We start from the raw sequence: 104946 nt of genomic DNA on the forward strand, positions 1-104946 counted from the left end.
GTGCGCCCAAGTCAGAAGTCCACTGGTCACGTTAATAAGTGAGTGTTTAAAAAAATAAAGTTTCCCAGCGCAGACTTCCTCAAGGCCTCGGCACACCGGTTGGGAACCGCGGATCTACAGAATGCCACAGGAAAATGACCTCCTGTGTAAAGTAGTGTACTCCCTCACCTTCTCTGTACCCTCCTGTGTAAAGTAGTGTACTCCCTCACCTTCTCTGTTCCCTCCTGTATAAAGTAGTGTAGTCACCTACCTTATCTGTACCCTCCTGTATAAAGTAGTGTACTCCCTCACCTTCTCTGTTCCCTCCTGTATAAAGTAGTGTAGTCACCTACCTTCTCTGTACCCTCCTGTGTAAAGTAGTGTACTCCCTCACCTTCTCTGTTCCCTCCTGTATAAAGTATTGTAGTCACCTACCTTATCTGTACCCTCCTGTATAAAGTAGTGTACTCCCTCACCTTCTCTGTTCCCTCCTGTATAAAGTAGTGTAGTCACCTACCTTCTCTGTACCCTCCTGTGTAAAGTAGTGTACTCCCTCACCTTCTCTGTTCCCTCCTGTATAAAGTAGTGTAGTCACCTACCTTATCTGTACCCTCCTGTATAATGTAATGCAGTCACCTACCTTCCCTGTTCCCTCCTGTATAATGTAATATAGTCACCTACCTTATCTGTATCCCCCTGTATAATGTAGTGCAGTCACATTAATAAATAGACCTCCACACAGCTGCAGGGTGCAGTAATGTCATGGGGAAGAAGAACAATACCACTTCATCATTTATCCTGAATTTAAAGGGGCAATCTGCAGCTTAAACAAAACCCAAGTGTCACCCGTTACTGATTTGGTAAACAGCCGAGGGAGGGGCTGGAGAAATGGAACCTCTCATGTTCACATACAGAGTTATGGATACGAGGACTGACCATCCATGATGTCCAACGTATAGTTTTAACCATGTTTTGAGGCTATACAGTGTTTGTTTACATTTACGTTGTTTACAAACAGCGAAGGCTAACAAGCTTATATTTGGAATTCTGATGAGGTACGACAGTTGAACGAAGCTAATTAGGCACTTTATAAGTTATATTCTTCAATACTCAATGGGTACTATATAAAACAAAAATATGTCCAAAAATGTACGTACAGTATCACAGATTGCCCTATTTTTACTCTGCAACGTTTCAGCTCCAAATGAAGAAGCCTGGTCAGCCTTAGCAAGACACCTTTTACTGGTCAAAAGGAAAAAGGCAAACTTAGGACAGGAAAATGTTTAGGCCTTTGTCTTCTCCTTGACATGTCGTAGGTTTAGTGTGAATGTCAGTGATATGAGGATGTAGCCTATGGCAGTATACCCAGCCTGTAGTTGATTTGAGGCTGTAGCCTATGGCAGTATACTCAGCCTGTAGTTGATTTGAGGCTGTAACCTATGGCAGTATACCCAGCCTGTAGTTGATTTGAGGCTGTAGCCTATGGCAGTATACTCAGCCTGTAGTTGATTTGAGGCTGTAGCCTATGGCAGTATACCCAGCCTGTAGTTGATTTGAGGCTGTAGTCTATGGCAGTATACCCTGCCTGTAGTTGATTTGAGACTGTAACCTATGGCAGTATACCCAGCCTGTAGTTGATTTGAGGCTGTAGCCTATGGCAGTATACCCAGCCTGTAGTTGATTTGAGGCTGTAGTCTATGGCAGTATACCCAGCCTGTAGTTGATTTGAGGCTGTAGCCTATGGCAGTATACCCAGCCTGTAGTTGATTTGAGGCTGTAGCCTATGGCAGTATACCCAGCCTGTAGTTGATTTGAGGCTGTCGTCTATGGCAGTATACTCAGCCTGTAGTTGATTTGAGGCAGTAGTCTATGGCAGTATACCCAGCCTGTAGTTGTAGTCTATGGCAGTATACCCAGCCTGTAGTTGTAGTCTATGGCAGTATACCCAGCCTGTAGTTGATTTGAGACTGTAACCTATGGCAGTATACCCAGCCTGTAGTTGATTTGAGACTGTAACCTATGGCAGTATACCCAGCCTGTAGTTGATTTGAGACTGTAACCTATGGCAGTATACCCAGCCTGTAGTTGATTTGAGACTGTAACCTATGGCAGTATACCCAGCCTGTAGTTGATTTGAGACTGTAACCTATGGCAGTATACCCAGCCTGTAGTTGATTTGAGACTGTAACCTATGGCAGTATACCCAGCCTGTAGTTGATTTGAGACTGTAACCTATGGCAGTATACCCAGCCTGTAGTTGATTTGAGACTGTAACCTATGGCAGTATACCCAGCCTGTAGTTGATTTGAGACTGTAACCTATGGCAGTATACCCACCCTGTAGTTGATTTGAGACTGTAACCTATGGCAGTATACCCAGCCTGTAGTTGTACATTTAGATAGTAGTATTTACAGGATATATGACAGCATGTGTGTATGTTAAATGGGATGTGACTGGTTCTGTGTGTGTGTCCGTCGGTCGGTCAGTAGGGGACTCTGTCCACCAGGCAGGTGACTGGGGAAAACAGAAGAGGTCAACACTGCAGCATAGTGTCCTACAGTATGCCCTTCACACACATGCACAGACCATCCACACAGATATGGGCATGCAGACATGTTCTCACACACACACACACACACACACACACACACACACACACACACACACACACACACACACACACACACACACACACACACACACACACATACACCACCAGAACCCAGTGCCAGTGGACCTGTTTGTCCTTCCCCAGTTTGAGTGTTCAGGGTTGAAGTGATTGTAATTAAGGATAGACCCATAGGAGAACACACTCGCACCCTCCCCAGGGCCTGCAGTCCTTCCCCAGTCTGAGTGTTCAGGGTTGAAGTGATTGTAATTAAGGATAGACCCATAGAGAGACCCAGAGAACACACTCACACCCTCCCCAGGGCCTGGAGTCCTTACAGTATGTGTTGATAAGTCTGCCTTCATTTATAATGAGAGTGTGACATGATTAATGTGCGTGTGTGCAGGAGATGCCAGTACTAGTGTGTGTTTGAGACAGGATGTGAGTTTGGTGTCGTGTAAAAGACAGGATGTGAGTTTGGTGTCGTGTAAGAGACAGGATGTGAGTTGGGTGTCGTGTAAGAGACAGGATGTGAGTTGGGTGTCGTGTAAGAGACAGGATGTGAGTTGGGTGTCGTGTAAGAGACAGGATGTGAGTTGGGTGTCGTGTAAGAGACAGGATGTGAGTTGGGTGTCGTGTAAGAGACAGGATGTGATTTGGGTGTAGTGTCGTGTAAGAGACAGGATGTGAGTTGGGTGTAGTGTCGTGTAAGAGACAGGATGTGAGTTGGGTGTAGTGTCGTGTAAGAGACAGGATGTGAGTTGGGTGTAGTGTCGTGTAAGAGACAGGATGTGAGTTGGGTGTCGTGTAAGAGACAGGATGTGAGTTGGGTGTCGTGTCGTGTAAGAGACAGGATGTGAGTTGGGTGTAGTGTCGTGTAAGAGACAGGATGTGAGTTGGGTGTCGTGTAAGAGACAGGATGTGAGTTGGGTGTCGTGTAAGAGACAGGATGTGAGTTGGGTGTCGTGTAAGAGACAGGATGTGAGTTGGGTGTCGTGTAAGAGACAGGATGTGATTTGGGTGTAGTGTCGTGTAAGAGACAGGATGTGAGTTGGGTGTAGTGTCGTGTAAGAGACAGGATGTGAGTTGGGTGTAGTGTCGTGTAAGAGACAGGATGTGAGTTGGGTGTAGTGTCGTGTAAGAGACAGGATGTGAGTTGGGTGTCGTGTAAGAGACAGGATGTGAGTTGGGTGTCGTGTCGTGTAAGAGACAGGATGTGAGTTGGGTGTAGTGTCGTGTAAGAGACAGGATGTGAGTTGGGTGTAGTGTCGTGTAAGAGACAGGATATGAGTTGGGTGTCGTGTAAGAGACAGGATGTGAGTTGGGTGTCGTGTAAGAGACAGGATGTGAGTTGGGTGTCGTGTAAGAGACAGGATGTGAGTTGGGTGTCGTGTAAGAGACAGGATGTGAGTTGGGTGTCGTGTAAGAGACAGGATGTGAGTTGGGTGTGTGTGTGTGTGTTTGTCAGTAATGTGTACCAGCTCTCCAACTTCCATACAGAGATGGGGAGAACAGATAGGCTTGCCTGCCATCTACAGGGCAATACGAGACACTACACCCCTTCAACACTGCTCCTTAAAGCCTGTTAAGGAGCGTGTGAATTTTTTTCAGCTTTTTGTTGAAAATCGCGCAAAATTTCAACGTCCTGCTCGTCATGCCAGGAATATAGTGTATGCATATGATTAGTATGTGTGGATAGAAAACACTCTGAAGTTTATAAAACTGGTTAAATGATGTCTGTGACTATAACAGAATGTGTGTAGGAGACAAAATCCCAAGGAAAACTGTTCACAAAAAAAAACACAAAAAAAATATCCATCCGCCAGTCTCTGTATTGTCTATGGCAAGGGAAAATAGATAGCGTCCAGTTTACAGTTCCTACAGCTTCCGCACGATTTCGCCAGTGTTGGGAATTGTGTTGAAGTTAATCCTTGGTCAAATGAGAAATAGGCACTTCCTGTCATCGAGTATACTGGAGGAAGTTATGAAAGGGAGAATATGAACCATGATTTCAAGACTTGCTGCTATTGAATACAGATCGCCCTGTGATCAATTTGATCGATTATTAACGTTTACTAATATCTAAAGTTGGATTACAAAAGTAGTTTGAAGTGTTTTGTCAAAGTTTATAGGGAACTTTTTTAATTTAAAGAAATGACGTTGCGTTTTGAAACTGAGTTTTTTTCCTGGATCTGATGGTGTTCATAAATGGACATTTTGGGTATACATGGACCGATTTAATAAAAAAAAAAAGACCCAATTGTGATGTTTATGGGACATATAGGAGTGCCAACAAAGAAGCTCGTCAAAGGTAATGAATGTTTTATATTTTATTTCTGTGTTTTGTGTAGCGCCGGCTACGCTAATTATTTTGTTTACGTCCCCTTTGGGTATTTCGGGGGTTGCATGCTATCAGATAATAGCTTCTCATGCTTTCGCCAAAAAGCATTTTAAAAATCTGGCTAGATTCACAACGAGTGTAGCTTTAATTGAGTACCCTGCAGGTGTGTTTTAATGAAAGTTTGAGTTGTATCGAGTACTATTAGTTGGCGCTCTGGAATTTCCGCTGATTTTGATCCCTGTACAGGGACCGCAGCCATAGGAAGTACTCAGAGATGCACAAAGTAAACAGCAATATTGTCCAGTCCATTTCCTCAACAACCTAGAGCGCTGAAGCGCACGGCTAAACTTCTCTGCTGTTTTGGTCCCGTAGCAGTGTGAAGAGCACCTGTGTACATGCACAGATAGTGTGTGTGACTGAGAGAGTGAAGTCATGCACAGATACTCAGTGTGACTGAGAGAGTGGAGTCATGCACAGATACTCAGTGTGACTGAGAGAGTGGAGTCATGCACAGATACTCAGTGTGACTGAGAGAGTGGAGTCATGCACAGATACTCAGTGTGACTGAGAGAGTGGAGTCATGCACAGATGCTCAGTGTGACTGAGAGAGTGGAGTCATGCACAGATGCTCAGTGTGACTGAGAGAGTGGAGTCATGCACAGATACTCAGTGTGACTGAGAGAGTGGAGTCATGCACAGATACTCAGTGTGACTGAGAGAGTGGAGTCATGCACAGATACTCAGTGTGACAGAGAGAGTGGAGTCATGCATCGTACTCATCTCAGTATCTGCTGTGCTATTCGTGGTAACGTCATATCGCTGAGTCTCAGTTTACATTTTGTTAGTGTAATCATCTGAACGTTTTGAAAGTAGCTTTAATGTGTGATTTTACTTTAACGAATGTTCTGTTCTGATGATGAAATGACGCATATTGTTGCGTGTTTTGAAGATTGTCCCCTCTCCCCTCAGGTAGAGGCAGAGAGCCAGGAGCTGGTGGATGGCTCTCTGATAGACCTGTGTGGAGCCACGCTCCTGTGGCGCACGGCCGAGGGCCTGAGCCGCACCCCCACCATCAACCACCTGGAGGCGCTACGTCAGGAAATCAACGCAGCCCGGCCCCAGTGTCCCGTCGGCTTCAACACCCTGGCCTTCCCCTCCATGAGACGCAAGGCAAGTTCCCTCCCTAATACAATGACAATACAATACAAAATATGCCCCCCCCCATGCTCTTATCCAAAGCAACTTACAGCAGTTATTACATACAGATATTTAGTCATTTAGCAGACTCTCTGATCCAGAGTCACTACAGTGGGGAGTCATTTAGCAGACTCTCTTATCCAGAGTCACTACAGTGGGGAGTCATTTAGCAGACTCTCTTATCCAGAGTCACTACAATGGGGAGTCATTTAGCAGACTCTCTTATCCAGAGTCACTACAGTAGGGAGTCATTTAGCAGACTCTCTTATCCAGAGTCACTACAGTAGTGAGTCATTTAGCAGACTCTTTTATCCAGAGTCACTACAGTAGGGAGTCATTTAGCAGACTCTCTTATCCAGAGTCACTACAGTAGTGAGTCATTTAGCAGAGACTCATATCCACTACAGTTAGTGGCTAGGTGGGACAACCACATCTCAGTCATAGTCATTTCTCCTTAATAAAGTAGCAATCAGTAAAGTCACAGCTAGTGGGGAAATACCAGTTGTAGAGAAGGCAGCAGGGGGTTTCTGTAGGGAAAGACCAGTTGTAGAGAAGGCAGCAGGGGGTTTCTGTAGGGAAAGACCAGTCGTAGAGAAGGCAGCAGGGGGTTTCTGTAGGGAAAGACCAGTTGTAGAGAAGGCAGCAGGGGGTTTCTGTAGGGAAAGACCAGTTGTAGAGAAGGCAGCAGGGGGTTTCTGTAGGGAAAGACCAGTTGTAGAGAAGGCAGCAGGGGGTTTCTGTAGAGAAAGACCAGTTGTAGAGAAGGCAGCAGGGGGTTTCTGTAGAGAAAGACCAGTTGTAGAGAAGGCAGCAGGGGGTTTCTGTAGAGAAAGACCAGTTGTAGAGAAGGCAGCAGGGGGTTTCTGTAGAGAAAGACCAGTTGTAGAGAAGGCAGCAGGGGGTTTCTGTAGAGAAAGACCAGTTGTAGAGAAGGCAGCAGGGGGTTTCTGTAGAGAAAGACCAGTTGTAGAGAAGGCAGCAGGGGGTTTCTGTAGAGAAAGACCAGTTGTAGAGAAGGCAGCAGGGGGTTCTGTAGGGAAAGACCAGTTGTAGAGTAGAGAAGGCAGCAGGGGGTTTCTGTAGGGAAAGACCAGTTGTAGAGTAGAGAAGGCAGCAGGGGGTTTCTGTAGGGAAAGACCAGTTGTAGAGAAGGCAGCAGGGGCTTTCTGTAGGGAAAGACCAGTTGTAGAGAAGGCAGCAGGGGGTTTCTGTAGGGAAAGACCAGTTGTAGAGAAGGCAGCAGGGGGTTTCTGTAGGGAAAGACCAGTTGTAGAGAAGGCAGCAGGGGGTTTCTGTAGGGAAAGACCAGTTGTAGAGAAGGCAGCAGGGGGTTTCTGTAGAGAAAGACCAGTTGTAGAGAAGGCAGCAGGGGGTTTCTGTAGGGAAAGACCAGTTGTAGAGAAGGCAGCAGGGGGTTTCTGTTGAGAAAGACCAGTTGTAGAGAAGGCAGCAGGGGGTTTCTGTAGAGAAAGACCAGTTGTAGAGAAGGCAGCAGGGGGTTTCTGTAGGGAAAGACCAGTTGTAGAGAAGGCAGCAGGGAGTTCTGTAGGGAAAGACCAGTTGTAGAGAAGGCAGCAGGGGGTTTCTGTAGGGAAAGACCAGTTGTAGAGAAGGCAGCAGGGAGTTCTGTAGGGAAAGACCAGTTGTAGAGAAGGCAGCAGGGAGTTCTGTAGGGAAAGACCAGTTGTAGAGAAGGCAGCAGGGGGTTTCTGTAGAGAAAGACCAGTTGTAGAGAAGGCAGCAGGGGGTTTCTGTAGGGAAAGACCAGTTGTAGAGAAGGCAGCAGGGGGTTTCTGTAGGGAAAGACCAGTTATAGAGAAGGCAGCAGGGGGTTTCTGTAGAGAAAGACCAGTTGTAGAGAAGGCAGCAGGGGGTTTCTGTAGAGAAAGACCAGTTGTAGAGAAGGCAGCAGGGGGTTTCTGTAGAGAAAGACCAGTTGTAGAGAAGGCAGCAGGGGGTTTCTGTAGAGAAAGACCAGTTGTAGAGAAGGCAGCAGGGGGTTTCTGTAGAGAAAGACCAGTTGTAGAGAAGGCAGCAGGGGGTTTCTGTAGAGAAAGACCAGTTGTAGAGAAGGCAGCAGGGGGTTCTGTAGGGAAAGACCAGTTGTAGAGTAGAGAAGGCAGCAGGGGGTTTCTGTAGGGAAAGACCAGTTGTAGAGTAGAGAAGGCAGCAGGGGGTTTCTGTAGGGAAAGACCAGTTGTAGAGAAGGCAGCAGGGGCTTTCTGTAGGGAAAGACCAGTTGTAGAGAAGGCAGCAGGGGGTTTCTGTAGGGAAAGACCAGTTGTAGAGAAGGCAGCAGGGGGTTTCTGTAGGGAAAGACCAGTTGTAGAGAAGGCAGCAGGGGGTTTCTGTAGGGAAAGACCAGTTGTAGAGAAGGCAGCAGGGGGTTTCTGTAGAGAAAGACCAGTTGTAGAGAAGGCAGCAGGGGGTTTCTGTAGGGAAAGACCAGTTGTAGAGAAGGCAGCAGGGGGTTTCTGTTGAGAAAGACCAGTTGTAGAGAAGGCAGCAGGGGGTTTCTGTAGAGAAAGACCAGTTGTAGAGAAGGCAGCAGGGGGTTTCTGTAGGGAAAGACCAGTTGTAGAGAAGGCAGCAGGGAGTTCTGTAGGGAAAGACCAGTTGTAGAGAAGGCAGCAGGGGGTTTCTGTAGGGAAAGACCAGTTGTAGAGAAGGCAGCAGGGAGTTCTGTAGGGAAAGACCAGTTGTAGAGAAGGCAGCAGGGAGTTCTGTAGGGAAAGACCAGTTGTAGAGAAGGCAGCAGGGGGTTTCTGTAGAGAAAGACCAGTTGTAGAGAAGGCAGCAGGGGGTTTCTGTAGGGAAAGACCAGTTGTAGAGAAGGCAGCAGGGGGTTTCTGTAGGGAAAGACCAGTTATAGAGAAGGCAGCAGGGGGTTTCTGTAGAGAAAGACCAGTTGTAGAGAAGGCAGCAGGGGGTTTCTGTAGAGAAAGACCAGTTGTAGAGAAGGCAGCAGGGGGTTTCTGTAGAGAAAGACCAGTTGTAGAGAAGGCAGCAGGGGGTTTCTGTAGAGAAAGACCAGTTGTAGAGAAGGCAGCAGGGGGTTTCTGTAGAGAAAGACCAGTTGTAGAGAAGGCAGCAGGGGGTTTCTGTAGAGAAAGACCAGTTGTAGAGAAGGCAGCAGGGGGTTTCTGTAGAGAAAGACCAGTTGTAGAGAAGGCAGCAGGGGGTTTCTGTAGAGAAAGACCAGTTGTAGAGAAGGCAGCAGGGGGTTCTGTAGGGAAAGACCAGTTGTAGAGTAGAGAAGGCAGGGGGTTTCAGGGAAAGACCAGTTGTTTCTGTAGGGAAAGACCAGTTGTAGAGTAGAGAAGGCAGCAGGGGGTTTCTGTAGGGAAAGACCAGTTGTAGAGAAGGCAGCAGGGGCTTTCTGTAGGGAAAGACCAGTTGTAGAGAAGGCAGCAGGGGGTTTCTGTAGGGAAAGACCAGTTGTAGAGAAGGCAGCAGGGGGTTTCTGTAGGGAAAGACCAGTTGTAGAGAAGGCAGCAGGGGGTTTCTGTAGGGAAAGACCAGTTGTAGAGAAGGCAGCAGGGGGTTTCTGTAGAGAAAGACCAGTTGTAGAGAAGGCAGCAGGGGGTTTCTGTAGGGAAAGACCAGTTGTAGAGAAGGCAGCAGGGGTTTCTGTTGAGAAAGACCAGTTGTAGAGAAGGCAGCAGGGGGTTTCTGTTGAGAAAGACCAGTTGTAGAGAAGGCAGCAGGGGGTTTCTGTAGGGAAAGACCAGTTGTAGAGAAGGCAGCAGGGGGTTTCTGTAGGGAAAGACCAGTTGTAGAGAAGGCAGCAGGGGGTTTCTGTAGGGAAAGACCAGTTGTAGAGAAGGCAGCAGGGAGTTCTGTAGGGAAAGACCAGTTGTAGAGAAGGCAGCAGGGAGTTCTGTAGGGAAAGACCAGTTGTAGAGAAGGCAGCAGGGGGTTTCTGTAGAGAAAGACCAGTTGTAGAGAAGGCAGCAGGGGGTTTCTGTAGGGAAAGACCAGTTGTAGAGAAGGCAGCAGGAGGTTTCTGTAGAGAAAGACCAGTTGTAGAGAAGGCAGCAGGGGGTTTCTGTAGAGAAAGACCAGTTGTAGAGTAGAGAAGGCAGCAGGGGATTTCTGTAGGGAAAGACCAGTTGTAGAGAAGGCAGCAGGGGGTTTCTGTAGGGAAAGACCAGTTGTAGAGAAGGCAGCAGGGGGTTTCTGTAGAGAAAGACCAGTTGTAGAGAAGGCAGCAGGGGGTTTCTGTTCTATATGTTTTCTGATGTATCCAGGTGTTTTTGTTGTTGCTGTATGTGTTGCTGGTGACTGTTCCATTCTCCTTATGGGATGACTTCCGATGCATCTCACCTACTGTAGGACACCCCAGATGAGAAGCAGCCATGGGTCTATCTTCAGTGTGGCCACGTCCACGGTTACCACAACTGGGGAAGCCACCGGGACAGAGACAGGCTGGACCGGGACAGAGACAGGCTGGACCGGGACCAGGAGGAGAGGGAGCAGGGCTGGAGCAGGGAGTGTCCTATGTGTCGAGCCACTGGGCCGTACGTTCCCCTCTGGTTGGGCTGCGAGGCGAGCTTCTATCTGGACACGGCTCCGCCCACCCACGCCTTCTCACCGTGTGGTCACGTGTGTTCCGAGAAGACGGCTGTGTTCTGGAGTCAGATCCCGCTGCCGCACGGAACACACACCTTCCACGCCTCCTGTCCCTTCTGCGCCCAGCAACTGAGTGGCGAGCAGGGATACGTTAGACTCATCTTCCAGGGCCCTCTCGACTAGGGGGACTATTTGTCCTTGGCCGGAACTACTTTCCTTTTGGTCGCAAAGGAACAACGCTTAGAACTTCCAACTGCCTGGGATTTTGGGGCGGGGGGGGGGGGGTTCTGGAATGTTCTCTCCGTTTCTGTTTGTCTCTCTGTGTTTTTAAGGGACCTTTTTCTATTTTTGATTTTTATTGGGAATGAAAACAAAGATTTATATATTTTCATGTGAAACAAGAAGAGAAAGAAACCAACACTACTGGGTGATATCATTTAGTTTTCTGAAAGAACTGTAAACTGTATTTATCTATTATACTAACATATGACCACATATGGGTTTATTCTCCTTTATTGTTGCTATATCCATCCGTATACATCTTTAAGACTTCAAGTCCTTTATTTCTGCCCAGACTTCATAGTAACTCAACCAGAAAATGAAGATAAAGCTACTTTAGTTATCCTCCTTTACTCTTCTTGGTCAATATGCTTCACTTCAATACTCTTTAACATTTTTATTGTGCTATTAGACTATAATAATCGCAGATCTCAAGTTCAAGGGTCGTATGCACTCGAAGCTGAACGGAAGCAAACAGGAAGGGACCTACCTCATTTGGTCTAATGAGAAACGTTTGTTTTCCGTTGCAAAACGTTTTGCTACGGTATGCAGTAATGAGTACGACCAAGGTGTGTTTTGGGGGGTTCAGTTTTGTGTATAGTGGTATGCATCGTGCCCCCCTCCCCCATCATGGATCTATTGAGTATCCATGACAACGTCCTGTCATATTGAAACCTCTGTGTTGTCTGTCTGATGGGGAGTTCTGGCTGTGTGTAAGGGGTGAAGTTTCCCCTAAGTACAGATCTAGGAGCCGCTTCCCCTCCCCCAATCCTAACCTTAACCATTAAAGGGGGAAAATGTGAAACTGACTTAAGATCAGCATCTAGGGGCAACTCCACCCAACACCGTGTTATAACTGTTCATTCTTTCCCACAAGGCATTGCCATGACCTTTCACATTTGAAGCAATAGATTTGGATGCAGACTTCCTACTTTTCGAGCAACCTGGGGTTTGTAGTCCCATGAGTGAGTATGATTGACAGCTATGTGATTGCTGTCTGTAGTTTTGATTGAGTGTTGAACACACACACACTGTTGCCTGTGTGAAGACAGACCGGTCATGTTGAATGTCGTTCTCTTCTTAAGTATCTAGACGTCACGATAATTCTGAATGAAACAGTATTTATAGGGACTAAATACCTCAGTGTAATCAGTAGTCCTGAACCTTCAGAATTCAGTGGTGGAGGGGGGGCATTACATTATATAACTTGTCTATGGATGGTATTTGATCATGTTTTCACTGTATGGGTGTGTATTTATTGTACAGTATTTTGTGTGTGTGTGTTGTATTGTATACAGAGTTATCTCCACTGCTCTCTGAATCTGACTGATACTCACCTCAGGGAGAACACGCACACCTCTGTCTGCCGTATAGACACACCACACACACACACACACACACCTCTGTCTGCCGTATAGACACACCACAAACACACACACACACACCTCTGTCTGCCGTATAGACACACCACACACACACCTCTGTCTGCCGTATAGACACACCACACACACACACACCTCTGTCTGCCGTATAGACACACCACACACACACACACACACACCTCTGTCTGCCGTATAGACACACCACACACACACACACACACACCTCTGTCTGATCTATAGACACACACACACACACCTCTGTCTGCCGTATAGACACACCACACACACACCCACCCCTGTCTGATCTATAGACACACACACACACACACACACACACACACACACACACACACACACACACACACACACACACACACACACCTGTCTGCTGTATAGACACACCACACACAAACCCACCCCTGTCTGATCTATACACACACACACACACACACACACACACCCCTGTCTGATCTATAGACACACACACACACACCCCTGTCTGATCTATAGACACACACACACACACACACACACACACACACACACACACACACACACACACACACACACACACACACACACCCCCTGTCTGATCTATAGACACACACACACACACACACCCCTGTCTGATCTATAGACACACACACACACACACACACCCCTGTCTGATCTATAGACACACACACACACACCCCTGTCTGATCTATAGACACACACACACACCCCTGTCTGATCTATAGACACACACACACACCCCTGTCTGATCTATAGACACACACACACACACACACCCCTGTCTGATCTATAGACACACACACACACACACCCCTGTCTGATCTATAGACACACACACACACCCCTGTCTGATCTATAGACACACACACACACACCCCTGTCTGATCTATAGACACACACACACACACACACACACCTGTCTGATCTATAGACACACACACACACCCCTGTCTGATCTATAGACACACACACACACCCCTGTCTGATCTATAGACACACACACACACCCCTGTCTGATCTATAGACACACACACACACACACCCCTGTCTGATCTATAGACACACACACACACACACCCCTGTCTGATCTATAGACACACACACACACACACACACCTGTCTGATCTATAGACACACACACACACACACCCCTGTCTGATCTATAGACACACACACACACACACCCCTGTCTGATCTATAGACACACACACACACACACCCCTGTCTGATCTATAGACACACACACACACCCCTGTCTGATCTATAGACACACACACACACACACCCCTGTCTGATCTATAGACACACCACACACACACACACCCCTGTCTGATCTATAGACACACCACACACACACACACCCCTGTCTGATCTATAGACACACCACACACACACACACCCCTGTCTGATCTATAGACACACCACACACACACACACCTCTGTCTGCCGTATAGACACACCACACACACACACCTCTGTCTGCCATATAGACACACCACACACACACACCTCTGTCTGGCCCATAGACGTCCTGACAGACACTCCTCTGTCTGGCCCATAGACGTCCTGACAGACACTCCTCTGTCTGGCCCATAGACGTCCTGACAGACTCTCCTCTGTCTGGCCCATAGACCCCCTAACAGACACTCCTCTGTCTGGCCCATAGACCCCCTAACAGACACTCCTCTGTCTGGCCCATAGACCCCCTAACAGACACTCCTCTGTCTGGCCCATAGACGTCCTAACAGACACTCCTCTGTCTGGCCCATAGACGTCCTGACAGACACTCCTCTGTCTGGCCCATAGACCCCCTAACAGACTCTCCTCTGTCTGGCCCATAGACCCCCTAACAGACACTCCTCTGTCTGGCCCATAGACCCCCTAACAGACACTCCTCTGTCTGGCCCATAGACCCCCTAACAGACACTCCTCTGTCTGGCCCATAGACCCCCTAACAGACACTCCTCTGTCTGGTCCATAGACGTCCTGACAGACTCTCCTCTGTCTGGTCCATAGACGTCCTGACAGACACTCCTCTGTCTGGCCCATAGACGTCCTGACAGACACTCCTCTGTCTGGCCCATAGACGTCCTGACAGACACTCCTCTGTCTGGCCCATAGACGTCCTGACAGACACTCCTCTGTCTGGCCCATAGACGTCCTGACAGACACTCCTCTGTCTGGCCCATAGACGTCCTGACAGACACTCCTCTGTCTGGCCCATAGACGTCCTGACAGACACTCCTCTGTCTGGCCCATAGACGTCCTGACAGACACTCCTCTGTCTGGCCCATAGACGTCCTGACAGACACTCCTCTGTCTGGCCCATAGACGTCCTGACAGACACTCCTCTGTCTGGCCCATAGACGTCCTGACAGACACTCCTCTGTCTGGCCCATAGACGCCCTGACAGACACTCCTCTGTCTGGCCCATAGACGTCCTGACAGACACTCCTCTGTCTGGCCCATAGACGTCATGACAGACACTCCTCTGTCTGGCCCATAGACGTCCTGACAGACTCTCTCCTTGCAACAGACTTCAGAGGATACCTCATCGGTAGTTAAAGGTGTCTGTCTTGTCTTCTACAGCCCACTGTCCACAGCCTCATGTTTATACTCTACGTAAGTACGCAACACAAGCCGAGCCAAATGGCTGTTAGGGTTTATGGTGTAGCAAAAATATGCAAACGTGTTCAGCCCTGCAATTTGTAAATACACAGGATCACCATGTTGTGTTGTTGCGTATGGTGTATAATACTCTTAACATCTTGTCTGTCAGCTGTTCTATGGACTTGTCAAAGGCACTGTGTTCCTCTTATTGGGGAACATGTGTAAGTAAGGGCTTTACTCTCTGGTCGTCCCTAATGGCACCCTGTTCCCTTCATAGGCCTCTGGTCGTCCCTAATGGCACCTTGTTCCTTTCATAGGGCTCTGGTCGTCCCTAATGGCACCCTGTTCCCTTCATAGGCCTCTGGTCGTCCCTAATGGCACCCTGTTCCCTTCATAGGCCTCTGGTCGTCCCTAATGGCACCCTGTTCCCTTCATAGGCCTCTGGTCGTCCCTAATGGCACCCTGTTCCCTTCATAGGCCTCTGGTCGTCCCTAATGGCACCCTGTTCCCTTCATAGGCCTCTGGTCGTCTCTAATGGCACCCTGTTCCCTTCATAGGCCTCTGGTCGTCCCTAATGGCACCCTGTTCCCTTCATAGGCCTCTGGTCGTCCCTAATGGCACCCTGTTCCCTTCATAGGCCTCTGGTCAATAGTAGTGCACTGTATAGTACAGCCGGGACGTTAAACCGATCATCATCGATACCGGCAATACCGTTCATTATCGACACCGGCATTACCGATCACTTAGCGTATTAAACTGATCATCATCGACACCGGCATTACCGATCACTTAGCGTATTAAACCGATCATTATCAATACCGGCAATGCTGATCACTTAGCGTATTAAACCGATCATTATCAATACCGGCAATGCTGATCACTTAGCGTATTAAACCGATCATTATCAATACCGGCAATGCTGATCACTTAGCGTATTAAACCGATCATTATCAACACCGGCAATACTGATCACTTAGCGTATTAAACCGATCATTATCAACACCGGCAATGCTGATCACTTAGCGTATTAAACCGATCATTATCAACACCGGCAATGCTGATCACTTAGCGTATTAAACCGATCATTATCGACACCGGCAATGCTGATCACTTAGCGTATTAAACCGATCACTATCGACACCGGCAATACTGATCATTATCAACACCGGCATTACCGATCACTTATCGTAGGCAGTGACCAATACTAGAGAAATGTGAAGTTTGAAATGAAGTAAGTTTGCCAATATGGTTTGTTAATGGGACAATTGACTGCTACAACCATCTAACTAGTAGTTTAAAGGAGAATAATAGAAACTGTGGTGCAGATTAATGTTAGAAACAGATTGTTCTATTTATCAGTATCGCATCAATTCAGGCAATTTCTCACCATATGTATTTTGGTCCACATCACCCAGCTCTACTATATAGGGAATAGGGTGCCGTTTTGGACTCGGCCAATGTCTGTCTCTGTATACGGTCTGCATGGTGTCGCTGTTTCTCCACCCCTCTCTCTAGCTCTGGTCCTGGGCGTTATTGAAGGAAAGCTGAGCAGTAACACCCTGGACCAGAGCTAGAGTGTCTCTTCTGTCTGGAGGATTTCTGATGCTTTAAGGAAAAAGCTGAGAATGTTTTCTGATTTAACAGTTTTTCTACCGACTTTAAACAATAAAGTTTAAAACATGACACGTTTTATATTTTCATTTGTATTGTTTACTGAAATGTTGCCATTGTATTGTGAATAGCGTTAGCTCAACTCTGTCCTCTTGTGGTTGAAATGGTCTGTGTTATTTCATAGTCACATGATACTAGAGTCTCCCTCAGCATTAATAAATTCATAATCTCTTTTGGAGAGACTCAAGTAACGTCTGACACAATTATTCTCAATTGTTGTAGTTCCTGGTTTCTGAGGTTAACAAGTTCTTTCAACTTCTCTGATGAAAACCAGGACATCCTCCCCCTGGATGAGTTCTGACATCTTTTCCTCCCTTCGTTTCTACCTCTTTCCTTTTTTCTGTCCCTCCGGCCTGTCAGAGCTGCTCCAGAGAGTCAATAAAGATAAGCTGCTCCAGTCAATAAAGATACGCTGCTCCAGAGAGTCAATAAAGATAAGCTGCTCCAGAGTCAATAAAGATAAGCTGCTCCAGAGTCAATAAAGATAAGCTGCTCCAGAGTCAATAAAGATAAGCTGCTCCAGAGTCAATAAAGATAAGCTGCTCCAGAGAGTCAATAAAGATAAGCTGCTCCAGAGTCAATAAAGATAAGCTGCTCCAGAGAGTCAATAAAGATAAGCTGCTCCAGAGTCAATAAAGATAAGCTGCTCCAGAGTCAATAAAGATAAGCTGCTCCAGAGTCAATAAAGATAAGCTGCTCCAGAGAGTCAATAAAGATAAGCTGCTCCAGAGAATCAATAAAGATAAGCTGCTCCAGAGTCAATAAAGATAAGCTGCTCCAGAGTCAATAAAGATAAGCTGCTCCAGAGAGTCAATAAAGATAAGCTGCTCCAGAGAGTCAATAAAGATAAGCTGCTCCAGAATCAATAAAGATAAGCTGCTCCAGAGAGTCAATAAAGATAAGCTGCTCCAGAATCAATAAAGATAAGCTGCTCCAGAGAGTCAATAAAGATAAGCTGCTCCAGGGTCAATAAAGATAAGCTGCTCCAGAATCAATAAAGATAAGCTGCTCCAGAATCAATAAAGATAAGCTGCTCCAGAGTCAATAAAGATAAGCTGCTCCAGAGTCAATAAAGATAAGCTGCTCCAGAATCAATAAAGATAAGCTGCTCCAGAGTCAATAAAGATAAGCTGCTCCAGAGAGTCAATAAAGATACTACTAAAGCCTCCGTCCTGTCAGAGTGGATGTAAGGTGTGATGTCAGGGTGGATGCCAGTATCTTGTGATGTAATAGTTGTGTGTGTCAGTGTCTTGTGATGTCAGAGTGGATGCCAGTGTCTTGTGATGTCAGAGTTGTGTGTGTCAGTGTCTTGTGATGTCAGAGCTGTGTGTGTCAGTGTCTTGTGATGTGTCAGGCTTTGTGGAACTGTTTTGAAGAGGGTTCTCTGTAATGAATGTGTGTCAGGGTGTGAGAGAGGAGGGTTGTTAGTGATTTCTTCTGATGGAGCAGGAGAGATGCTTTTGAATTAGTCCAGATCAGAGCTTCTTCTTCACTTTGATCCGAGTGCAGGGGAAGAGACCAAAATAATGGTTCCTCTCTGTGTCCATGCATGTCTTGATTTTCTCCACGGTGACTCTAAGATGCTACTGGATAAGAACATTATTACTATACCAGGCCTAGAATATCACACACCGTTATCCAATCACTATAGTGTGCAGTGATGTGTAATATACAGAAGTCAAGCTACACTAATGTGCTGCTGATTCCTCTATCACATCCCTGTTGGTTTAGTGGTTTGTGTTGTTGTTAAAACTCTCCTATCAGACCCGCAGACCAAAGAGAAGGTGCTGTTGCAGAGTTATTAAATGTGTCATATTCATGCATTGTTACTGTAATGTTTTTGCACAGTTGTGTTGTTGTTTTCCCTATGTAGTGCACTACTTTTGACCAGGGCCCATAGGGTTCTGCTGAAATGTAGTGCACTATATAGGGGTTAGGGTACGATCCGGGATGTCCCTCTATCTCAAGCCAATCACAAAGAACTAGTCTTCTACACACATCAGGAGTGAAAGATAAGCATTCAGGAGTGGGTGACATTGTTAGGTGGCAAGTGTGTGTGTGTGTGTGTGTGTGTGTGTGTGTGTGTGTGTGTGTGTGTGTGTGTGTGTGTGTGTGTGTGTGTGTGTGTGTGTGTGTGTGTGTGTGTGTGTGTGTGTGTGTGTGTGTGTGTGTGTGTGTGTGTGAGAGAGAGATCAGGCAGGTGTTTGTTTTTGTGTGGGATGTCTAAGTGGGATATGGGGCTGTGATTTTCTCTTCTTTAAAAATAATTATATGCAGTACACAACAGGTCAGTAGTGTCTGTCTGGAATCTATCAGTGGTCAGGAGAACACATATAGAGTCCCAGCTGTTAAGGCAGTTATACTGCAGTCACAAGGTAATGCAGAGCCAGTGAACCGGTAAAGCTACACTGTTAATGGCCTGAGCAGTGGCAGGAACAGGGGAGTGTCTCTGCAGAGTTCTGGGAACATACAGATAAGCACTGGTCAGTGGAAATAAGGCTGCCCAAGCAGTTGGTCAGCAAAAACACAAACACTATTTAGTGCTTTAACCTGTGGTGGAAAAAGTACCCAATTGTCATATTTGTCACGTTCTGACCTTTATTTCCTTTGTTTTGTCTTTATTTAGTATGGTCAGGGTGTGAGTTGGGGTGGGCAGTCTATGTTTTGTGTTTCTATGTTTTTCTATTTCTGTGTTCGGCCAAGTGTGGTTCTCAATCAGAGGCAGGTGTCGTTAGTTGTCTGGGTTTCACTGTTGTTTTGTGGGTGTTTGTTTCCGTGTGTGTGTTTGTCGCCACACGGTACTGTTTTGGTTTGTTCACGTTTATTGTTTTGAATTCTTAGTGTTCAGTTTATTTATTTTTTAATAAACGATATGGTCACTTATCACGCTGCGCATTCGTCCTCCGATCCTTCACGCTACTCCTCCTCAGAAGAGGAGAAAAACCTTTACAGAAACACCCACCAACCAAGGACCAAGCGGCGTGGTAACAGGCAGCAGCAGCAGGACAGGCAGCGATACCTGGAGAGATGGACTTGGGAGGAGATTCTGGACGGCAAAGGACCCCGGACTCAGCCAGGGGAATATCGCCGTCCCAAAGCGGAGCTGGAGGCAGAGAGGCGCCATTATGAGGAGCTGGAGGCAGAGAGGCGCCATTATGAGGAGCTGGAGGCAGAGAGGCGCCATTATGAGGAGCTGGAGGCAGAGAGGCGCCATTATGAGGAGCTGGAGGCAGAGAGGCGCCATTATGAGGAGCTGGAGGCAGAGAGGCGCCATTATGAGGAGCTGGCACAGCAGAGAGGCGCCATTATGAGGAGCTAGAGGCAGAGAGGCGCCATTATGAGGAGCAAGCACGGCAGAGTGGCTGGAAGCCCGAGAGACAGCCCCAAAAATGTATTGGGCGGGGGCACACAGGGAGTGTGGCAAAGCCAGGTAGGAGACCTGCGCCAACTTCCTGTGCTTACTGGAGAGAGAGAGGGACCGGGCAGGCACCGTGTTATGTGGTGGAGAGAGAGAGAGACCGGGCAGGCACCGTGTTATGTGGGGGAGAGAGAGAGAGAGAGAGACCGGGCAGGCACCGTGTTATGTGGTGGAGAGAGAGAGAGGGACCGGGCAGGCACCGTGTTATGCGGTGGAGCGCAGTTTCCCCAGTGCATGTGCATAGCCCGGTGCGGTACATTCCAGCTCCTCGTATCGGCCGGGCTCGAGTGGGCATCGAGCCAGGTGCCATGAAGCCTTACGCATGGTGTCCCCAGTTCACCAGCACAGCCCAGTGCGGGCTATTCCACCTCGCCGCACTGGCATGGCGACCGGGAGCATTCAACCAGGTAAGTTTGGACAGGCTCGGTGCTCAAGAGCTCCAGTGCGCCTGCACGGTCCGGTCTATCCAGTGCCACCTCCACACACCAGCCCTCCGGTGGCAGCCCCCCGCACCAGGCTGTCTCTCCGTCCTTTGCCTACAGCTCATCAGAAGAGGAGGAGGAAAACCTTTACAATATTTGAGTAAAAGTTAAGATCCTTTATAGGAAATGACTGAAGTAAATGTCATCCAGTAAAATACTACTTGAGTAAAAGTCTAAGTATTTGGTTTTAAATATACTGAATTATCAAAAGTAAAAGTATAAATCATTTCAAATTACTTATTTAAAGCAAACCAGACGACACCATTTTTTATGTTATTTATTTGTATTTACAGATAGTCAGGGTCACACTCCAACACTCAGACATCCTTTACAAATGAAGCATTTGTGTTTATTGAGTCCGCCAGATCAGAGGCAGTAGGGAGGACCAGGGATGTTCTCTTGATAAGGGCGTGAATTGGATCATGTTCCTGTCCTGCTAAGCATTCTAAAACTAGTACTTTTGGGTGTCAGTGGAGTAAACGTTAACTTATCTAGGAATGTAGTGAAGTAAAAGTAAAAGTGGAACTGTGACACACAACAAACACACTCTCTCCTGCTCCTTTTAAGGGCACATAGTTTATCTACAAGATGAGGATAGTATTATCACTCCTTAATTAAACCATAAACATTTACCCATGGGGCCATGCCTCATTTTCCCCTTGTGACAATGAACACATCTATCCTTGAAAGAGTATTTTTGATAATACTTTCCGTGATATTGTGCGACAGATGCTGCTGCTTGGGTGCTTGGCTCTGCTGACTGCAGTATGTGGACAGCTTTCACTGCTGCTGATATCTCCACTACTCCCTCCTCACAGCAGAGCATTAGCTTTTCCTGGAGGTCAGAGGTCATCACCGTCTTAAAATCATGACTTTGGTTAAGGATGATGGCGGGCATCTCTTCAGAAACAGGGGGGGCACTGTGGTCTTTGAACCTCTGGAGGAAGTGGATGTTGTCCTCTGTGTGAGAGAACTGCAACAGCTCAGCATCTCTCCTCCTCAGCTCAGCCACCTCCTGCTCCAGTCGCTCCAGGAGGCCTTCTGCCTGACTCACTTCAGCCTTCTCCTGGTCTCTGATCAGCTCCTTCACCTCAGAGCACCGTGTCTCCATGGTGCGGATCAGCTCAGCAAAGATCCTCTCGCTGTCGTCCACGGCTGCCTGTGCAGAGAGCTTCAGAGAGTCCACAGCCCGTCTCAGCTCCTGCATCTCCTTCTCTCTCTCCTGGATTCTCTGCTGGGATTTCTGTTGTTTCTCCCCCACCTGCTTCTGTTTCTCAGTCCTCTCTGCTGCAGCTGAGACTGTATCATGGCCTTTATGTTCATCCATGGTACACAGATAACAGATGCACTGCTGATCGGTACGACAGTAAACCTCCAGCAGTTTGTCATGTTGAGAGCAGATCTTCTCCTGTAGTTGCGTGGAGGCTTTGACCAGCATGTGCTTCTTTAAGGCAGGGAAATTATAGTGAGGCTGGAGGTGAGTCTCACAGTAAGAGACCAGACACGCCAGACAGGACATGAGGGCTTTGTGTTTTCTCCCAGTGCAGAAATCACACTCCACATCTCCAGGTCCAGCATAACAGAGAGCAGGAGGAGCAGCAGGAGGAGCAGCAGGAGGAGCAGCAGGAGGAGCAGCAGCAGGAGCAGCAGGAGGAGCAGCAGGAGGAGCAGCAGGAGGAGCAGCAGGAGGAGCAGCAGGAGGAGCAGCAGGAGGAGCAGCAGGAGCAGCAGCAGGAGGAGCAGCATGAAGAGCAGTATGTTTCAGTTTCTCCACCACTTTAGCCAGCAACGTGTTTCTGTTCAGAACAGGCCTCTGGGCAAAGGTCTGTCGGCACTCTGGGCAGCTGTAAACACCTTTCAGATCGTCCTGATCCCAGCAGCCCTCAATACAGCACATACAGTAGTTGTGTCCACAGGAAGTAGTCACCGGATCCTTCAGTATATCCAAGCAGATTGAACAGCCAAATGAATCCCGATCTTCAAAAAATGCCTCTGCCATTTTGACACTCACTAACAAACGGCGCAGAGGAGTATCAGAGAGAACTTTCGATTTCCTTGTTTGTGCAGAGGAAGAGGCGTGGCCTCCACAAGAGTAATACGAAACTTCCTGGTTCTGTGTGTGTGCTGTGTGCAAATCCTTGCCTGCAGAGGACACATTGAGATCTCCTGCATCCCTGTTTCTCAGTCCTTTCTGCTCTGGCTGAGACTGGATCATCATGGTCTTTACGTTCATCTATCAGACAGATATAACAGATCAGACAGATATAACAGATACCCTGCTGATCAGACAGATATAACAGATCCTCTGCTGATCAGACAGATATAACAGATACCCTGCTGATCAGACAGATATAACAGATACTCTGCTGATCAGACAGATATAACAGATCAGACAGATATAACAGATACCCTGCTGATCAGACAGATATAACAGATCAGACAGATATAACAGATCCTCTGCTGATCAGACAGATATAACAGATCAGACAGATATAACAGATCCTCTGCTGATCAGACAGATATAACAGATCAGACAGATATAACAGATCCTCTGCTGATCAGACAGATATAACAGATACCCTGCTGATCAGACAGATATAACAGATCCTCTGCTGATCAGACAGATATAACAGATACCCTGCTGATCAGACAGATATAACAGACACTCTGCTGATCAGACAGATATAACAGATACCCTGCTGATCAGACAGATATAACAGATACTCTGCTGATCGATGTGATATTAAACCTCCAGCATTGACGTGATGAGAGATCATCTCCAGTAGACATGGTAGCTTTGAGCTAATCACAAATCAAAGCAGAGGTCCAATTCCTCTCCAGAGAGACAGAATCAAAGCAGAGGTCCAATTCCTCTCCAGTGAGACAGAATCAAAGTAGAGGTCCAATTCCTCTCCAGTGAGACAGAATCAAAGCAGAGGTCCCATTCCTCTCCAGAGAGACAGAATCAAAGCAGAGGTCCCATTCCTCTCCAGAGAGACTGAATCAAAGCAGAGGTCCCATTCCTCTCCAGAGAGACAGAATCAAAGCAGAGGTCCCATTCCTCTCCAGAGAGACAGAATCAAAGCAGAGGTCCCATTCCTCTCCAGAGAGACAGAATCAAAGCAGAGGTCCCATTCCTCTCCAGAGAGACAGAATCAAAGCAGAGGTCCCATTCCTCTCCAGTGAGACAGAATCAAAGCAGAGGTCCCATTCCTCTCCAGAGAGACAGAATCAAAGCAGAGGTCCCATTCCTCTCCAGTGAGACAGAATCAAAGCAGAGGTCCCATTCCTCTCCAGAGAGACTGAATCAAAGCAGAAGTCCCATTCCTCTCCAGAGAGACTGAATCAAAGCAGAGGTCCCATTCCTCTCCAGAGAGACTGAATCAAAGCAGTGGTCCCATTCCTCTCCAGAGAGACTTAAGCCTGTGGAGATTCTCAAAGACATTGAGTCGTCAGAGTGGAAATAGATTTCTGCAGAATGTTGACTGTGGACATGGACTGTGTTCAGAAGGACTCAATTGTGTGCAGCTATCTAAGGTACTGCATCCCAATGCAAGAGGCGTCGCTACAGTCCCCGGTTCGAATCCGTGATTGGGAGTCGCACAATTGGCCCAGCGTCATCCGGGTTTGGCTGGGGTAGACCGTCATTGTAAATAAGAATTTGTTCTTAACGGACTTGCCTAGTTACATAAAGGTTAAATAAAAAATAAATAAAAACATATCTCGAAGACTGTTGAACGGTTTCCACTGTCGAGGATAATTGTGTTGTTGAGTTCAAACCGGCAAATAACGAAGCAAACACTTTAGAAAAAATGTAAAATAGGGCCCCTACGTAACCACCAGGGAAGACCAACCGATGTCCCAGAAAACCACTAATGTGAAGGAAAGAGTTGGAGAATGAAAGAGCAGTACAGATGCTGTATGCTGTACTTTATTGTAATAAGAGTGAACCTCTGGGTTCAATGAAAGGTGTGTTGTCGACAAGCACACTGAAAATGTGCCTTTTTAAAAGGCAATTTCCCTGACGTTCACAGAGATCGCAAACACTACGGATGTTGGCTCAAGGGTAAATGACCTTAAAGTCTAAATGTCCATAGTAGTCCTGTAAAACGGTCAAACACAGACAAGAGGCTTGAGCTAATTTCATATCGCACTTTATTCAGCTCGGGAATAGCATCAGCTGCAGCTAGGACTCCCTTCCAGTCTCAGGACAACACTCGTACTGCTTTCAGTCTCAGGACAACACTCGTACTGCTTTCAGTCTCAGGACAACACTCGTACTGCTTTCAGTCTCAGGACAACACTCGTACTGCTTTCAGACTCAGGACAACACTCGTACTGCTTTCAGTCTCAGGACAACACTCGTACTGCTTTCAGTCCTAGGACAACACTCGTACTGCTTTCAGTCCTAGGACAACACTCGTACTGCAGACAGTCTCAGGACAACACTCGTACTGCAGACAGTCCCAGGACAACACTCGTACAGCTTTCAGTCTCAGGACAACACTCGTACTGCAGACAGTCCCAGGACAACACTCGTACAGCTTTCAGTCTCAGGACAACACTCGTACTGCTTTCAGTCTCAGGACAACACTCGTACTGCTTTCAGTCCTAGGACAACACTCGTACTGCTTTCAGTCCTAGGACAACACTCGTACTGCTTTCAGTCCTAGGACAACACTCGTACTGCAGACAGTCTCAGGACAACACTCGTACTGCAGACAGTCTCAGGACAACACTCGTACTGCTTTCAGTCCTAGGACAACACTCGTACAGCTTTCAGACTCAGGACAACACTCGTACTGCTTTCAGTCCTAGGACAACACTCGTACTGCTTTCAGTCCTAGGACAACACTCGTACTGCAGACAGTCTCAGGACAACACTCGTACTGCAGACAGTCCCAGGACAACACTCGTACTGCTTTCAGTCCTAGGACAACACTCGTACAGCTTTCAGTCTCAGGACAACACTCGTACTGCAGACAGTCTCAGGACAACACTCGTACTGCTTTCAGTCCTAGGACAACACTCGTACTGCAGACAGTCCCAGGACAACACTCGTACAGCTTTCAGTCTCAGGACAACACTCGTACTGCAGACAGTCTCAGGACAACACTCGTACTGCTTTCAGTCCTAGGACAACACTCGTACAGCTTTCAGACTCAGGACAACACTCGTACTGCTTTCAGTCCTAGGACAACACTCGTACTGCTTTCAGTCCTAGGACAACACTCGTACTGCTTTCAGTCCTAGGACAACACTCGTACTGCTTTCAGTCCTAGGACAACACTCGTACTGCAGACAGTCTCAGGACAACACTCGTACTGCAGACAGTCCCAGGACAACACTCGTACTGCAGACAGTCTCAGGACAACACTCGTACTGCAGACAGTCTCAGGACAACACTCGTACTGCTTTCAGTCCTAGGACAACACTCGTACAGCTTTCAGACTCAGGACAACACTCGTACTGCTTTCAGTCTCAGGACAACACTCGTACTGCTTTCAGTCTCAGGACAACACTCGTACAGCTTTCAGTCTCAGGACAACACTCGTACAGCTTTCAGTCTCAGGACAACACTCGTACAGCTTTCAGTCTCAGGACAACACTCGTACAGCTTTCAGTCTCAGGACAACACTCGTACAGCTTTCAGTCTCAGGACAACACTCGTACAGCTTTCAGACTCAGGACAACACTCGTACAGCTTTCAGTCCCAGGACAACACTCGTACTGCTTTCAGACTCAGGACAACACTCGTACTGCTTTCAGACTCAGGACAACACTCGTACAGCTTTCAGACTCAGGACAACACTCGTACTGCTTTCAGTCCCAGGACAACACTCGTACTGCTTTCAGTCTCAGGACAACACTCGTACTGCTTTCAGTCCCAGGACAACACTCGTACTGCTTTCAGACTCCCGTACTGCAGACAGTAGGGCCCCTCAGACGTTGAGTCGTCATTCAACCATCTGATAGTAGGGACTTGATTCAATCCGTTGTGCTGAAGATCTGCGCTACAGCGCAATAGAAATGGAAAGGCAACGTTAGCGGGTTCGCGGAGACCGCATTCACCGTAAACGTTTCCTCATTTAAATCGCGCTGTAACGCTGAACTTCTGTGATATGAGATGAATCGAGCCCTAGGTCTCTGTGTGTCATCAACTCTCCTACAGTAGGTCTCTGTGTGTCATCAACTCTCCTATAGTAGGGCTCTGTGTGTCATCAACTCTTCTACAGTAGGGCCCTGTGTGTCATCAACTCTCCTATAGTAGGTCTCTGTGTGTCATCAACTCTCCTACAGTAGGGCTCTGTGTGTCATCAACTCTCCTACAGTAGGTCTGTGTGTCATCAACTCTCCTATAGTAGGTCTCTGTGTGTCATCAACTCTCCTACAGTAGGGCTCTGTGTGTCATCAAATCTCCTACAGTAGGTCTGTGTGTCATCAACTCTCCTACAGTAGGTCTGTGTGTCATCAACTCTCCTACAGTAGGTCTGTGTGTCATCAACTCTCCTACAGTAGGTCTGTGTGTCATCAACTCTCCTACAGTAGGTCTGTGTGTCATCAACTCTCCTACAGTAGGGCTCTGTGTGTCATCAACTCTCCTACAGTAGGGCTCTGTGTGTCATCAACTCTCCTACAGTAGTGCTCTGTGTGTCATCAACTCTCCTACAGTAGGTCTGTGTGTCATCAACTCTCCTACAGTAGGCCTCTGTGTGTAAGAACAACACTTGAGCAGAAAATGCAACCGTTCTCTCTCTTTCTGGACAGAGCTATTGAAGAGAGGAATAGAGAGGGATGGAGAGAGGGATATATAGAGGGATGGAGAGAGGGATGGAGCAAGGGATATATAGAGGGATGGAGAGAGGGATGGAGAGAGGAATGGAGCGAGGGATATATAGAGGGATGGAGAGAGGGATGGAGAGAGGAATGGAGCGAGGGATATATAGAGGGATGGAGAGAGGGATGGAGAGAGGAATGGAGCGAGGGATATAGAGGGATGGAGAGAGGGATATAGCGAGGGATATATAGAGGGAAGGAGAGAGGGATGGAGAGGGATAGATAGACGGATGGAGAGAGGGATAGATAGAGGGATGGAGAGACAGTAAGGTACAAGTGGAATAAGATTACAGTGAAATAATTATTTTGATGTAAAAAAAAAAACACATTTTAAAAAGACTGACAAACTCCTTCAAAATATTTTCTGATAAAAATAACAATGACAAGTATTTCATAATATTGTTGACTGGTATTCCTTCGATATTGTTGTGGACATTTATATAATATTGAATTGTCAATTAGGGCCCGGATGCAATCCGATCCCGCTTTGTCTGTAATGCATGTTTTAAAGGCAATGTCCCACGTTCACGGTCACTAAATTCACGGTAAACACTGTATATCTGTCGGCTCAATCAGGATTTACCTTTAAATGGTGCTTTGTCCAAATCAGCGATCGGATTGAATCCCAGTCTAGGACTGTACTGTCATGTACAGTAGATATTGAATCCCAGTCTAGGACTGTACTGACATGTACAGTAGATATTGAATCCCAGTCTAGGACTGTACTGACATGTACTGTAGATATTGAATCCCAGTCTAGGACTGTACTGACATGTACAGTAGATAATGAATCCCAGTCTAGGACTGTACTGACATGTACAGTAGATAATGAATCCCAGTCTAGGACTGTACTGACATGTACAGTAGATATTGAATCCCAGTCTAGGACTGTACTGACATGTACAGTAGATAATGAATCCCAGTCTAGGACTGTACTGACATGTACAGTAGATATTGAATCCCAGTCTAGGACTGTACTGACATGTACAGTAGATATTGAATCCCAGTCTAGGACTGTACTGTCATGTACAGTAGATATTGAATCCCAGTCTAGGACTATACTGACATGTACAGTAGATATTGAATCCCAGTCTAGGACTGTACTGACATGTACAGTAGATATTGAATCCCAGTCTAGGACTGTACTGACATGTACAGTAGATATTGAATCCCAGTCTAGGACTGTACTGACATGTACAGTAGATATTGAATCTCCCATTGACATCACATCCATATGACTTCTATCACGATTCTCATCCAGTAAGTGAATCTAATGGGCAGGGAGCTGAAATACTACAGGTATAGTATAGCATGGATATCACATCACAATCTGTTGGGTATGGCACCCCTCTCTCAGGAGTTTATTTAAAGGAGTCTGGATCAAGTCTGGCTCGGTCACATGGTTGGGGGTGAATGTGTCTGGCTTGGTCACATGATGGTGGTGGATGTGTCTGGCTTGGTCACATGATGGTGGTGGATGTGTCTGGCTTGGTCACATGATGGTGGTGGATGTGTCTGGCTTGGTCACATGATGGTGGTGGATGTGTCTGGCTTGGTCACATGATGGTGGTGGATGTGTCTGGCTTGGTCACATGATGGTGGTGGATGTGTCTGGCTTCGTCACATGTCAGTGGTGGATGTGGTGCTGGAGGAGTAGTTAAAGGCTTCAGTGGTCCAGGATGCGAAGGTTGCCCGACACAATCTTGTTCTCCAGTATCGTTCCAGCCGGGATGTCGATACGATCTCCGTGATTGGCTATGATGATGACCGTTCCCTACAGGGAGGAGAGGAGGGGTGTGAAGGGGTTAAAAAGGCAAGTTCAGTTTCAGTTTATTTGCTTTTTAATTAAAAAAAAAAAAAAATATTTTAGATTTTCAGATATAGCAACAAAAACAGTACAACCCCTCATTCTCCCACCCTCCCTCCCCCTCTCCACCCACCCCTCCCTCGCCTCCACCCATCCCTCCCCCTCCCTCCCCCTCCACTCATCCCTCCCTCGCCTCCCCCATCCCTCCCTCCACCCTTCCCCCTCCCTCCACCTACTCCTCCCTCCCCTCCCTCCACCCCCTCCCTCCCTCCCCCCCCATCCCCCTCCCTCCCCCTCCCTCCACCCACCCACCCCTCCTCCACCCATCCCTCCCACCCCTCCCCTCCACCCACCCACCCCTACTCCACCCATCCCTCCCACCCCTCCCCTCCACCCACCCCTCCCTTCCTCCACCCATCCCTCCCTTCCTCCACCCATCCCTCCCTCCCCTCCCCTCCACCCATCCCTCCCACCCCTCCCCTCACCCCTCCCTTCCTCCACCCATCCCTCCCCTCCTTCCACCCATCCCTCCCTCCCACCCCTCCCTTCCTCCACCCACCCATCCCTCCCACCCCTCCCTCCACCCATCCCTCCCCTCCACCCATCCCTCCCCCCCTTCCACCCATCCCTCCCCTCCACCCATCTCTCCCCTCCTTCCACCCATCCCTCCCCTCCTTCCACCCACCCTCCTCCTAGCTGGAGGTAACATTGTTGGTGCGAACAGAAGCCACTAGGGACGAGTACAAAATCTTAATCCAGGAAAGGAATGATGGACCAAACACAAATCTCTCTAGTACTGTAAATAGAGAGATAGTACTGTAGTCTGTACTGTAGTCTCTAGTACTGTAAATAGAGATAAAACTGTACTGTAGTCTCGAGTACTGTAAATATAGAGATAGTACTGTACTGTAGTCTCTAGTACTGTAAATAGAGAGATAGTACTGTACTGTAGTCTCTGTACTGTAAATAGAGATAGTACTGTAGTCTGTACTGTAGTCTCTAGTACTGCAAATAGAGAGATAGTACTGTACTGTAGTCTGTACTGTAGTCTCTAGTACTGTAAATAGAGAGATAGTACTGTACTGTAGTCTGTACTGTAGTCTCTAGTACTGTAAATAGAGATAGTACTGTACTGTAGTCTCTGTACTGTAAATAGAGAGATAGTACTGTACTGTAGTCTGTACTGTAGTCTCTAGTACTGTAAATAGAGATAGTACTGTAGTCTGTACTGTAGTCTCTAGTACTGTAAATAGAGAGATAGTGCTGTAGTCTCTAGTACTGTAAATAGAGAGATAGTACTGTAGTCTGTATTGTAGTCTCTAGTACTGTAAATAGAGAGATAGGTCTGTACTGTAGTCTGTACTGTAGTCTCTAGTACTGTAAATAGAGAGATAGTGCTGTAGTCTCTAGTACTGTAAATAGAGAGATAGTACTGTACTGTAGTCTGTACTGTAGTCTATAGTACTGTAAATAGAGAGAGAGGTCTGTACTGTAGTCTGTACTGTAGTCTATAGTACTGTAAATAGAGAGATAGGTCTGTACTGTAGTCTGTACTGTAGTCTATAGTACTGTAAATAGAGAGATAGGTCTGTACTGTAGTCTGTACTGTAGTCTCTAGTACTGTAAATAGAGAGATAGTACTGTACTGTAGTCTGTACTGTAGTCTATAGTACTGTAAATAGAGAGAGAGTACTGTACTGTAGTCTCTAGTACTGTAAATAGATATTCCCACCCACCTCGGTCGAAAGCCTTCTCAGCATCAAGAGAGCTGACGACCTCTGGCTGTAGAGTTGAGTGGGCAGGATAAAGAACATTAAATAGCCGGTTCATACTATAGAAAGATTGCCTACCTGAGATAAATCCGGTTTGGTCACAGTTAATTATATTAGGCATCACTGTAAACGGCGCGAGACGACCCTAGTGAGAATTGTATGATTGCAGCACAGAAGGCTTACTGGGTGGTATGAGCCAACGTCTAGGGGATTCTGGTCTTTTTTAAGCAAAACCGAAACAGTCGCCTGGGTGTCTGTGGCAGTTTCTGACTAGAAAGGATTTCAAATGTACATTGAGCTGAGGAATGGGGATAATTTAGAGGAGAAGGCTTTATGAAATTCAACAGGGAAGCCATCAGGCCCAGGGGCTTTACCACTCTGCATGGACTGGATTGCCAGAGTAGCTTCATCATCACTTATTGAGGCATCCATGTTGGTTTGTTCATCTGAGTTGAGACAGAGGATGTCCAGATAGTCTAGAAATGCATGCACACGAGATGTGTCGGGAAGAGCAGAATTGCTTAAATTGATTGTTGATTTCTTTGGGATTGGTAGAAGTTAAATCAGCTGCAACACAGATTTCAGGTATGGTGCTGCTAGCAGCGGATTGTCGAAGCTGGTGAGATAACAACTTGCCAGCTTTCTCTCTGTGTTCAGAGAATCTTTACCTCGACTTACACAGAAGCTGGTCCGTTTGTTTGGTGGAAAGATTGTCAAATTCTGATTGGTGTAGCAGTCTCTCTGCTAGTTCAGAAATCGGAGACGAGGCATATTTAATGTTTTAAAAATTTTACCTTTATTTAACCAGGCAAGTCAGTTAAGAACAAATTCTTATTTTCAATGACGGCCTGGGAACAGTGGGTTAACTGCCTGTTCAGGGGCAGAACGACAGATTTGTACCTTGTCAGCTCGGGGGTTTGAACTCGCAATCTTCCGGTTACTAGTCCAACGCTCTAACCACTAGGCTACCCTGCCGCCCCATATCTGTTGTCCACATCTAGAATGAGTTGTTGTAGCGTCGCTAAGCGTCTGCTGTTCGTTGCCATATGCTGTGTATGAAATAATGTAGCCCCTTAGACAAGGTTTTAACATCTCACACACAGTAGAATGAGACATGTCAGGGGTGATGTTGATCTGTAAAAAGACATCAATGTGAGTTTATATGTATTTTTTAAAGGCACTACAGGATAGTAGTAGTGGGTCAAGTCGTCTTGTGAGTTGTGACACAGTACTGTCCGGAGAGTGCCGGACAGGTCTGGACAGGTCAGGTCTACGGTCTGAGATAGGACAGGTCTACGGTCTGAGATAGGACAGGTCTACGGTCTGAGATAGGACAGGTCTACGGTCTGAGATAGGACAGGTCTACGGTCTGAGATAGGACAGGTCTACGGTCTGAGATAGGACAGGTCTACGGTCTGAGATAGGACATGTCTACGGTCTGAGATAGGACAGGTCTACGGTCTGAGATAGGACAGGTCTACGGTCTGAGATAGGACAGGTCTACGGTCTGAGACAAGGATATTGTGATATTGGCTATTAGTTACAGGTCTACGGTCTGAGATAGGACAGGTCTAAATGAAGAATTTTATTGTCCAGCAGGAAAAAGTCAATCCTACAGTATGAGCGGTGAACTGGCGGAAACAAGTCAATCCTACAGTATGAGCGGTGAACTGGAGGAAACAAGTCAATCCTACAGTATGAGTGGTGAACTGGAGGAAACAAGTCAATCCTACAGTATGAGTGGTAAACTGGAGGAAACAAGTCAAGCCTACAGTATGAGCGGTGAACTGGAGGAAACAAGTCAATCCTAGAGTATGAGCGGTGAACTGGAGGAAACAAGTCAATCCTACAGTATGAGCGGTGAACTGGAGGAAACTAGTCAATCCTACAGTATGAGTGGTAAACTGGAAGAAACAAGTCAAGCCTACAGTATGAGCGGTGAACTGGAGGAAACAAGTCAATCCTAGAGTATGAGTGGTGAACTGGAGGAAACAAGTCAATCCTACAGTATGAGCGGTGAACTGGAGGAAACAAGTCAATCCTAGAGTATGAGTGGTGAACTGGAGGAAACAAGTCAATCCTAGAGTATGAGTGGTGAACTGGAGGAAACAAGTCAATCCTAGAGTATGAGCGGTGAACTGGAGGAAACAAGTCAATCCTAGAGTTTGAGCGCTGAACTGGAGGAAACAAGTCAATCCTAGAGTTTGAGCGGTGAACTGGAGGAAACAAGTCAATCCTACAGTATGAGCGGTGAACTGGAGGAAACAAGTCAATCCTACAGTATGAGTGGTAAACTGGAGGAAACAAGTCAATCCTAGAGTATGAGTGGTGAACTGGAGGAAACAAGTCAATCCTAGAGTATGAGCGGTGAACTGGAGGAAACAAGTCAATCCTAGAGTTTGAGCGCTGAACTGGAGGAAACAAGTCAATCCTAGAGTTTGAGCGGTGAACTGGAGGAAACAAGTCAATCCTAGAGTATGAGCGGTGAACTGGAGGAAACAAGTCAATCCTAGAGTATGAGCGGTGAACTGGAGGAAACAAGGAGTACTGTTTAGCAGTGTGATTGCTCCTCCTCCATGGATCAGACAAATTATAGGATTCTAGAAAGGAGTTAAACACTGCGCCTGATTTTGAAATTACATTGTTGGGCTTCGGGTCTGGATCTGTCTACACATGAAATATCCGCCCAACATCCAATGATGAGAGTTAAGGTCGGGAAGTGTTGCGATGAGGTCAGAGAACAGTTGAGCGTCAATGTCCGGACTTAAGTCCTTAAGATGAGCGTAACACTCGGCTACACTTGACCACCTGGTTAATTCCTTTGACGTTCCAGCTGATAAATCATTTGGAGTCCAGAGTATGTTAATTAGGCGTAGTCATAGTAATCGTAGTCATAGTAATCGTAGTCATAGTAACCAGAAAGGAATGTAAGCACGATCACATGGTCTGTGTGCTGAAAGGTCAGAGTAAGAAAATACAAGGAGAACCTTGGACCCCTATGCTGTCCTTCCCCCTGTTGGAAGTCTGCATCTACCTCTCCTAGACTAGAGCAAAATACTATCATGTTAAACTGATCCTCAGTAGAGCTCTATCCAGGGCCAAAATAATCAAGTTTACACTTAGGGAAGGGCATTCTGGAGGGAACTACCTCAGCCATCCAAGGTATCTTATGCATTACGTATATTTGAAGTCGGGAAGTTTACATACACCTTAGCCAAATACAGTGGGGCAAAAAAGTATTTAGTCAGCCACCAATTGTGCATGTTCTCCCACTTAAAAAGATGAGAGAGGCCTGTAATTGTCATCATAGGTACACTTCAACTATGGCAGACAAAATGAAAAAAGAAATCTAGAAAATCACATTGTAGGATTTTTTATGAATTTATTTGCAAATTATGGTGGAAAATAAGTATTTGGTCAATAACAAAAATTTATCTCAATACTTTGTTATATACCCTTTGTTGGCAATGACAGGTCAAACATTTTCTGTAAGTCTTCACAAGGTTTTCACACACTGTTGCTGGTATTTTGGCCCATTCCTCCGTGCAGATCTCCTCTAGAGCAGTGATGTTTTGGGGCTGTTGCTGGGCAACACGGACTTTCAACTCCCTCCAAAGATTTTCTATGGGGTTGAGATCTGGAGACTGGCTAGGCCACTCCAGGACCTTCAAATGCTTCATTACGAAGCCACTCCTTCGTTGCCCGGGCGGTGTGTTTGGGATCATTGTCATGCCAAAAGACCCAGCCACGTTTCATCTTCAATGTCCTTGCTGATGGAAGGAGGTTTTCACTCAAAATCTCACAATACATGGCCCCATTCATTCTTTCCTTTACACTGATCAGTCGTCCTGGTCCCTTTGCAGAAAAACAGCCCCAAAGCATGATGTTACCACCCCCATGCTTCACAGTAGGTATGGTGTTCTTTGGATGCAACTCAGCATTCTTTGTCCTCCAAACACGACGAGTTGAGTTTTTACCAAAAAAGTTATATTTTGGTTTCATCTGACCATATGACATTATCCCAATCTTCTTCTGGATCATCCAAATGCTCTCTAGAAAACTTCAGACGGGCCTGGACATGTACTGGCTTAAGCAGGGGGACACATCTGGCACTGCAGGATTTGAGTCCCTGGCGGCGTAGTGTGTTACTGATGGTAGGCTTTGTTACTTTGGTCCCAGCTCTCTGCAGGTCATTCACTAGGTCCCCTCGTGTGGTTCTGGGATTCTTGCTCACCGTTCTTGTGATCATTTTGACCCCACCGGGTGAGATCTTGCGTGGAGCCCCATACCGAGGGAGATTATCAGTGGTCTTGTATGTCTTCCATTTCCTAATAATTGCTCCCACAGTTGATTTCTTCAAACCAAACTGCTTACCTATTGCAGATTCAGTCTTCCCAGCCTGGTGCTGGTCTACAATTTTGTTTCTGGTGTCCTTTGACAGCTCTTTGGTCTTGGCCAGAGTGGAGTTTGGAGTGTGACTGTTTGGGGTTGTGGACAGGTGTCTTTTATACTGATAACAAGTTCAAACATGTGCCATTAATACAGGTAACGAGTAGAGGACAGAGGAGCCTCTTAAAGAAGAAATTACAGGTCTGTGAGAGCCAGAAATCTTGCTTGTTTGTAGGTGACCAAATACTTATTTTCCACCATAATTTGCAAATAAATTCATTAAAAATACTACAATGTGATTTTCTGGATTTTTTTCCCTCATTTTGTCTGTCATAGTTGAAGTGTACCTATGATGAAAATTACAGGCCTCTCTCATCTTTTTAAGTGGGAGAACTTGCACAATTGGTGGCTGACGAAATACTTTTTTGCCCCACTGTACATTTAAACAAAGTTTTTCAAAATTCCTGACATTTAATCGTAGTATAAATTCCCTGTCTTAGGTCAGTTAGGATCACCACTTTATTTTAAGAATGTTAAATGTCAGAATATCTTTCAACACATTCCCAGAGGGGTCAGACGTTTACACTCAATTAGTATTTGGTAGCATTGCCTTTAAATTATTTAACTTGGGTCAAACGTTTCGGGTAGCCTTCCACAAGCTACCCACAATAAGTTGGGTGAATTTTGGTCCATTCCTCCTGACAGAGCAGGTGTAACTGAGTCAGGTTTTATAGGCCTCCTTGCTCACACACACTTTTTCAGTTCTACCCACACATTTTCTACAGGATTGAGGTCAGGGCTTTGTGATGGCCACTCCAATACCTTGACTTTGTTGTCCTTAAGCCATTTTGCCACAGCTTTGGAAGTATGCTTGGGGTCATTTTCCATTTGGTAGACCCATTTGCGACCAAGTTTTCATTTCCTGACTGATGTGGTACCTTCACGCCTTTGGAAATTGCTCCCAAGGATGAACCAGACTTGTGGAGGTCTACACATTTTATTCCTGAGGTCTTGGCTGATTTCTTTTGATTTTCCCATGATGTCAAGCAAAGAGGCACTGAGTTGAAAGACATCCACAGGTACACCTCCAATTGAGTCAAATGATGTCAATTAGCCTATCAGAAGCTTCTAAAGCCATGACATCATCTTCTGGAATTTTCCAAGCTGTTTTAAGGCACAGTCTATTTACTGTATGTAAACTTCTGACCCACTGGAATTGTGATACAGTGACTTATAAGTGAAATAATCTGTCTGTAAACAATTGTTGGATAAATTACTTGTCATGCATAAAGTAGATGTCCTAAAAGACTTGCCAAAACTATAGTTTGTTAATTAACAAGAAATTTGCGGAGTGGTTAAAAAACAAGTTTTAATGACTCCAACCTAAGTGTATGTAAACTTCCAACTTCAACTGTATCATTGTTATTGTAAAGTTCCTTCATTCCATCTTGGCCCATCACAGATGTTTCTCTGAGATAATAGAGGACTAAGAATCTCCCTGACCATGTGACCTAGCCAGAAAAACCCCAGGGGCCTGTGAACTCACCTTGAGAGAAACTTGTTTTCCAAACGTGACGTCACCGGACACAGTCAGGTGATCCAGCTCCAGCATATCAGGGATGCTCTCGAACCGCGTCTGGTATTCCTGGACCTTAGAACACACACACACAGTCAGGTGATCCAGCTCCAGCATATCAGGGATGCTCTCGAACCGCGTCTGGTATTCCTGGACCTTAGAACACACACACACAGTCAGGTGATCCAGCTCCAGCATATCAGGGATGCTCTCGAACCGTGTCTGGTATTCCTGGACCTTAGACACACACACACAGTCAGGTGATCCAGCTCCAGCATATCAGGGATGCTCTCGAACCGCGTCTGGTATTCCTGGACCTTAGAACACACACACACAGTCAGGTGATCCAGCTCCAGCATATCAGGGATGCTCTCGAACCGCGTCTGGTATTCCTGGACCTTAGAACACACACACACAGTCAGGTGATCCAGCTCCAGCATATCAGGGATGCTCTCGAACCGCGTCTGGTATTCCTGGACCTTAGAACACACACACACAGTCAGGTGATCCAGCTCCAGCATATCAGGGATGCTCTCGAACCGCGTCTGGTATTCCTGGACCTTAGAACAAACAAACAGACAGACAGGTGATCCAGCTCCAGCATATTAGGGAGCAGTAACACATACTTCCTGGAGAGGGAGGGAAAGAGACACACACATCAGGTATGTTTATTCCCACTGGAGCATAACAGAGGGTGAATGTATGGTAGTACTGGAATAGAACAAACAACACAAACAGAACATGTATGCAGAGTTTGGTATGTTTATGCTGAGTTCAACAGTAGGAGGATACAGTGAGAAGAAAGGGACAAAAAGGACAAGGAACTTATTCCCACATATGCCACATTCAAATGTACTGGTGACAGCAAAGGTCACCATGCCCCAGAACATGTACTGTGACTAAAGGTCACCATGCCCCATTCAAATGTAGTGTGACTAAAGGTCACCATGGGACAAAAATGTACTGTGACTAAAGGTCACTATGCCCCATTCAAATGTACTGTGACTAAAGGTCACCATGCCCCATTCAAATGTACTGTGACTAAAGGTCACCATGCCCCATTCAAATGTACTGTGACTAAATGTCACCATGCCCCATTCAAATGTACTGTGACTAAAGGTCACCATGCCCCATTCAAATGTACTGTGACTAAAGGTCACCATGCCCCATTCAAATGTACTGTGACTAAAGGTCACCATGCCCCATTCAAATGTACTGTGAATAAAGGTCAGCATGTAGAGGATGTATCTGAACCACCAAACACCAAGAGGAGGTGTTTCATCTGGACGGGCTATTCAACTATGTTCCTTATGAAACATTTGTTTTTCCTTCTCTCCTAATCAGGGACTGATTCAGACCGCACACACGTTGAGTGAACTCTTTCACCAATCAGAGACATTCATTAAACAATTAAAGGGAAGTCCAGGATTTTACAACTTGATGTATGATGGTTCCTCACCCTGAAAGTAGTCTATGGGCCAGGAGAAACTGTAATCCATGCTTCAGTTCTCTTTAAACATCCACTACAAACTTCAGCAACATTAAACATATATATTTTTTTAATGTAACTTTTATTAAACTAGGCAAGTCAGTTAAGAACAAATTCTTATTTACAATGACTGGTGAACAGTGGGTCAACTGCCTTGTTCAGAGGCAGATTTTTACCTTGTCAGCTCGGGGATTCGATGCAGTAACCTTTTGGTTACTGGCCCCCTTTAACCACTAGGCTACCTGCCGCCCCTAACATTAGCCACCGCTAGCAAACAATCAAAGGGAGTGACGAAGGCAAACCACATTTTTTGTTATGGCCAAATCAACTCAAATAACTAAATATTTGGTTTGGCATTAAAGGCCCAGAGCAGGCAAAATTCATATTTTTCTCTGTTTTGTAAAACATTTTTTTATTTTTTTATTGAACTTTTATTTAACCAGGCAAGTCAGTTAATTAAGAACACATTATTATTTACAATGACAGTCTACCAAAAGGCAAAAGAACTCCTGCGGGGACGTGGGATCAATTTTTAAAATATATATAAATAAATAACTAATAAATATAGGACAAAACGCACATCACAACAAGAGAGACAACACTACATAGCAAGGCAGCAACACACGACAATACAGCATGATAGCAACACAACATGAAAACAACATGGTAGCAAAACAACGTGGTAGCTTACATTGTACAACAGCTGTAGAAACAAACACTGTAAAAGTGTGAACAATTTATGAGTGTTATTTCCTGATAGTTGCTGGTAGAGAATAATCTACACAGGCCCTTCTAATCAGCAGGTCTTGCATGGGTGGAGTTTTGGCTTGCCTGGTGACATCACCAGTCTGTATTTTAGTTAAATAGACCAATGAGAAAAAGAGTTCCAAACCTCTCTGCCAATAACAGCTAGTTTTCCGTTTTCAGAGATCACTCCCAGACAGTCCAAGCAAAATTCTTGTGTGAGAAATAGTTTTTGGCTAAAATGTTACTTTTTTTTCTTTTTGACCATTTTAATCTAAAACTATTACAGAAGGTACTTAATTGTTACCCAGAAATGATATGATACTGAGATATAAAAAATAAAAACCGGCTGCATGAGGCTTTTATAAAGGTGACTTGGCCATAGAGATCCACAGTATGAGTTATTATATCGAATCAGAGTAAATAGAGCCAAATACATTTAAAAGTCACCTTGTCCAAGAGATGGTCATCAAAACGTCACCCCAGGGTAAGCCTACACCAAACACAGCCCTTATTCGAAGTGTTTCTAAAATCCACTATGGGAAAAATGTATGGTGGAAAAATGATTGGAACCACTTCCCTGTTTGACCGCTAGGTTTTATGGGTATTATTACACGTCCACCGTGGGGTTCTATTTAAGATTAAAACCAATATTTATTGGTTGCTCAAATGAAATGCACTTGTCAACAAAGCACCTTTGATTAAATCTTGCCCTCAGCAGTGGAAATCCAGCCTTACCTTAGTAAAGGAGCTGCCCAGCTTGGCGTGGTTAAGGTTAGTTATTAGTTATAGTAGTAAGGTTAGGGTTACATTAGTTACCTTAGTAAAGGAGCTGCCCAGCTTGACGTGGGGCGTGGTTAAGGTTAGTTAGTAGTTATAGTAGTAGTAGTAAGGTTAGGGTTACATTAGTTACCTTAATAAAGGAGCTGCCCAGCTTGACGTGGGGAATGGTTAAGGTTAGTTAGTAGTTATAGTAAGGTTAGGGTTACGTTAGTTACCTTAGTAAAGGAGCTGCCCAGCTTGACGTGGGGAATGGTTAAGGTTAGTTAGTAGTTATAGTAAGGTTAGGGTTACGTTAGTTACCTTAGTAAAGGAGCTGCCCGGTTTGACGTGGGGCGTGGTTAAGGTTAGTTAGTAGTTATAGTAGTAGTAGTAAGGTTAGGGTTACATTAGTTACCTTAGTAAAGGAGCTGCCCAGCTTCTGGCAGGGAATGGTTAAGGTTAGTTAGTAGTTATAGTAAGGTTAGGGTTACGTTAGTTACCTTAGTAAAGGAGCTGCCCAGCTTGACTGTAGGGGAATGGTTAAGGTTAGTTAGTAGTTATAGTAAGGTTAGGGTTACGTTAGTTACCTTAGTAAAGGAGCTGCCCAGCTTGACGTGGGCGTGGTAGGGAACATCTCTCTTCTGGCTCATGGTGAGAGAGCCCGCCTCCAGGCTGTAGAGGTTGGACATGACCAATAGGAGGTCGGAGACGGTCTTGACGGGCAGGAAGCGGGATCGCGGCACGTTGATGCCCAGGGCGTTGTCGAAGCTCTTGATGGCCTAACAACATCCGCCGTCTCCAGCTGGATCACGTTCTGACCGCCGTCCAGTGTCTGGCAGGAGAACAGGTATAGGTGGTTAGTGACACACACACACACTAAAGGATGTAGGTAGTGGATTCATATACAGACACACACGCACACATACACAAACAAACTGAAGAATGTACTGTAGGCCTCAGGTAGTGGGTTCAGATGGAGAACCTCTGAGCTAGTCACGAGACAAGTTTTAGGCTGCTTCACTCGGATCTGAATGATCCACTTAATATCAAAGAGAGAGAGAATCACAGTGAGTTATGTAATGAAATAACACATCACCACCTGCAGTAGTGTTCTGTTCACTACATCTACTAGCGTACAACATCAGGTCAGTAGTTCTATAATATACAGTAGTGTTCTGTTATCTACATCTACTAGCTAACAACATCAGGTCAGTAGTTCTATAATATACAGTAGTGTTCTGTTACCTACATCTACTAGCTAACAACATCAGGTCAGTAGTTCTATAATATACAGTAGTGTTCTGTTCACTACATCTACTAGCTAACAACATCAGGTCAGTAGTTCTATAATATACAGTAGTGTTCTGTTCACTACATCTACTAGCTAACAACATCAGGTCAGTAGTTCTATAATATACAGTAGTGTTCTGTTACCTACATCTACTAGCGAACAACATCAGGTCAGTAGTTCTATAATATACAGTAGTGTTCTGTTCACTACATCTACTAGCTAACAACATCAGGTCAGTAGTTCTATAATATACAGTAGTGTTCTGTTCACTACATCTACTAGCTAACAACATCAGGTCAGTAGTTCTATAATATACAGTAGTGTTCTGTTACCTACATCTACTAGCTAACAACATCAGGTCAGTAGTTCTATAATATACAGTAGTGTTCTGTTACCTACATCTACTAGCTAACAACATCAGGTCAGTAGTTCTATAATATACAGTAGTGTTCTGTTCACTACATCTACTAGCGTACAACATCAGGTCAGTAGTTCTATAATATACAGTAGTGTTCACTACATCTACTAGCTAACAACATCAGGTCAGTAGTTCTATAATATACAGTAGTGTTCTGTTCACTACATCTACTAGCGAACAACATCAGGTCAGTAGTTCTATAATATACAGTAGTGTTCTGTTATCTACATCTACTAGCTAACAACATCAGGTCAGTAGTTCTATAATATACAGTAGTGTTCTGTTCACTACATCTACTAGCGAACAACATCAGGTCAGTAGTTCTATAATATACAGTAGTGTTCTGTTCACTACATCTACTAGCTAACAACATCAGGTCAGTAGTTCTATAATATACAGTAGTGTTCTGTTACCTACATCTACTAGCGAACAACATCAGGTCAGTAGTGTTCTGTTCACTACATCTACTAGCGAACAACATCAGGTCAGTAGTTCTATAATATACAGTAGTGTTCTGTTACCTACATCTACTAGCTAACAACATCAGGTCAGTAGTTCTATAATATACAGTAGTGTTCTGTTCACTACATCTACTAGCTAACAACATCAGGTCAGTAGTGTTCTATTCACTACATCTACTAGCTAACAACATCAGGTCAGTAGTGTTCTGTTCACTACATCTACTAGCTAACAACATCAGGTCAGTAGTTCTATAATATACAGTAGTGTTCTGTTCACTACATCTACTAGCGAACAACATCAGGTCAGTAGTTCTATAATATACAGTAGTGTTCTGTTCACTACATCTACTAGCGAACAACATCAGGTCAGTAGTTCTATAATATACAGTAGTGTTCTGTTCACTACATCTACTAGCTAACAACATCAGGTCAGTAGTTCTATAATATACAGTAGTGTTCTGTTCACTACATCTACTAGCGAACAACATCAGGTCAGTAGTTCTATAATATACAGTAGTGTTCTGTTCACTACATCTACTAGCTAACAACATCAGGTCAGTAGTTCTATAATATACAGTAGTGTTCTGTTCACTACATCTACTAGCTAACAACATCAGGTCAGTAGTTCTATAATATACAGTAGTGTTCTGTTCACTACATCTACTAGCTAACAACATCAGGTCAGTAGTTCTATAATATATCAGGTAGTGTTCTGTTCACTACATCTACTAGCTAACAACATCAGGTCAGTAGTTCTATAATATACAGTAGTGTTCTGTTCACTACATCTACTAGCTAACAACATCAGGTCAGTAGTTCTATAATATACAGTAGTGTTCTGTTACCTACATCTACTAGCTAACAACATCAGGTCAGTAGTTCTATAATATACAGTAGTGTTCTGTTATCTACATCTACTAGCTAACAACATCAGGTCAGTAGTTCTATAATATACAGTAGTGTTCTGTTCACTACATCTACTAGCTAACAACATCAGGTCAGTAGTTCTATAATATACAGTAGTGTTCTGTTCACTACATCTACTAGCTAACAACATCAGGTCAGTAGTTCTATAATATACAGTAGTGTTCTGTTCACTACATCTACTAGCTAACAACATCAGGTCAGTAGTTCTATAATATACAGTAGTGTTCTGTTATCTACATCTAACAACATCAGGTCAGTAGTTCTATAATATACAGTAGTGTTCTGTTCACTACATCTACTAGCTAACAACATCAGGTCAGTAGTTCTATAATATACAGTAGTGTTCTGTTCACTACATCTACTAGCGAACAACATCAGGTCAGTAGTTCTATAATATACAGTAGTGTTCTGTTCACTACATCTACTAGCGAACAACATCAGGTCAGTAGTTCTATAATATACAGTAGTGTTCTGTTCACTACATCTACTAGCTAACAACATCAGGTCAGTAGTTCTATAATATACAGTAGTGTTCTGTTCACTACATCTACTAGCTAACAACATCAGGTCAGTAGTTCTATAATATACAGTAGTGTTCTGTTCACTACATCTACTAGCTAACAACATCAGGTCAGTAGTTCTATAATATACAGTAGTGTTCTGTTATCTACATCTACTAGCTAACAACATCAGGTCAGTAGTTCTATAATATACAGTAGTGTTCTGTTCACTACATCTACTAGCTAACAACATCAGGTCAGTAGTTCTATAATATACAGTAGTGTTCTGTTCACTACATCTACTAGCGAACAACATCAGGTCAGTAGTTCTATAATATACAGTAGTGTTCTGTTACCTACATCTACTAGCTAACAACATCAGGTCAGTAGTTCTATAATATACAGTAGTGTTCTGTTCACTACATCTACTAGCGAACAACATCAGGTCAGTAGTTCTATAATATACAGTAGTGTTCTGTTCACTACATCTACTAGCTAACAACATCAGGTCAGTAGTTCTATAATATACAGTAGTGTTCTGTTCACTACATCTACTAGCTAACAACATCAGGTCAGTAGTGTTCTGTTCACTACATCTACTAGCTAACAACATCAGGTCAGTAGTGTTCTGTTCACTACATCTACTAGCTAACAACATCAGGTCAGTAGTTCTATAATATACAGTAGTGTTCTGTTACCTACATCTACTAGCGAACAACATCAGGTCAGTAGTTCTATAATATACAGTAGTGTTCTGTTACCTACATCTACTAGCTAACAACATCAGGTCAGTAGTTCTATAATATACAGTAGTGTTCTGTTCACTACATCTACTAGCTAACAACATCAGGTCAGTAGTTCTATAATATACAGTAGTGTTCTGTTCACTACATCTACTAGCTAACAACATCAGGTCAGTAGTTCTATAATATACAGTAGTGTTCTGTTCACTACATCTACTAGCTAACAACATCAGGTCAGTAGTTCTATAATATACAGTAGTGTTCTGTTCACTACATCTACTAGCTAACAACATCAGGTCAGTAGTTCTATAATATACAGTAGTGTTCTGTTCACTACATCTACTAGCTAACAACATCAGGTCAGTAGTTCTATAATATACAGTAGTGTTCTGTTACCTACATCTACTAGCTAACAACATCAGGTCAGTAGTTCTATAATATACAGTAGTGTTCTGTTCACTACATCTACTAGCTAACAACATCAGGTCAGTAGTTCTATAATATACAGTAGTGTTCTGTTCACTACATCTACTAGCTAACAACATCAGGTCAGTAGTTCTATAATATACAGTAGTGTTCTGTTCACTACATCTACTAGCTAACAACATCAGGTCAGTAGTTCTATAATATACAGTAGTGTTCTGTTATCTACATCTAACAACATCAGGTCAGTAGTTCTATAATATACAGTAGTGTTCTGTTCACTACATCTACTAGCGAACAACATCAGGTCAGTAGTTCTATAATATACAGTAGTGTTCTGTTCACTACATCTACTAGCGAACAACATCAGGTCAGTAGTTCTATAATATACAGTAGTGTTCTGTTATCTACATCTACTAGCGAACAACATCAGGTCAGTAGTTCTATAATATACAGTAGTGTTCTGTTCACTACATCTACTAGCTAACAACATCAGGTCAGTAGTTCTATAATATACAGTAGTGTTCTGTTCACTACATCTACTAGCTAACAACATCAGGTCAGTAGTTCTATAATATACAGTAGTGTTCTGTTATCTACATCTACTAGCTAACAACATCAGGTCAGTAGTTCTATAATATACAGTAGTGTTCTGTTCACTACATCTACTAGCGAACAACATCAGGTCAGTAGTTCTATAATATACAGTAGTGTTCTGTTCACTACATCTACTAGCTAACAACATCAGGTCAGTAGTTCTATAATATACAGTAGTGTTCTGTTACCTACATCTACTAGCTAACAACATCAGGTCAGTAGTTCTATAATATCAGTAGTGTTCTGTTCTGTTACCTACATCTACTAGCTAACAACATCAGGTCAGTAGTTCTATAATATACAGTAGTGTTCTGTTCACTACATCTACTAGCTAACAACATCAGGTCAGTAGTTCTATAATATACAGTAGTGTTCTGTTCACTACATCTACTAGCTAACAACATCAGGTCAGTAGTTCTATAATATACAGTAGTGTTCTGTTACTACATCTACTAGCTAACAACATCAGGTCAGTAGTTCTATAATATACAGTAGTGTTCTGTTCACTACATCTACTAGCTAACAACATCAGGTCAGTAGTTCTATAATATACAGTAGTGTTCTGTTCACTACATCTACTAGCTAACAACATCAGGTCAGTAGTTCTATAATATACAGTAGTGTTCTGTTCACTACATCTACTAGCTAACAACATCAGGTCAGTAGTTCTATAATATACAGTAGTGTTCTGTTATCTACATCTAACAACATCAGGTCAGTAGTTCTATAATATACAGTAGTGTTCTGTTCACTACATCTAACAACATCAGGTCAGTAGTTCTATAATATACAGTAGTGTTCTGTTATCTACATCTAACAACATCAGGTCAGTAGTTCTATAATATACAGTAGTGTTCTGTTCACTACATCTACTAGCTAACAACATCAGGTCAGTAGTTCTATAATATACAGTAGTGTTCTGTTCACTACATCTACTAGCTAACAACATCAGGTCAGTAGTTCTATAATATACAGTAGTGTTCTGTTATCTACATCTACTAGCTAACAACATCAGGTCAGTAGTTCTATAATATACAGTAGTGTTCTGTTCACTACATCTACTAGCTAACAACATCAGGTCAGTAGTTCTATAATATACAGTAGTGTTCTGTTCACTACATCTACTAGCTAACAACATCAGGTCAGTAGTTCTATAATATACAGTAGTGTTCTGTTATCTACATCTACTAGCTAACAACATCAGGTCAGTAGTTCTATAATATACAGTAGTGTTCTGTTCACTACATCTACTAGCTAACAACATCAGGTCAGTAGTTCTATAATATACAGTAGTGTTCTGTTCACTACATCTACTAGCGAACAACATCAGGTCAGTAGTTCTATAATATACAGTAGTGTTCTGTTACCTACATCTACTAGCTAACAACATCAGGTCAGTAGTGTTCTGTTCACTACATCTACTAGCGAACAACATCAGGTCAGTAGTTCTATAATATACAGTAGTGTTCTGTTCACTACATCTACTAGCTAACAACATCAGGTCAGTAGTTCTATAATATACAGTAGTGTTCTGTTCACTACATCTACTAGCGAACAACATCAGGTCAGTAGTTCTATAATATACAGTAGTGTTCTGTTACCTACATCTACTAGCTAACAACATCAGGTCAGTAGTTCTATAATATACAGTAGTGTTCTGTTCACTACATCTACTAGCTAACAACATCAGGTCAGTAGTTCTATAATATACAGTAGTGTTCTGTTCACTACATCTACTAGCTAACAACATCAGGTCAGTAGTTCTATAATATACAGTAGTGTTCTGTTACCTACATCTACTAGCTAACAACATCAGGTCAGTAGTTCTATAATATACAGTAGTGTTCTGTTATCTACATCTAACAACATCAGGTCAGTAGTTCTATAATATACAGTAGTGTTCTGTTCACTACATCTACTAGCGAACAACATCAGGTCAGTAGTTCTATAATATACAGTAGTGTTCTGTTCACTACATCTACTAGCTAACAACATCAGGTCAGTAGTTCTATAATATACAGTAGTGTTCTGTTCACTACATCTACTAGCGAACAACATCAGGTCAGTAGTTCTATAATATACAGTAGTGTTCTGTTCACTACATCTACTAGCTAACAACATCAGGTCAGTAGTTCTATAATATACAGTAGTGTTCTGTTCACTACATCTACTAGCGAACAACATCAGGTCAGTAGTTCTATAATATACAGTAGTGTTCTGTTACCTACATCTACTAGCTAACAACATCAGGTCAGTAGTTCTATAATATACAGTAGTGTTCTGTTACCTACATCTACTAGCTAACAACATCAGGTCAGTAGTTCTATAATATACAGTAGTGTTCTGTTATCTACATCTAACAACATCAGGTCAGTAGTTCTATAATATACAGTAGTGTTCTGTTCATCTACATCTAACAACATCAGGTCAGTAGTTCTATAATATACAGTAGTGTTCTGTTATCTACATCTAACAACATCAGGTCAGTAGTTCTATAATATACAGTAGTGTTCTGTTATCTACATCTAACAACATCAGGTCAGTAGTTCTATAATATACAGTAGTGTTCTGTTATCTACATCTAACAACATCAGGTCAGTAGTTCTATAATATACAGTAGTGTTCTGTTCACTACATCTACTAGCGAACAACATCAGGTCAGTAGTTCTATAATATACAGTAGTGTTCTGTTACCTACATCTACTAGCTAACAACATCAGGTCAGTAGTTCTATAATATACAGTAGTGTTCTGTTATCTACATCTAACAACATCTCTGCGTCACTCCCCCAGTCAGGCCTTTATGGTAGAGTGGCCAGATGGAAGCCACTCCTCAGTAAAGGGCACATGACAGCCGCTTGGAGTTTACCATAAGGCACCTAAAGACTTTCAGATCATGAGAAACAAGACTCTGGTCTGATCAAACCAAGATTGAACTCTTTGGCCTGAATGCAAAGCGTCACATCTGGAGAAAACCTGGCACCATCCCTACGGTGAAGCATGGTGGTGGCAGCATCATGCCGTGGGGATGTTTTTCAGCGGCAGGGACTGGGAGACTAGTCAGGAACAAGGAAAAGATGAACGGAGCAAAGTACAGAGAGATCCTTGATCCTGCTCCAGAGTGCCCATGACTTCAGACTGTGGCGAAGGTTCACCTTCTCACAGGACAATGACCCCAAGCACACAGCTAAGACAAAGCAGAAGTGGCTTGAATGTCCTAAATGTCCTTGTGTGTGGCCCAGCCAGAGCCCGGACTTGAACATCTCTGGAGAGACCTAAAAATATCTGTGCAGCAACGCTCCCCATCCAACCTGACAGAGCTTGAGAGGATTTGCCAAGAAGAATGGGAGAAACTCCCCAAATACAGGTGTGTCAAGCTTGTAGAGTCATACCCAAGAAGACTGGAGGCTGTGATCACTGCTTCAACAAAGTACTGAGTAAAGTAAATACTTATGTAAATATGATATTTCAATTTCTAAAACCCTGTTTTTACTTTGTCATTATGGAGTAGTGTGTAGATTGATGATGAAAAAACAATAATTTAATCAATTTTAGAATAAGGCTGTAACGTAACAAACTGTGGAAAAAGTCAAGGGATCTGAATACTTTCCCAAGGCATTGTATATCCAATAGCAAGTAATGTCTCAGGGCAGCTCTAATGTAATGTCTCAGGGCAGTCTCAGGGCAGCTCCACTCTGTAATGTCTCAAGGCAGCTCCACTCTGTAATGTCTCAGGGCAGCTCCACTCTGTAATGTCTCAAGGCAGCTCCACTCTGTAATGTCTCAGGGCAGCTCCACTCTGTAATGTCTCAGGGCAGCTCCACTCTGTAATGTCTCAGGGCAGCTCCACTCTGTAATGTCTCAGGGCAGCTCCACTCTGTAATGTCTCAAGGCAGCTCCACTCTGTAATGTCTCAGGGCAGCTCCACTCTGTAATGTCTCAGGACAGAGCCACTCTGTAATGTCTCAGGGCAGCTCCACTCTGTAATGTCTCAGGGCAGAGCCACTCTGTAATGTCTCAGGGCAAAGCCACTCTGTAATGTCTCAGGGCAGCTCCACTCTGTAATGTCTCAGGGCAGAGCCTCTGTAACTCTGTAAAGAGCATTCCAGAACATGAGTTAATGTTTCTGTTCTATACCGCACCAGGGAGAGATGGCTCCAGTTTGGAGTCGGAGGGACAGACACTGGTCACTATACAATGAAAACTGTAGACACAGCAGATACTGTCTGCTATGAATTATAGATATCTTTCATACAGATCTTAACCTTGTGACCCGTCCTATATATCTGTTGTTCATCATGTAGGTTTAAAGGAGTGTATCTTGGCTTTAAAAGACCTTTGTACTTTTGTCTCGTGGCTCTCAACGAATCATTTGATTGTGATTCGTCGACCAGCCATCCTTATCGTAGAGCACTCAATCAATTCACTTTGAATGAGAAGTGTAATCTTAGACAATACAGCCATGCACCCCACCCCCACCCCCCTGCCCACATGCAGACTCACACACCCCCCCAAACCCTGCTTTATCTGCAGAAAGAGGTTTTAGAATGTGGCCCACATGCAGACTCACCCCCCCCCCCCATCACATCCAGAAGGGTTGTCCTCTGGCCCACAGTGAGACTGCAGGGCATCATTTATTGCAGAAGGGTTGTCCTCATGGGCTTTAGTGATACTGCAGGACATCATTTATTGAGGAGGGTTTTCCTCTGGGCTTTAGTGAGACTGCAGGACATCATTTATTGAGGAGGGTTGTCCTCTGGGCTTTAGTGATACTGCAGGACATCATTTATTGAGGAGGGTTGTCCTCTGGGCTTTAGTGAGACTGCAGGACATCATTTATTGAGAATGGTTGTCCTCTGGGCTTTAGTGAGACTGCAGGGCATCATTTATTGAGGAGGGTTGTCCTCTGGGCTTTAGTGAGACTGCAGGGCATCATTTATTGAGGAGGGTTGTCCTCTGGGCTTTAGTGATACTGCAGGACATCATTTATTGAGGAGGGTTGTCCTCTGGGCTTTAGTGAGACTGCAGGACATCATTTATTGAGAATGGTTGTCCTCTGGGCTTTAGTGAGACTGCAGGACATCATTTATTGAGGAGGGTTGTCCTCTGGGCTTTAGTGAGACTGCAGGACATCATTTATTGAGAAGGGTTGTCCTCTGGGCTTTAGTGAGACTGCAGGACATCATTTATTGAGGAGGGTTGTCCTCTGGGCTTTAGTGAGACTGCAGGACATCATTTATTGAGGAGGGTTGTCCTCTGGGCTTTAGTGAGACTGTAGGACATCATTTATTGAGGAGGGCTGTCTGGGCTTTAGTGAGACTGTAGGACATCATTTATTGAGGAGGGCTGTCCTCTGGAACGGCATGGTGGTGTCCCTCTATAGGCAGCACTTTGCTATACATACAGGGAGCTCCAATAGTTTTGGGACAGTGACAAATATTTTGCTGTTTTGTCTCTGTACTCCAGTGATACAGTGACTATGAGGTTAAAGTGCAGACTGTCAGCTTTAATTTGAGGGTATTTGATAAATAATGATGAGTGAGAAAGTTTACGGACACATAAATATCACAACCCCAAGACATGCTAACATCTCAGCCTTACAATAACAGGGGAGGTTAGCATACCCCCAAGACAGGCTAACATCTCAGCCTTACAATAACAGGGGAGGTTAGCATACCCCCAAGACAGGCTAACATCTCAGCCTTACAATAACAGGGGAGGTTAGCATACCCCCAAGACATGCTAACATCCCACAATAACAGGGGAGGTTAGCATACCCCCTTTGGATTTGAAATGGCTAAGACAGGCTAACATCTCAGCCTTACAATAACAGGGGACGTTAGCATACCCCAAGACATGCTAACATCCCACCCTTACAATAACAGGGGAGGTTAGACATGCTAACATCTCAGCCTTTAATATCAGGTGAGGTTAGCATTTGACCGCTAACATGAGTAAAAGTCCTTACAATAACAGGGGAGGTTAGCATACCCCCAAGACATGCTAACATCCCACCCTTACAATAACAGGGGAGGTTAGCATACCCCTATGACATGCTAACATCTCGCCCTTACAATAACCGGGAGGTTAGCATACCCCCAAGACATGCTAACATCTCACCCTTACAATAACAGGGGAGGTTAGCATACCCCCAAGACATGCTAACATCTCACCCTTACAATAACAGGGGAGGTTAGCATACCCCTAAGACATGCTAACCTCGTCCTTACAATAACAGGGGAAGTTAGCATACACCCAAGACATGCTAACATCTCAGCCTTACAATATCAGGTGAGGTTAGCATACCCCTAAGACATGCTAACCTCATCCTTACAATAACAGGGGGGGTTAGCATACCCCCAAGACATGCTAACATCTCAGTCTTACAATAACAGGGGAGGTTAGCATACCCCCAAGACATGCTAACATCTCACCCTTACAATAACAGGGGAGGTTAGCATACCCCTAAGACATGCTAACCTCGTCCTTACAATAACAGGGGAGGTTAGCATACCCCCAAGACATGCTAACATCTCAGCCTTACAATAACAGGGGAGGTTAGCATACCCCCAAGACATGCTAACATCCCACCCTTACAATAACAGGGGAGGTTAGCATACCCCCAAGACATGCTAACATCTCAGTCTTACAATAACAGGGGAGGTTAGCATACCCCCAAGACATGCTAACATCTCACCATTACAATATCAGGTGAGGTTAGCATATCCCTAAGACATGCTAACCTCATCCATTACAATATCAGGGGAGGTTAGCATACCCCCAAGACATGCTAACATCTCAACCTTACAATAACAGTGGAGGTTAGCATTTCTGGGAGGGTATGATATTTGTGCATCTGTAACTTTCTCACTCATCATTATTCATGATTAATTCAGGACTATCTGTAACCATGGTAGCATCCACATTAATGTAGAAGTGTTTGAAACATATTATGTTCTTATTTACAATAAAAGTGACTCCAAAATGACACAATACATTATTTACCGTTCATTTCTATTGGGCACAAAGCTTGATGTAGTCATTGCGTGTTATGAATATGGGACCAAATACTTAACTTGTTCCTACTTTACGGGATGAGAGGTGTGGGAGCAGAGCAGGTGTTTTGAGTCTGAGTGGAACTGAAGAGGAATTGTGCACCACTCTCTCTGCCTGATTGACAAGTTTACAGCTGATTTAGTCAATATTGTCAGCTGTTGAAATTAGACTTCTACAGATGCACAATCGAGAGCATCCTGTCGGGCTGTATCGCCGCCTGGTATGGCAACTGCTCCGCCCACAACTGTAAGGCTCTCCAGAGGGTATTGAGGTCTGCACAACGCATCACCGGGGGCAAACTACCTGCCCTCCAGGACACCTACACCACCCGATGTCACAGGAAGGCCAAAAAGATCATCAAGGACAACAACCACCGAGCCACTGCCTGTTCACCCCGCTATAATCCAGAAGGCGAGGTCAGTACAGGTGCATCAAAGCTGGGACTGAGAGACTGAAAAACAGCTTCTATCTCAAGGCCATCAGACTGTTAAACAGCCACCACTAACATTGAGTTGCTGCTGCCAACATACTGACTCAACTCCAGCCACTGTAATCATGGAAAAATTGATGTAAAAAATGTATCACTAGCCACTTTAAACAATGCCACTTCATATAACGTTTACATACCCTACATTTCATCTCATATGTATATACTGTACTCTATATCATCTACTGCATCTTGCCATCTTTATGTAATACATATATCACTATCCACTTTAAACAATTGAACTTTATATGTACATATGTATATACTGTATATACCATCTACTGCATCTTGCCATCTTTATGTAATGTATACATATTCTTCATCCCTTTACACTTGTGTGTATAAGGTAGTTGCTGTGAAATTGTTAGGTTAGATTACTCTGAACTAGAAGCACAAGCATTTCGCTACACTCGCATTAACATCTGCTAGCCATGTGTATGTGACAAATAAAATGTGATTTGATTTTGACTATTAACCATTTGGTGGATCCAACATATGGATAAGGGGCTCAGTCGATTCTATTAGTCATTCTGAGACATAGAATATATACATTCAGCTGGTCTGACCTGAGCTGGACTGCCTTGACCAGCATCAAACTGTACTGAGCTAAGTGGTTTTTGTGTGTGTGTGTTGACCTATACACAACCTGCACGTTGTGTGTGTGTGTATATGTGTGTGTGTGTGTGTATTGCCTGCCCGTCTGGTCTCTCACCTTGGGGTTAACGATGATCTCCATGTCCATGGCGTTCTGCTCCTGCAGCCTCTTGATGGCGCCCAGAGAGATCCACAGGTTGTTGGTGTTGAAGATCTTGAACTTGGTGACTGATTTGAACTCATCTACATGGGCCTTGGGGACCTGGGCTATCTCCAGCAGACGCAGCTTGTTATCATACTGAATAAGAGTACCGCCCTGGAGAGACAGAGAGACAGAGACAGACACAGAAAGACAGAGACACAGAGACAGAGAGAGACAGAGACACAGAGAGACAGAGACAGAAACACAGAGAGACAGAGACAGAAAGACAGAGAAAGAGACAGACAGAGAGAGACAGAGACACAGAGACAGACAGAGAGAGACAGAGAGACAGAGAGAGACAGAGAGAGAGAGACAGAGAGAGACAGAGACACAGAGGTTATTTTGGGACTGATGGGGTAGTACAGTTTAACTAAAGCTCATTATTTATTTATACGTTATATTCTTAAAAAGTAAATGGCTATAAATAATTAATTTAAAAGAGAAAAAAAACAGATATACAATTCCACATTAATGAATTAACAACAATTGAATCAAGACAGACAGAGACAGTGAGAATAGAGATGAGACAGAGAGACAGAGAGAGACAGTCTTGAGAGACAGAGAAGACAGAACAATGTTAGTTATTTTGGGTTCTGAACAGAGTACAGTTTAACTAAAGCTCATTATTTATTGCCACGTTATACCTTAAAAAGTAAATGGGGGGGGTAATTAATTTAAAAGTGACCTCCAAGATAACCAATTCCACATTAATGAATTAACACCAGGTGATCAAATGTTTATAAAGTGTGCAATAAAATGATGACAAAGATGTACCCCTGAGAGGAAGAAGACAGAACAAATTTTATCAGGATCCACAAAGATGTACTCCTGAAGAGGACGTCAGGGGTTTTATCAGGATCCACAAAGATGTACGTTTCCTGAAGGGGGGCTATTTTATCAGGATCCACAAAGATGTACCCCTGTAGACCCATTTTATCAGGATCCACAAAGATGTATTCCTGAAGAGGAAGGGGGGGTATTTTATCAGGATCCACAAAGATGTACCCCTGAAGAGGGGGGGTATTTTATCAGGATCCACAAAGATGTACCCCTGAAGAGGGGGGGGTATTTTATCAGGATCCACAAAGATGTACCCCTGAAGAGGAGGGGGGGGGTATTTTATCAGGATCCACAAAGATGTACCCCTGAAGAGGAAGGGGGGGGGGGTATTTTATCAGGATCCACAAAGATGTACCCCTGAAGAGGAAGGGGGGGGGGGTATTTTATCAGGATCCACAAAGATGTACCCCTGAAGAGGAACGGGGGGGGGGGGGTATTTTATCAGGATCCACAAAGATGTACCCCTGAAGAGGGGGGGGGGGGGGTATTTTATCAGGATCCACAAAGATGTACCCCTGAAGAGGAACGGGGGGGTATTTTATTAGGATCCACAAAGGGGGGGGGGTATTTTATCAGGATCCACAAAGATGTACTCCTTTCTGTTGTGAAAGCAGCCATTCTTCCTGGGGTGCAACTCAATATTAGGAAAGTGTTCCTAAGGTTTGGTATATTCAGTGTATATTTCACAGGATGCTGCTGAGGAGAGAACGGCTCGTTCTAACAACCGGAACGGAGCAAATGGAATGGCATCAAACACCTGGAAACCATGGAAACCATTTGATACCATTCCAATGATCCAGCTCCAGCCATTACCACGAGCCCCTCCTCCCCGATTAATGTGCCACCAACCTCCTGTGGTATATTGGTAACTTGGAACTCGATTGTTTGACTTTGCTCCCATGTGGTTTTACAACGTTATGGAATTAACATTTTACACAAGAGAAGAAACATAGTATCAATAGCAGCGCCGGCTGAATTATTTAATATCATTTACAAATTGTATAAATAAAATAAATATTTTCCTTAAAAAGTGGTCAGTGCTGCAGATAGAGTGGTTAACCTTTTTTATTACATTTTTTATTTAACCAGGGAGGCTAGTTGAGAACACCTTTATTTAACCAGGGAGGCTTGTTGAGAACACCTTTATTTAACCAGGGAGGCTCGTTGAGAACACCTTTATTTAACCAGGAGGCTCGTTGAGAACACCTTTATTTAACCAGGGAGGCTCGTTGAGAACACCTTTATTTAACCAGGGAGGCTCGTTGAGAACACCTTTATTTAACCAGGGAGGCTAGTTGAGAACACCTTTATTTAACCAGGGAGGCTCGTTGAGAACACCTTTATATAACCAGGGAGGCTCGTTGAGAACACCTTTATTTAACCAGGGAGGGTAGTTGAGAACACCTTTATATAACCAGGGAGGCTCGTTGAGAACACCTTTATTTAACCAGGGAGGCTAGTTGAGAACACCTTTATTTAACCAGGGAGGCTCGTTGAGAACACCTTTATATAACCAGGGAGGCTCGTTGAGAACACCTTTATTTCACCAGGGAGGGTAGTTAAGAACACCTTTATATAACCAGGTAGGCTAGTTGAGAACACCTTTATATAACCAGGTAGGCTAGTTGAGAACACCTTTATATAACCAGGGAGGCTCGTTGAGAACACCTTTATATAACAAGGTAGGGTAGTTAAGAACACCTTTATATAACCAGGTAGGCTAGTTGAGAACACATTTATATAACCAGGTAGGCTCGTTGAGAACACCTTTATTTAACCAGGTATGCTAGTTGAGAACACCTTTATATAACCAGGTAGGCTAGTTGAGAACAAGTTCTCATTTACAACTGCGACCTGGCCAAGATAAAGCAAAGCAGTGTGACACAATCAATAACACAGAGTTACATGGAATAAACAACCGTACAGTCAATAACACAATAGAAAAGAAAGAAAGTCTATATACAGTGTGTGCAAATGTTGTGAGGAGGTAAGGCAATAAATAGGCCATAGGAGCGAATAATGACAATTTGGCAGATTAACACTGGAGTGATAAATGAACAGATGAACATGTGCAGGTAGAGATACTGGTGTGCAAAAGAGCAGAAAAGTAAATAAATAAAAACAGTATGGGGATGAGGTAGGTAAATTGGGTGGGCTATTTACAGATGGGCTATGTACAGCTGCAGCGATCGGTAAACTGCTCAGATAGCTGATGTTTAAAGTTAGTGAGGGAAATGTAAGTCTCCAGCTTCAGCAATTTTTGCAATTCGTTCCAGTCACTGGCAGCAGTGGCTTCCCACTGGAAGGAAAGGCGGCCAAAGGGGGTGCTGGCTTTGGGGATGACCAGTGAGATATACCTGCTGGAGCGCATGTTACGGGTGGGTGTTGTTATCGTGACCAGTGAGCTGAGATAAGGCGGAGCTTTACCTTGCATAGACTTATAGATGACCTGGAGCCAGTGAGTCTGGCGACGAATATGTAGCGAGGGCCAGCCTACGAGAGCATACAGGTCTCAGTGGTGGGTGGTATAAGGGGCTTTGGTAACAAAACGGATGGCACTGTGATAGACTGCATCCAGTTTGCTGAGTAGAGTATTGGAAGCTATTTTGTAGATGACATCGCCAAAGTCGAGGATCGTTAGGGTAGTCAGCTTTACGAGGGTAAGTTTGGCAACGTGAGTTTTTAAATTTTTTAATTTGACCTTTATTTAACTAGGCAAGTCAGTTAAGAACAAATTATTATTTTCAATGACTGTTCAGGGGCAGAACCTTGTCAACCTTTTGGTTACTAGTCCAACGCTCTAACCACTAGGCTACCCTGCCGCCCCTGCCGAGTGAAGGAGGCTTTGTTGTGAAATAGAAAGCCGATTCCAGATTTGATTTTGGATTGGAGATGTTTGATATGAGTCTGGATGGAGAGTTTTCAGTCTAGCCAGACACATAGGTATTTGTAGTTGTCCACATATTCTAGGTCAGAACCGATCAGAGTAGTGATGGTGGTCAGGCGGGCGGGTGCAGGCAGTGAACGGTTGAAAAGCATGCATTTGGTTTTACTAGCGTTTAAGAGCAGTTAGAGGCCACGGAAGGAGTGTTGTATGGCATTGAAGCTCGTTTGGAGGTTAGTTAACACAGTGTCCAAGGAAGGGCCAGAAGTATACAGAATGGTGTCATCTGCGTAGAGGTGGATCAGGGAATCACCAGCAGCAAGAGTGACATTGTTGATATATACAGAGAAAAGAGTCGGCCCGAGAATTGAACCCTGTGGTACCCCCACAGAGACTGCCAGAGTTCTGGACAACAGGACACAACAGGACACACTAAACTGAACACATTGTCTGCGAAGTAGTTGGTGAACCAGGTGAGGACGTCAAGGCTATTGAGTCTGCCGATAAGAATACGGTGATTGACAGAGTCGAAAGCCTTGGCCAGGTCGATGAAGACGGCTGCACAGTACTGTCTTTTATCGAGGGCAGTTATGATAACGGTTTGTACCTTGAGCGTGGCTGAGGTGCACCCGTGACCAGCTCCGAAACCGGATTGCACAGCGGAGAAGGCACGGTGGGATTCGAAATGGTCAGTGATCTGTTTATTAACTTGGCTTTCGAAGACTTTAGAGAGGCAGGGCAGGATGGATATAGGTCTGTAACAGTTTGGGTCTAGAGTGTCACCCCCTTTGTAGAGGGGGATGACCGCGGCAGCTTTCCAATCTTTAGGGATCTCGGACGATACGAAAGAGAGGTTGAACAGGCTGGTAATAGGGCTTGCAACAATGGCGGCGGATAGTTTTAGAAAGAGAGGGTCCAGATTGTCTAGCCCAGCTGATTTGTACGGGTCCAGGTTTTGCAGCTCTTCCAGAACATCTGCTATCTGGATATGGGTGAAGGAGAAGCAGGGGAGGCTTGGGCAAGTAGCTGCGGGGGGGCAGAGCTGTTGGCCAGGGTTGGGGCAGCCAGGAGGAAAGCATGGCCAGCCGTTGAGAAATGCTAATTGAAATGTTTGATTATCATGGATTTATCAGTGGTGACCATGTTACCTAGCCTCAGTGCAGTGGGCAGCTGGGAGGAGGTGCTCTTGTTCTTCATGGACTTCACAGTGTCCCAGAACTTTTTGGAGTTTGAGCTACAGGATGTAAATTTCTGTTGGAAAAGGTAGCCTTTGCTTTCCTGACTGACTGCGTGTACTGGTTCCTGACTTCCCTGAAAAGTTGCATATCGCGGGGACTATTCGATGCTATTGCAGTCTGCCAGAGGATGTTTTTGTGCTGGTCAAGGAATTCAGGTCTGGAGTGAACCAAGGGCTATATCTGTTCCTAGTTCTAGATTTTTTGAAAGGGGCATTCTTATTTAAGATGGTGAGGAAAACACTTTGAAAGAACCTTGCCTCTCTCTCTCTGTGTGTGTGTGTGTGTGTGTGTGTCGTGCGTGTGTGTGTGTGTGTGTGTGTGTGTGTGTGTGTGTGTGTGTGTGTGTGTGTGTGTGTGTGTGTGTGTGTGTGTGTGTGTGTGTGTGTGTGTGTGTGTGTGCGTGTGTGTGTGTGTGTGTGTGTGTGTGAGTGTGTGCGTGTGTGTGTGTGCGTGTGTGTGTGTGTGTGTACCTTGCCCTCTGTGATGAGCTGATCCAGCAGACCAGAGTTGTAGAAGCTGGCGTAGATGTCCCCGTGGCCAGGAGGGTACCACACGTCAGCGTTGTCACCCGTCATACCAATGTCTGTGGCCACAGGCAGGAGGGACTCTTTATTAATACGGGGGTACCTGGACAGAGGGCAGGAGGGACTCTTTATTAATACGGGGGTACCTGGGACAGAGGGCAGGAGGGACTCTTTATTAATACAGGGTACCTGGGACAGAGGGCAGGAGGGACTCTTTATTAATACGGGGGTACCTGGGACAGAGGGCAGGAGGGACTCTTTATTAATACGGGGGTACCTGGGACAGAGAGCAGGAGGGACTCTTTATTAATACAGGGGGTACCTGGGACAGAGAGCAGGAGGGACTCTTTATGAATACGGGGTACCTGGGACAGAGGGCAGGAGGGACTCTTTATGAATACAGGGTACCTGGACAGAGGGCAGGAGGGACTCTTTATTAATACAGGGTACCTGGGACAGAGAGCAGGAGGGACTCTTTATTAATACGGGGTACCTGGGACAGAGGGCAGGAGGGACTCTTTATTAATACGGGGTACCTGGGACAGAGGGCAGGAGGGACTCTTTATGAATACGGGGTACCTGGGACAGAGAGCAGGAGGGACTCTTTATTAATACGGGGGTACCTGGGACAGAGAGCAGGAGGGACTCTTTATTAATACAGGGGGTACCTGGGACAGAGAGCAGGAGGGACTCTTTATGAATACGGGGTACCTGGGACAGAGGGCAGGAGGGACTCTTTATGAATACAGGGTACCTGGACAGAGGGCAGGAGGGACTCTTTATTAATACAGGGTACCTGGGACAGAGAGCAGGAGGGACTCTTTATTAATACGGGGTACCTGGGACAGAGGGCAGGAGGGACTCTTTATTAATACGGGGTACCTGGGACAGAGGGCAGGAGGGACTCTTTATGAATACGGGGTACCTGGGACAGAGAGCAGGAGGGACTCTTTATTAATACGGGGGTACCTGGGACAGAGAGCAGGAGGGACTCTTTATGAATACAGGGTACCTGGGACAGAGAGCAGGAGGGACTCTTTATTAATACGGGGTACCTGGGACAGAGGGCAGGAGGGACTCTTTATTAATACGGGGTACCTGGGACAGAGGGCAGGAGGGACTCTTTATGAATACGGGGTACCTGGGACAGAGAGCAGGAGGGACTCTTTATTAATACGGGGGTACCTGGGACAGAGGGCAGGAGAGCAGGAGGGACTCTTTATGAATACGGGGTACCTGTGACAGAGGGCAGGAGGGCAGGAGGGACTCTTTATGAATACGGGGGTACCTGGGACAGAGAGCAGGAGGGACTCTTTATTAATACGGGGTACCTGGGACAGAGGGCAGGAGGGACTCTTTATTAATACGGGGGTACCTGGGACAGAGGGCAGGAGGGACTCTTTATTAATACGGGGTACCTGGGACAGAGGGCAGGAGGGCAGGAGGGCAGGAGGGACTCTTTATGAATACGGGGGTACCTGGGACAGAGAGCAGGAGGGACTCTTTATTAATACGGGGTACCTGGGACAGAGGGCAGGAGGGACTCTTTATGAATACGGGGTACCTGGGACAGAGGGCAGGAGGGACTCTTTATGAATACGGGGTACCTGGGACAGAGGGCAGGAGGGACTCTGTACCTGGACAGAGGGCAGGAGGGCGGAAGGGGAGAGAGAGGGTGAATTAATTTAGTTAAATAATCTGTCTGTCTGTCTGTCTGGCCATGAGAGGGGAAGATGACTTAAGGTCTGTCTGTCTGTCTGGCCATGAGAGGGGAGAATTACCTGAGATCTGTCTGTCTGTCTGGCCATGAGAGGGGAGAATTACCTGAGATATGTCTGTCTGTCTGGCCATGAGAGGGGAGGATGACCTTAGATCGGTCTGTCTGTCTGGCCATGAGAGGGGAGAATTACCTGAGATATGTCTGTCTGTCTGGCCATGAGAGGGGAGGATGACCTTAGATCGGTCTGTCTGTCTGGCCATGAGAGGGGAGAATTACCTGAGATATGTCTGTCTGTCTGGCCATGAGAGGGGAGGATGACCTTAGATCGGTCTGTCTGTCTGGCCATGAGAGGGGAGGATGACCTTAGATCGGTCTGTCTGTCTGGCCATGAGAGGGGAGGATGACCTTAGATCGGTCTGTCTGTCTGGCCATGAGAGGGGAAGATGACTTAAGATCTGTCTGTCTGGCCATGAGAGGGGAGAATTACCTGAGATCTGTCTGTCTGTCTGGCCATGAGAGGGGAGGATGACCTGAGATCTGTCTGTCTGTCTGGCCATGAGACGGGAGGATGACCTGAGATCTGTCTGTCTGTCTGGCCATGAGAGGGGAGGATGACCTTAGATCTGTCTGTCTGTCTGGCCATGAGACGGGAGAATTACCTGAGATCTGTCTGCCTGTCTGGTGTACGGGAGGATGACCTGAGATCGGTCTGTCTGGGCATGAGAGGAGAGGATGACCTGAGATCTGTCTGTCTGTCTGGCCATGAGACGGGAGAATTACCTGAGATCTGTCTGCCTGTCTGGCCATGAGACGGGAGGATGACCTGAGATCGGTCTGTCTGGCCATGAGAGGGGAGGATGACCTTAGATCGGTCTGTCTGGGCATGAGAGGGGAGGATGACCTGAGATCTGTCTGTCTGTCTGGCCATGAGACGGGAGGATGACCTGAGATCGGTCTGTCTGGCCATGAGAGGGGAGGATGACCTGAGATCTGTCTGTCTGTCTGGCCATGAGACGGGAGGATGACCTGAGATCGGTCTGTCTGGCCATGAGAGGGGAGGATGACCTTAGATCGGTCTGTCTGGGCATGAGAGGGGAGGATGACCTGAGATCTGTCTGTCTGGCCATGAGAGGGGAGGATGACCTGAGATCGGTCTGTCTGGCCATGAGGGGGGAGGATGACCTGAGATCTGTCTGTCTGTCTGGCCATGAGACGGGAGGATGACCTGAGATCGGTCTGTCTGGCCATGAGAGGGGAGGATGACCTGAGATCGGTCTGTCTGGCCATGAGTGGGGGGAGGATGACCTGAGATCTGTCTGTCTGTCTGGCCATGAGACGGGAGGATGACCTGAGATCGGTCTGTCTGGCCATGAGAGGGGAGGATGACCTGAGATCGGTCTGTCTGGCCATGAGGGGGGAGGATGACCTGAGATCTGTCTGTCTGTCTGGCCATGAGACGGGAGGATGACCTGAGATCGGTCTGTCTGTCTGGCCATGAGACGGGAGGATGACCTGAGATCGGTCTGTCTGTCTGGCCATGAGACGGGAGGATGACCTGAGATCGGTCTGTCTGTCTGGCCATGAGAGGGGAGGATGACCTGAGATCTGTCTGTCTGGGCATGAGAGGGGAGGATGACCTGAGATCTGTCTGTCTGGGCATGAGAGGGGAGGATGACCTGAGATCGGTCTGTCTGTCTGGCCATGAGAGGGGAGGATGACCTGAGATCGGTCTGTCTGTCTGGCCATGAGACGGGAGGATGACCTGAGATCTGTCTGTCTGGGCATGAGAGGGGAGGATGACCTGAGATCGGTCTGTCTGTCTGGCCATGAGAGGGGAGGATGACCTGAGATCTGTCTGTCTGGGCATGAGAGGGGAGGATGACCTGAGATCGGTCTGTCTGTCTGGCCATGAGACGGGAGGATGACCTGAGATCGGTCTGTCTGTCTGGCCATGAGACGGGAGGATGACCTTAGATCGGTCTGTCTGGGCATGAGAGGGGAGGGTGGTCTTGCTAGGGGGTGAGGGGTTATGGCTCACTGGTCTGTGTAGAGTACAGCCTGAGTACAGCCTGTCAATGCAACAGAATCCTACTCTGATGCGTTCTGCCTACAACAACATCTCTTGCATATTAAGTCTTGCATAGTTAGTTTAGTTTCGGTATGTTGCATTGAAAGTGTCTAATATTGCAGTGATTCGACCTTAACTCCCACAGTAAAGGGGGAATAGGGGGGGAGGAGAGGGGAGAGAAGGGGAGGAGAGGAGTGGGAAGGGGAAGGGGAGGAGAGGAGTGGGAAGGGAGGAGAGGGAAGGGGGAGGGGGAGGAGACCAGTGGGGAGGGGAGGGAAAGGAGAGGGAAGGGGGAGGACAGGAGAGGGAAGGGGAGGAGAGGGAAGGGGAGGGGTGGAGTGGGAAGGGGAGGAGAGGGAAGGGGAGGGGGAGAGGAGAGGGAAGGGGTGGAGTGGGAAGGGGAGGAGAGGAGAGGGAAGGGGTAGAGAGGGAAGGGGAGAAGAGGGAAGGGGTGGAGTGGGAAGGGGAGGAGAGGGAAGGGGTGGAGAGGGAAGGGGAGGAGAGGGAAGGGGGAGGAGAGGGAAGGGGAGGAGAGGGAAGGGGAGGAGAGGGAAGGGGAGGAGAGGGAAGGGGGGAGAGGGAAGGGGTGGAGAGGGAAGGGGAGGAGAGGGAAGGGGAGGAGTGGGAAGGGGAGGGAGGAGAGGGAAGGGGTGGAGTGGGAAGGGGAGGAGAGGGAAGGGGAGGAGAGGGAAGGGGAGGAGAGGGAAGGGGAGGGAAGGGAAGGGAAAGGGAAGGGAAGGGAAAGGGAAGGGAAGAGAGAGGGACGGGGAGGGGAGGGAAGGGGAGGGGAGGGAAGGGGGAAGACAGTTCTGGCATGGATAAGAGGGCTCAGATGAGAGAAGAGAAGAGGAGAGGGAAGGCAGAGGAAAGAAGGGGAAGAAAGGAGAGGGAAAGAAGGAAGGAGGAGGAGAGGAGAGGGAAGGGGCCTCATTAAAAGAGGATTAAGTTGTCATCTGACCAGGCTTTTTGACACACTTCAGCTTGATCCTCACTTTGTGTTTGATTGTATTCTGAAGGTGTAGGAGCTTCTGAGGTAAAGCCCTCCTGGAGGAGGCTGATAAAATATTAACACTACAAGCCTGTTAGTCTACAGTCCAATTCAACAGACAGTCCACTGCTTAAAAAGAAAGGTTCACCCTTGTTGAAAGTTATATTGTTTTTGTGCATCTCTGAGGGATGTTCTATGGATTCTCCGGGTCAAATCCTGTTTTCACGTGTATCTGAGTTATTGGCGTTGAAGCAGGCAGAACTCCGGCCGCTGTGATGCAGCACTGAGATAAAGTCACTCTGACTACACTGGAAGTTAATAGGAAAACGACTTTTAGATCCCCAAAACGTCTCTCATACACGTCAGATGTCAATACTGGCCGATGTCATAACTCCGGAGAATGTCTTCTCTCAAATAAGACTTTGATTATATTTTTGCAATATTCCTACCTCGAGAAATGTGTCATTTAATGGAGGGTCTATGTAGCACATTTTTCCTGTTGGTCTGCCTCTTTAGCCCAGGGTGCATTGCATGGTGCTGTTGCCTGAGTTACTATAGAAAGAAGATGAATAAAGGAAAATATAACGCCCCACCCAGCTGTGACAAATCACATTCACGTCGTCATGCTGCGTCACGCGGTTTCTAAGCTAATTGTAACGCAATCCCTTCAAAGTCAGTGTATATATCAAGAAACTTGCCTATTTCCCTCAAAAGTACGTAATGTCACGATTCTAAAGCTATATGATATTACAGATAGCAAGTGAATTATCTCACATCTCTGAAAAGTATTGGAATGTTGTACTTCTGGTGCAAAAGTTGAAATTGGTGCAAAAGTTGGGTTTTTGAGCTAGCGCCCAATAGAATCCCATTCACTCCTTGAAGGAGAGCGCTCATTGTCCAGGAATTTCCCAGAATGCACCGTGGATCCCAATGATGTAGCATGGCAGAAATGCCTTCTGGAACATGTGAACTTCCATGTGCACTTAATGGTTGTACAGTCGTCTCAAATAAAACTGTGAAGGACCTCGGCGTTACTCTGGACCCTGATCTCTCTTTTGAAGAACATATCAAGACCATTTCAAGGACAGCTTTTTCCATCTACGTAACATTGCAAAAATCAGAAACTTTCTGTCCAAAAATGATGCAGAAAAAATTAATCCATGCTTTTGTCACTTCTAGGTTAGACTACAGCAATGCTCTACTTTCCAGCTACCCGGATAAAGCAATAAATAAACTTCAGTTAGTGCTAAATACGGCTGCTAGAATCCTGACTAGAACTAAAAAATGTCATCATATTACTACACTGCTAGCCTCCCTACACTGGCTTCCTGTCAAGACAAGGGCTGATTTCAAGGTTTTACTGCTAACCTACAAAGCATTACATGGGCTTGCTCCTACCTATCTCTCTGATTTGGTCCTGCCGTACATACCTACACGTACGCTACGGTCACAAGACGCAGGCCTCCTAATTGTCCCTAGAATTTCTAAGCAAACAACTGGAGGCAGGGCTTTCTCCTATAGAGCTCCATTTTTATGGAATGGTCTGCCTACCCATGTAAGAGACGCAAACTCGGTCTCAACCTTTAAGTCTTTACTGAAGACTCATCTCTTCAGTGGGTCATATGATTGAGTGTAGTCTGGCCCAGGAGTGGGAAGGTGAACGGAAAGGCTCTGGAGCAACGAACCGCCCTTGCTGTCTCTGCCTGGCCGGTTCCCCTCTTTCCACTGGGATTCTTTGCCTCTAACCCTATTACAGGGGCTGAGTCACTGGCTTACTGGGGCTCTTTCATACCGTCCCTAGGAGGGGTGCGTCACTTGAGTGGGTTGAGTCACTGATGTGATCTTCCTGTCTGGGTTGGCGCCCCCCCCCCCCCTTGGGTTGTGCCGTAGCAGAGATCTTTGTGGGCTATACTCTGCCTCGTCTCATGATGGTAAGTTGGTGGTTGAAGATATCCCTCTAGTGGTGTGGGGGCTGTGCTTTGGCAAAGTGGGTGAGGTTATATCCTTCCTGTTTGGCCCTGTCCGGGGGTGTCCTCGGATGGGGCCACAGTGTCTCCTGACCCCTCCGGTCTCAGCCTCCAGCATTTATGCTGCAGTAGTTTATGTGTCGGGGGGCTAGGATCAGTCTGTTATATCTGGAGTACTTCTCCTGTCTTATCCGGTGTCCTGTGTGAATTTAAGTATGCCCTCTCTAATTCTCTCTTTCCTCTCTTTCTTTCTCTCTCTCGGAGGACCTGAGCCCTAGGACCATGCCTCAGGACTACCTGACATGATGACTCCTTGCTGTTCCCAGTCCACCTGGCCGTGCTGCTGCTCCAGTTTCAACTGTTCTGCCTGTGATTATTATTATTTGACCATGCAGGTCATTTATGAACATTTGAACATCTTGGCCATGTTCTGTTATAATCTCCACCCGGCACAGCCAGAAGAGGACTGGCCACCCCTCATAGCCTGGTTCCTCTCTAGGTTTCTTCCTAGGTTTTGGCCTTTCTAGGGAGTTTTTCCTAGCCACCGTGCTTCTACACCTGCATTGCTTGCTGTTTGGGGTTTTAGGCTGGGTTTCTGTACAGCACTTTGAGATATCAGCTGATGTATGAAGGGCTATATAAATACATTTGATTTGATTTGCATTAATAACAAACTTGTATTCCATCTGTAAATATGAATAAAATTGTTAAATTATGAGCCTAGTTGGTTTAGCCACGGAAAAAGACAGGAACCTAACTGGCAGCCATGATTGGCTGACATAATGAATGGGCTGGACATGCCGGGAGATGAGTTTCGATTGGTCTGCCATATAGCATACTTCTGTCTATAACGTGAGCTGCTCAATACTGTATATGTTGATAGTCCTTTCTACTGTACTGTTTTTGAAAGATATAATGTTAGCCATGAAGAACTACAAAAGTTTAGCTACTTTTCTCTTTCATGGCCTGAATTTAGCAGGCGCTATCGGCAGATCAGTTTCTGCACACGCCACGGTCTGTGTGAACCGGAGTGACTTGACACAACGCTGACAAACAAGATGTAGCTACAAACAAAACTGAGTTAAATGGTTCCGGTCTACCGTGAAGCGTTCATTAGTGTATACCGTTAAGAGTTTAGCTACAATTTCAGATATTCTAAGTTTCTAATTTTGTCAGAAAGTTGTTTTCATTGCAAGTTAAAGCATACTGTTAGCTAGCTAGTGAACGTTAGCAGGCTGGCTCGCTATCTAACGTTACGTGTATAATCTGTGCAGTAATATTATTTGAATCAGAAACCATTTGCATTGCTAGTTATAGCCTAATGTTAGCTAGCTAACATTGAACCTAGTTGGTTAGCTTTCGCTACCTGCAGATTCATACTACAGCAATGACAATGTTTGTATTGGTAGTAGTATGATATACCATTTTCTATCCCAGTCTCTACTTTTATACAATGTAAATAAAATAAAAAAGTCAAATGTTGCTACTGATTCCAGGTGATGTGTCACAATTGATAGTGCCGTTTATTTAGTCAATTTTACAGCTAACTGTCTACTCTACATGCTGATATTGTCTTTAGTATTATTGTGTGTAGCTATGTTTCCTTGTTAGCTAGCCAGCCAGCCCATAGAGAGAGCGTTGCATTGTGGATTTTGTAGTTGATTTGAACTGCAACAGATTTCCACAATGATTTTCCATGTTGCTACCAACCTTATTATAAACGGCAAAATTAAATATTTAAATACTCACAAGTTTAGCTACTTTTCTCACACATACTCACATGTTAGTGTTATTTAACACTGTAAATGAATGGAATTAGTGGTTTTGGGTGGATTCTTCCTTTGAGTCTTTAGAGTCCATTCATTACCGCTACAGGCAGGATTTCCAGGTTAATGTCCAGTATGTCTCATATATTCTGATCAAGCAAGATATGAGACATACTGTGGTGCGTGTGTTACCTGCTCTGGTTGAAGGTGTGTATCTTGACACGGTGGTGTGTGTATTTCTGAAGGATCTTCTTGGTGTCTTCATCCGTGTTGAAGGAGTTCATCAGGACCAGAGGAACGTCTGTGTTGTACTTCTTGTTCAAGTGCTGAGGGAAAAAAGATATTGGATTGAGAACAGGTGAAAGGAGTGCTTGGCAGCCATATTGGATTGAGAACAGGTGAAAGGAGTGCTTGGCGGCCATATTGGATTGAAAACAGGTGAAAGGAGTGCTTGGCGGCCATATTGGATTGAGAACAGGTGAAAGGAGTGCTTGGCGGCCATATTGGATTGAGAACAGGTGAAAGGAGTGCTTGGCAGCCATATTGGATTGAGAACAGGTGAAAGGAGTGCTTGGCAGCCATATTGGATTGAGAACAGGTGAAAGGAGTGCTTGGCAGCCATATTGGATTGAGAACAGGTGAAAGGAGTGCTTGGCGGCCATATTGGATTGAGAACAGGTGAAAGGAGTGCTTGGCAGCCATATTGGATTGAGAACAGGTGAAAGGAGTGCTTGGCAGCCATATTGGATTGAGAACAGGTGAAAGGAGTGCTTGGCAGCCATATTGGATTGAGAACAGGTGAAAGGAGTGCTTGGCAGCCATATTGGATTGAGAACAGGTGAAAGGAGTGCTTGGCGGCCATATTGGATTGAGAACAGGTGAAAGGAGTGCTTGGCGGCCATATTGGATTGAGAACAGGTGAAAGGAGTGCTTGGCGGCCATATTGGATTGAGAACAGGTGAAAGGAGTGCTTGGCGGCCATATTGGATTGAGAACAGGTGAAAGGAGTGCTTGGCAGCCATATTGGATTGAGAACAGGTGAAAGGAGTGCTTGGCAGCCATATTGGATTGAGAACAGGTGAAAGGAGTGCTTGGCAGCCATATTGGATTAAGAACAGGTGAAAGGAGTGCTTGGCGGCCATATTGGATTGAGAACAGGTGAAAGGAGTGCTTGGCAGCCATATTGGATTGAGAACAGGTGAAAGGAGTGCTTGGCCGTCATACTGGCCACAGCAAACCAAGTGACAGGCTGTTTGGAGCTAATGCAATGGCAGTGTTGGAGAGCATCAAATCCGAGATGCATTGTGACTGACAAATCATAAGAGTAGTTATTTATGATGCAAGGTGATTTGTAGCTCAGTTAGTCGGCAGTCTGGCTGCCCAGTCGGCTGCAATGCTGAACAAGCCCGAAGACTCTAGAGTCCAGACATTAACGAGGGAGGGGTTGTTACGGTAAACCGTTAAAAAAACTGTGGGTGTGTTGTGGAGTTTATGAAGCAACCAGGCTGGTCGAGGTTCGCCTCGGCTTTATGAGGTCATTAAGGGTGGGACTGTCCAAGGAGAGGTGGGGTCGTGTGAAGTTCAGCTCCACTACCAACCAATGTAACTACCAGGATATGACACAAACAACGTAACTATCAGGAAATCACACACTGTCTGACTGGCGTAACAGGATCTATTCCACTGTAGGATGTTGGTTTAGATGTAGTGCAACCATTTTATGTTTCGTTTTATGAATTTTGGGAAGTTATGAACTCCCATTTCCTCAGAGGACCACAGGACAGAGTTGAAAGGTCAGCAGGCTAGAGAGGAGGGATAAAGAGGTCCTGTGGATTAAGAAAACAGCCCTTCTCCTCTTCACCCTCTCTCCAAATTACAAGCACATTCTCTCTCTCTCTCTCTCTCTCTCTCTCTCTCTCTCTCTCTCTCTCTCTCTCTCTCTCTCTCTCTCTCTCTCTCTCTCTCTCTCTCTCTCTCTCTCTCTCTCTCTCTCTCTCTCTCTCTCTCTCTCTCTCTCTCTCTTCTCTCTCTCTCTCTCTCTCTCTCTCTCTCTCTCTCTCTCTCTCTCTCTCTCTCTCTCTCTCTCTCTCTCTCTCTCTCTCTCTTTCTCTCTCTCAGGGGCTTTATTGACATGGGAAACATATGTTAACATTGCCAAAGCAAGTGAAGTAGATAATATACAAAAGTGACAGTAAACATCATGATCATTATATTTAGTATATCATAAGATCAGCTGAGGGTCTGTGTAAAGCTCTCTAACGTCTTCAGGCAGTCTGACTGAAAAGAGAGCTGTTATTCTATGGGGCAGGTCTGTGGGTTTGGCCAGGCAGAGGGGGGACAGAGAGCGCAGTGTGCTGGAACTGAGAGCTGTTATTCTATGGGGCAGGTCTGTGGGTTTGGCCAGGCAGAGGGGGGGACAGAGAGCGCAGTGTGCTGGAACTGAGAGCTGTTATTCTATGGGGCAGGTCTGTGGGTTTGGCCAGGCAGAGGGGGGACAGAGAGCGCAGTGTGCTGGAACTGAGAGGTGTTATTCTATGGGGCAGGTCTGTGGGTTTGGCCAGGCAGAGGGGGACAGAGAGCGCAGTGTGCTGGAACTGAGAGCTGTTATTCTATGGGGCAGGTCTGTGGGTTTGGCCAGGCAGAGGGGGGACAGAGAGCGCAGTGTGCTGGAACTGAGAGGTGTTATTCTATGGGGCAGGTCTTTGGGTTTGGCCAGGCAGAGGGGGGACAGAGAGCGCAGTGTGCTGGAACTGAGAGGTGTTATTCTATGGGGCAGGTCTGTGGGTTTGGCCAGGCAGAGGGGGGACAGAGAGCGCAGTGTGCTGGAACTGAGAGGCTGTTATTCTATGGGGCAGGTCTGTGGGTTTGGCCAGGCAGAGGGGGGACAGAGAGCGCAGTGTGCTGGAACTGAGAGGTGTTATTCTATGGGGCAGGTCTGTGGGTTTGGCCAGGCAGAGGGGGGACAGAGAGCGCAGTGTGCTGGAACTGAGAGCTGTTATTCTATGGGGCAGGTCTGTGGGTTTGGCCAGGCAGAGGGGGGACAGAGAGCGCAGTGTGCTGGAACTGAGAGCTGTTATTCTATGGGGCAGGTCTGTGGGTTTGGCCAGGCAGAGGGGGGACAGAGAGCGCAGTGTGCTGGAACTGAGAGCTGTTATTCTATGGGGCAGGTCTGTGGGTTTGGCCAGGCAGAGGGGGGGGACAGAGAGCGCAGTGTGCTGGAACTGAGAGCTGTTATTCTATGGGGCAGGTCTGTGGGTTTGGCCAGGCAGAGGGGGGACAGAGAGCGCAGTGTGCTGGAACTGAGAGCTGTTATTCTATGGGGCAGGTCTGTGGGTTTGGCCAGGCAGAGGGGGGACAGAGAGCGCAGTGTGCTGGAACTGAGAGGTGTTATTCTATGGGGCAGGTCTGTGGGTTTGGCCAGGCAGAGGGGGGACAGAGAGCTCAGTGTGCTGGAACTGAGAGGTGTTATTCTATGGGGCAGGTCTGTGGGTTTGGCCAGGCAGAGGGGGACAGAGAGCGCAGTGTGCTGGAACTGAGAGGTGTTATTCTATGGGGCAGGTCTGTGGGTTTGGCCAGGCAGAGGGGGGACAGAGAGCGCAGTGTGCTGGAACTGAGAGGTGTGTGTCAGAGCAAGAGAGAGGCGGTATTTGTTTGCGGGCTTGTGTGTGGTTGTCTGTATATGTGTGTGTGTGTGTGTATCTGTGTGTGTTGTGAAATGGCTGCAAGCAAAGGGAAAGGGAACAACTGAAAGCATTCAACTGAAATATGTCTTCCACATGTATCCCAACCCGCTCTGAATCAGAGAGGTGTGGGGGGGGCTGCCTTCATCAACATCCACATCATGAACACTCTCCCCGCCTCCACACACTGTGTCCTGTGTCTGTCTCACATCCCAGTGGTTCTGGGTCAGTCATTTTACCCTCCAGATATAGGCATATTACCTCCACTGTGAATCAGGCCATTTAGTGAGAAAATGGATACCAACTCACATTAATGTTCACCAACTCCCACGTCTGCCCTCTCCCCTGAGTAAAGGTTCTCAGTCATCTCTCTCTCTCTCTGTGTGTGTGTGTCCAGTCGTCTCTCCCTCATTAAAGTCATAATCTGGAGTCCTTGCTTCAGCCCACCGACAGCCCAGTCACTTGGTTTGGTGCGTTTTCAGAAATGGGGCTGAGGGTTGACGAAATGTAACCACTATACAATTCTTATGATGTCTCTTATGTCATGCGTACAACACTCTTGTGGCACATATCTGTTATAACAATTCATTATGAGTTATAATGATATAATGACAGTTATGACAACACTTATGTCATTTTTAACCTTTATTTAACGAGGCAAGTTAGTTAAGAACAAATTATTTTTACAATGACGGCCTACCCCAGCCAAACCCGGACGACGCTGGGCCAATTGTGCACCGACCTATGGGACTCCCAATCAAGGCCGGTCGTGATGCATCCTGGAATCGAACCAGAGTCATTAGGGATGCCGCAAGCACTAAGATGCAGTTCCTCAGACCGCTGAGATGGAGTGCCCCAGTCCGCTGAGACGCAGTGCTCTGAGATGCAGTGCCTCAGTCCGCTGAGATGCAGTGCCTCAGACCGTTGAGATGCGGTGCCTCAGTCCGCTGCGATGCAGTGCCTCAGTCCGCTGCGATGCAGTGCCTCAGTCCGCTGAGATGCAGTGCCTCAGACCGTTGAGATGCGGTGCCTCAGACCGCTGAGATGCAGTGCCTCAGTCCGCTGCGATGCAGTGCCTCAGTCCGCTGCGATGCAGTGCCTCAGACCGTTGAGATGCAGTGCCTCAGACCGCTGATATGGAGTGCCTCAGACCGTTGAGATGCGGTGCCTCAGACCGCTGCGATGCAGTGCCTCAGACCGCTGAGATGCAGTGCCTCAGACCGCTGCGATGCAGTGCCTCAGACCGTTGAGATGCAGTGTCTCAGACCGCTGAGATGCGGTGCCTCAGACCGCTGAGATGCAGTGCCTCAGACCGCTGAGATGCAGTACCTCAGACCGCTGCGATGCAGTGCCTCAGACCGTTGAGATGCAGTGCCTCAGACCGCTGAGATGCAGTGCCTCAGACCGCTGAGATGCAGTGCCTCAGACCGTTGAGATGCGGTGCCTCAGACCGCTGAGATGCAGTGCCTCAGACCGCTGCGATGCAGTGCCTCAGACCGCTGAGATGCAGTGCCTCAGACCGCTGAGATGCAGTGCCTCAGCTGAGATGCAGTGCCTCAGACTGAGATGCAGTGCCTCAGACAGCTGAGATGCAGTGCCTCAGACCGTTGAGATGCAGTGCCTCAGACCGCTGAGATGCAGTGCCTCAGACCACTGAGATGCGGTGCCTCAGACCGCTGAGATGCAGTGCCTCAGACCGCTGCGATGCAGTGCCTCAGACCGCTGAGATGCAGTGCCTCAGACCGCTGAGATGCAGTGCCTCAGACCGCTGAGATGCAGTGCCTCAGACCACTGAGATGCAGTGCCTCAGAACGCTGCGATGCAGTGCCTCAGACAGCTGCGATGCAGTGCCTCGGACCATTGAGATGCAGTGCCTCGGACCATTGAGATGCAGTGCCTCAGACCGTTGAGATGCAGTGCCTCAGACCGCTGAGATGCAGTGCCTCAGACCGCTGAGATGCAGTGCCTCAGACCGCTGAGATGCAGTGCCTCAGACCGCTGAGATGCAGTGCCTCAGACCGTTGAGATGCGGTGCCTCAGACCGCTGAGATGCAGTGCCTCAGACCGCTGAGATGCAGTGCCTCAGACCGCTGAGATGCAGTGCCTCAGACCGCTGAGATGCAGTGCCTCAGACCGCTGAGATGCAGTGCCTCAGACGCTGAGATGCAGTACCTGAGACAGCTGATGCAGTGCCTCAGACAGCTGAGATGCAGTGCCTCGGACCATTGAGATGCAGTGAGACCATTGAGATGCAGTGCCTCAGACCGTTGAGATGCAGTGCCTCAGACAGCTGCGATGCAGTGCCTCAGACCGCTGAGATGCGGTGCCTCAGACCGTTGAGATGCGGTGCCTCAGACCGCTGAGATGCAGTGCCTCAGACCGCTGAGATGCAGTGCCTCAGACCGTTGAGATGCAGTGCCTCAGACCGCTGAGATGCAGTGCCTCAGACCGTTGAGATGCAGTGCCTCAGACCGCTGAGATGCAGTGCCTCAGACCGCTGAGATGCAGTGCCTCAGACCGCTGAGATGCAGTGCCTCAGACCGCTGAGATGCAGTGCCTCAGACCGCTGAGATGCAGTGCCTCAGACCGCTGAGATGCAGTGCCTCAGACCGCTGAGATGCAGTGCCTCAGACCGCTGAGATGCAGTGCCTCAGACCGCTGAGATGCAGTGCCTCAGACCGCTGAGATGCAGTGCCTCAGACCGCTGAGATGCAGTGCCTCAGACCGTTGAGATGCAGTGCCTCAGACCGCTGAGATGCAGTGCCTCAGACCGCTGAGATGCAGTGCCTCAGACCGCTGAGATGCAGTGCCTCAGACCGCTGAGATGCGGTGCCTCAGACCGCTGAGATGCAGTGCCTCAGACCGCTGAGATGCAGTGCCTCAGACCGCTGAGATGCAGTGCCTCAGACCGCTGCGATGCAGTGCCTCAGACCGCTGAGATGCAGTGCCTCAGACCATTGTATTGCGGTGCCTCAGACCGCTGAGATGCAGTGCCTCAGACCGCTGAGATGCAGTGCCTCAGTCCGCTGCGATGCAGTGCCTCAGACCGTTGAGATGTAGTGCCTCAGACCGCTGCGATGCAGTGCCTCAGACCGCTGAGATGCAGTGCCTCAGGAGCCAGATATGCCCATGACTGCTCATGACATGTCTATGACTGCTTATGACATGTTTATGACTGCTTATGACATGTATATGACTGCTCATGACATGTTTATGACTGCTTATGACATGTATATGGCTGCTTATGACATGTTTATGACTGCTTATGACATGTTTATGACTGCTTATGACATGTATATGACTGCTCATGACAGGTTTATGACTGCTTATGACAGGTTTATGACTGCTTATGGCATGTATATGACTGCTCATGACAGGTTTATGACTGCTTATGACATGTCTATGACTGCTCATGACATGTCTATGACTGCTCATGCCATGTCTATGACTGCTGATGACATTCTAACAACATTGACGACAGGTACCTCTATCTGCTGCACGGTGAGGTCCAGGAAAGTGTTCTCGTTGCGGACGCTGATGAGGCTCTTGGGGCCTTTACAGCCCATGCTGGTCCCCAGGCCTCCATTCAACTTGACGACCACCAGCTTGTTGAGACTGTCTGCCAGGTTGTCCGGCAGGGGCAGCGCTGCTATCTTATCATAGGGCTGGATCTGTGGAGAGAGAGGAGAGACATTTCACCTGTTCCCTTTAGTAATGTATGTGGTAACACTTCTGATGTGGGCGGAGGGGGATCTTATCTTGATATGTCATCTATGGAGACTCAGGGACTGAAAAAGGACTAGGGAAGAAATGAAACCACAGAACCTTTTTTGTGTTCATTTCTGAAGACAAATGAGAGTGTACTCTTTGACAGGACTGCAACACACCCAGGGCTCTGCATTCAGCTTGAATCAATAAGGTCTGGCATCTTAAACAGATAGCTGGAGGTTCACAACTATACACAATGAGAAGGAGCACCCAGGACATCAAATCTGAAACAGATGTCCTGTGTGTGTGTGTGTGTGTGTGTGTGTGTGTGTGTGTGTGTGTGTGTGTGTGTGTGTGTGTGTGTGTGTGTGTGTGTGTGTGTGTGTGTGTGTGTGTGTGAGAGAATGGGCACAATAGTATGTGTGTGTGTTGTATGTGTCCAACACACACTGGACACAGCCCAACACAAACTGGACACAGCCAAACACACTGGATATAGCCCAACACACACTGGATACAGCCCAACACACACTGGATACAGCCCAACACACACTGGATACAGCCAGACACAGTGGATACAGCCCAACACACCCTGGATACAGCCCAACACACTGGACACAGCCCAACACACACTGGACACAGCCCAACACACTGGACACAGCCCAACACACTGGACACAGCCCAACACACACTGGATACAGCCCAACACACTGGACACAGCCCAACACACTGGACACAGCCCAACACACACTGGACACAGCCCAACACACTGGACACAGCCCAACACACTGGACACAGCCTAACACACTGGACACAGCCCAACACACTGGATACAGCCCAACACACTGGACACAGCCCAACACACACTGGATACAACCCAACACACTGGACACAGCCCAACACACACTGGACACAGCCCAACACACACTGGACACAGCCCAACACACACTGGATACAGCCCAACACACACTGGATACAGCCCAACACACACTGGATACAGCCCAACACACTGGATACAGCCAGACACAGTGGATACAGCCCAACACACCCTGGATACAGCCCAACACACTGGACACAGCCCAACACACACTGGATACAGCCCAACACACTGGACACAGCCCAACACACTGGACACAACCCAACACACTGGACACAGCCAAACACACTGGATACAGCCCAACACACTGGATACAGCCAAACACACTGGATACAGCCCAACACACTGGACACAGCCCAACACACTGGACACAGCCCAACACACTGGACACAGCCAAACACACTGGACACAGCCAAACACACTGGACACAGCCCAACACACTGGACACAGCCAAACACACTGGACACAGCCAAACACACTGGACACAGCCCAACACACTGGACACAGCCAAACACACTGGACACAGCCCAACACACTGGATACAGCCCAACACACTGGATACAGCCCAACACACTGGATACAGCCAAACACACTGGATACAGCCCAACACACTGGACACAGTCAAACACACTGGACACAGCCAAACACACTGGACACAGCCAAACACACTGGACACAGCCAAACACACTGGACACAGCCCAATACACACTGGATACAGCCAAACACACTGGACACAGCCCAACACACTGGACACAGCCCAACACACTGGACACAGCCCAACACACTGGATACAGCCCAACACACTGGACACAGCCCAACACACTGGACACAGCCCAACACACTGGATACAGCCCAACACACTGGATACAGCCAAACACACTGGACACAGCCCAACACACTGGACACAGCCAAACACACTGGACACAGCCCAACTCACACTGGATACAGCCCAACTCACACTGGATACAGCCTGAAAAAACGTATTAGGGAGATACTGTATATGGTTGGCTGGAGCTGCTCTCACCTAATTTCTGGTGGGCAGAAATGGTCCTGTAGGTCAGTCTTTATACTGTGACCACCAATAGCTAAAGAGCAGCAAATCCTTCCGGACAAATCACGATTCCACAGGTAGATAGCATCTTTCTAATTTCAGAAGGGGAGATGACATTCAGCCCATAGACTGGCCCTTAACTTGCAAAGACAGAGGGGGATCTCCTCGTTCTAGGATCCCTTCACTCACTGAGGATAGCTATACCAAAACAACAATAAAACAATCACCTGTTCCCCGCTCTCCTCTGTATCCTAAAGCTCATCTTATGTGTAAGAGAGAATGTGTGTGTGTGTATGTGTAAGAGAGATAATGTGTGTGTGTGTGTGTGTGTGTGTGTGTGTGTGTGTGTGTGTGTGTGTGTGTGTGTGTGTGTGTGTGTGTGTGTGTGTGTGTGTGTGTGTGTGTGTGTGTGTGAAGCACCGCTGCAACGCGTAATATTTTAACGTGAACACTGCAGCAAAAGCAAACTCCTTCCTCCACTGATCTTTGGTCCGCGTGTGGCCACAATACGTTGAGTTTCCTGGGAAGCTGTGAAGCGTCAGGGAAGCTGTGAAGCGTCAGGGAAGCTATGAAGCCCCGGGGAAGCCCCGGGGAAGCTGTGAAGCCCCGGGGAAGCTGTGAAGCGTCAGGGGAGCTATGAAGCCCCGGGGAAGCTGTGAAGCCCCGGGGAAGCTGTGAAGCCCCGGGGAAGCTGTGAAGCGCCGGGGAAGCTGTGAAGCCCCGGGGAAGCTATGAAGCGCCCGGGGAAGCTATGAAGCCAGCTGTAGACTAGTGCGTGATCGTGTTAATGAGTCTGTTATTAAATGTGTATGTTTACTGATTTTCATTCAATCCCATATTCATTCATATGGGCAGAATATTGTACATGTAGCTTACAGATTTAATTATGGCCTAAAATAAATGTGTTCATATGGGCAGAATATTGTAGCCTCGGCACACAGTGCCGTGAAAAGTTATTTTCCGCGTTTCTGATTTTCTCTATTTTTGCACAGTTTTGATACTGAATGTTATCAGATCTTCAACCAAAACCTAACATTAGATAAAGGGAACCTGAGTTTACAAATATTTAATTTAATTAAACAAAGTTATGCAAACCACAATTCCCCTGTGAAAATGTCATTTCCCCCTTTCACTCAATAACTGGTTGTGGCACCATTAGCGCCAATGACTGCAACCAAATGCTTCCTGTAGTTGTTAATCAGTCTCTCACATCGCTGTGGAGGAATTTTGGCCCACTCTTACGTGCAGAACTGGTTTAACTCTGCAACATTTGTGGGTTTTTAAGCATGAACTGCTTGTTTCAAGTCCTGCCACAACATCTCCTAGGCTGGTGTCTGTCATGCCCAGACCTTAGAGAGCCTTTTTATGTCTCTATTTGGTTTGGTCAGGGTGTGATTTGAAGTGGGCATTCTATGTTTTTGATTTCTATGATTTTGTATTTCTATGATTTGGCCGGGTATGGTTCTCAATCAGGGACAGCTGTCTATCGTTGTCTCTGATTGGGAATCATACTTAGGCAGCCTTTTTCCCTTTGTTATTTGTGGGAAGTTGACTTTGTTAGTGGCACTATAGCCCTCGTAAGCGTCACGGTCGGTTGGTATTGTTTATTGTTAGCGACATTAGAAATAAAGTAGTGTACGGTCACCACGTTGCGCTATGGTCCATTTCTTCTGACGGTCATGTCTTTATAGTTTCTACAATGTATTTTGGTTTGAAAGAATGTATTTTTGTTTGATCTAGTTTTTACACCATCCATTAACACCAATCATTCAATATAAAACATTTATCAACAAAAATAAGTATTTTAAACCATCCATTAACATTTTAAACCATCCATTAACACCAAACATTCGGGCCTCCCGGGTGGCGCAGTGGTTAAGGGCACAGTACTGCAGCGCCAGCTGTGCCATCAGAGTCCCTGGGTTCGCGCCCAGGCTCTGTCGTAACCGGCCGCGACCGGGAGGTCCGTGGGGCGACGCACAATTGGCCTAGCGTCGTCCGGGTTAGGGAGGGCTTGGTCGGTAGGGGTGTCCTTGTCTCATCGCGCACCAGCAACTCCTGTGGCGAGCCGGGCGCAGTGCTCGCTAACCAAGGTTGCCAGGTGCATGGTGTACCCTCCGAGTTCTTGCCATCGCCACTCCATTTTTCATGTATCCATTTGTTTTGTCTTGTTCCCTGCACACCTGGTTTTCATTCCCCAATCACACTACATGTATTTATTCCCCCTCATGTCTTTGTGTGATTGTTACGTGTCATTTTTTATGCGGTTTTCTGGTGCTTTTTCCATACTACTATTGCTGGCCATGTAAAACAACACATTTCACTGCACCTATCCGGTGTGACAAAATATTTAAAATAATTCTCCCACCTCTACCTCTCCTTCCCCTCCCCTTCCCTTCCCTTCCCCCCTCCCCCTCCTTCCCTCTACCTCTCCCATAAGACGGACTCTGTTTGAGAGGAGTGAGTGTAAGTGTGATTCTCTCTCTCTCTAATAAATGAGAAGGACCAGCTGTGAAGGTCTGCTACTGAGGGGGAAACAACCCGGGATTTGTGTTGTGTGTATGTGACAGTGTGTGTGTGTGTGTGACAGTGTTTGTGACAGTGTGTAAGTGTATATGTTAGTGTGTGTGCACTAGCTAGGCCCAATTTAGCATCAGGTCGTCCATAGCACTTAGCCTCCTCTCCCTCTCTACCCAACGTAAACTCTGCTTCCAGACTCAGTGTTTTTCCCAACAGCCGGGGTTCTAGAACAGCAACAAGACATCAGAGAGGATACAGAGGCATCCAGACAGAGAGAACACACTGAAACCAAACTGTCTTCTCAGAACTTCTCCACACACACATCTTGGATTCCTTCACTTTCCTTTCCTTCATTCTCCATCCCTTCCCAACTGTGACTGAGTTCAAGGTAAAGTCTCAAGGAAAGTGTGCTATAAAGGGAATAGGGTGCCATTTGGGACGTGCATTTGGAACCCAGACCATTTTTTAATTTTTATTTTATTTCACCTTTATTTAACCAGGTAGGCTAGTTGAAAACAAGTTCTCATTTACAACTGCGACCTGGCCAAGATAAAGCATAGCAGTGTGAACAGACAACACAGAGTTACACATGGCGTAAACAATTAACAAGTCAATAGCACAGTAGAAAAAAAGGGGAGTGTATATACATTGTGTGCAAAAGGCATGAGGAGGTAGGTGAATAATTACAATTTTGCAGATTAACACTGGGGTGATAAATGATCAGATGGTCATGTACAGGTAGAGATATTGGTGTGCAAAAGAGCAGAAAAGTAAATAAATAAAAACAGTATGGGGATGAGGTTGGTGAAAATGGGTGGGTTATTTACCAATAGACTATGTACAGCTGCAGCGATCGGTTAGCTGCTCAGATAGCTGATGTTTGAAGTTGGTGAGGGAGATAAAAGTCTCCAACTTCAGGGATTTTTGCAATTCGTTCCAGTCACAGGCAGCAGAGTATTGGAACGAAAGGCGGCCAAATGAGGTGTTGGCTTTAGGGATGATCAGTGAGATACACCTGCTGGAGCGCGTGCTACGGATGGGTGTTGCCATCGTGACCAGTGAACTGAGATAAGGCGGAGCTTTACCTAGCATGGACTTGTAGATGACCTAGAGCCAGTGGGTCTGGCGACGAATATGTAGCAAGGGCCAGCCGACTAGAGCATACTCCCCCTGTATGTGCATTCCAAGCTGTGTGTGCATTCCAAAATGGCACCCTATTCCCTATATAGTGCACTGCTTTTGACCAGAGTCCACTATATAGGGAATTAGGGTTCCCTTTGGGATGCAGCCTGTGTGTTGATGCTGGATCTGAATACTCAGTAGTATGACTGACGCACACAGCTGAGAGAATGGACTTCAAAGAGCATCCCTAGAGACATGGCAACCCTGTGGTTTAAAACAGAGAAAACTGTGGCAACCCTGTGGTTTAAAACAGAGAAAACTATGGTAATACTGGAATTCTATACTGAGGGAGAATATGGCAACACTGTGGTTTTATACTGAGAAGAAACTATGGCAACACTGTGGTTTTAAACTGAGGGAGAATATAGCAACACTGTGGTTTTATACTGAGGGAGAATATAGCAACCCTGTGGTTTTAAACTGAGGGAGAATATAGCAACACTGTGGTTTTAAACTGAGGGAGAATATAGCAACACTGTGGTTTTAAACTGAGGGAGTATATAGCAATATTGACATTTTATCCTGCAAAGAAACTATGGCAACCCTTTGGTTTTAAACTGAGAGAGAATATGGCAACACCAATTTTATACTGAGAAGAAGCTATGGCAACCCTTTGGTTTTAAACTGAGGGAGAATATGGCAACACCAATTTTATACTGAGAAGAAGCTAAGAACAAACCTTTGGTTTTAAACTGAGGGAGAATATGGCAACACCAATTTTATACTGAGAAGAAGCTATGGCAAACCTTTGGTTTTAAACCGAGGGAGAATATGGCAATATTGTAATTTTATACTGAAAGAAAACTATGGCAACCCTGTGATTTAAAACCCTATTCCTGAGTACCTGTATGTCGGCAGGTAGCCTAGTGGTTAGAGCATTGGACTAATGACCAAAAGGTTGTAAGATCGAATCCCCGAGCTGACAAGGTAAACATCTGTCGTTCTGCCCTTGAACAAGGCAGTTAACCCACTGTTCCTAGGCCATTACTGTTCGTAACTGACTTGTCTAGTTAAAAAAAAAATGTCTGAGTCCTCAACACAACATCAGACCTGACAGAAATCTCAGTTGGATTGAAATGTTGTCTGTGTGTCCAAATAAGAATTGGTTGTTAACTTGACTTGTCTGGTTGAATAAACATGACAGCTGAACAAGTTGAATGTTAGAGATCTTCATTGAGTAAGATGGCGCCGGAGAAGATAGCAGACGTTTTACGTGCCCACAGCCGATTGTGTTTTTTTTTTTTTTTACTTATTTTGTACATAACATTGCCTCTACCGTCTCTTATGACCGAAAATAACTCCTAGACATCAGGACTGCGATTACTCACCACGGACTGGCAGAATCCTCTTTTTCATCTTTCACGACTCTGACGAGCCCGACGCAAAAGATACACTGTTTCCTCGGGAACAGGCCCCAATCCCTGGGATCTGCGTGAAGAGGAGGCGGAGAAATAGAGAGTCCAAAAGTCGGGCTGCCTTCTGAGAATTCGTAGGCGATCGAATAAACCCCCACCTCCCTCCATTTTGCTAGCAAACGTGCAATAATTGGACAATAAAATCGACGAGTTACGCGGGAGATTAAACTCCCAATGGGGACATTAAAAACTGTAACATCTTATGCTTCACGGAGTCGTGGCTGAACGATGACAATATCAACATACAGCTGGCTGGTTATACGATGTACCGGCAGGACAGAACAGCGACGTCTGGTAAAACAAGGGGCGGCAGTCTATGTATTTTTGTAAACAACAGCTGGTGCACAATATCTAAGGAAGTCTCGAGCTATTGCTAGCCTGAGGTAGAGTATCTCATGATAAGCTGTAGACCACACTACCTACCGAGAGAGTTTTCATCTGTATTCTTTGTAGCTGTTTATACAAACAACCACAGTCAGAGGCTCTAAGATGGCGGAATACAGCTTATTCAATGCTAGAAACAAACAAGAAAACCCAGAGGCGGCACTCCTAGTAGCTGGGGACTTTAATGCAGGGAAACTTAATTCCGTTTTACCAAATTTCTATCAGCATGGTAAATGTGGAACCAGAGGAAAAAGAACTCTGGACCACCTATACTCCACACAGAGATGCATACAAAGCTCTCCCTCGCCCTCCATTTGGCAAATCTGACCATAATTCTATCCTCCTGATTCCTGCTTACAAGCAAAAATTAAAGCAGGAAGCACCAATGACTCAGTCTATAAAAAAGTGGTGAGAGGAAGCAGATGCTAAGCTACAGGACTGGTTTGCTAACACAGACTGGAATATGTTCCGGGATTCCTCCGATGGCATTGAGGAGTACACCACATCAGTCATTGGCTTCATCAATAAGTGCATCAATGACGTCACCCCCACAGTGACCGTAAGTACATACCCCAACCAGAAGCCATGGATTACAGGCAGCATCCGCACTGAGCTAAAGGATAGAGCTGCAGCTTTCAAGGAGCGGGACTCTAATCCGGGAAGCTTATAAGAAATCCGCTACGCCCTCCGACGAACGGTAAACAGGCAAAGCGTCCATACAGGACTAAGATCGAATCTTACTACACCGGCTCTGATGCTCGTTGGATGTGGCAGGGCTTGCAAACCATTACAGACCTCAAAGGGAAGCACAGCCGAGAGCTGCCCAGTGACACTAGCCTACCAGACGAGCTAAACTAGTTCTATGCTCGCTTCGAGGAAAATAACACTGAAACATGCATGAGAGCACCAGCTGTTCCGGAAGACTGTGTAATCACGCTCACCGCAGCTGCTGTGAGTAAGACCTTTAAACAGGTCAACATTCACAAGGCCGCAGGGCCAGACGGATTACCAGGATGTGTACTGCGAGCATGCGCTGACTAACTGGCAAGTGTCTTCACTGACATTTTCAACCTCTCCTTGTCCGAGTCTGTAATACCAACATGCTTTAAGCAGACCACCATAGACCCTGTGCCATGGCTCACATCAACACCATCATCCCAGAAACACTAGACCCACTCCAATTTGCATACCGCCCCAACAGATCCACTGATGATGCAATCTCCATTGCACTCCACACTGCCCTTTCCCACCTGGACAAAAGGAACACCAATGTGAGAATGCTATTCACTGACTACAGCTCAGCATAGTGCCCTCAAAGCTCATCAATACGCTAAGGACCCTGGGACTAAACACCTCCCTCTGCAACTGGATCCTGGACTTCCTGACAGGACGCCCCCAGGTGATAAGGGTAGGTAACAACACATCCACCACGCTGATCCTCAACACAGGAGCCCCTCGGGTGCATGCTCGGTCCCCTCCTCTACTCCCTGTTCACTCATGACTGCACGACTCCAACACCATCATTAAATTTGCCGATGACACAAGTGGTAGGCCTGATCACCGACAACGACGAGACAGCCTATAGGGAGGAGGTCAGAGACCTGGCCGTGTGGTGCTAAGACAACAACCTCTCTCTCAACACGATCAAGACTAAGGAGATGATTGTGGACTACAGGAAAAAGAGGACCGAGCACGCCCCCATTCTCATTGACGGGTCTGTAGTGGAGCAGGTTGAGAGCTTCAAGTTCCTTTGTGTCCACATCATCAACAAACTAACATGGTCCAAGCACACCAAGACAGTCGTGAAGAGGGCACGACAAAACCTATTACCACTCAGGAGACTGAAAAAGATTTGGCATGTGTCCTCAAATCCTCAAAAGGTTCTACAGCTGCACCATCGAGAGCATCCTGGTTGCGTCACTGGTTGCCTGGTATGGCAACTGCTCGGCCTCCGACCACAAGGCACTACAGTGGGTAGTGCGAACAGCCCAGTATATCACTGGGGCCAAGCTTCCTGTCATCCAGGACCTCTGTAACAGGCGGTGTCAGAGGAAGGCCCTAAAAATGGTTAAAGACTCTGGCCACCCTAGTCATAGACTGTTCTCTCTGCTACCGCACGGCAAGCGGTACCGGAGCGCCAAGTCTAGGTCCAAGAGGCTTCTAAACAGCTTCTTCCCCCAAGCCATAAGACTCCTGAATGGTGTCAAGATGAGAGAAATGAGAAACCTGGTCCTGAATGGTGTCAAGATGAGGATGTGAGCTGAAGAGGCCCTCTCTACACTCTCGCTCCCTATTACCTGTCATCACTACTACATGACATAATGCTCCTTAAAAAAGGGGCAATCACATCCATTTTTGGACATACAAGTGAATGATATGCCTCATGAGCTTGTCGTACCCCATCAGAACCCAAAATATAAGCTTGTTTTACTCCAATGTTTGTAATCAAAGTAAACAAACACTATATAGCATCAAAACATGGTTAAAGCTATACTTTTGATATCATGGATGCTACGTCTATGAATTTGAGAGTGGTTACATTTCTCCAGCCCCATCCCTCAGCTTTTTACCGAAACAGTGGCGGGAGTTCACTTTGTTATTGTTTCTACTGCTGATTGTTGCTTTAACATTTGTACTGAGCTTTGAATAATCTCACAGTGAAGCTGATATGTCAGAAACAGGATAAAGAGGTTACCTGATATAAACTAGTATGATAATTATAAAAATATTCCACAAGAAAGGAACCTGCAAATCAGGTAAGATAAGTGAGGTAAGGCAATAAATAGGCCATGGTGGCGAAGTACAGCAATTAAACACTGGAGTGATTGATGTGCAGAAGATGAATGTGCAAGTAGAGATACTGGGGTGCAAAGGAGCAAGATAAATAAATAAATACAGTATGGGGATGAGGTAGGTAGATGGGCTATGTACAGGTGCAGTGATCTGTGAGCTGCTTAAAGCTAGTGAAGGAGATATGAGTTTCCAGCTTCAACGATTTTTGCAGTTCGTTCCAATCATTGGCAGCAGAGAACTATAAGGAAAGGCGGCCAAAGGAGGAATAGGCTTTGGGGTGACCAGTGAGATATACGTGCTGGAGCACGTGGTACGGGTGGATGCTGCTATGGTGACCAGTGGGCTGAGATAAGGCGGGGCTTTACCTAGCAGAAAGGGCTTGTAGATAACTTGTAGCCAGTGGGGGTTTTTAATTTAATTTATTTTTTTACCTTTATTTAACTAGGCAAGTCAGTTAAGAACAAATTCTTATTTTCAATGACGGCCTAGGAACAGTGGGTTAACTGCCTGTTCAGGGGCAGAACGACAGATTTGCACCTTGTCAGCTCGGGGGTTTGAACTTGCAACCTTCCGGTTACTAGTCCAACGCTCTAACCACTAGGCTACCCTGCCGCCCCGGTTTGGCGACGAGTATGAAGCGAGGACCAGCCAACGAGAGAGTACAGGTTGCAGTGGTAGGTAGTATATGGGGCTTTGGTGACAAAACGGATGGCACTGTGATAGACTGCATCCAATTTGTTGAGTAGAGTGTTGGAGGCTATTTTGTAAATTATATTGACAAAGAACAGTGGAACCCTCCAAAGAATAGTGGAACCCTCCAAAGAATAGTGGAACACTCCCAAAGAATAGTGGAACCCTCCAAAGAATAGTGGAACCCTCCAAAGAATAGTGGAACACTCCCAAAGAATAGTGGAACCCTCCAAAGAATAGTGGAACAGTTCAAAGAATAGTGGAACCCTCCAAAGAATAGTGGAACCCTCCAAAGAATAGTGGAACCCTCCAAAGAATAGTGGAACAGTTCAAAGAATAGTGGAACACTCCAAAGAATAATGGAACCCTTCAAAGAATAGTGGAACCCTCCAAAGAATAGTGGAACAGTTCAAAGAATAGTGGAACCCTCCAAATAATAGTGGAACCCTCCAAAGAATAGTGGAACCCTCCAAAGAATAGTGGAACACTCCAAAGAATAATGGAACCCTTCAAAGAATAGTGGAACCCTCCAAAGAATAGTGGAACAGTTCAAAGAATAGTGGAACACTCCAAAGAATAATGGAACCCTTCAAAGAATAGTGGAACCCTCCAAAGAATAGTGGAACAGTTCAAAGAATAGTGGAACACTCCAAAGAATAATGGAACCCTTCAAAGAATAGTGGAACCCTCCAAAGAATAGTCGAACACTCCCAAAGAATAGTGGAACACTCCAAAGAATAATGGAACCCTTCAAAGAATAGTGGAACCCTCCAAAGAATAGTCGAACACTCCCAAAGAATAGTGGAACACTCCAAAGAATAATGGAACCCTCCAAAGAATAATGGAACCCTTCAAAGAATAGTGGAACCCTTCAAAGAATAGTGGAACCCTCCAAAGAATAGTGGAACCCTCCAAAGAATAGTCGAACACTCCCAAAGAATAGTGGAACACTCCAAAGAATAATGGAACCCTTCAAAGAATAGTGGAACCCTCCAAAGAATAATGGAACCCTTCAAAGAATAGTGGAACCCTCCAAAGAATAGTCGAAGACTCCCAAAGAATAGTGGAACACTCCAAAGAATAATGGAACCCTTCAAAGAATAGTGGAACCCTCCAAAGAATAATGGAACCCTTCAAAGAATAGTGGAACCCTCCAAAGAATAATGGAACCCTTCAAAGAATAGTGGAACCCTCCAAAGAATAGATAAGGTTCCTGAAGGTTCCTGAATCCTGTTCCCAACAAGCCTAATGCCATCCGATCCCTCTGTCCTTCACTCTGCCCCCCCCTAGCTTCAGCTTGGAACACAATGCAAACAATAATTATTATGCAACTGAGGCCAAGAAGGAAAATAAGCCAGGACAGTCCCAATCCACAGGCCAAACACTGACACGTTGTCAACGCCAGGCTATCAGGTTTGGTTACTTTAATGCATCACTCATATCGCCCATCAAGGATGGATGGATTGTTTTGTATTCAAACTAGTTGAATGAATAAGTAAGGTTCGCAAAACATTTCCACCCAGCCCACTGGTCAGTCATCTGGACCACAGAGTTCTTGCTTGCTGAAGCAGTGCAGTTTCACTCGCTCTTCCTTTGTGAAATGCTTTTGGATTGAAATGTTTCAAAATGGAGGCCGAACGCCAGGGGAAAACCCTGTATTGCAAGCAACCACTGTTCTTAATGTTGGGGGGGTCCCAGCTTTCTGGTCTGAATTGTATTTACTATTGAACAAAGGGCCCTCCCGACTGCCATTCAAGGTGGTTGCATGGGCCTATACATCACATGAACTGTTAAAAACAATAACACGGCTAACCATCACTAATAGGCTACATTTAGCAAACCACTTCCTCAGATGGTGAATTAGCCCCAAATGAATGAACATATGTGATATTAAGTGCACACAAACATACATCATCACACACACACACACACATACTACTCATCACTCATTTTGAAGACTGCTGGTTCATAGGAACAAAGCCATCAATAGTCATTTCAACATGAATAAACTACGACACACCCACACCCAGCCCCACCTCACACACACACACACACATGTATATGTGCAGTCCTACACGTAAACACAACTGCACAAAAAATGTCTCTTAAGTTGCCCTCTGTCACTTTCTTTCTCTATCCACAAAACAAAATGAGACATCCCCCTCTCTCTATTCTGTCTCTCTCTCTATTCTGTCTCTATTTCTATTCTGTCTCTCTCTCTATTCTGTCTCTATTTCTTTCCCTATCCACAAAACCTAATGAGACATCCCTCTCTCTCTATTCTGTCTCTATTTCTTTCCCTGGTCTCTGTTTCTCTCTATCCTTCTGTCTCTGTCTCTCTCTCTATTCTGTCTCTCTCTCTATTCTGTCCCCTCTCTCTCTCTCTATTCTGTCACTCTCTATTCTTCCCCAGAGAGAAAGCTTGGGGGTTGTGGAGGGAGCCCTGGAGCTCTAGTAGAGACAGGGGGAGCCAGCTGGCTGCATGCCTAGAGGAAGAGACCCCAAATCTGGCCTCACCGTGTGAGCTCTCCCCCTGGCCTCCACTGTTCCCATCTGCCTGAGAGTCCACTTCATCACACCATATTACTGGATCACTCACTGATGAGCTAACAGATACACACACAATGTACAGTAAACACACACACACAGGGTTTTTATTTGAGTCTTACTGAGTCTTCTGGAGGTCTGTGTATCTTGGGCCAGTCCACCGATGGCCCCTTCACCTGCAGAAACCTGTGGAACAGCTTCTTGAATCCATCAAAGTCCTTCTTGGAGACCTGGAATACACAGGGAGTATACGTTATAACAACAACATCCCATTCTCCCCAGTGGGCGAAAACAGACAGAGATATGCTGGGTTACTGGTTGTACCAACTACTGTATCGGTGTTTGATTGAGCTGCCTGTTGCAATGGAACCAATGAATAAAAAAAAATCTAAAAAAACAAAACCCGGTCCTCAGGTCACTCCAGACAGACTAAAACAAACTCTGTCCCCCTGTCACTCCAGACAGACTAAAACTAACTCTGTCCCCCTGTCACTCCAGACAGACTAAAACAAACTCTGTCCCCCTGTCACTCCAGACAGACTAAAACAAACTCTGTCCCCCTGTCACTCCAGACAGACTAAAACTAACTCTGTCCCCCTGTCACTCCAGACAGACTAAAACAAACTCTGTCCCCCTGTCACTCCAGACAGACTAAAACTAACTCTGTCCCCCTGTCACTCCAGACAGACTAAAACAAACTCTGTCCCCCTGTCACTCCAGACAGACTAAAACAAACCCTGTTCTCCTGTCACTCCAGACAGACTAAAACAAACTCTGTCCTCAGGTCACTCCAGACAGACTAAAACAAACTCTGTCCTCAGGTCACTCCAGACAGACTAAAACAAACTCTGTCCCCCTGTCACTCCAGACAGACTAAAACAAACTCTGTCCTCCTGTCACTCCAGACAGACTAAAACAAACTCTGTCCTCAGGTCACTCCAGACAGACTAAAACAAACTCTGTCCTCCTGTCACTCCAGACAGACTAAAACAAACTCTGTCCTCAGGTCACTCCAGACAGACTAAAACCACCTCTGTCCTCCTGTCACTCCAGACAGACTAAAACAAACTCTGTCCTCAGGTCACTCCAGACAGACTAAAACAAACTCTGTCCCCTGTCACTCCAGACAGACTAAAACAAACTCTGTCCTCAGGTCACTCCAGACAGACTAAAACAAACTCTGTCCTCAGGTCACTCCAGACAGACTAAAACCACTTCTGTCCTCCTGTCACTCCAGACAGACTAAAACAAACTCTGTCCTCAGGTCACTCCAGGCAGACTAAAACAAACTCTGTCCTCAGGTCACTCCAGACAGACTAAAACTAACTCTGTCCTCAGGTCACTCCAGGCAGACTAAAACAAACTCTGTCCCCCTGTCACTCCAGACAGACTAAAACAAACTCTGTCCTCAGGTCACTCCAGACAGACTAAAACAAACTCTGTCCCCCTGTCACTCCAGACAGACTAAAACAAACTCTGTCCTCAGGTTACTCCAGACAGACTAAAACAAACTCTGTCCTCAGGTCACTCCAGACAGACTAAAACAAACTCTGTCCTCAGGTCACTCCAGACAGACTAAAACAAACTCTGTCCTCAGGTCACTCCAGACAGACTAAAACTAACTCTGTCCCCCTGTCACTCCAGACAGACTAAAACAAACTCTGTCCCCCTGTCACTCCAGACAGACTAAAACTAACTCTGTCCCCCTGTCACTCCAGACAGACTAAAACAAAGTCTGTCCTCAGGTCACTCCAGACAGACTAAAACAAACTCTGTCCTCAGGTCACTCCAGACAGACTAAAACAAACCCTGTCCTCAGGTCACTCCAGACAGACTAAAACAAACTCTGTCCTCCTGTCACTCCAGACAGACTAAAACAAACTCTGTCCTCAGGTCACTCCAGACAGACTAAAACAAACTCTGTCCTCAGGTTACTCCAGACAGACTAAAACAAACTCTGTCCTCAGGTCACTCCAGACAGACTAAAACAACCTCTGTCCTCCTGTCACTCCAGACAGACTAAAACAAACTCTGTCCTCAGGTCACTCCAGACAGACTAAAACAAACTCTGTCCCCCTGTCACTCCAGACAGACTAAAACAAACTCTGTCCTCAGGTCACTCCAGACAGACTAAAACAAACTCTGTCCTCAGGTTACTCCAGACAGACTAAAGCAAACGCTCAAGATGTTTAAAGATTTAAACCCAGTTCTACATAGTATAGATGAAAAAGCAGATCTCATCTCGGAGGCTGAATGTTTTCAGTGTTCATGTAATATGGTTGATTTATTGATGAGTACATTTATAAACACATCATCAAACAGCATTTCTGTTCAAAGCCAACTGATATCATCATGGCTTTCATGTGTATAAACACTCATTGATGTGAAATGCTTATAGAGGTGTGTGTGTGTGTGTGTGTGTGTGTGTGTTTGTGTGTGTGTGCGTGTGTGTGTGTGTGTGTGTGGACTCTCTTTGACACTCTGCTACAGTATGTGTTACTCGCCTGATTTCCCCTCCCCTCATCTTGGGAACACAATCACTACCAGATGGACTCAGGGAGAGGGAGAAGTGTGTGTGTGTGTGTGTGTGTGTGTACCTCCTTGTCGACCCCCGTGGCAGTGTCCAGTAGTTTCTCCAGCTCTGCGTGCATGGAGGTCTCCAGCTGCTGCCTCATCTCCTCCTGAAACTGGGCCATCCCTCCGTTAGGCACTCCCTTACTGAGACCTGAAACACCATGTCAACTCTGTTAGATACACCCTTACTGAGACCTGAAACACCATGTCAACTCTGTTAGATACACCCTTACTGAGACCTGAAACACCATGTCAACTCTGTTAGATACACCCTTACTGAGACCTGAAACACCATGTCAACTCTGTTAGATACACCCTTACTGAGACCTGAAACACCATGTCAACTCTGTTAGATACACCCTTACTGAGACCTGAAACACCATGTCAACTCTGTTAGATACACCCTTACTGAGACCTGAAACACCATGTCAACTCTGTTAGATACACCCTTACTGAGACCTGAAACACCATGTCAACTCTGTTAGATACACCCTTACTGAGACCTGAAACACCATGTCAACTCTGTTAGATACACCCTTACTGAGACCTGAAACAACATGTCAACTCTGTTAGATACACCCTTACTGAGACCTGAAACACCATGTCAACTCTGTTAGATACACCCTTACTGAGACCTGAAACACCATGTCAACTCTGTTAGACAAGCCCTTACTGAGACCTGAAACACCATGTCAACTCTGTTAGATACACCCTTACTGAGACCTGAAACACCATGTCAACTCTGTTAGATACACCCTTACTGAGACCTGAAACACCATGTCAACTCTGTTAGACAAGCCCTTACTGAGACCTGAAACACCATGTCAACTCTGTTAGATACACCCTTACTGAGACCTGAAACAACATGTCAACTCTGTTAGATACACCCTTACTGAGACCTGAAACACCATGTCAACTCTGTTAGATACACCCTTACTGAGACCTGAAACACCATGTCAACTCTGTTAGACAAGCCCTTACTGAGACCTGAAACACCATGTCAACTCTGTTAGATACACCCTTACTGAGACCTGAAACACCATGTCAACTCTGTTAGATACACCCTTACTGAGACCTGAAACACCATGTCAACTCTGTTAGACAAGCCCTTACTGAGACCTGAAACACCATGTCAACTCTGTTAGACAAGCCCTTACTGAGACCTGAAACACCATGTCAACTCTGTTAGACAAGCCCTTACTGAGACCTGAAACACCATGTCAACTCTGTTAGATACACCCTTACTGAGACCTGAAACACCATGTCAACTCTGTTAGATACACCCTTACTGAGACCTGAAACACCATGTCAACTCTGTTAGATACACCCTTACTGAGACCTGAAACACCATGTCAACTCTGTTAGATACTCCCTTACTGAGACCTGAAACACCATGTCAACTCTGTTAGATACACCCTTACTGAGACCTGAAACACCATGTCAACTCTGTTAGATACACCCTTACTGAGACCTGAAACACCATGTCAACTCTGTTAGACACCCTTACTGAGACCTGAAACACCATGTCAACTCTGTTAGATACACCCTTACTGAGACCTGAAACACCATGTCAACTCTGTTAGACAACACCCTTACTGAGACCTGAAACACCATGTCAACTCTGTTAGATACACCCTTACTGAGACCTGAAACACCATGTCAACTCCGTTAGGCACTCCCTTACTGAGACCTGAAACACCATGTCAACTCTGTTAGATACACCCTTACTGAGACCTGAAACACCATGTCAACTCTGTTAGACAAGCCCTTACTGAGACCTGAAACACATGTCAACTCTGTTAGACAACCCTTACTGAGACCTGAAACAACATGTCAACACCGTTAGACAAGCCCTTACTGAGACCTGAAACACCATGTCAACTCTGTTAGATACACCCTTACTGAGACCTGAAACACCATGTCAACTCCGTTAGGCACTCCCTTACTGAGACCTGAAACACCATGTCAACTCTGTTAGATACACCCTTACTGAGACCTGAAACACCATGTCAACTCCGTTAGACAAGCCCTTACTGAGACCTGAAACAACATGTCAACTCTTTTAGACAAGCCCTTACTGAGACCTGAAACAACATGTCAACTCCGTTAGACAAGCCCTTACTGAGACCTGAAACACCATGTCAACACCGTTAGACAAGCCCTTACTGAGACCTGAAACACCATGTCAACTCTGTTAGATACACCCTTACTGAGACCTGAAACACCATGTCAACTCTGTTAGACAAGCCCTTACTGAGACCTGAAAAACCATGTCAACTCTGTTAGATACACCCTTACTGAGACTTGAAACACCATGTCAACTCTGTTAGACAAGCCCTTACTCAAACCTATAAAACCTGTATTTCCTGGACCTGACTTAGTCACTCAGAGCTGGACCAGGAAATACAGGGGAGAAACCTTAGTCACTCAGAGCTGGACCAGGAAATACAGGGGAGAAACCTTAGTCACTTAGACCTGGACCAGGAAATACAGGAGAGACACCTTAGTCACTTAGACCTGGACCAGGAAATACAGGAGAGACACCTTAGTCACTTAGACCTGGACCAGGAAATACAGGAGAGACACCTTAGTCACTCAGACCTGGACCAGGAAATACAGGAGAGACACCTTAGTCACTTAGACCTGGACCAGGAAATACAGGGAGACACCTTAGTCACTCAGACCTGGACCAGGAAATACAGGAGAGACACCTTAGTCACTTAGACCTGGACCAGGAAATACAGGAGAGACACCTTAGTCACTTAGACCTGGACCAGGAAATACAGGAGAGACACCTTAGTCACTCAGACCTGGACCAGGAAATACAGGGAGACACCTTAGTCACTCAGACCTGGACCAGGAAATACAGGAGAGACACCTTAGTCACTTAGACCTGGACCAGGAAATACAGGAGAGACACCTTAGTCACTTAGACCTGGACCAGGAAATACAGGAGAGACACCTTAGTCACTTAGACCTGGACCAGGAAATACAGGAGAGACACCTTAGTCACTTAGACCTGGACCAGGAAATACAGGGGAGACACCTTAGTCACTCAGACCTGGACCAGGAAATACAGGGGAGACACCTTAGTCACTTAGACCTGGACCAGGAAATACCCTGGGAGACACCTTAGTCACTTAGACCTGGACCAGGAAATACAGGAGAGACACCTTAGTCACTTAGACCTGGACCAGGAAATACAGGAGAGACACCTTAGTCACTTAGACCTGGACCAGGAAATACAGGGGTGACACCTTAGTCACTTAGACCTGGAACAGGAAATACAGGAGAGACACCTTAGTCACTTAGACCTGGAACAGGAAATACAGGAGAGACACCTTAGTCACTAGACCTGGACCAGGAAATACAGGGAGACACCTTAGTCACTCAGACCTGGACCAGGAAATACAGGAGAGACACCTTAGTCACTTCAGACCTGGACCAGGAAATACAGGAGAGACACCTTAGTCACTTAGACCTGGACCAGGAAATACAGGGGAGACACCTTAGTCACTCAGACCTGGACCAGGAAATACAGGAGAGAACACCTTAGTCACTCAGACCTGGACCAGGAAATACAGGAGAGACACCTTAGTCACTTAGACCTGGACCAGGAAATACAGGAGAGACACCTTAGTCACTCAGACCTGGACCAGGAAATACAGGAGAGACACCTTAGTCACTCAGACCTGGACCAGGAAATACAGGAGAGAAACCTTAGTCACTCAGACCTGGACCAGGAAATACAGGGGAGACACCTTAGTCACTTAGACCTGGACCAGGAAATACAGGAGAGACACCTTAGTCACTCAGACCTGGACCAGGAAATACAGGAGAGACACCTTAGTCACTCAGACCTGGACCAGGAAATACAGGAGAGACACCTTAGTCACTTAGACCTGGACCAGGAAATACAGGAGAGACACCTTAGTCACTCAGACCTGGACCAGGAAATACAGGAGAGACACCTTAGTCACTTAGACCTGGACCAGGAAATACAGGAGAGACACCTTAGTCACTCAGACCTGGACCAGGAAATACAGGGGAGACACCTTAGTCACTCAGACCTGGACCAGGAAATACAGGGGAGACACCTTAGTCACTTAGACCTGGACCAGGAAATACAGGAGAGACACCTTAGTCACTCAGACCTGGACCAGGAAATACAGGAGAGACACCTTAGTCACTCAGACCTGGACCAGGAAATACAGGAGAGACACCTTAGTCACTTAGACCTGGACCAGGAAATACAGGGGAGACACCTTAGTCACTCAGACCTGGACCAGGAAATACAGGAGAGACACCTTAGTCACTTAGACCTGGACCAGGAAATACAGGAGAGACACCTTAGTCACTCAGACCTGGACCAGGAAATACAGGGGAGACACCTTAGTCACTCAGACCTGGACCAGGAAATACAGGGGAGACACCTTAGTCACTTAGACCTGGACCAGGAAATACAGGGGAGACACCTTAGTCACTCAGACCTGGACCAGGAAATACAGGAGAGACACCTTAGTCACTCAGACCTGGACCAGGAAATACAGGAGAGACACCTTAGTCACTTAGACCTGGACCAGGAAATACAGGAGAGACACCTTAGTCACTTAGACCTGGACCAGGAAATACAGGGGAGACACCTTAGTCACTCAGACCTGGACCAGGAAATACAGGAGAGACACCTTAGTCACTCAGACCTGGACCAGGAAATACAGGAGAGACACCTTAGTCACTTAGACCTGGACCAGGAAATACAGGAGAGACACCTTAGTCACTTAGACCTGGACCAGGAAATACAGGAGAGACACCTTAGTCACTTAGACCTGGACCAGGAAATACAGGAGAGACACCTTAGTCACTCAGACCTGGACCAGGAAATACAGGAGAGACACCTTAGTCACTCAGACCTGGACCAGGAAATACAGGAGAGACACCTTAGTCACTCAGACCTGGACCAGGAAATACAGGAGAGACACCTTAGTCACTCAGACCTGGACCAGGAAATACAGGGGAGACACCTTAGTCACTCAGACCTGGACCAGGAAATACAGGAGAGACACCTTAGTCACTTAGACCTGGACCAGGAAATACAGGAGAGACACCTTAGTCACTTAGACCTGGACCAGGAAATACAGGAGAGACACTTTCTACTCTTTAAAATCACATGCCATATTTTAAATAAAGTGTTATCAACAGCACTATTAAGCAGATTTGGTTGATTTTGTGGTCTCAAACCAGTGAGCTTGCCACCATTCGCCATCAAGAATATGAGCTATATGGAGTTATATACAATGGAAGAGGTGGTCATTTTGTTCCCTTGTCATAACAACAAAAAATAGATGTAAAACATAATTTCAATCTGGTTAAATGTGGGTTCCGAGGCAAAGGGGGCGGATCCTGCAGGCATCATGGTTTAGAACCTGCTCGACTGAGACACTCTACAACATTAATCAAGCCTGGTACTAGAATGTGGTTTGACTTGACTCCTGTCAGGTTATGGAATGTCGTGCATTCCAAGAAGCTACCATGTTTGATTTGCATGTTGTCATCCACTTTAATTCCCAACAATATATGCTATAAATGTCACTGAACAGCTGGCATGGACTAGTACCTGTTGTGAGTTCTGGGTCATGTTCATTTGGCAACAAACTGAGAAAAATAGCTGTGAAACAGGGAGAGAGTACCTGGACTTGTCCAATGAGAAACTGAGTGCACAGATAAATCTGGCGCATGAAACCCTCTCATATTCCAGGGTGGGAAGCCTTCCTTAGAGAAGTAATCATAGAAGGTGTGCCACTGCCGCAGCACAGTTGTGTGTGTGTGTGTGTGTGTGTGTGTGTGTGTGTGTGTGTGTGTGTGTGTGTGTGTGTGTGTGTGTGTGTGTGTGTGTGTGTGTGTGTGTGTGTGTGTGTGTGTGTGTGTGTGTGTGTGTGTGTGTGGATGAGAAATCTAACTTAACCACAAGCCATGGACAAACAGAACACTGTTCCTCGGCCAACAGTGAGATAGATGAAAGAGGAACTCAGCCCCATTGCTCCCAAACTCAACCCCATTGCTCCCAAACTCAACCCCATTGCTCCCAAACTCCCTTGTGTTTACATTTTTTCACTTAAAGAGTGTTTCCCAAAGGCTGGGTCAGGAGGTGTGGAGAGACTAGGGACACAATCCTGGGTCAGGAGGTGTAGAGAGACTAGGGACACAATCCTGGGTCAGGAGGTGTCAGGAGAGAGACTAGGGACACAATCCTGGGTCAGGAGGTGTAGAGAGAGAGACTAGGGACACAATCCTGGGTCAGGAGGTGTAAGCAGAGAGACTAGGGACACAATCCTGGGTCAGGAGGTGTAGAGAGACTAGGGACACAATCCTGGGTGGGTCAGAGACTAGGGACACAATCCTGGGTCAGGAGAGAGAGACTAGGGACACAATCCTGGGTCAGGAGGTGTAGAGAGACTAGGGACACAATCCTGGGTCAGGAGGTGTAGAGAGACTAGGGACACAATCCTGGGTCAGGAGGTGTAGAGAGACTAGGGACACAATCCTGGGTCAGGAGGTGTAGAGAGACTAGGGACACAATCCTGGGTCAGGAGGTGTAGAGAGACTAGGGACACAATCCTGGGTCAGGAGGTGTGAGAGAGAGACTAGGGACACAATCCTGGGTCAGGAGGTGTAGAGAGACTAGGGACACAATCCTGGGTCAGGAGGTGTAGAGAGACTAGGGACACAATCCTGGGTCAGGAGGTGTAGAGAGACTAGGGACACAATCCTGGGTCAGGAGTGTAGAGAGAGACTAGGGACACAATCCTGGGTCAGGAGGTATAGAGAGACTAGGGACACAATCCTGGGTCAGGTATAGAGAGTAGGGACACAATCCTGGGTCAGGAGAGAGAGACTAGGGACACAATCCTGGGTCAGGAGGTGTAGAGAGACTAGGGACACAATCCTGGGTCAGGAGGTGTAGAGAGACTAGGGACACAATCCTGGGTCAGGAGGTGTAGAGAGACAGGGACACAATCCTGGGTGTAGAGAGAGAGACTAGGGACACAATCCTGGGTCAGGAGGTGTAGAGAGACTAGGGACACAATCCTGGGTCAGGAGGTGTGGAGAGAGAGAGACTAGGGACACAATCCTGGGTCAGGAGGACACAATCCTGGGTCAGGAGGTGAGAGACTAGGGACACAATCCTGGGTCAGGAGGTGTAGAGAGACTAGGGACACAATCCTGGGTCAGGAGGTGAGAGAGAGAGAGACTAGGGACACAATCCTGGGTCAGGAGGTGTAGAGAGACTAGGGACACAATCCTGGGTCAGGAGGTGTAGAGAGAGAGAGACTAGGGACACAATCCTGGGTCAGGAGGTGTAGAGAGAGAGAGACTAGGGACACAATCCTGGGTCAGGAGGTGTAGAGAGACTAGGGACACAATCCTGGGTCAGGAGGTGTAGAGAGAGAGACTAGGGACACAATCCTGGGTCAGGAGGTGTAGAGAGAGAGACTAGGGACACAATCCTGGGTCAGGAGGTGAGGGACACAATCCTGGGTCAGGAGGTGTAGAGAGACTAGGGACACAATCCTGGGTCAGGAGGTGTAGAGAGACTAGGGACACAATCCTGGGTCAGGAGGTGTAGAGAGAGACTAGGGACACAATCCTGGGTCAGGAGGTGTAGAGAGAGAGACTAGGGACACAATCCTGGGTCAGGAGGTGTAGAGAGACTAGGGACACAATCCTGGGTCAGGAGGTGTAGAGAGAGAGACTAGGGACACAATCCTGGGTCAGGAGGTGTAGAGAGACTAGGGACACAATCCTGGGTCAGGAGGTGTAGAGAGAGAGACTAGGGACACAATCCTGGGTCAGGAGGTGTAGAGAGACTAGGGACACAATCCTGGGTCAGGAGGTGTAGAGAGAGAGACTAGGGACACAATCCTGGGTCAGGAGGTGTAGAGAGAGAGACTAGGGACACAATCCTGGGTCAGGAGGTGTAGAGAGACTAGGGACACAATCCTGGGTCAGGAGGTATAGAGACTAGGGACACAATCCTGGGTCAGGAGTTGTAGAGACTAGGGACACAATCCTGGGTCAGGAGGTGGAGAGACTAGGGACACAATCCTGGGTCAGGAGGTGTAGAGAGACTAGGGACACAATCCTGGGTCAGGAGGTGTAGAGAGACTAGGGACACAATCCTGGGTCAGGAGGTGTAGAGAGAGAGACTAGGGACACAATCCTGGGTCAGGAGGTGTAGAGAGACTAGGGACACAATCCTGGGTCAGGAGGTGTAGAGAGAGAGACTAGGGACACAATCCTGGGTCAGGAGGTGTAGAGAGACTAGGGACACAATCCTGGGTCAGGAGGTGTAGAGAGACTAGGGACACAATCCTGGGTCAGGAGGTGTAGAGAGACTAGGGACACAATCCTGGGTCAGGAGGTGTAGAGAGACTAGGGACACAATCCTGGGTCAGGAGGTGTAGAGAGAGACTAGGGACACAATCCTGGGTCAGGAGGTGCAGAGAGACTAGGGACACAATCCTGGGTCAGGAGGTGTAGAGAGACTAGGGACACAATCCTGGGTCAGGAGGTGTAGAGAGAGAGACTAGGGACACAATCCTGGGTCAGGAGGTGTAGAGAGACTAGGGACACAATCCTGGGTCAGGAGGTGTAGAGAGACTAGGGACACAATCCTGGGTCAGGAGGTGACTAGGGACACAATCCTGGGAGGAGAGAGACTAGGGACACAATCCTGGGTCAGGAGGTGTAGAGAGACTAGGGACACAATCCTGGGTCAGGAGGTGTAGAGAGACTAGGGACACAATCCTGGGTCAGGAGGTGTAGAGAGACTAGGGACACAATCCTGGGTCAGGAGGTGTAGAGAGACTAGGGACACAATCCTGGGTCAGGAGGTGTAGAGAGACTAGGGACACAATCCTGGGTCAGGAGGTGTAGAGAGACTAGGGACACAATCCTGGGTCAGGAGGTGTAGAGAGAGACTAGGGACACAATCCTGGGTCAGGAGGTGTAGAGAGACTAGGGACACAATCCTGGGTCAGGAGGTGTGGAGAGAGACTAGGGACACAATCCTGGGTCAGGAGGTGTAGGGACACAATCCTGGGTCAGGAGGTGTAGAGAGACTAGGGACACAATCCTGGGTCAGGAGGTGTAGAGAGAGAGACTAGGGACACAATCCTGGGTCAGGAGGTGTAGAGAGAGACTAGGGACACAATCCTGGGTCAGGAGGAGGTAGGGACACAATCCTAGAGAGAGACTAGGGACACAATCCTGGGTCAGGAGGTGTAGAGAGAGAGATCCTAGGGACTAGGGACACAATCCTGGGTCAGGAGGTGTAGAGAGACTAGGGACACAATCCTGGGTCAGGAGGTGTAGAGAGACTAGGGACACAATCCTGGGTCAGGAGGTGTAGAGAGAGAGACTAGGGACACAATCCTGGGTCAGGAGGTGTAGGAGAGAGACTAGGGACACAATCCTGGGTCAGGAGGTGTAGAGAGAGGGACACAACTAGAGAGAGGGACACAATCCTGGGTCAGGAGGTGTGAGAGAGACTAGGGACACAATCCTGGGTCAGGAGGTGTAGAGAGAGACTAGGGACACAATCCTGGGTCAGGAGGTGTAGAGAGACTAGGGACACAATCCTGGGTCAGGAGGTGACACAATCCTGGGTCAGAGAGAGACTAGGGACACAATCCTGGGTCAGGAGGTGTAGAGAGACTAGGGACACAATCCTGGGTCAGGAGGTGTAGAGAGACTAGGGACACAATCCTGGGTCAGGAGGTGTAGAGAGACTAGGGACACAATCCTGGGTCTAGGGACACAATCCTGGGTCAGGAGGTGTAGAGAGAGAGACTAGGGACACAATCCTGGGTCAGGAGGTGTAGAGAGACTAGGGACACAATCCTGGGTCAGGAGGTGTAGAGAGAGGGACACAATCCTGGGTCAGGAGGTGTAGAGAGAGACTAGGGACACAATCCTGGGTCAGGAGGTGTAGGAGAGAGAGACTAGGGACACAATCCTGGGTCAGGAGGTGTGAGAGAGAGACTAGGGACACAATCCTGGGTCAGGAGGTGTAGAGAGACTAGGGACACAATCCTGGGTCAGGAGGTGTAGGGACACAATCCTGGGTCAGGAGAGAGACTAGGGACACAATCCTGGGTCAGGAGGTGTAGAGAGACTAGGGACACAATCCTGGGTCAGGAGGTGTAGGGACACAATCCTGGGTCAGGAGGTGAGAGACTAGGGACACAATCCTGGGTCAGGAGGTGTAGGGAGAGAGACTAGGGACACAATCCTGGGTCAGGAGGTGTAGAGAGACTAGGGACACAATCCTGGGTCAGGAGGTGTAGAGAGAGAGACTAGGGACACAATCCTGGGTCAGGAGGTGTGAGAGAGACTAGGGACACAATCCTGGGTCAGGAGGTGTAGAGAGACTAGGGACACAATCCTGGGTCAGGAGAGAGACTAGGGACACAATCCTGGGTCAGGAGGTGTAGAGAGACTAGGGACACAATCCTGGGTCAGGAGGTGCAGAGAGAGAGACTAGGGACACAATCCTGGGTCAGGAGGTGTGAGAGAGACTAGGGACACAATCCTGGGTCAGGAGGTGTAGAGAGACTAGGGACACAATCCTGGGTCAGGAGGTGTAGAGAGACTAGGGACACAATCCTGGGTCAGGAGGTGTAGAGGGACACAATCCTGGGTCAGGAGGTCAGGAGGTGAGAGAGAGACTAGGGACACAATCCTGGGTCAGGAGGTGTGAGAGAGACTAGGGACACAATCCTGGGTCAGGAGGTGTGAGAGACTAGGGACACAATCCTGGGTCAGGAGGTGTAGAGAGAGAGACTAGGGACACAATCCTGGGTCAGGAGGTGTGAGAGAGACTAGGGACACAATCCTGGGTCAGGAGGTGTAGAGAGACTAGGGACACAATCCTGGGTCAGGAGGAGAGACTAGGGACACAATCCTGGGTCAGGAGGTGTCAGGAGAGAGACTAGGGACACAATCCTGGGTCAGGAGGAGAGACTAGGGACACAATCCTGGGTCAGGAGGTGTGAGAGACTAGGGACACAATCCTGGGTCAGGAGGTGTAGAGAGACTAGGGACACAATCCTGGGTCAGGAGGTGTAGAGAGACTAGGGACACAATCCTGGGTCAGGAGGTGTAGAGAGACTAGGGACACAATCCTGGGTCAGGAGGTGTAGAGAGAGAGACTAGGGACACAATCCTGGGTCAGGAGGTGTAGAGAGACTAGGGACACAATCCTGGGTCAGGAGGTGTAGAGAGACTAGGGACACAATCCTGGGTCAGGAGGTGTGGAGAGAGACTAGGGACACAATCCTGGGTCAGGAGGTGTAGAGAGACTAGGGACACAATCCTGGGTCAGGAGGTGTAGGGACACAATCCTGGGTCAGGAGGTGAGACTAGGGACACAATCCTGGGTCAGGAGGTGTGGAGAGACTAGGGACACAATCCTGGGTCAGGAGGTCAGAGAGACTAGGGACACAATCCTGGGTCAGGAGGTGTAGAGAGACTAGGGACACAATCCTGGGTCAGGAGTGTAGAGAGACTAGGGACACAATCCTGGGTCAGGAGGTGAGAGACTAGGGACACAATCCTGGGTCAGGAGGTGTAGAGAGACTAGGGACACAATCCTGGGTCAGGAGGTGTAGGACTAGGGACACAATCCTGGGTCAGAGAGACTAGGGACACAATCCTGGGTCAGGAGGTGTATCCTGGGTCAGGAGAGAGACTAGGGACACAATCCTGGGTCAGGAGGTGTGTGGAGAGAGACTAGGGACACAATCCTGGGTCAGGAGGTGTAGAGAGACTAGGGACACAATCCTGGGTCAGGAGGTGTGAGAGAGAGACTAGGGACACAATCCTGGGTCAGGAGGTGTAGAGAGACTAGGGACACAATCCTGGGTCAGGGGTGTGGAGAGACTAGGGACACAATCCTGGGTCAGGAGGTGTAGAGAGAGAGACTAGGGACACAATCCTGGGTCAGGAGGTGTAGAGAGAGACTAGGGACACAATCCTGGGTCAGGAGGTGTGGAGAGGACTAGGGACACAATCCTGGGTCAGGAGGTGTGGAGAGACTAGGGACACAATCCTGGGTCAGGAGGTGTAGAGAGAGAGACTAGGGACACAATCCTGGGTCAGGAGGTGTAGAGAGAGACTAGGGACACAATCCTGGGTCAGGAGGTGTGAGAGAGACTAGGGACACAATCCTGGGTCAGGAGGTGTAGAGAGAGAGACTAGGGACACAATCCTGGGTCAGGAGGTGTAGAGAGAGAGAGACACAATCCTGGGTCAGGAGGTGTAGAGGACTAGGGACACAATCCTGGGTCAGGAGGTGTAGAGAGAGAGAGACTAGGGACACAATCCTGGGTCAGGAGGTGTAGAGAGAGAGACTAGGGACACAATCCTGGGTCAGGAGGTGTAGAGAGAGAGACTAGGGACACAATCCTGGGTCAGGATCCTGGGTCAGGAGGTGTAGAGAGACTAGGGACACAATCCTGGGTCAGGAGGTGTGGAGAGAGACTAGGGACACAATCCTGGGTCAGGAGGTGTAGAGAGACTAGGGACACAATCCTGGGTCAGGAGGTGTAGAGAGACTGGGTCAGGAGGGACACAATCCTGGGTCAGGAGGTGTAGAGAGACTAGGGACACAATCCTGGGTCAGGAGGTGTAGAGAGAGAGACTAGGGACACAATCCTGGGTCAGGAGGTGTGGAGAGACTAGGGACACAATCCTGGGTCAGGAGGTGTAGAGAGACTAGGGACACAATCCTGGGTCAGGAGGTGTGGAGAGACTAGGGACACAATCCTGGGTCAGGAGGTGCAGAGAGACTAGGGACACAATCCTGGGTCAGGAGGTGTAGAGAGAGAGACTAGGGACACAATCCTGGGTCAGGAGGTGTAGAGAGACTAGGGACACAATCCTGGGTCAGGAGGTGTAGAGAGAGACTAGGGACACAATCCTGGGTCAGGAGGTGTAGAGGAGAGACTAGGGACACAATCCTGGGTCAGGAGGTGTAGAGAGACTAGGGACACAATCCTGGGTCAGGAGGTGTGTAGGGACACAATCCTGGGTCAGAGAGACTAGGGACACAATCCTGGGTCAGGAGGTGTAGGGAGAGAGACTAGGGACACAATCCTGGGTCAGGAGGTGTAGAGAGAGAGACTAGGGACACAATCCTGGGTCAGGAGGTGTGGAGAGACTAGGGACACAATCCTGGGTCAGGAGGTGTAGAGAGAGAGACTAGGGACACAATCCTGGGTCAGGAGGTGTAGAGAGAGACTAGGGACACAATCCTGGGTCAGGAGGTGTAGAGAGAGAGACTAGGGACACAATCCTGGGTCAGGAGGTGTAGAGAGAGAGACTAGGGACACAATCCTGGGTCAGGAGGTGTAGAGAGAGAGACTAGGGACACAATCCTGGGTCAGGAGGTGTAGGGACACAATCCTGGGTCAGGAGAGAGACTAGGGACACAATCCTGGGTCAGGAGATGTGGAGAGACTAGGGACACAATCCTGGGTCGGGAGGTGCAGAGAGAGAGACTAGGGACACAATCCTGGGTCAGGAGATGTGGAGAGACTAGGGACACAATCCTGGGTCAGGAGGTCAGGAGGACTAGGGACACAATCCTGGGTCAGGAGGAGAGAGAGAGACTAGGGACACAATCCTGGGTCAGGAGGTGTAGAGAGAGAGACTAGGGACACAATCCTGGGTCAGGAGGTGTAGAGAGAGAGACTAGGGACACAATCCTGGGTCAGGAGGTGTAGAGAGAGAGAGACTAGGGACACAATCCTGGGTCAGGAGGTGTAGAGAGACTAGGGACACAATCCTGGGTCAGGAGGTGTAGAGAGACTAGGGACACAATCCTATAACATGAGGTTGTAG

The 104946-nt window shown here is 46.7% G+C and overlaps 2 protein-coding genes and 1 pseudogene across 2 annotated transcripts; 1 reads left to right on the forward strand and 2 right to left on the reverse strand.

Annotated features, from left to right (window-relative positions):
• Window positions 1–5826: 5826 nt before the first annotated feature.
• LOC135536555 (E3 ubiquitin-protein ligase pellino homolog 1-like) lies at window positions 5827–10984 on the forward strand. The gene is made up of 2 exons (XM_064962856.1): window positions 5827–6098; window positions 10461–10984. The coding sequence occupies exons 1-2, from the start codon at window positions 5829–5831 to the stop codon at window positions 10878–10880; spliced, it is 690 nt and encodes a 229-aa protein (XP_064818928.1). The 5' UTR covers window positions 5827–5828; the 3' UTR covers window positions 10881–10984.
• Window positions 10985–20816: 9832 nt separating this feature from the next.
• On the reverse strand, window positions 20817–23590 carry LOC135536547 (E3 ubiquitin-protein ligase TRIM47-like). Its single transcript, XM_064962845.1, has one exon. It carries the CDS (start codon window positions 22785–22787, stop codon window positions 21165–21167), a length of 1623 nt encoding a protein of 540 aa, XP_064818917.1. The 5' UTR covers window positions 22788–23590; the 3' UTR covers window positions 20817–21164.
• Window positions 23591–24692: 1102 nt separating this feature from the next.
• LOC135536548 (UTP--glucose-1-phosphate uridylyltransferase-like) lies at window positions 24693–91311 on the reverse strand (annotated as a pseudogene).
• Window positions 91312–104946: the final 13635 nt, after the last annotated feature.

The sequence above is a fragment of the Oncorhynchus masou genome, unplaced genomic scaffold, assembly GCF_036934945.1.
Source record: "Oncorhynchus masou masou isolate Uvic2021 unplaced genomic scaffold, UVic_Omas_1.1 unplaced_scaffold_631, whole genome shotgun sequence".
NCBI classification, from domain to species: Eukaryota; Metazoa; Chordata; class Actinopteri; order Salmoniformes; family Salmonidae; genus Oncorhynchus; species Oncorhynchus masou.

Bases quoted from the DNA above. Each gene is read 5' to 3' on its own strand.
- LOC135536555 (XM_064962856.1), top strand. From the start codon at position 5,829: ATGTTCTGTTCTGATGATGAAATGACGCATATTGTTGCGTGTTTTGAA. The intron at 6,099-10,460 runs GCAAGTTCCCTC...CACCTACTGTAG, and splicing joins TCCCCTCCATGAGACGCAAG to GACACCCCAGATGAGAAGCA.
- LOC135536547 (XM_064962845.1), bottom strand. From the start codon at position 22,787: ATGAACGTAAAGACCATGATGATCCAGTCTCAGCCAGAGCAGAAAGGA.